The 144,179-nt window shown below is 40.5% G+C and overlaps 6 protein-coding genes and 1 pseudogene across 11 annotated transcripts in view; 3 read left to right on the top strand and 4 right to left on the bottom strand.

Moving 5' to 3' along the window:
- Nucleotides 1–6,066, top strand: part of LOC140520448 (lithostathine-1-alpha-like) — a 7,424-nt gene extending 1,358 nt beyond the window's left edge. Inside the window, exons 2-6 of the mRNA XM_072634383.1 lie at nt 3,211–3,297; nt 3,523–3,647; nt 3,892–4,029; nt 5,299–5,410; nt 5,736–6,066. Of these exons, the coding sequence (XP_072490484.1) occupies nt 3,211–3,297; nt 3,523–3,647; nt 3,892–4,029; nt 5,299–5,410; nt 5,736–5,803 (530 nt within the window). The 3' untranslated portion in view covers nt 5,804–6,066. The remainder of the gene's footprint in view (nt 1–3,210; nt 3,298–3,522; nt 3,648–3,891; nt 4,030–5,298; nt 5,411–5,735) is intronic.
- A 14,217-nt stretch (nt 6,067–20,283) lies between these two features.
- On the bottom strand, nt 20,284–50,024 carry LOC140520441 (uncharacterized). The gene is made up of 4 exons (XM_072634380.1): nt 49,976–50,024; nt 49,241–49,849; nt 27,735–28,036; nt 20,284–27,083 (listed from the first exon to the last, which is right to left on the bottom strand). The coding sequence occupies exons 1-3, from the start codon at nt 50,022–50,024 to the stop codon at nt 27,945–27,947; spliced, it is 750 nt and encodes a 249-aa protein (XP_072490481.1). The 3' UTR covers nt 20,284–27,083; nt 27,735–27,944.
- On the top strand, nt 36,187–48,517 carry LOC140519423 (uncharacterized). Its single transcript, XM_072632417.1, has 6 exons — nt 36,187–36,402; nt 40,362–40,469; nt 43,156–43,740; nt 44,384–44,535; nt 45,770–45,882; nt 47,739–48,517. Exons 1-6 carry the CDS (start codon nt 36,282–36,284, stop codon nt 47,893–47,895), a joined length of 1,236 nt encoding a protein of 411 aa, XP_072488518.1. The 5' UTR covers nt 36,187–36,281; the 3' UTR covers nt 47,896–48,517.
- On the top strand, nt 49,459–53,794 carry TPRKB (TP53RK binding protein). Of its 4 annotated transcripts, none has more exons than XM_072632798.1 (5): nt 49,459–49,547; nt 51,123–51,269; nt 51,835–51,957; nt 52,348–52,524; nt 52,881–53,017. In XM_072632798.1, exons 2-5 carry the CDS (start codon nt 51,129–51,131, stop codon nt 52,965–52,967), a joined length of 528 nt encoding a protein of 175 aa, XP_072488899.1. In that variant the 5' UTR covers nt 49,459–49,547; nt 51,123–51,128; the 3' UTR covers nt 52,968–53,017. The 4 variants fall into 4 exon arrangements, with proteins under 4 accessions (XP_072488899.1, XP_072488730.1, XP_072488811.1 ...); XM_072632629.1 differs by having other exon boundaries at nt 49,466–49,547; nt 51,126–51,269; nt 52,881–53,794; XM_072632710.1 differs by lacking the exon at nt 49,459–49,547 and adding an exon at nt 49,786–50,125 and having other exon boundaries at nt 52,881–53,794.
- Nucleotides 53,795–59,191: 5,397 nt separating this feature from the next.
- Nucleotides 59,192–59,928, bottom strand: LOC140528734 (putative N-acetyltransferase 8B; annotated as a pseudogene).
- Nucleotides 59,929–74,137: 14,209 nt separating this feature from the next.
- LOC140519128 (putative N-acetyltransferase 8B) lies at nt 74,138–135,028 on the bottom strand. Of its 3 annotated transcripts, XM_072631898.1 has the most exons (6): nt 134,129–135,028; nt 133,970–134,045; nt 133,024–133,215; nt 131,881–131,930; nt 75,985–76,144; nt 74,138–75,387 (listed from the first exon to the last, which is right to left on the bottom strand). In XM_072631898.1, the coding sequence occupies exon 6, from the start codon at nt 75,355–75,357 to the stop codon at nt 74,686–74,688; it is 672 nt and encodes a 223-aa protein (XP_072487999.1). In that variant the 5' UTR covers nt 75,358–75,387; nt 75,985–76,144; nt 131,881–131,930; nt 133,024–133,215; nt 133,970–134,045; nt 134,129–135,028; the 3' UTR covers nt 74,138–74,685. The 3 variants fall into 3 exon arrangements, 2 of the variants coding, with proteins under 2 accessions (XP_072487999.1, XP_072488077.1); XR_011972133.1 differs by lacking the exons at nt 74,138–75,387; nt 75,985–76,144 and adding an exon at nt 131,583–131,612 and having other exon boundaries at nt 134,129–134,929; XM_072631976.1 differs by lacking the exons at nt 74,138–75,387; nt 75,985–76,144; nt 133,970–134,045; nt 134,129–135,028 and adding an exon at nt 133,247–133,412 and having other exon boundaries at nt 129,990–131,930; nt 133,024–133,104.
- LOC140518682 (putative N-acetyltransferase 8B) lies at nt 108,358–117,047 on the bottom strand. The gene has a single exon (XM_072631051.1). It carries the CDS (start codon nt 110,188–110,190, stop codon nt 109,714–109,716), a length of 477 nt encoding a protein of 158 aa, XP_072487152.1. The 5' UTR covers nt 110,191–117,047; the 3' UTR covers nt 108,358–109,713.
- Nucleotides 135,029–144,179: the final 9,151 nt, after the last annotated feature.

Genomic DNA, 144,179 nt, shown 5'->3' with positions numbered 1-144,179 from the left:
CGTTATTTACCTTTGAAGAAACCTTGGCATGAACTGAGTTTAAATTTTATTTTGGAAAGAGAGAGAACCTGACACTTTTGGAGTGAGGTCCCTAGGATCAGACCTAGTCCGTTTGAGTCCAGAGTCTTTGTAACATTATACACAGAAAAAATCTAGTTCCTTCTCCACATAACATGAATGTATGAAGATGGTGATCATGGCACCTCCAAGTCATCTCTTGTCTAAGGTAAACAAACCCATTTCCTTTAAGTGATATTTAAATGGTATGATTTCCAGCCCTTCCACCATCCTGATTTTCCCTTCTCCAAATAAATACTCATTGATCTGGCCTCAACATATTCTCCTTCAGATGTGGTGATGTTTTCCTGCTGAGTCCTCTGGAGATCCTTGATTCTGCATCCAGAATATATTAGGCTCCCAATGTAAATATTGCTACCAGCTGCTACAGTCCTGGGAAAAAAATTTAGGATATCAGTGTGAAGAGGGTAAGTCTAAAATCCTCCTGACAGAAAGAAGGATGCTTAAATGGTCCTATTCCTAGAAGGAAGAGGAATTTAGGGGGAAGCTTAAAACATCTCTTCCTCATCTTCCTTCCTCTCCCCTCATCCCAAAGTAGTTGCTTCCCTGGGAAGGCTTTTTCTGCTCTCTGTCACCAGACATTCATGCAAAATCTCTAATGCCAATCAACATCCAGATTTTTGTAGACCCCAGGGGTTTGACCAAGTTCCTCAGCCCATCCTAATAGACTTCCTGTAACACCTAGACTGTCCAGGCCTTATTCAAAGCTAGTAAACAGTTCAGATGTAGACTTACCTCATAAATATAGTCCTAGTTTGGCAGCTTGACAACTACTTTAAATAGGTTGGAGTAATTTGATTAATTTACTCAGTCCACCTCCACCTTTATCTAAACATGTATGGAATAAATATAAGGAAAATAAATGCAAAGGAGTTAAATACAAGCTAGCTGAGGAGGGAGGGCACTAGAAATTTAGTGGATCAGGAAAGGCTTCCTGTAGGAGGTGGTATCTGAGTTGCATCTTGAAGAAAGAGGCAGACATGAGGAGAGAAGATATAAATGACTTTTAAGGTTCTTTCCAACTCTCTGAACTATAAATATGATGAGAAAAGAGCCCCTAGGTACTGGGAAAAGGCCATGTAAAGGCCGTAAGAATGCTAAACTATATAGGTTTAGGAAGAGAATATGAGGTGGGTAAATGTAGCAGAAGTTTATGTCTGCTACCGCAAGAGCAAAACCCCATAAGATCCTATCCATTCCATTGTTTCCGGTGGGAAACAGCTCTCTTCCCATTTATTTCTGGTCCAGAACTGGAGCAGCTAGGCAGTACAGTGGAAAGAGCTCTGGCCTTGGAGACAGGAAGACCTGAGTTCAAATCTGTCTTACGATACTTACTAGCTGTGTGACCCTCAGCAAGTCACTTTTTAAAAATCTGTCTGCCTCAGTTTCCACTAATTGCATCTACTTTCTAGGGTTGCTGTGAGGATCAAATGAGATAATATTTGCAAAATGCTCAGCACAGTGCCTGGCACATAATAATAATAGTTAATATGAACTTCGGGCAGAAGGTGCATATAAATAGGTCAAAGAAACATTGGAAAACTTTTATGAACTGGTACAGAGAGGAGAAATCAGAACCAGAGAAACAATAGACAACAATGAGTATAACTTTGTAAATGAAGGAAGAATACCAAAAAACAAACCCAGCATTGTGTCATTGTAATAAGTAGGTTTGTCCCCAAAATAGGAGTTGAGAAAAATGCAACATTTTCTTTGCAGTGGTAGAGGACTATGGATCAAATGTGCTGACAGTTGACATTTTGGTTAATCTTTGGTTAATCTTTAATCTGATGGAGACTGCTGGTTGCTCTCCTGTGTTCTAAGGGTCTTTTCCTTCAGCAAGCTGAAGTGGGGTTGGACTCCTCCATCTTTCCTCTTGAAGCTGGAAGCCTGAAGCCTTTTGAGGAATCCAAGGCTTGAAGAGAATTCTAGAAGATTCAGAAAACTTGGAACTCTTCCCTCTCCTAGTCTTTCCAATACCTTTCACACCAGGCATGTCCTTCATCTCCACCAATGAATGAAAAGTCCCAAACCAATGGGCTATGGGGCTAGGGTTACATCTTTTTCCCTTTTCTCAAAAAGGAGAGGTAAAGGGAGAGACATATTTAGAAATGAAGGTGATGAGAAGCAAAGATATCAAGAAATATGAAATGTGTAAGAAAAAAATTAAATTAATATGTGTCCTTAGTCACTGGGGAACAGTGAGGGGATTTACAGCCCTCTGACTTTCCCTCCTGCACTAAATGATTCCAGGAATGAATATACAGAGAGAATTGGGATCAATTAATCTTTGAACCTCCATTCCATTAGCTTGGCTCCTCTAGACTCCAGGAAGTTGTTCCAATTAGATTCTAGGATTCTGTAACACTTCCCCCACAACCCCAACCAAGGTCTTGATGAAAGGAGATTTGCCCTTGGGTCCATTCACAGCATTAGAGAAATGGGTAGCAGGAATCCTCCAGGAAAGGAACTCACCCTATGCCCCTCCCAGGACAAACCTTTGTCCCTATGTCTTAGGAAGAAGCCATTACCAGTATCTCTCTGCTGCTTGGAAAAGACCACACAGATGCCAGGAATCACCCTTTATCATATCAGCACATGTACTCTGACCTCAAAATACTATTTTCCCCCTCCTTCCACATTTCTCAGCTCCTTGTCAGCTAATTTTCATTCCTGCTCATGTCACTTCCCTTTGAAACTCAACCTATAAAGGTCTTGTCACTGCCTGCTCAGACACACCACCCCACAGTCCTGCCAGACAGGTAAGTGGAGGACCTGAGGAAGAAGGGTCACCTGGGATCACAGACACTATGCCTCTCTCTGAGTGGAGGAGGGAGGGAGCTGTCTTTGGGAGGAGGGTTGGCATATGGCCTTCCTAAAATTGTGATGGAGGGGCCCCTGAACTTCACACCTGCCATCCATCAGCTTACCTGTTCCCAGAGCCCCCAGGTTCCCATAGACCTGGGGAAGGGGAGAAGGAGATATCATGAGAAACTGCCTCCAGGTCTGGAGGGAGAGGGAGGGGAGCACAAAGGGTCTTTTATCCTTTCCCTCTTTCCTGATCCCATCCCTGAACTTTCCTCCAGACTGAGGTACTCGGTACCTTAGTGTCTGGGCTTTCTGTCCCTTTAGATTCTGAGGCAATGCTGTCCCTAGTGATGGCCTCCAGCTTCTCAGGGATGCTATTGGCCTGCCTGCTGCTCACAGGCCTGGCACATGGTGAGTACTTCTTGTCCATCCTCCCTGACTTCTCAGATGTGCTTGGGGACAGCCCTGCATGTATGTGGAGAGGTAGAGGGGGAGTATACCCAAAGGGAAAAGTGAAGAGGTTATGATGCTGGAGATGGTGAGGTACAAGGAACATGGGAAAGGGACATTCAGAAATTCAAGAGAGCAGTAGCCCCAGGTTCCCTGCTATCTTTTCCCTTCCCATCCTTCTTTCAGGTGAGGATGCCCCTGCTGCTGCTGCTGCTGCCTCTTTTCGTCGGTCTTGTCCTGAAGGGTCCAAAATATTTGGCTCCTACTGCTATGGCTTGTTCAGTATGACACAGACCTGGGAGGCTGCTGAGGTTAGTTGCGGGGAAGAATCTCCGAGTAGGGATGGGGATGTTGGAATTTTTTATCAAAATGCCCCATGAGGCTTAGTCATGGATGATGAGCCCTTCCTTTGTCTTCAGAAAGGTTCCAAATTCTTGTTTCTCTATTTTCTCTTCTCCAAGCCCTTCATTCTCCCCAGGTCCCTGAAAATGCAATCTGTCTTGTCTCCTTACTCCACTCTTTTTCAGGAAAGCCCTCTTCTCTCTTCCTGTACAGGTGGACTGTCAGAGCCAGACTTCAGGCCATCTGGTCTCCCTGATGAATGAAGCCGAAGCTTCCTTTGTGGCCTCTCTGGTGGCTGAGAGTGGAGGCAGCAGAACTCCCATCTGGATTGGCCTCTATGATCCAAACAAGGTTTGTCCCACAGACTCTTCTAGTCCCTCTGCCTGCCCAGATTAGTAAAAGAGGGTTTGTGGGAGGCTGCTCAGACCATGTCATCCCCTTCTCCCTTGGAGCTCTATAAAGAGGGAATTGGGAGAAGGTGAGGGGGCTGCTGAAGAGGAAGACCCATTTCTAGAGGTATCTAATTTTCATGACTCCATCCAGGTGTCTCTAATCAGAATCATCTGTCTGTTCAAGCTCAGCTTCTTTCACACACGTACTCCAGGTCTCATTCAATCTTATATTCCTCCTCCTTATGGCTGTTCATGTCATTAAAGGTCACGGTCTCTCTCTCGGTATAGATAAGAGATAAAATCACTTAGCTTTTCCTTCAGAGAACCAAATAAATGGCAGATCAGAGAGAAATATTTATAGTTGGTAAAAGAATTTAAGCCTTTGGTGTTACCCCTTTGGAAACACATTCACACATCATCTGTGATACATTCTAAGCTATAGAGAAGGGAACAGGACAAAGTAATGTTATACTTCCTCTGCTGATATAAGAGAGAGAGGATTTGCTTTGCCTGTCACCCCAGCACAGTTACTGTAGTCATAGGTTATAATCCCAGATGATGAGGTGTTAATGTGTTTTTGAGGGGTTAATTTCCTCTTTCTCACTGTGTCTAAGAGGTACATACCTGTAACACTAGACAAAGACTAGTCTATGACTCCATTGGCTGACCAGGATCATCTGAGTTGTAGATGGCAGAGCAGGGACAGATCAGTGTGGGAGAAATTAGGGAAGGTTTCCTGATGGCGATAGGTTTATTAGATCCTGCAGAGGAGAGAATCATGGACTTCAGAATCTAAAGGCTCCTGCGATGCCACCTAATGCAGACTTTGCACCAAATAAAATCCTATCTATACTAAACTCAAATGTACAAGCAGCCTTTTCTAGAAGACACCAAGGAGAAGGAATCCATCATCTTCATTATGATTGTGGTCATTCAAATAATCTGGAAATCTTTTTACATCAAGCCTGAATTCTTTTTGGACGGTACTCCCACTGCTTCAGACTCTGGTCAAGAGCAAGGAGTCTAATCTGACTTCCATATTACAGTGTGCCAAGTACTAGTATCTAGGATTTTGAGGACAAGATGATGGGATTATTAGAAATTCTAACAGGGAGATGGTATCTGGAACATGTTATGGAAAAACTTATGTGGGGAATTTTGAGGAGAGTGAGAAAATTTGTGTGTGAATTTGGAGGGGTTCTCATTCATCACTGCCTTCCCCCTACAGAACCGACGTTGGAAATGGACCAGCAATGCCCTCTTCACCTACACAGCCTGGGGTTCTAGTGCTCCAAGCAGTAGCAATCCTGGATACTGTGCCGTCTTGACACCAGAAACAGGTGAGACAAAAGAGAGAATCATGAACCTCAAAATTCCTTGTATCACGTTGCATCCCTTTAGCTCTAATCTTCTGTATTTGCTAACTAGCAGACTGCAAGTTGGAGAATCCACTTCCTCCATATTGAGGGGAGATATCTTTGTTTCTTTCCTCTCTCTTCCTTGCCTCTTGTGACTACAAACCTGTAACTGTTTGTAGCTTTATTATTGCTTTGGGGGTTAGGGAACTCTTTGAATCCTGTGGCTGGGGGATGGAGTTACCAGATTGTGGGGCTACAAATTCCAGTATACCTGCTTCCCAGTCTGATGAATCACATCTCTTCTTAGGATTCAAAAACTGGAGAGATCTACCATGTACAAACAAAAACTTCTACATCTGCAAGTTCAAATCCTAGAGATTATAAGACAGAGAAAGGAGTTGGGATTCTGCTTCCTTGGGATCAAGACTTGACATATGAGGAGCCTGGCTGTGGGTTGTATGTCCTCTCAGAAACCTCTTTTCCATACCCTCCTCCCTACCTACAAGTTGGTGTCTCTCATCCCTTTGTAATTGTCCTTCAGTCCCCTCTTTTGCCTTTAGTTAATATATCCTTCCTCCACTTACATCTCCTTGTGGACTGTCTGGCACAAAACACTGGACAATCAGAATAAACCATTATCTTCCCCATCCTTCTCTGTCTTGTACCTTTTTTGTTTGAAAACCAGCTTTTCAAGTAGGACTATGGAGTATGTGTGTGTGTCTGTGTCTGTGTCTGTGTCTGTGTCTGTGTATGTGCATGTGCATGCATCTGTGTTTCAGGAAAGAAAGTGGAGATCCCAAGGTATGCAGGAAGAGTATTTTTTCTAGTTTCCTCCCAGAGGCAGTAATGATCGATTCACCAGGTCTTTGTTGAGTACAAGTACCCTGAAGACCACAGGGAAGACCTCTCCAATGCTGTGGTTTGGGAAACTGATTTTGTGAACCCAAGCATAAGACTACATATTTATCACTATTAAGTCTTACATAATGTGATTGGGCTCACCTATTACAAAAAATTTTTGGATTCTTTCTCTTTCTTCAAATGTATAAGGGCTCTCATCATTCTCTCTCTCTCTCTCTCTCTCTCTCTCTCTCTCTCTCTCTCTCTCTCTCTCTCTCTCTCTCTCTCTCTCTCTCTCTCTGTCTTTCTCTCTCACACACACACACATACACACACACACACACACACACATCCCACCTGCAGATTTGATGATCATACCTGCTATATCTTTATCAAAGTACTAATTCATTAAAGAGAGAGAGAGAAACAGTTGAATAACAGCAGATACCTCGGATTCACAGAGAATAAGGGACTTGGGTTCACTCCCAAACCCAATTCATTTCTTTTCTTGCATGGGAGGGAGCAAGGTACAGTGAATAATGGGCTATTGTAGGCTGGATCACCTGAGGACAAGCTTTACCTGTCACATTGACCATGTGATCTAAATGCTTAGGCAACTTTTTAACACTCTTTAAGTTAAAGAACAGTTACCTGCTGGCCTTGTTACAGATGGTGTAATAGTAATTTAAGTGGGAAGATCTTTCTCATTCATTAATAGAGTCATGTGACCTACTTAAATCATCTGGAAACCTAAGTCACTTGTGGTGGGAGGACCTTGCTGAATGGGTGGAACAGGAAGGGTAGCGCAGAACTTGGAGGAAGTAGGTGAAAGTGGTGGGGGTGGAGATGAGAGCACACAGGTAGGCAGGCATAGCAAGATTCCTGAGTTCTTGCTTGTGGGAAGGCCCCAGAAAGGGGGAGAAGGCTTGGGAATGGCTTTATCCCCTGCAGTGATAATGTGTATTGGCTTGTTGGTTACTATGATGGATTTGGCTTTCCGGTGTCTGAATAAATGTTTTCCTTCTGAGTCCTATATAGAGGGTCTGTTATACTTTGCAATTCAGAACTATACCAGCATATTCATAGCTGCCCTTGGTGCTATGAATATTGCCTGGGCAATACAGCTAAGTCCTCACTGGACATTCTATACTGGGATTAATGACAGTTCTAGACATCACTGAATTCCTATCCCTATAACACCCCAAGATGAAAGAGACCAAGAAAATGTCAGCACTGCAGAAGGGATGGATTTTTTTAGGAGGAAATTGCACGTAACTGTTTGAGAACTTTTGGCTCTCGTTGATACTGGTGTACCCCTGGAAGAGTGATACGGTCTTGGTGTTCTCAGTCATGCCTAACGTGTAGGACATGTATATGGTTGAGTATACCATCCCACGTAGTAAAGATAAAGAACAAAGACAAAGGCTGGTTGTCCTATGACTTGAGGCAGGTAAGTAAACCTGGGCAGAGTAAAGGTCTTCCTCATTTGCCCATTCCAAGACTAGAATAAAGGAGAGGATTGGATGAAGGACAAGGGAGGGAGGGCTAAGCATTAGCAGGCCTCCATTCATTTTCTATGAACCCCAGGTGTAGACAATCCGCATAGAACTTCCTGACAATTAGAGCGCAAAGTAAAATGAGAACTCTTTTTTCATACTCAGGCCATTTTTCTACTGAAGAATGGTTATTAGTTTTGTGTTGTCGTTGCTACTGTTGTTTTTGCATCATTCAGTCATGTCCAATTCTTCATGATCCCATGAACCATAGCACATGAAGCTTTTCTATCCTCCACTGTCTCCCAAAGTCTGTACAAGTTCATCCTTGGTGTTTCAATGACGCTATCTATCCATCTCATCCTCTGTTGTCCTCTTTTCCTTTCATCTTTAATCTTTTCCAACATAAATGTCTTTTCCAACGAGTCCCATTTTCTCACTATGTGGCCAAAATAGTTAAGCTTCAGCTTCAATATTTGATCTACCAGTGAACAGCTTGAATTAATGTCTTAAAGTATTGACTGGTTTGATCTTCTTACTGTCTAATGCATTCTCAAGTCTTCAGGATCACCATTCAAAAGCATCAATTAAACTTTCCTTATGCTCCAACTCTCACAGCCTTACATTGCTACTGGAAAAAACAAAGTTTTGACTATATGGATCTTAGTTGCATATATTTATTAATTGTTTACATAGCTTGGACACCAAATGCTTGTCAGAGAAACTTGATAGAATGATTTCCCCCCATTCAACCACTTCCTCTTTTATCCTAGATGCATTAATGTCATGTGTGCAAAAACTCTTCAGTTTCAAGTAATTATTTATTGTATCAAAGATACTTGCCCCTATCTCTTTTTTTGGCCAAGAATAGGTTTCTTGCCGATAGCTGTGAGGGAGATATGATTGGTTTCTCTAATTTTTTATAATATGATTTTTATTTGGCTTTTTTTGCAAGGTAACTGGGGTTGGATGACTTGCTCAGAATCACACAACCAGTAGGTGTTGTGTCTGAGGCTGAATTTAAACTGGGGTCCTCCTGATCTAATTGCCCATATAGGGTGATCTTTAATATTAAGGCATATCCAGTTAGAATGTGTTGTGGAGTGTGGTATAAGACGTTGACTTAAGCCCAATTTCTTCCGAACTGTTTTTTGACTTTCCCAGCAGGTTTTTTTAATCAAATGAAGAGGTTTTTGTTTTGTTTTACCTAGAGAATTTATGTTTTTCACTTTATCAAACACTAGATTACTGAGTTGTTTAGACTAGTTTTCATTTCTACTTTTATTTTTTTAACCAATGCTAGATAGTTGTGATGACTCCTGCTTGGTAAAATAGTTTTACATCAAGAATTACTATTCTTCCTATTTCTTTTCATTATTTCCCTTAATATTCTAGACTTTTTATTTTTCCAAATGAATTTTGTTATCATTTTATAAAGTTTCTAAAGTTTCCCCTAGGGAATTTGATTGGTGTAGCATTAAAAGTGTTAATTATCTTTGGAGGTATTGGCATATTCATTGTATTGACACAGCCTGCGCAGAAGCATTGAACATTCCTCCAGCTTTTTAAGTAGTTCTTTATTTTCCTAAGAAGTACTTAGTAATTGGATCAATACAATTCTTTTATGTGCTTTGATATATTGATCCCAGATATTTTATGTACTTTTTTTTAGTTATTTGGAATTTTAGTCATTATCATGTAGAAATGCTGTTGATTTTGAGGGTTGATAATTTTGTCATCGCTCAAGGGCTATATAACAACCCCAAACAAATTATGCAGAGATAGTTTAAAGTCTTCTCAGTACTCCAGATTAGTTTTAATAAGCCTTAAAAACAGACAAGTTAAAATCCTGGTTTTGTTTTATCCTTCTTTCTTACCTGACTATGTTTTCTGAGATTTGTCTGACTGACTTCTCTACTATGCCCCTGAGCCTAATACCACAGAGAGAAGAGTCTTAAGAATTTGGGGATGGAGAAGGGAAAGGGGGAGGGGAGCTAGGTGGCATAGTGAATAGAGAACCAGCCCTGGAGTCAGGAGGACCTGAGTTCAAATTTGGCCTCAGACACTTGACACATACTAGCTATGTGACCCTGAGCAAGTCACTGAATCCCAACTGCCTCACAAAAAATTAACTTTTACTTATATAAACTTCACTTCTATGTCTACTCCTTAAAAACTTAGAGTGAGGCATCCCAGAGATGAGTCTTGTGGTGTGGAAGGAAACTGCCCTACTGTGCCATAAATCCAAAACAAGGCACAGTGCCCCATGGGAGAGGAAAAACATATGGTTCCTACTTACAGAGAATCTGCAAACATTATGCAGAGACCCCAAACTATTCCCAGTTCAATTGGCATGCCAACAGTAAAGGGATGGGGCTTACCTTGATTTGGAGAGGGACTAAGGCTGACACAAGCCCATTGGACACCAGAAATTGTGAGGTTTAGAGGCACCCAAAAATTTAGGGGTTCAAGGTTGTCTCAAAAGAATTCACTCAGGCTGTCTCCAAATCAAGTAAAGGTGTTTATTGGAAATAACACAACACACGAAGCAGGTTCCTCTTCCCCTTAAGTGAGACAAAGCTTAAGGTGGGCTGGCAGCCTCCATAGGGAGAGGGGCTTAATAAATGCCCATTTCCTTCCTTCACTCCTATTCTTGACCTACCATTGTTGATTGCCCTAGATACATTGTTTCTGGAGCTACCTGTCATCTCAGTAGGGGAATTTGATTCCCACACATCGAGTTCTAAACCTACTTCAAATTTCTAGGGAATAATTGCATTTTGAAAAATTCTAGTTTAAAGTAACTTCCCCATCTGAGAGGTAGAGGGAATTTTAAAAGACAGTCTTTCAGGTCTTGCCCTCAATAATGGAGCAAATTCAAAAAGAGCAAATTTAAAGTTTATTGTACCACCTAAGGCAAATGCTGAATGCAACCAGGCAACAAAATTCAAACCTACTTGTGATTTTTACACATGATTTTTTTAAATACACAAATTCCATAATAAGGAAAAAACAATCTCCACAGGGACACATTTCTAAAAAAGAATGGGTTAGAATCATACCTCCTCTCTTATTTCTGAGTCATACAGAAATGAAACTAAAGTTTCATAAAAGTTCAATGAACCTCAAAAAATGAATCTAAAAAGGAAATTGGGTGAAGGTGCATGCAGTTAGATGGAAGCTCACAGGTGCTACCTATCCCTATAAAGGGATAGGATCAAAGTACATGCTAGTTTTTTCTACAGACAGGCTGCCAAGACTCTGAAAGGCAAGCCAGGGCGGAAACAAAGAGGTGACTTGGACTGACTCAGCACACATTTCAGTAAGAGTAAAAAGAGTACTCCAGGTATGATCAGGAGTCGGGAATGCATGAGGCAGTTTTATTCCCTCACACTGAAAAGGGAAGGTTAAACAATGAAGAATCAGAATGATTTCAAACATTTGTATGGGAAGTAAGAAAGTTCTATTGTCCACATTCCTAGGTGATGGGGGTTGTGACCTAGCATGGACAAGTTAGAGGTCAGAAACTAATGTGCAGACCCAAAGAGCTGTGTGAGGAAGGGCCTATCAGAGAGGAGAACATGAAGTCACATGGAGAAGGAATAGTACCATGGGAAATCCAAAGTTCAGAATTCTATAAGGGTCCTGCCCCATCCTGATCTGGTTGTAGTCCTTTCAGTGGCCATACTGGAAGCTACCCATTCCTTCAGGGGAAGAAACATAGGTCTTCCCTACTCTGAACTCCATTTTAAATAAATTTCTCTTGATACCTTTTTTGCATATCAAGTTCATCTCTAACAATTTGAAAGACTAATTTTCAAGTCTCACCAAGACATCTGTTCATTGGCTATTTAAATTTCATTTTAGCTACTGTTATTAATAGCAATATCTTTATTATCATTATTTTACAGAGAAGAAAACTGTCTGAGTGACTTTCCCAGGGTCATTCACCTAGTAAGTATGTAAGGCAGGATTCAAACATAGGTCTTCTTGACCTCAGATTCCATACCCTATCATTTGCACCACCTAGAATGGGGTCAGATGTTGTGAAGATAGGAAAACCACTATTGACAGGGGTTGGCATGGTCTAAGAGATGTCATGCTTTGAGCTTTATCTACACATGCTCCAAAGGTCTAAGCTTACACCCTTCCTTTCACCTCCAAACCTTTCCTTTTTGATTTGGATTAGTTTAAGAGGTGTCCAAACATGTTTTTTTAATACCTAATTTATTTCTTTTTCAGTTCTCAACATTCACTTCCACAAGAATTTGAATTCAAAATTTTCTCCCCATGTCTCCCCACCCCCACCTCAAGACAGCATGCACCCCATCCACTCCTTCCTCCAGTCTGTCCTCCCTTCCATCACCCACTCTTCTTCCATCCCCCTTCCCCTCTGTTTTCCTGTAGGGCAAAACAGATTTCTGTATTCCATTGGTCATATAACTTAATTTCCAATTGCATGCAAAACAATTTTTAACAATCATTACCAAAGCTTTGAGTTCCATATTCTCTCCTTCCCTCCCCACCCACCTCCACTGAGAAAATAAGCAATTCAATATAGGTCATACATGTGAAAGGATGCAAAGCACTTCCATAACAGTCATGTTGTAAAAGACTAACCACATTTCCCTCTGTCCTATCCTGTCCTCAATCTATTCCATTCTCTCCCTGACTTGTCTTCCCACAATGGTGCCTGCCTCTGATTATCCCCTTCCCCAATTCACTGTCCCTTCTATTATCTTCCCTCTCCTATCCCCTTCCTCCCTGCCTTCCTGCAGGGTAAAATAGATTTTCATATCCAATTGAGTGTGTGTTATTCTTCCTTAAGCCAAATCCCATGAGAGTAAGGTTCATTCATTTCCTTTCATCTCCTCCCTCTTCCCCTCCATTGTAAAAGCACCTTCTTCCCTCTTTAATGTGAGATGATTCACTACATTCTGCCTTTCCCTTTCTCCTATCCCCATTTCATTCAACAGTAAATTTTATTTTTTTAGGTATTCTTCCTTCACATTCAGCCCACCCTGTGCCCTCTGTCTATGTATGTACACACATATATGTACATACACACATACACCCATGTACATATACATACCTACCCATATATAATACACATATACATATATACCCATACACGCCTACATATATATTCCCTCTAACTACCTTAATACTGAAAAAGGTCTCATTAGTTACAAATAACATCTTTGCATGTAGGAATGTAAACAGTTAAACTTTAATGAGTTCCTTAAAACTTCTCTTTCCTGTTTATCTTTTCATTTTTCTCTTGACTTGTATGTGAAAGGCAAATTTTCTATTCAGCTCTGGTCTTTTAAACAAGAATGCTTGGAAGTCCTCTATTGCATTGAAATTCCATTTTTCTTCTGAAGTATTATACTAAGTTTTGTTGGGTAGGTCATTCTTGGTTTTAATCCTATCTCCTTTGACTTCTGGAATATCATATTCCAAGCTCTTTGATCCGTTAGTGTAGAAGCTGCTAAATCCTGTGTTATCCTGATAGTATTTCCAGAATACTTGAATTGTTTCTTTCTGGCTGCTTGTGATATCTTCTCCTTGACCTAGGAACTCTAGAATTTGGCTACAATATTCCTAGGAGTTTTCCTTTTGGGGTCTCTTTCAGAAGGTGATCTGTGAATTCTTTCCATTTCTATTTTACCATCTGGTTGTAGAATATCAGGGCAGTTTTCCTTGATAATTTCTTGGAAGATGATGTCTAGGCTCTTTTTTAATCATGGTTTTCAGGTAGACCAATAATTTTCAATGATCTCTCCTGGAGCTATTTTCCAGGTCAGTTGTTTTTCCAATGAGATATTCCACCTTGTCTTCTATTTTTTCATTTTTTTTGGTTTTGTTTTATAATATCTTGGTTTCTCATAAAGTCATTAGCTTCCATGTGCTCCATTCTAACTGCTAAAGAATTATTTTCTTCAGTGAGCTTTTGAACCTCCTTCTCCATTTGACCATTTGACAATGCTTTTAAAGCATTCTTCTCCTCTTTGACTTTTTAGACCTCTTTTGCCATTTGGGTTAGTATATTTTTAAAGGTGTTATTTTCTTCAGCATTTCTCTGAGTCTCCTTTAGCAAGCTGTTGACTTGCTCTTCATGATTTTCTTGCATTGCTCTCATTTCTCTTCCAATTTTTCCTCCACCTGTCTTACTTGATTCTCAAAATACTTTCTGAGCTTCTCCATGACCTGAGATCATTGTTTTGGAGGTTTGGGATGTAGAAGCCTTGACTTTCATGTCTTCCTCTGATGGTATGCTTTGTTCTTCCTCATCATCTGAAAGGATGGAAGAAAATACCTTCTCACCAAGGAAATACCCTTCTATAGTCTTATTTTTCCCCCTTTTTGGGGCATTTTCCCAGCCAGTTACTTGAATTTTGAGTCCTTTGTCAAGTGAAGGGCATACTCTATGTATCTGTAAGTTCTCAGTTCCTCCAAGGTGGCACAATCAAGGGAGAGGAGTTTACTCCTCTCTTTGCCTGCACTCTGGACTGTGAGCAACTACAAACACTCTTTTCCCTTCTGGAACTGCAAGTAGGATTTCCTCTCCACAGCCACCACTAGATTCACCTCCCCGGTGTTCCTCCTGACCCCAGAATGGCCACTCAGGGCTGAAATCCAGGTAAACTACTCAATTTCCCCAGAGTCTTTAGGCCAAGGTCTCCAAAAGTGGATGCTGCTGCCATAGTCCCAGTGGATGTTACTGCCCTGGGGCTGAGGCTGGGGCCAGGCCATGCTCTCCTCTCACCTAAGTGAAAGAGCTTTCTTACTGACCCTTGAAGCTGTCTTTGGCATTTGTGGGTTGAGAAATCTGGGAACTGCAGCTACTACCCATGATTCTGTGCTCTGAAGCCTGCTTCAGTCTTGTCCCTGCCACACTGCCAAGACTGGGCTATACTCTTCTCTGAGCCCAGTGCAATAGACCTTTTCTGTCAGTCTTCCAGGCTGTCTTGGGCTGGAAATTTGTTTCATTCTGTCATTTTGTGGCTTCTGCTGCTCCAGAATTCATTTATATTTATTTTTTACAGGTATTTATAGGCTATGGGGGATAACTAGAGGAGGTCTGTCCTTCTGCTCTACCATTTGCCCAAACATGTTTTCCTGCATGTTCTGTTCTATATCCTCTTGTCACAGATTCTGAAAATTTTGTTCTTAGCATTATGCTAAAAGTAATTAAACTTTAACCTGTGATTGTATTGTGAGGCATATTTTGCAAAGAGGGTAAAGATAAAAAGAAAGGCCGTACAAATTTGTGCTCTAACCCTAATCCTAAATGTGCACTCTAACACTAAATCCTAACCCTCAAATTGAGCCTCTGACCAAAGTATTCACAGTAATACATTCTGTGTTAGTCAAAAAATTAGAAGCAAAGTAATTATCCATTCAGAGGGAAATAGGTTTAATTTAATTCTGGCATATTCCTGTGCTCAAACAAATGATGCAGAGGTCAGAGAAGTATTGGAATACTCATTTGAACTGATACAGAGAGAAGACCTCAGAACCAGGGAAACAATGTACAAAAATGACACTTCGTCAAAAAATAACAGCAACAATAAAACCCAAACCCAGAACTATGTAATTATAATAAATAGGCTTGTTCTCCAAGGAAAAGATGAGAAAATGCAACATATTTTGTTTTTATAGGGGCAGGGGTCTGTGGATGTGGAACATCAAATGTGCTGATATTTTGGTTAATTTTTCTAAAGTGCCTTTTTCTTTTTAAAATTTTCTTTAAAAGGATGGGTAAGGGGAGAGACACATTTAGAAATGGAGGTAATTAAAAACATTATCAAGAAACAAGAAAAGACTTAAATTAAATTAAAATGTATCTTAGGTCAATGGAAGACAGTGAGGAGATTTCCAGCCCTCTGCCCTTTTTCCTCCTGGGCTAAGTGATTCCAGGAATGCATATACAGAAAGCATATGAGGTCAATTAATCTTTGGACCTTAATTCCTCTTAGTTTGTGACCCTCCCCAGGCTCCAGGGTTGTGTTCCCATACTATGTCAGGATTCTGTAACTCTCCTTCAATCTCCAAACAAGGTTTGCTGAAAGGTGATATGCCCTTGGGTCTTTTCCCAGCATTAGAGGAATGGGTAGCAGGAATCCTCCCAGAAAGGGACTTACCTTGTGCCCCTCCCAGGACAAACTTTTATCCCTGTGTCTTAGGAAGAGGCCATTGCCAGTATCTCTCTGCTGCTTGAAAAAAATCACACAGATGCCAGGAATCACCCTCTATCTCATCAGCACATGTACTCTGACCTCAAATTACTATTTTGCCCCTCCTTCCACATTTCTCAGGTCCTTATCAACTAATTTTCATTCCTGCTCATGTCACTTCCCTTTGAAATTCAACCTATAAAGGTCCTGTCACTGTCTGCCCAGGCACATCATCCCACAGCCCTACTGGACAAGTGGAGGACCTGAGAAAGAAGGGTCACCTGGGATCCCAGACACTATGCCTCTCTCTGAGTGGAGGAGGGAAGGGGCTGCCATTGGGAGGAAGGTTGAAAGATGGCCATCCTAGAAGTGTGATGAAGAGGCTCCTGAACCTCACACCTGCCATCCATCAGCTTACCTATTGTTCTCAGAGTCCCCAGGTTCCCATAGATCTGGGGAAGGGGAGAAGGAGATGTCATGAGAACCTGTCACCAGGTCTGGAGGGAGAAGGCAGGGAATACAGAGCCCATCTCTGGACTGTCCTTCAGACTGAGGTGCTTGGTACCTTAGTGTGTGGGTTTTCAGTTCCTTTAGACTCTGAGTCAGTGCTGCCCTAGTGATGATACCTAGCTTCTCAGGGATATTCTTGGCCTGCCTGTTGCTCACAGGCCTGGCCCATGGTGAGGGCTTCTTGTCTCTCCTCCCTAACTTCACAGATGTGGTTGGGGACAGCCTTGATATATGTGGAGAGGTAGAGGGGGAGCAGACCCAATGGGAAAAGTGAAGAGGTTGTGATGCTCAGGATGAGGAGGAGCCAGGAGCAGGAGAAAGGGACATTCAGGAAATCAAGAGAAAATTAGCCCCAAGTCCCCCACTATCTGGTCCCATCCTTCTTTCAGATGAGGCTGCTCCTGATGATGCTGCCTCTTTTCAGTGGTCCTGTCCTGAAGGGTCCAAAGCATTTGACTCCTACAGAGATGGCTTGTTCAGTATGGCACTGACCTAGGAGGAATCTCCAATTAGAATGGAGATTTTGGGGTTTTTTCATCCCAGTACCCCCTAAGGCTTTGTCATTGTCATTTAGGCCTTTCTCTGTCTCCAGCAGGGTCCTAGAATCTTGTTTCTTCATTTTCTCTGATCCAGGACTTTCATTCTCCTCCAGTTTCCATCACTCTCCCCCAGACCCCTCAATCTGTGCCCCTTTCCAGTGCTCCCTGACTTTTCCTCTTCTGTGTACTGACTATCCTCTATCTTGTCTCCTTTTCTCCAACCTGTCTGAGGAAAGTTCTCTTTTTTCTTCCCCTACAGATGAACTGCCAAAGCCAGACTTCAGGTCATCTGACCTTACTGCTGAATGAGGTTGAAGTTTCATTTGTGACATTCTTGGTGGCTGAGAGTGGGGGCAGAAGGACCCCACATCCCTCCAGCCTCTCTTCCTGACCAGGATATTAGGGTAGGGAGTCTGGGGACCTTCTCAGAATATGTCACTTCTTTCCCCCTTGAAGTTTTAGAAAGAAAAAAATGGGAACAAGTGAGAGGGCTGTTGAGAAGCAGGCTTGTATCTGGGGATACATAATTTTGGAGGGGATACATAATGGCTCTGTCCAAGTACCTCTAGTCAGAGTCAATCTATTCATTCAAACTCAATCTCTTTCACACACATTCCTTATACTTCATTCAAACTCATTACTCTTGATCATGGTTATTCACTTAATTGGAGATTGTGGTCTCCATCTTGGTGGAGATAAGACACAAAATTACCTAACCTTTCCTTTAGAGAACCAAGCAATTGGCAGAGCAGAGACAGGGGTGTTCATTGTTGGTAAAGGAAGAAAAGGGTGTGAATACCTTTCTAATACATTAACATCTCATCATCTGTGATTATAATCTGTTACTGCATCATTTTAGGTTGGTGGAGGGACTAAACTACGTCAAAGTGCCTTGAGCCAGATCTTTGATAGAGTCACACCTTTTTGTCCCTATCTCTGATTGTCGGAAAGGAAAATATCTTAACATAAAACAGAGTCCAAACTGGATTCCATTGGTCAGTCAGGGCGGTCTGTGCTATAGGTGATTGGATTAGGGGCAGATTAATGTGAGAGAAGTTAAAGAAGAGTTCCTGGAGGTGGGCTTCCTGCTAGAGCCCACAGATGGGGAATTTTCAGATTATGAAAGTACCTCCGATGTCACCTAGTCCATCCTGTGCAAAAAATAGAATCTCCACCACACCAGACTCCATACAAATTACCTTTACTTAAAGACCTTCAGAGAGAGGGAATGGAAAGTGAATCATTCTACTCTTGCCCACTTCTACTGAGAAAGACTTTTCTTACATCAAGCCTAAACTCTCTTTTTTGCACCTTATCCACACTGCTTCTAAATGTGTTCAAGGAGAACAACACCAATCCCTTGTCCACATGATGGTGTTTCAAGTATGATTATTTATGGTTTTGATGAATGGATAATTGTATTATTAGGAATTCCAGCAAGGAGAATGGCACATAGAAGAATTTAAAGAAAGAATGAGTGTGGGGAGTTTTGAGGAGAGTGAGGAATAGTTGTGTCTGTGTTTGAAGGGGTTTTCTCCACTCACTTACCTCCCCCTACAGAACCGGCATTGGAAATGGAATAACATTGCATCGTTCGCCTACCAATCCTGGGCTCTGACTGCATGGAGCAAAAGCACTCCTGGCTATCGTGTGACCCTTACCTAGATACAGGCAAGAGCAGAAGGAGGAGGATCACCCAATTCCAATTCTCCTTGTTTCACAACTCATTTGTATCCAATTGGCCTACACTATCTATATTTGCGACCATGTTTTTTTAGGGGGAACCCCTCTTTACCTATATTATGGGAGACAGTTTTGTTTTTTTCTGTTCTTCTTGTGACCACAAGCCTATAACTGATTATAGGTTTCTTATTGGTTTGGGGGATGAATTACAAGGCTGGGGACCAGGGAGACCAGAGTGTGGGCCAGAAGCTCCAGTCCATCTTCTGGCCAAGCTGATGGATCACATCTCTGTCCAGGATTCCAAAAATGGAAGGATCAGTCTTGTGGGAACTTCTACAGCTGCAAGTTCAAAGTCTAAAGATTACAAGCCAGAGAAAAGAGTTGGGATTCTGCCATCATGGAGTCAAGTGATTGGCTATTGTCTCTCTGTCCTCACAAAAATGTATCTCCCATCCTTTTGCAAATGCCTTTCTTGTCCCTCCTTTCCCTTTGCTTAACATCTCCCTCCTCTACTTATGTATCCCTTGGGCTGCGAGGTGCAAAACATAGGACAATCAGAATAAACTGTTGTTTCTCCCATTGTGTTATTTCTTGTATCTTCTTTGTTTGAAGACTGGCTTTTCTATCAGGTCCATGGTGTGTGCTGGAGAGGGGTGGTATGCATGGGGTGAATGCCTTTTTTAGCTTCCTCTCAGAGACAATGCTCATTCATCCACTAGATTTTACTGAGCATCTTCTTTGCATCCAGCATCCCCTTCAAACCACAGGGAAGACCTCTCCAGTCTCAGTGGTGTTGGAAATTGATTTTGTAAACTAAAGTTTATACTTATCCCTACTTAATTTCATATAATTTTGTGGGACCAACATTCTACCCCCAAAAAAACTTTCTGGATCCTGACTCTTCCATCCAAGGTGTTGGAGCTCTCTCCCAGTACTGTATCATCTGGAGATATGCTGAGCATACCCAGTTGTGGCTTTATTCAGTCACTGATAAAAAACAATTTTGAAAACCAGCAGAGACAAGTTCTATCTTTGACATATACTGACCATGTGACCCTACTTATTATTTAATCTCTTAGTATCCTGGCCAACGGTCTAACACTCTAAGTTACATAGCAGTTACCTGTTGGCCTAGTTACAGGTGGAAACACAATACTGGGATTAATGGCAATTCTGGACAACCTTGAATTCCTCTCCCCATAAATCACCCCAAGGCAATATAGTAAATCAAGAGAATGTCAGCATTTCAGAAAGGGTGGGTTTTTAGGAGGAAATTAGGCATGACTCTTGCCCAAATACCCTAGAAGAGGGATGCTGCCTTGGTGTCCTCACTTAGACCTGACACCTAGGATGTATGCCAACTGATATCTACCTTTGGCCTGGGTATACCATCCCACATAGTAAAGATAAAGAACAGAAACAGAAGCTGGGTGTCCTATGACTTGAGGCTGGCAAGAAAATCTGTTACTACTTGGGCACGGCAAAGCTCTGCCTCACTTGGCCCACTCCAAGACCAGAAGGATAGGAGCTGGTGAAGAGAATGGGAAGGAGAGCTAAGAATTAGCAGATCAAGCTTCATTTCTGTTTTTTAGAAGTTACGGAGAGGCAGGTTTAATTTTTTATCATTTTAACTTATTTATTTTGAACATTCTTTTTTTTTAAATTTTGAGTTCCAAATTCTCTTCCTCCCTCTCACCCCTTCACACACTCACTGAGAAGGCAAGTAATATATCAATTATATATATAAATCATGCAAAACATTTTATATTATTCATATTTCACAAAAAGCAAGAAACATAAGGAAAATGAGAAAAGTATGCTTTAATTCACTCTCAGAATTTATGAGTTTTTTCCTCTGGAGGTGGATAGCATTTTTTCATAGTAAGACCTTTGGAATTGTATTGCATCATTATATTGATCAGAGTAGCCAAGTCTTTCACAGTTTATCATCATTACAACATTTCTGTTACTGTGAATCTTCTGGTTCTTCACTTTGCATCAACTCATTTAGGTCTTGCCATGCTTTTTTTTCTCTGAAACCACCTTCCTCATTATTTCTTATAGCACAATAGCACTCCATCAAAATCATATGCCACAACTTGTTCAGCCATTTTCCAATGGATGAGCATCTTCTTGGTCTTCAATTCTTAGCCACTGCAAAAAGAGCTGCTATGTATATATTTTTATATAAATAGGAAATTTTCTTTGGTCTCTTTGGGATAAAGACTGATATAGTTATTTTTCTTTGCCTCATTAAAGGGGCCATCCCCTGACTACTTCTTAAAGAGGCCTATTCACCTAGTGGGCATTACCTCACCCTAAGTGAGTTCCTGAATAGACTTAGACCTAAAGGGCCAAGGTCTCCCACTGCAACCTGGGTTACCTCCAGTCATCCTGATGAATATCTGGTCACTGGATTCAGATGGCTCTGGAGAAGAAGTGAGGCTGGTGACCTTGCACAGCACTCCCTCACTCAAAACAAAGTCAAATGCAAGTCATGTCATCATTTCTCTGATGGCATGGTCTTTGGCAATGAAGGAGGAGCACAACAACTTTGTGCATAGTACATTTTACTTTACATGAGCTCATCTAAGTCTTTCCAGGTTTCTCTGACAGCATCTGTTGATCATTTCCTATAGTACAATAGTATTCCTTCATAATCACATGCCACAATTTATTCAGCCATTTCTCAATTGACATTTCCTTGATTTCTAATTCTTTGGCCCCAGAAAAGTTACTACAGATATTTTTGTACATATGGGTACTTTTACTTTTTGGAGGGGGGGGGTAAATTTCTTTTGGAATACAGACAGAGTAATGGTATTGCTAGCTTAAAGGGTATGCATGGTTTTATAGCCCCTTCAGCATAATTCCATGTTGCTCTACAGAATGGTTGAATCAGTTCACAACTTCACCAACAGTGAATTAATGTCTCATTTTTCCCACATCCCCTCCATTTGTCAACTAACTTTGTTGTCCTAATTAGTCAATTTAATATCTGGTTGTACATCAGAATTGTTTTTATTTGCATTTCTCCCATCAATAGTGGCTTAAAATAGTTTTTCATACAACTATAGATAGCTTTGATTACTTCATCTGAAAACTGATCATATCTTTTGGTCATTTATCAATTGCGGAATGGCTCTCATTTTTATAAATTTATAAATTTAAGTCAGTTCTCTATAAGCTTGAGAACTGAGGCCTTTATCAGAGAAACTTGTTTCATTTTTTTCATAGTTACTGCTGCTAACTGTATTTCCTTCCATCTTATTCCCCACTTTTATTCTGTTCTTTCTCTCCTTTCACTCTGTTCTTCCTCAAAAGTGTTTTGCTTCTGACTACCCCCTCTCCAAATCTGCCCTCCCTTCACCTCCCCTTCTCTTATTCCCTTCTCGCCTACTTTCCTATAGGGTGAGATAAATTTCTGTACTCAATTGAATATGTATGTTATTCCCTCTTTGAGCAAATCTCAATGAGTGAGGTTCACATACCCCCCCACTTCTCTACAGTAAAAGTTTTTTCTCACCTCTTTTATGTGAGACAATTTATCCCATTCTATCTCTCCCTTTCTCTTTTTTCTTATACATTCCTCTCTCACCCTTTAATTTTATTTTTTAGATGTCATCCCTTCATTTTCAATTCAACCCATGCCCTGCTCCTTCTAATTACTCTAATAATGAGAAAAGTCTTATGAATTACAAACATCATCTTCTCATATAGGAATATGAACAGTTTAACTTTAATAAGTCCCTTGTGATTTCTTCCTCCTGCTTACCTTCTTATGCTTCTCTTGAGTCATATTTGAAAACCAAATTTTCTCTGGTCTTTTCTCAAGAAAATTTGAAATTCTTCTATCTCATTGAATGTCCATTTTTTTTTCTCTTAATGGATCATACCCGGTTTTGCTGAGTAGGTGATTCTTGATTGTAATCACAGTTCCTTTGCCATCTAAAATATCATATTGTCAGCCCTCTTACCCTTTAATGTAGAAGCTGCTAAATCTTGTGTAATCCTAACTGTGGCTCCATGGTACTTGAATTGTTTCTTTCTAGCTGCTTTCAATATTTTCTCATTAACTTGGGAACTAAGGAATTTGGCTATAATATTCTTGGCAATTTTCATTTTGGGATCTCTTTCAGGAGGTGAATGGTGGATTCTTTCAATTTCTATTTTATCCTCTGGTTCTAGAATATCAGGGCTGTTTTCCTTGACAATTTCATGAAAGATGATGTCTAGGCTCTTTTTGATCATGGCTTTCAGGTAGTCCAATAATTTTTAAATTATCCCTAAAAAATAAAAAAAAATATATATCTCCTGGATCTGTTTTTCATGTCAGTTGTTTTTTCCAATGAGATATTTCACATGGTCTTCTATTTTTTTCATTCTTTTGGTTTTGCTTTATTGCTTCTTGATTTCTCATAAAGTCATTAACTTCCATTTGCTTCATTCTAATAAGGAATTATTTTCTTCAGTGAGCTTTTGGACCTCCTTTTCCATTTGGCCAATTCTTCTTTTTAAAGCATTGTCCTCATTAACTTTTTGGATCTCTTTTTACCATTTGGCCTAGTCTATTTTTTAAGGATTTATTTTCTTCCATGTTTTTGTATCTCCTTTACCAAGCTGTTGACTCATTTCTCATGATTTTTCTTGTATCACTCTCATTTCTTTTCCCAATTTTTCCTCTACTTCTCTTACTTGATTTTCAAAATTCTTTTTGAGCTCTTCCATGGCCTGAGATCAATTCCTATTTTTCTTGGAGGCTTTGGATGTAGGAGCTTTGACATTGTTGCCTTCTTTTGAATGTGTGTTTTGATCTCCTTTGTCACCATCATATCTTTCTATAGTCAGAGTTTTTTCCCCATTGTTTGCTCATTTTCTCAGCCTATTACTTGACTTTTTAGCTCTTTGTAGGGTTCTGTTTCCAGGGTGGTGGGCATACCATCCCAAGATTCAAGGGTTTTGTGCAGCTGTTTTCAGAGATACTTCTAGGGATCTGTAAGCTTTCAGTTATTCCAAGGTGGCATGATCTAAGGAGAGGTGTTTACTACTCTCCTGGCCTGTGCTCTTGTCTGTGAGCAACCATAAGCACTCTTTTCTGCCCTGGTACTATGAGGAGGGTCCCCTCTCCACTTGGCCAAAGGCTGTGCTGTGCACTAGCTCCTCCTTGCCTTAGGATTGCCATCCAAGATTGTGACCCAGATCCACCTATGGGCAAAGCAACAGAATCCTGCCCCAGTGCTAGCAGAGAGACCCCTGCAATCTCTTTCTGACCAGTAGTTTGACCCATTTACCATCTGTGTGCTGAGATCTCTGGAAGCAGCCACTGCTGCTGCCAGACTCAGTCACTCCCAAGGTCTGCTCCTGGTTTGCTGGGGCTGGGGCTGTTCTGGACCAGGCTGCACTAGATCATACTCCATTCTCACCGAGGTACAACAGACCTTTCCTGTTGACCTTCTAAGTTGTCTTTGGTATCTATGGGTTGAGAGGTCTAGAAACTGCCAATGCTACCAGCGATTCAGTTGCCCAGTGGCCTGCTCCAGGTTTGGTGGGGCCTGGTCTGTGCTGGCACTGGATTGTGCTCCTCTCACCTGGGTGCAACAGACCCTTCCTGTTCACCTTGCAAGTTGTCTTGGGCTGGAAATTTGTTTCATTCCATCTTTTTGGGTGTTCTACTGCTCTAGAATTTATTTAGTCATTTTTAAAGGTATTTGGAAGGGTTTGGGGGAGAGCTCAGGTGAGTCCTTGCCTTTACTCTGTCGTCTTTACCCTACCATTTCCTTCTCCAGCTCATTTTACAGATGAGGAGACTGAAGCAAATAGGGTTAAGTGACTTGCCCAAGGCCACATAGCTAGGAAGTATATGAGGCCAGATTTGAACTCAGGGAAAGGAGTTTTCCTAACTCCAGGCCCAGTATCAGAGAACTGCCCTTGCCTCCTTTACCATTAAGCCAATTCTGTTTTTAAGTTGTTATTTTCTTCAGTATTTTTGTGTCTTTTTATAAACCAAGCTGTTAATTCTCTTTTCATAATTTTCTTGCATCACTCTTTCTTTTCCTAATTTTTCCTCTACAACTCTTATCTCCTTCTTTGAGTCTTCCAGGAATTCTTGGGCTTGGGTCTAATTACCATTTTTCTTTGAGGATTTTTTGTAGTTATTTACACATTGTCTAATTCTGAATATCTGTCTTGGTCTTCCCTGCTATCATAGTAGCTTTTTATGTTGTTGTGTGCTCCTTTTCCAGCCTTTTATTTTTTACTTTGAACTTTATATTAAAGTTAAGCTCTGGTCACCTGGGTGTGGGAAGGCACTGTCCCAAGCTTTAGGATTTCCTCACACTCCTGTTTTCAGAGCTAGTCCTGGGGGTCTGCAAGTTTTGGGTGCTTCCAAGGTGGTAGGATCCTGGGAGAGTATGATCTGAGCTGTGGCCTTTACTCAAAAAGGGGCCTTGGTCCACTGCAGCCATAAGCACTAGTGCTCCTCTTTGTTTGGGAACTGTGACCGGGATCCCTGCTCCCTTCTGACTGACGACAAGCGTTCCTCTTCACCTTGCAACTGTGACCAAGAATTGCTCTTGGGCAATAGAACTGCCAGTCAGTCCCAGTTGTATCAGCTGTATTAGTGCCAGCAAAGAATTCTGTGTAATCCCTTTCTGACCAGTTGCCCAACCACTTCTTACCATCTCTGGGCTGACAGCTCCTGAAGCTACTGCCTCTTTGGCTTCCACTCCAAGTGTGAGCTCAGGATATATCTTTACCATAGGGATACAGACTTCAACTAACTTCTTAATTTTTCTTAGGCTGAAAAAAGTGGCTCACCTTGATCGTTTGTTACTTTGTCACTCCAAAATTTGATTTGAGATGTTATCTTAAAATTGTTTGAAGGGAAATTTTGGGAGTACTCAGCTGGGTGACTGCCCCTAATCTACCATCATGGCTAATTGTGGTTAGCCCGCAATTAGTCAACAATCTTTTATGAAAGTACATTACTATATGATGAGCATTATAGTAAGTATGAAGAATACAATCTGGGCAACTAGGCATCAGAGTGGATAGAGCATTGGGCGTAGAACCAGGAAGACTCATCTTCATGAGTTCAAATTTAGCCACAGACACATTAGCTGTGTGACCTTGGGCAAGTCACTTAACCTTGTTTGTCTCACTTCTTCTTCTTTAAAATGAGCTGGAGAAGGAAATGGCAAATATCATATAGTATCTTTGCCAAGAAAACCCCAAAATATGGTCTCAAAGAATTGGACATGAATGACATGATGGAACAATGAAGGACACAAAGAAAGGCTAATATAGTCCCTATTCTCAAAAAGCTTGCATTCTTATAACAGACACATCATGTAAATAACTAGTTACATTACAAGTATACAGAATAGAAGCAAAGGAAGACCGTTAAAAATAACATATTAGGAGGAGCTTTTTTTTAGCTACAGTTTTAGAAGTGAGAACCTACAGAACACCTTGAACTTGAGGTAGTAATCACCTTCTGGGTGCAATTTGCAACTTATGAGTTTTGGGGTAGGAAGCTCAGAGGTGGGGGGTGCTATACATTCCTTCATTTACGTATGTAAATAACTAGAGGAGTAGGTCACTAGTTTGGTCAATTAGAGAAAAATTATAGGAATTTACCCAGATTTTAGCAAAACATTTAAGAAAGTGTTTCATATTATTCTTCTGAGAAAGATGGAAAGATGTATGCCAGACAATAGTTCAGTTCAATGGGTTAGAAAAAAATTGAATCGATGGATGGACCAGAATAATCATTATTACTTTGATGTCAACCTGGAATGAAATCTTAAAAGGAGTACCCTAGCAATCTGTGCTTGGTATTGTCCTATTTAAAATTTTAATCAATGACTTGTATGAAAGCATAGATTGCATTTTTATCAAACTTGCAAAAAATATCAATATACAAGAGAAGATAGTCAAGATCTTAAAAGATTGTGACAGGTTAGGTATCAAATATTTTTTAAAAGAAATTTGATAGCAAGAAATGCAAAATTTTACATTTGGATTCAAAGAATTAACTTTGAGTGAACAAGATTTGAAAGGTATAGCTAGAGAGAGATGTATATGAAAAGATTTGGAGAGATCACAGGCAGGACATTCAATGTAACATGATGCACTTAAGGCATATATCAGCCCAAAAAGTGAATTTATGAGGATCAAATGAGATACTATTTAAAAAGTGCTTAGTACAATGCCTGGCACAGAGTATATAAATGCTAGCTATCATCTTCATTCTCCTCCTCCTCATCATCATGATGTTCTCTTCTAGGGTCCCAAATGTAGATAGGACATAGATGAGTTGAAGTGTGTCCAGAAGAAAGGAATCATGTTGGTAAAGAGACTTGAGTCTATGCCATAAGAAGATCTGATGAAGGAATTTGAGATGTTTCACCTGGAGAAGAAAATACATGTGCCAGGGGAGAAGCATAGTGATTGTCTTCTACTATCTAAAGGGCTGACATGTAGACATTTCCCCCTTTCCTTATTACTAATTATGCCTTGTTGAAACCCAACTTTGGATTATTCGCATTCTCAACCTTTTACCTATTCCCATACTACCAGAAGCTAGTTACTAGAAAAAAAATCATGGTGACTGAGTCCACCAGAAATTCATGTTAAATTATTTCACTTGAACTCTTACAGGAGGGCAAGCCTTTTATTTTTCTTTAATTGATCTGTTATCCCAATCATCAGTCGCTTTTCAGTCATGTCTGATTCCTTGTGACTTCACTTGAGGTTTTCTTAGCAAAGATATTGGATTGGTTTGCCATTTCCTTCTCTGGCCCATTTGAAAGATGAGGAAGCTGAGGCAAGCATGGTGAAGTTACTTGCCCAGGGTCACACAGTAAATGTCTGAGGTTAGATTTGAACTCAGGAAGATGAGTCTTACTGACTTTACACTGGGCACTCTATTCACTGCACCACCTAGCTGGGGTGTATGGGGTGTTCAGGGAGGATAAGCAACTACAGTGTGAAGGCTTAGAAAAGCCCTTATCAGGGCTTCTCATTCACCTTTGGGGTCCAACTGTTCCCCAACTCTCACCTGTGGCTCCAAGAAGCTGTAGCATGCCCAGCAGCATACCCTGGTAAAATTTGTAGATGGGTTAACTCAGGTTGAGGGTAACCAGCAGACCTCAAACCCATCAGCGTACTACCCCAAGCATGTGAAGACTTTCCCTGGCAGATGAGAACAATTTATTCCAATGGCCATGGAGGCAGCTGAAGTAGCCACTGTGGAGCACTTATAGCTTGGTCAGACATTGAAGGTGCCAAGGTCATCCACTGAGGCATCCTGAGCCATCACCAGCCATCTTGACTTTGCATTGTTACTGGACTCTGATGACCCTGGAAGAGAGAGTGAGGCAAATGACTTTGCATAACTCTGCTCCACTTAAGCCCAATTCAGGCATGGCATCATTGACCCTCTTGGTAAACAAAAGATGAGCAACAAGCCTAATCACCACAAGATCTCTGCTCAAGCCTCATAGAAAGTTCCCTTCCCACACCCTCTCAGCTGGGAACCTTGCCTCATATTTTGCTGGGGGAGGAGGGAATCAGTACATTCACTAGATCTCTCTTTTCACTTCTCCCTCATCTGAAATCACTCATATCTTGCTGTATTATCTTCTCATTTATTCCTGACTGGATAACTTAAAGAACTCAAATATATAAACAAACTCATCCCTTAAAACTATGGGGAAAATGTTCCCATAGCTCAATTGTTAAAAAGTTCTTTGTTGCCCCACATATAAATCTGCATCTCTTTTACCCAAGGCTCCTACCTTGCTCCTTTGGGACAAAACAGATCGTGGTTTATCTCTGTGCTGTCAGTCTTCCAAACTGTAAGGATTTATTAAATGTCTGCTACATGGCAGTCTTCCATCATCATCCTTTGAAGCGGTCGTTGGGTGCCTATGAGTGCCCGTCTATGAGCACTCAGCTGAGGAATCTCAGCATCCTGAGGGACGCTGAGGGAAGCTCAGTTGGAAGTGCAGCCCCTCAGTGAAAGTCCCTAAAACCCGCAGAACTTTCCACAAAACGTGTGGCAAGCACCAGTCTCACAAAGTGACGCAGTACAAGAAAAGCACGGATTCCCTGTACTTGAAGGGGAAAAGGCGATATGACTGGAAGTTAAGGTTAGGGTTAGGTTAAAGGCAAAGACCACAAAAAAAAAAGATTGCACTGAGGCTTGAATGTGCAGGTCTAAGAGGATGCTTGCCTGTAAGAGGTGGGAGTAGGTAGGAAGAGAAAGAACCAAGTGATCCAATTATGGCTTTCATTGTTTTCCTTTTACTAGGAGAAAACGCATTCCACTCCATTCCTCGGTTTTGTGTTTTTCTGTCTTAGAAAGGAAGAAGCTTGAGTAAAACCAAGTCTCATACCATGGGAAGCTTTTCCCATGTAGGAAGAGTTCTTGAGTATGTGGCTGTGAGTGTTGTAACTTTAATCATCTACTTACTGAGATTTATGTGCCATGGACATTTTGGGGGTAGGAGGGCTGGGGTTCTAGATTATTAGCACTATGGCTAAAATGGTTACTGATAGCCTAGATTCCCAGGCAAATTAGGACTGGGGAAATTAGATATACAAAGTAATGAAGATAGGAATAGTTAGCCCCTATTTTATAGATTTTTAACAAATCAAAAATAATTAATTCATCATCGTCAGGGATTGCCCTGTTTTCAAAATATTAATGGAGTAGATTCCTATATCTATTTGGGTTGTTAGGAGAACTAATTTGAGGAGAACTAATTAATAGTGATTGAATTGCCTAGTCATTAAAGGGATGGTATATTAATAGCTAACTCATTGGTACCTTGTTTCCTAATTACTAATCACATGACTTCCCATATCTATTTCAGTTGAGTTAATCTTCTATGGAGAATTAATTAATAGTGATTGAAATATCTGATCATTAAAGGGATAGTCTGTTAATTAAAAACTGATACTAATTATGTTTAGGGTGGGTGGGAATGACAACTGGTCAAGACTTGGAACATTAAAGGATGGAGTTCATTGTTCCTTTATTTTGCATCAGGTTTTTTTTATATATTACATAAACCCACATTAGGCTTTAAGCTCTCTCAAGGGTAGAATGTTTGTCTGTGTTGATCTTAGGGATGACCCAGTGCCCAGCATCCTGCCTTTCACACTAAAGGTGTTTAACAAATGTTGAGTCTTTAAAAAAAGTCTTACATGCCGGACATTGTCCCAGGTACTATGGAAACAAAAGGTGAGGAATGAGAAAAGGTCATTATATTTGGAAACTAACAAATCATTGGTAACTTTGAAGGGAATAGTTTCAGTTGGTTGATAAAATCAGAAGCCAAACTGTTGGGGGTTTATCATCATGATTTTCATGGAAGCAAACTCCCCAGAACTTTCCCTCTGGAGAAATGGTCCCCCAAGGAAGGAGGCAGCTTAAGGCAATATGACCTTTAATGGCAGGGAGAAGTACCAGCTATCGACTCCATAGAGGGACACACCCTGGAAATCCAGCCAAGCATTTTGCCCAGAAAAGATCTTTATAAGGACCTCAAAGGGAAAAAGGATTTTCAGTAACAGAAGTGGTGAGCTCTACCTTTGCCACTGGTGAATCCTACTATTACTCCACTGTATAGACTGAAGTTTGAGCTTACTCTTTCCATTGATGCTGCATGTTTTTGTGGGAAAGTATAACCAGGCTTTTGAGGGAAATGTTTTATACTAACTGAACTTATACAATATTAGCAAATGCCTTTTCTAAAAGCTAGCTAGTTCCATAGCTAGATGGTACCGTGGATAGATTCAAGGGTCTAGAGGCAGGAAGACTCCTCTTTCTGAGTTCAAATCTGGTCTCAGATACTTACTAGTTGTGCAACCCTGGCCAAGTCACTTCACCCTGTTAACCTTAGTTTCCTCATCTATAAAATGAGCTAGAGAAGGAAATGGAAAACCATTTCAGTATTTTTGTCAAGAAACCCTCAAAAGGAGTCATGAAGAGTTAGGTGCAACTGAAAAATGACTAAAAACTTAAGTCTACCTGGATGGATCTCAATAGGAAGCAGCCTTGTGGGGGAAGCCTAAGGATTGTTAATTGTCCCTCTCAAGATGGTGAAGCAGGACACAGGGATACTATACCAGACAACTAAATTGTGGCCTTTGCTATTAATCAACCAGACCTCTAGAATGACTGAGGACAGTCTCAAATGTCCTAGCTGTTGTTTCATTGTTGTTGTCACTTGTCCTTCATTTTCAAAGAGGACCACTGACATCATGGGATGACATCTTGATTCCTTCATGAATAAGATTTAAGTGTGGCAGAGCTGCACAGTCATTGGCCTCAGCCTTTTTTCCAGAGTTATCAAAGTCCAGTGGTAGGACAAAGGTAAAAAGATCGGTGAAGGTCCAGGATGCAGTGGATGACCTCAGCATTTTCAATGTCTGACCAGGCTCTAAGCACCATCACGGTTATAGGAAGAAATTGTTGTCTTCCACTAGCAGGGGAAGTCTTTACACACTTGGGGTAGACACCCCTCTAACTCACCAATGGGTTTGAGGCCTATTGACCCTCCACCTAACTTAATCCATCTGCTGGGACAGTTTACCAGGATGTGGTTGCTGTGCATGCTACCGCTTCTTGGAGCCTCAGGTGAGAGTTGGGTGACATGTGTACACCAACAGTAGATAAGTAGCCCTGAAAAGGGCTCAGCAAGCCCTCACACTAGTGGCAAGCTCTGAATACCCCATACATCCCTGCTGTTCTACATACAAGCTACAAATATCTAAATCCTCAGGCAAAATATCTTTCAACAGGCCATTAGAATAAAAACTAGAGAATACTTCAGTCCAGATAATCATAACATACATTTACATAGTGCTGTAATGCTCACAAAAAAAGAATATTCAGACTTTTGCCTTTATATCCCCAGTGTCATAGGAGACACAATAAATTCTTGTTGATTGAGAAATAGCACAAGTTTGTTGTCTCCATTTTATAAATGAGGACACTGAGGCTTAGAAAATGTGACTTGTCCATGAACATAGCTATTACAGGTCACAAGCGGGGCAAGGAACGGCAGGGTTTGAGTAACGTTTTTCCTCTTTCAGTATCTAAGGATAAATTCTACATAGTCCATCTAAAACCTGAAAACAATCAGAAAATGGCTGAAGAATGAGGAATTAACCTCTACCACGTTCCATGAGGTTTATATTACTATCCAGTTAAGGACATCCAGGCAGGCAGGCAGGAAATAAGCATTTATAAGGTGATTACTCTGTGCTGGCTACTGTGCTTGGTACACCAGATGTGAGGCAGAGACTGGTAGGGGCAAACATGGAGAATCCACTCTGGTCAGCGGACTCATCACAGAGACAGGAAAATCTTATGGGGCGTCTTGTGCCGGGTTTTGCTGGGCAGTTAGCCATGTAGTGATCAGAGTGTTGGACATGAAGATGAGTTCAGATCCTAGATCAGATTTTACTAGCTGTGTGACCCTGTTAAAGGTCATTTCTTTACAGAAAGTTAATTATTTCCCAACCAAGGTTTCCTATGCAAAGCTATGTATGTCTGGGGGCCTCCTTGGCCACATGGGGAAAAGAGGAACAGGGAGAGTGGGAAAATGGAAATGCTGGGCCAATACTTCTCTTTTTTCCGACTGGCCCCAACCCTTCTTGGGCTACTTGGCGCCACCTGATTTCAGCAGAACTGGACATCTCATGATGTGGATTTTAATGCCCAGGTTATCTGAGAACAAAACCAAACCTATAACCAGCCTGCTCCACACCTTTAAGGCAAGGAAGAGCAGCAGGACGGCATGGGAGCAGGCGACTCTCTCCAGACAGGGAGGCCAGTATGTGTCTGCACCCCCTCAGATACCACGGCTGCTCTGAGACATGGCTAGCTTGGACCTAGCAGCTTTGAGCCGTGGGATCCTAGATTTACAGCTGCAGACTTACAGATCACTGAGTCCAACATGCTCATTTTACAGATAATGAAATTGAGGCTCAAAGAGGAAAATGATCAATTCAAGGTCACCCCATGAGTAAATGGAAGAGGTCAGAGTTTGAACCCAGGTTTTCAGATTCCCAATAGAGCTTATTCTTGGTTGTTCACTGTCTCTTCTTCATAGCCAAAGATAACCCATATGATTTAGTAAATAAACCATACTTCCAGTGTGTTCCATTGTAAATAATAAAGATATACATGACAATGTCCTGATTGTATCTAGAACATTGCAACACCTCCATCTGACAGATCTAAAACTGCTTAAAAGAACTGGGCTTGATCATCCATAAAGCAAGAGTTATGGATCTTTTAAAAAAAACAAAACCCTAGATAGACCCCTTGGGCAGAGATTAGTGAAATGTTGTGTCCCTTCTCAGAAGATGGTTTTTTAATGTATAAGATAAAATACATAAGATTACAAAGGAAACCAATCATATTGAAATGCAGTTATCAAAATCTGCATTTTTTTTAAAGTTCACAGATCTCAGATTAAGTACCCCTGCTGTAGAAAAAAGACCAACTGATGAAGAATATCTATTGACCAGATTACTACAAGCATTTGTATTAGTAACTTACATAACTTTTCCTTCGGTATGCACATGTATATAAGTATGTCTACAGAGTAGGCTGCACAAAATGGACAATGACGTGGGGGAGGGGAGCCCTATGAGGTAAGTATTAAAAAAAAATTTGACTGATTTGGGACAGAGCGGAACAAAAGGAAAAGGGTAGACAGATTGCCTTTAGGGAATCAGCAAACTCTTTTAATGATCCCAAGCTTCCAATGAAAACAAAAATCCATCTTTTTCACTACTATCAATGTTGATGACATTGATTTTTTGAGAAATGGTATGCTATAATATCCGAAGAATTAAAAATGAATATCCTAAGAGAAAAAGGGAGAGGTCCCTTGGTGGCTGTAATGAATGCAAAGAACAACTGGAGTAAAAGGTGTCATTAGTGAAACGTATGACAAAAAGAGGATGACTGGTCAAAGGGGAAGGGATGACAGGTGTACAGCCAAGATACTCCACTGGTCCACTGGTACTCTTGTGTTGTCAGAAGAAATCAAAGACGGCCACTAGCCAATTGGATAGACCCACTGTGATGAATGAATGAGGAGAAAGGAATAAGACTCAAAGAGGATAGGCAAGCTGGGATGGGTTGCAGTATGATGCACATTGTCCTGTGTTGATAAGAACACAGATCCATATAAGGATAGACAGCACCAAGCCACACTTATTCCATTCTCCTCTTTGGTCTGTAGCACACATTTGGACCAGGCTGAGGAGCCAGGGTGTGTCTGGGATTAGGTGTCAAGTCTTTGATCATAAAACAGGCATTTTTTTCCCCTTTCTAGGAAACCTGTCGTTCACAGAATTTGAATCGATGCCACATTAGCTTTTAGGCTCCAATGCATGCAGCTATGCGTCAGAGGATAGAAGTGCTTTGGAATAAGCTGGGGTCAGTCCAGGAAAACTTCTTGAAAGAGGAAAGAAATAAACAGTTTGGAGAGAGAACGAAAGGTCAGAAAATGATATCGAAAAGGTGGATTAAAAAGTCAGATCAGAGAACAGATAATAGAAATAAAAAATATTTAATCAAAGAAAGTGACAATAATGAATCAATATACCAATTTTGGGGGAGGAAACTAAAATAGTCTTTAGGGGAATTTTTTTGTATCTATACAATTTCATCAACAAAAGAGAAGAGGGAACATCAATGAACTGAATAGCTAAAAAATGAGAAAAGCAATTAAGTAAAAAAAAAAAAAAAAAAAAACAACTAAACACCAAAGTAGAGATCTTGACAATCAAAGGAGAGATTAACAAAATTGGAAGAGAAAATTTTAAAAACCATTGAAGTGACAAACAAAACTAGGAACATTTTTTTAAAAAATCAATAAATAGCTCATCTTATTTTTTAAATAAGAGAGAAGAAAAGAAATCATTTGTATCAGAAATGCACAAGAATTAACAGCAATTAAAAAATCAAATAAAGGAAACTATCAGGAATTATTTTTTTTCTCAATTATATGTCAAAGACTGATAACTTAGATGAAATAGATGGATATTTTAAAAATATAAACTACTCAGAACAAGAATAAGAAATAACAAGAAATGAATTACTTAGAAACTGAACAAGCTACAGATGAACCCACAAAGAGAAAAACACCCTGGATGGATTTACAAGTGAATTCTATCAAACATTCAAAAAAACTAATTCCAATACCACTAAACTGTAAAAATAGAAAGAATTTTTCCACATTCATTCTCTGATACAAATATGGACTTGATAATTAAACCATGGAGAGGCAAATCAGAGAAAAAATATTATGCAGCAATACTCCTAATGAATATCAATTTTAATATTAAATAAAGTATTGACAAAGAAGCTACAAAGACACATTAAAAAGGTTATACACTACAACCAGGATGGATAGATACCAGGAATGCAAAATTGGTTCAATATAAGAAAAAGTATACACATAATAGACTATACTAATAACAAAAATTACTTTAAAAAACATATCAATACATGTAGCTGTAATAAACTAATAAAACTAATAACAAAAATTTTGCAAAATCCAAAACTGGATACCATTAAAAACACTAGAAAACACTGGAATAAATGTGTCTTCCTTTAAGACAATCTATGTACAACCAAGGGTCAGCCTTGCATGTAATGAAGAAATGTTAAAAGTTGGAATCCTTTCTAAGAAATCAAAGGTAAAGCAAGGATGCCCATTACCAATACTATTACTTAATATCTAGAAAGGCTAGCTATCATAATATAACAAGAAAAAGAAAGTGAGGGGATAAGTACAAACAAAGAGAAAATACAACTACTGTCTTTTACAGATCACATGATGTCAGGGGTGAGGAACCTGAGGCCTCAAGGCCACATGTGGCCCTCTAGGTCCTCAAGTACAGTCCTTTGATTGAATCCAAACTTCACAGAACAAATCCCCTTAAAAAAACAATTTGTTCTATAAAACTTGGACTCAGTCGAAAGGCCACACCCAAGAACTCAGAAGGCCACATGTACCTCGAGGCCACAGGTTCCCCACCCATAGTAGATACTCTATCTGGAAAACCCAAAAGCATCAACTAAAAATTGATACAATAATTTCAGCAAAGTTGCAGGATATGAAGTAAATCCACAAAAAGCATGAGTGTTCCTGTATATTATGAACAAAACCCAACGGGAAGAGATTAAAAAAAGAAATCCCATCCAAAACAATGACAGAACATGCAAAATAATTCAGAGTTTATCTACAGGACCTATATATAATTAGGAAATATTCTACAGAAATAAAAATAGATTTAAATAGAGAAATATTCACGGTCCATGGGAAAGCTGTGACCATATACTACAACTGAGAATTCAAGGGCTCCCAGAGCCCTTCTAACTCAAATCCAATCTAGCAATTTTTACCAAGTCAGCAGTGATCTGAGGTTAGGTGTCATCTGCACACAGCACAAGGTCGTAGCCCTACAGTGGCCAAGGGGATATGTCAGCTTTACTTCCCATTATTGTTTATGAAAAGGAAAACATAGATCTTGGAGCGTCCATAAATAACAGGGTTGAGAGCATCCAGCAATGAACAGAATGGACCAAGAAGACATGAATGGACAAGAAGACCAAAAGTACATGGAGTGGCAAGAAGGCCAAGAAGCTCATTTCAGTGCATTTAGCCAGCGTATCTTCCTGTGGCCCCGAGGTGAGCCTGACAGAATCCCTGCACTCACCATTAGCTACCCTTCTGTATTAGGTTCCCTCAGACTCTCTCCTTGGCAGAGCGGAGTTCATCTCACTACGGCTCCCTCAGCTGCTAGAGCCTTCACCTTCTGTTTTTTCTGGATGCATCTGCCATGCATCTCTTTATTTATGTGTTGCCTCCATTAGAAAGTAAACTCATAGGGGCAGGGGCTGTTTCTGCCTTTCTCTGTAACCCTAGCGCTTAAAACAATTCCTAGTACATAGTGAGCCTTTAATGCGTGTTGACTGACTAACTGTTTGACTGGTGTCTGGCCATCCCGTCAGGGACAGGGGACAAGTGAGTTAAATGAAGCCAGAGGACTCATCCTACCTTCCTCCCTAGGGACCATTTGTGGGTGGGAGAAGGGGGAGGCAGAAACCTCAGTCTGTGGTTTATTCCCTAGGGTCTGTCAACCAAAAAGCATTTAAGGCATTAGCAACTGCAGGATGGGGGTGGAGGAGAAGACTTCCTGTAGAAGATGGGATTTGAGCTGATTCTTGAAGGAAGGTGAGAGACAGAGGTGAAGAGGCAGAGTATTTCAGGCAAAGGTGCAGAGTCTGGAGATAATAGTGTTGTGTATGAGGAACTACAAGAGAACCAACGTGGCTACATTGGAGAGCGTGTACTGAGCACGATCAACTAAAAAGATAGGGAAGAGGCAGGTTGTGAAGGGCTTTAAATATCAGAGAATTTTATATTGGATACTGTAGGTAACGGGGAACCAGAAGAGTTCATGGAGTAGGGAGCTGAAGGGAGTGACATGGTCAGACCTGTACTTCTGTTAGATCACTCTGGTAGCTGAGCGGAAGACAAACCAGAGACAAGATTGAAGGCCAAGTCTGGGGTTTCTACTTGAGAGATAGCACCGAATGCTGTCATTGGCAATGATCCATTTACTTACTGCTAAGCCTGTTGACTGAGTGAACTCACTTTGATGTTCCAGCCCAGTAGCCTATCTGCTATTGCTCATAAATCTTTAATCTCTATTTCTATACCTGTGTGAAGACTGTCTACCATGTCTAGAATACACACCCTCCTCATCACTGTCTCTTAGGATCCTTGGCCCATAAAGCTCCACACAAATGCCACTGCCTACTAAAGAGAGTAGGCATACAGGAAAGAGCGCTGAATTTGAAGTCGCGGCTGGGTTCAGATCTTGGCTCTGTTTTTTACTACCTGTGTTTTTTACCCTTTAACTCTCTGGACTGCAGTTTCCTTAAGTAAGGGCTTTGGACTAAATGACTTCCAAGTTCCCCTCTAACTATAGATCCATAATAATATCACCCTCTCCCCTGTTCCCCCTTTACACTGCATTTACTTCATATGTATTTGTGAGTATGTTGATTCCTGATAAAATGTAAACTCCTCAAATGCAAAGATTTCCATGTTTTCTTCATATCCTCAGCCCCTAGCACAGGGTCCATTCCTATTCATATCCCTGATCCCTAACACAGGGATAGTACCTACTAAGAACTTAATGTTTGTCAATTTACTAAAACCTTAAATAACATAAAACCATCTGAAACAGATGGTTTAGACCAGGGCAGCCTTGAGACCACATGTGACCCTCTAGGTGCTTATGTGTGGTCCTTTGACTGAATCCAAACTTCTCAGAACAAATTTCCTTAATAAAAGGATTTCTTTTGTAAAACTTGGACTCTAGTTTTACCTAGGAGACCAAAAGTGGCAGTGAGGCTGTAGGTTCTCCACCTCTGGCTTAGACATTAACTTCACTGAAGACTGAGCATGGATAAAGTGCTGCCTTGAAATCTCCTCTGACTCCAGGTTCTGTTTTCCTACACTGACTCTGGATTCTGGGACAAGGATCTGCTGCACCAGCTGCCACCTTGGCCTCTCTCTGCCTTCTCAGTCTAAGGCAGCAGTAGCAGCAGTCTGAGCACCACGTAACAATATAGCACAATTCCTGTGGCTTTTGATAAATCCCCATTTACAGAAAACAACATAGGGTAACCATCTAAGGCAAAAGACCTGATTTCTCAAGGTTAGGAGGTGATCGCTCAAAGATCCCATTCAGATCCTTGGCTCCCAAGTTTGTTTTCTCTTTCTAGTTTCTAAGACCTGAGACCCCATTCCTTCTCTCAAAGGTTCTGAGAATTGAAGAAGTTTTGCCGGTCTTACAAATTTTAAAACGTGCAATTATTAGCTTTTTACACACTTTCTATTGTTACTTTCACTTAGTCTTTGACCCCTATCATTACTAAGCAAGTTATTTTGGATTCTATCAAGACCTGAATCATTTGGCCACATTTTCTTTATTAGTTGCTGTTTTAACTGCGTGATATTCTATAATGGGATCCAGATTTTGGGGCACTTATTTTTGTTCTCTATGCCCTAGAGAAATTTTTGAGACAATCCCATGTATGTGTTTCTTTAATTTACTCAATTTTTAAAATTTTCTATTCAAATTGCCCCCTCCCTCTGCTTCCTCCCCATCTTTTGAGAAGGAAAGAAAAACAAAAACCATCATAAATATGTAGTCATGCAAAACAAATTCTTTCATTTGCCATGTCAAAAGCAAAAGGAAAGAAAATACGCTTCAATGAGTCCACTGGCTCTCTAGAATGTAGGGAAAAAAGACATGCATGACTTAATAGTTTTTATGCTTGTCTTAGTCAATCTGATGAGTATGAAGTAGGACCTCAGAGTTGTTTTAATTTGCATTTCTCTATTGATGATTTAGAACATTTTTTCACATGGCTATTGATAGCTTGGATTTCTTTATTTAAAAACAGACTATTCATATCATTTGACCACTTGTTATTTGGGCAGAGGCTCTTATTTTGATAAATATAACTTAGTTCCCTATATATTTGAGAAATGAGACCTTTAACAGACAAACTTGTTGCAAAGATTCCCCCCACCCCAATATTTTGCTTCTCATTTTAGCTGTATTGGTTTTGTTTTTGCAAAATCTTTTTCAATCTTATGTAATCAAAATTGTCCATTTTACTGTCCTGTGAACCTCTCCATTCCTTACTTGATCATGAATTCTTCCTCTATCCATAGATCTGACAGGTCCTTTAAAATTGGGTAATTATGTTGTTAGATCAAGATACACAAATATTAACATATTACCAGTCAATAGTTCCTTTAGTTATAAAATGGTTACCACGTTTTACTCTGCTAATGGATTTTTAATTTAGTCATCTTTTTTATGAAATTATGATTTCAATTCCTCATTGTTGACTTTTGTTCTCAATTTGTCTTATTCCATTTTTTTTTCTGATAATAGACCTCTCATTAGGGATGACACCATATCTTTCTTTAGTGAATTCTCCATCTCTATCACCTGCACTTCTTTTGGTGTTTATCATGCTGTCTTGTGCTAGATCTAGTTTCATTTTTTTTAGAACTCTGTCTGTTTTTGCCTTTTTGGTCTTCCTGGCACTTAGCTCAGTGACTTCACATATAATAAATGCCTGTTGACTGATTTCCTTCCACTACCTTGACTCCAGAATCTTCTACTCTATGGTGTTTGTTAGTCAACTTGGATTTCCATTTTTCCTGACTTTTTTTGTTTCCATGTTTTACTTTCCTTTACTAACAATAAGTCAAAAAGCAATCACTGAATACCTACTATGGGTCAGGTGCTGTCCTAAGCATTGACAATACAAAGAAAGGCAAAAACAGGATCTGCCATCAAAGAGCTAACTAACGCAATAGGTGGATCACTGCGTACAAACTTATACATGTCCTGGGGGAAGGGGGGGTGGTATACTACTCACCTTTCTTCATTTTATTTATTTCAGGGCATTTTTACCTATCCTTGGTTGAGAAGGGGGTGACTGCTTTCTTGCTAAAGGGATAATTTATACTTATTTTCCAGAGAAGAAAACTGAGCCTTATGGTAGCTAGATGTGAAATATTCAAATCTTTTCAACACTGATCTCATCCTCCAGGGTTGTTCTCCAAGAAAGAAGTACCTTCATTCTTCTGGAAGTCAAAGGTGATCAAAGGCATCTTGATATTTCTGGCTGTGTTTTCCTTCCTTCTGGTCCTCATTATGTGTAAGTTATTCTGCAGCCCTCAAGCATATTCCACACTGACCTCAGTTTTTAAAGTCTAGACACCCCCTTCACCTCCAGTGTGGCTCAGTACAGACTTCTTCCTGGTTTCCTGGGTCCACAGACAAACAAGACTGCCTCCAGTTCCCAGACCCAACTCTAGGGCCTCAGGGAACCTGTATAATGCCTGCCTCTCAGAAATCCAGTTGTAGTCTCACAGGTCAGAGGGCTCACCCCATCTCTACTGTAGCTGGGCTGTCTCCTTATTAAATCTTACCTCTAGTGGGAGCAGCTGTTTCTCCAGCTTCCAGCCCCTGAAATTCACAGTGCCCAAGGCAACCATGAATATCAGCACAATTCACAATTGCAAAATACCACAGACTCTCCATATGAAAGGCAGAACCAAAACATATATTCAGACACCAGAAAGCCAAATCCATCATAGTAACAAAGACATCTATACATAATAACAATGCATAGGGCAACACCAGCCCCAAGCCTTCCCCTGCTGGGCTTCCCCAAAACCAGCTCCATTAAACAAATCACAAGCAGGATCCCCTAAACAAAACCACAAACAATCACAAAGTCACTCAGGCTAGCCAGCTGCACCCTTCCTAGCTCTGACTGCTCTCTGATTTCCTCTCAGCTCTGCTCTAGCTCTGCCTGTTCCACCCATTCAGTTCCTCCCACCACAGGCTCCATGTGACTTAAAGGGCCTATTAATGAATGGGAAAGATTTTCCCATGTATATTACCATTACACCCTCATCCCCAACTCTCTCCCAAGTTTCAGGGTTCTGGGGCTCTAATCTTGGAAATATCAAGTTTTCAGGGTCAGAGGTCTCCAGTACAGGTAGACTTTGCCTCAATCAGTCAACAAGCACTTACTCTATACCAGACCCTATGCTAAGCATTGGTCATACAAATAAAGGCAAAAATATTGTCCCTCCCCTCAAAGAGATCCCATTCTAATAGGAGAGACAAAATGGAAACAATAAAAGACATACATGACATACTGTAGCTGGAAAGGAATCATAAGGGAAGCTCTGGGGAAGGGAGCAAAGGAACCAGTGCCATAGGGTTGAGCAGCAATGATACCCAACAGCTGTCATTGGAGCCAGATGATGGTGAGTAGCTGCCACACTGAGATTCATGATAAGTGGCCTCTGGTCACCTCCGAATCACCAGACTGCCCTGTCCTAATGTCTACAACATGGCTCTGTCCTCTTACACAGAAAAACTGAACCGTCCGCTATTCAAAGGGCATAGTCTATCCTCAAGTCCTCTTGAAACCATAGCCCTGTGCATCACCACTGGGACACACCAGGCAGTAGGCCTGGAGATATCAGAGCTTTCTGCCTCTTCCCCTTTTACTTGGGAGAGGTGAATATGTGCAAATGAAAGCTGTGTCTGGGACATGCTATGTGGCCTGTTAGGCTGGAGATTCAGTGGATAGTATCCAAGGAGTAGAGAGGGTGTCCGAGTTTGGAGAAGACTACAGTTCTTCATCTGGAGAATGGGTCCTAAACCATCCCAGATGCCCAAGGGTTATTCATACAACTATCCTAGGCACCCTAAATGACATGTGTGGTTACTATAGAGGTTCAGATTCAGTACTGACGCAGCTGTTTCATAAGAATTGGACCTGAAGATATGGAACACTGTCATCAGATGGCAGAAAAGATATCTCAGTCATACCCTTATGATTCAAACAGACTTGTAGGCTGCCTTTGGGAGCCCTAAGAATGAATGAAAAAGAATTAGTAAATCCAAACTATTTGTCAGGCACAGAGTTAAGGGCTGGAGACATAAAAACAAGAAAGCAAGGCAGTCTCTTACCTCAGAGAATTTATACTCAACTCTGCCAGGCCTAGAGGTCTGTGTGGGCTACCCGAGTCTTCTTACCTCACCTCCGAGGTCTTCGGTTGGCCAAAACCGGATGCTCATATGAGAGAAAGGACGTTCCAGAGTCGAACAAGGGTTGAGCTTTATTTCAGGGTCTCGGTTACAAGTGCAGGGGGGTCTTCCTTAGGAGGAAGAGGGGGAGATTTCCTAAGGAGGCTAAGGTCTTAAGGGATTGGAAGTAGACGTACAAGCGGGGAGAGAGGGGGAGGGGAGAGAGGAAAGAAGAAAGTGGAGCCTACTGTCCTCTTGGCTCCTCACGTGCTAAGAGAGCTTTCAGGCTTCCTCAATCCTACTTAACCTTCAGCCACACAGTTTGCATCTGAATACCGTGCTGTTAGATAACAATAGTGTGCCCAGATCCGGGACAATCTCGAGGGCGGGGAGATCTCTCTCCCATCACGTTTCTCACGGGAAGAGGCGGAATTACTCGAGATAGCTCGGTTCACCTCGATTCCCAGCCGTTTCCTGGGGGGGTCTCGTGAGAGCTCTAAGATTTAGAAGCTCCCACCTTTACCCGCCCGAGACTGTCCACACGGAATTGAGCTTCCAATCCCAACACAACTCTAATAAGAGAGTTGAGAAAAGGTAGGTGAGGGATTGCATGCTGCCTGTAGTCTGGTTTGCCCAAGAATGTGGGGCAGTCTGGATTCCAGGCAAGAGAAGGCAAAGGTTCACCTATCAAAACCCAGGGTCCCAGAGGCAGAGTCTAACTTTTCTTGATCATTCTAATTCTTCCCAGCAGTGTCCCTTTAACCAACCTCATGATCTTTTCCTACCTACTCCAGATCCCCAAATGCTCAGCAAAATAGCAGATATTCAGACTTCCATTCAGATGCTTAAAGGTGTTTTGGAGACAGCTCCTCATCAAACCCAGATGTTAAGTGCTTGTTCGGGAAATTCCAATGCTGAGATCCAGGTGTTAAACAAAAGTCTGGAAAATGCCAATGCTCAGACCCAGATGGCAAACACCAAACTGAAGAATGCCAGTGATGAGATCCAGATATTAAAAAAAGATCTGGAAAGTGTCAATGCTCAGACCCAGATGGCAAACACCAAACTGAAGAATGCCAGTGATGAGATCCAGGTATTAAAAAAAGATCTGCAAAATGTCAATGCTCAGACCCAGATGGCAAACACCAAACTGAAGAATGTCAGTGATGAGATCAAAAGATTAAAGAAAGATTTGGAAAACACAAATATTTTAAATTCTGAGGCCCAGAGATTAAAAAGTGGTTTGGAGAAAGTCAGTGGAGAAATTCAGAAGATAATGGGAAGTCTGGTAAATACCAATAACTTAAATGCTGAAATCCAAGGCTTAAAAAAGCAACTGGAGAATCTTACAGCACAACAGTACCAGCAAGACCATCAAAGTGAGTAATAGGGTCAACAGCCTTTATCACAGAGGGTTTCTGGGAGAGACAGGTGCTTCTGGTCATTGGATTTAGAGACAGAAACGACCTTAGAGATCATTGCATCCTATTCCTTTGTTGCAAAGATAAGGAACCTGAGGTCAAGCATGCCAGACCTCTTATCTGCAATTAAAGACTCATTTCTTTGGGTTAAAACTCAAATATATTTAGGAGGTAGCTCATCCCACAGAAAAATGGCCCAGCACACTCAGTCATGAATCATAATCCTAATTTTTGATGTGGAAAAAAAGCATCCCATGAACAGTTGGCAGGTGGGCAGAGCACAGGACAAGAACCTGTTCAGGGACCTAGGTCCCAACTCTATCACTAGCTTGGACCTTGGGCAGCTCACTAACTTTCAGGGGCTCAGTTTCCTTACTTGCAAGATGCAGACACAAACCCCAGCCCTGTTGACCTCCCCGGTGCGAAGGAACAAATAAGGACACAAATATAAAAGTCCTTTGGAAAATCTAAGGTGTCAGATGTGTTTGAGCCATCCCCTCCCCCACACCATGGCCCAATCCTGAGGAGGGTGGGAAAGCATTTCAGAATCCCTTTTCAGAAGCTCCTAATTCCCTCAATTCCCCTGACCCTTTCACCCTAGGTTCCCTTCTACAGTTAATTATCCAAGGCTGGCACTTCCATGAGGGGAAAGCATACTACTTTTCAGACACCAAAAAGACCTGGGATGAGGCCGAGCACTTCTGTGTGTCCCACAATTCTCATCTGGCATCAGTGACTTCAGATGGAGAGCAGGTCTGTGCTCCCCCCAAAGGCCCAAAAAGAAAGAGTAATAATAGACAGAATATGGGGCTGCAGGCAGAGGGTGAGAGTAAGAAACAGGAAAGAGAATCATTTGTGCCCTAGGAAATATCTAAAAAGTATTTCCTGTCACAAGAGATAGTCAAGATGGGGAGACAAGACACCCAAATGAAATAAAAGACTAGATTAATCAGAAACATTTATGAAATGCTTGCTATATACAAAGTTAAAGCAAAATGGTCCCTGACCTAGAGGAGATTACATAAAGTTGGGAGAAAAAACACAAACATCTAACAATATTACAGAGTAATATTGGTAGTGGAGATTATAGAGAAAGGACTTACAAGGCAATAAAGCCCAATGATAAAATGTCAAATGTCGTCTGCCCTCTCTCCCCTTCCCCCCCACCCCACTTCAATAGCAGTTAGACACAGAGCTGAGCCTGGAAAGGAATTAGGGGTCTTAAGATGAAGAGGTGAGTGAGAGCACTCCAGGCTGCGGGGGACAGCCAGTACCAAGAACAGAAACATCTCAGGCTCTAATTCATGTTCTCCCTCAAATGTCCTGGTATCAAATTTATTCTCATACATCTATCCTCTCTCCTTGAGGGTCGTCACTGTTTAGTTCTTGTCTTTGTGTCTCCTAGTATAGAGCTTAATAAATATTTATGGAATGCAAGTGAATTTATGATCCCAATAGGACTGCCATGGCCTGGGATTCTGTTATAGCATTATCTTTTGAAAGATAAAAGTTTTAGTATTCATTATGTAATCACAAGCAACAGAATTCATAATGGCATTCCTCCTTTCCATGTTCTAAGGGTCCTATCAAAATGTTTGAGGAGGACCATGTACTCTGTGCACTAAGGGTCGTTATTCAGGGGCACAGACCATAGAGAATTAAGCGAAGTACGCTGCTTGGTCCAAGATGAAAAAGGCACATATAAACAGAGCTTGAGTTCTGGGATTGAAAGGGAGAAAATGGAAGGATCATAGGAAGGAGAAATATGACACAGAGATGGAGGAGGCAAGGAGGGAGAAATATAGAGAGGGGAGGGAGATAGGGAGGGAGAAAAGGGAGTGGAAAAAGAAGGGGAGAAGGGAGGTGGGGGAAGGAGGGAAGGTGGGAGAGTGAGAGGAATGAACAGACACTTCCTTTGTTTCTAGAGGCTACTCTCAGGAAATGGATACCCACAATAATCCCATTCTCTGCTAATTCCCCTCTGTAGGGATTTCTAAGTAAGAGGACAAATGGAGTGTACCACTGGATTGGGCTGACTGACAAGGACACTGAAGGAACCTGGTACTGGGTGGATGGGACTCCATATAACGAGAGCAAAGCGTAAGTGATGAACCTCTCTAGCAGAAAAACTTCCCAGTCTTCTCTGTCCCAGGGCCAGGTCAGGGAGATCTGAATCCCAGAGTTGGAAGGCACTTCAGAGGCCATCTGGTCCAACACAGGTCTGAACAAGAATCTCTTTTATCAATCACTCAAGAAGAATTTATTAAGTGCCTACTATCTACTGGCATATATTAAGTGCCTACTAGGAAGCAGCAGGATGGCTCAGTGGTTATAACACTGGGTCTGGGGTCAAGAAGACCTGAGTTCAAATCCAGCTTCAGACACTCACTTAACCCTGTTTGTCTCAGTTTCCTCATCTATAAAATAAGCTGGAGAAGAAAATGGCAAACCACCCCACTCTCTTTACCAAGAAAACCCCATGGACAGTATGGTCCACAGGGTCCCAAAGAGTGGGACACAACTGAACAACAACGTGCTAGACATTGTGCTAGGCAACGCACATGCAAGGACAGAAGTGAAAACATTGCTGCCTTTAAGGAGCTTATGTTCTACAGGGAGAGAACACAAGTAAACATAGGAATAGAAACAAAGTATATGCAACATAAAAAACAAAGTATTCCAGGTATGAAGGACAGCCAGACTGTGCAAAGGCATAGGGAAGGAATATTCCTTAACACATCCACCAGAGGACATAACCTTATGCCTGGAAAGGTGAAGGCCTTTAGGGGTTCAGCTGTGTCTGACTCGTGTTCCTATTTGGGGTTTTCTTGACAAAGATACTGGAGTGGTTTGTCATTCATTTTGCAGAAGAGGAAGCTGAGGCAAACAGAGTTGGCCAGGGTCACATGGCCAGTAAGTATCTGACACCAGATTTGAACTCATGAAAATGAGTCTTCCTGATTCCAAGTCCAGTGGTCTATCCACTGTGCAAACCTAGCTGCCCAAAGGAGAAGGCCACATGGACATTAATCCACTGACAAATGCTGTCACTCTGGAGTAGCTCTGGGTCCTCTCCAGGGCGCTGTCTTCCATGAGGCAGCCTGTAAAATGTTGGCTGGATACGAAAGACTGCAGGCTCCAAAATACAAACAAAAACATCCAACACAGACCCACAGGCTAGGCACAGGTAGTTCTTTCTAATCCTGGATCGCTGGTATCTTTCTATGAGCTGCAAAGACTGTTCCAACAGTTATCATAAGATAAAATTTTGAGCTAGAAGAGACTTTAGGATTATCTAGTCCAACCTCTTTATTTTATACTGAAGAAAACTGAAGCCTGCTGCAAACTAACCACCATCCCGCCCAACTCAAATGCCCCCTTCTTCATGGAGCTTCCCCCATCCTACACCAGTAACCACCCTTCCTCAGACTTCACATGGCGTTGTTTGGAGACTGTGAAAGGACCTCAGAGGTCACCCAGTCCTACTTCCCTCCTTTTACAGATGAGGGAATGAAGTGGGCAAAAGGAAGCTACAACTTGAAACGAAGCCTCCAGACTCTCTCCCTTATACCACAGTCACCTTTTAACAGGATCTATTATGGTTGCAATAATAACTGGCATTTGTTTAAAGTCTTACAGTACCCAGTCTGGGTGTCACAAAAACAGTGAAGCAGGTTCTACAGGTATCATTATCCTTAGTTTACGGATAAGGAAACCAAGGCTCAGAGAAAAAGTGATTAGTCCATGGTTCCACAGCTAGTAATAATCAGAGCTGAGATTTGAATGAAGGTCTTTTTGGCTGCAGGCTCAGCAGTTTATTCACGACACTACAAAGGCAGCAGTTCTTACATGAACCCCATATCCCTTACATACCCAGCTCAGCTGTGTCCGCAGTAGATAAGGGGTCCACCATGACACACAGGCTTCTCACAGATTGGGGTTGGTCTTCTCAACAGATTTTGGAATGAGAACCAGCCAGACAACTGGCAGTATGGGAAAGCCCTAAGTGAAGACTGTGTCCACACTCAGGTGAAGTGGAACGACATGCTCTGCGACCAACCCTACCCCTGGATCTGCAAAAAGGTGCCAGAACTACCTGGGCAGCACCCATAGACGTGGGCGGGCTCACCACCTACCCCACATCCTCTCCTCACAGGGCTGCAAGTGCTGGAACCAGGGATGGTTCCAGGTTCTGCCTCTTCCATCCACACCTAGACCTACCTTCCTCACACTGGACACTGATCACATCCTTTAAGACCCAGCTCAAGCCTGTAGCATCCTGGAAAGGTTTCTTGGACCATTCTAGCCATGACCCTATGAGTTGTTAGTCAGCACCTCATACGGTTCCCTAATGAAGACTGGTGGCCCTGACTCTAGGTCGCTTTAATCCGGAGCTATCTTCCTGAAGGCTTCCCTGCCATAGAACCTCACCTCTTTTCAGTTCTGGAACCTTATCAGTCCAAATGATACAGCCATTGCTACTCAAAGAGGGGTGTCAAACTGCTGATCTGGTGCTCTATTCACCATTCATATAACATTCCAAACTAAAAATCCCTTAAGCTGGCTACACTCCCCTAGCGGTGCGATCTCTCCTTCTCAAAATATAGGACAGTCCATTCTTTGACATTCCAACTCTAAGCTGGGCTAGGCACATAGAACCCCTTAATAACTGTTTCATTCTTTGATACTGTAGCACTCATCAACAATTACAGTATCTCTTCTGCTTAAAGGCAAAGTGATGTAGTTTTAAAAAAAAAACAATTTGTCTTATGGTTGGTAGACCTGGATTCCAATCCAGCCCAAGTGGTGAGCCCTCGGGGCACGTCAGCTCATCCTATTGAGCTGGAAAATGGTGGTTTCAAAGAGGGGGTGTTTTCAGAGGAAAGATAGCGGGCACACTCTTGGCTGTTGAGTTTCAGAAGTCCGGAGGGCATTTGGAGATGGCTAAAAGGCGGCTGAAACTGGAGGTCGCAGCCAGGGGAGGCGGATCTGAGAATCCTCAGCGGAGATAACGACGACAGCCATGCGATCCGAGGAGATCGCCAAGGGGAGAACCCGGGGGAGGACTGCCCACAGTTACTGGGCATCCCCCAGAGGAGACGGGGAGAGGGTCAGACAGAGGGAAGCGGGACAAACCGGGGGAGAGGAGGCGGCAGAGGATGCGGGAAGGGCAGGGAATGGACCCGGAGGTCCGACCGGGCGAGGGGCTGCTGCGGGCGGTCTGGGCAAGGTTAGCCAGGCAGGACAGGCAGGAACGGACGGGACGGCTGCCGGCATGGCGCTCGCTCTTCCTGCCCCGGCCCCGTACTCCGGACACGTTCCGAACTCCCTGCCGACCTCCCCAACCCGAGGCCTGGGCGACAAGCACTTATTAAGCGCCGACTGTGCGCCGGGCCCTGCGTTAGGGGCTGGGGGTCACAAAGAGAGACCCAGTCAGCCCCTGCCCCAAGGGACTTACAGTCCAGCGGGGAGTCGGCCCCTAAATCCAGCCCCGCCCCCTCGCGGCTCACACAAGCCGAGTCTCCGGGGTCGGCCGAGGTCCGCGCAGGCCGCCTGGACAAGGCGGAGGGCGCCAAGACCCCGCTAGGAGCCTGGAAGAACCAGGCAGGACGCGACCGGAAGCCGGAAACGAAGGGGCGGGACATAGAACCGATGAACCGGAATCGGCCTCGAGGGCGCCTGCGCGAGTCCCCGGAAGTCGTGAGGAAGGAAGAAGGCTCCATTTCCGACAGAAAGGGTTTCAGAGGGGAACGAGTCGGAGTTATGTAAGTGCTCCTCCGCGTAGGGTGGCACCAGAGTCTGGGGAGCGGGGGCCAGAGCGGGCTCGGGTCCGGCCGACGTCTTGGGCCTAGGCTAGGGGGCGGTAGCCAGGGCTGCCCTGGCGGAGGCCGCGGAGACGCGCCGGAGTAGGGGATGACGTCACGGCGTCGGGCGTCTGGGGCGATCCAGAGGCTGTCATTGGTGGAGCGCCGTGGGGGCGTGGCTTTCTGGGGCTGCGGGAGACTTGCGAGGGTGACGTCACCAGGGGGCAGGGCTTCCCCTTCACCTATTCTGTTTATACTGGCATCTATGAGTGAATGAGTGAGTGAATGAACGAAGCCGGCAACGAAGTAAATATGAAAGCGGGCCTAGAGCGTTCAGCTCCGGCCTCAGATTCTGGACCGTGGACAGGTGGCTCCAGCCCTCAGTTTACCCATCTGTAGAACGGCGTGATGCGGAGGGTGCGCCGGGCAGCCTGGCATAGGAAGCTGGCCTCAGAGCCAGCAAGACCCGCGGTCACATTTGGCCCCTGACACACCCCTTGCCCTGCCTTAGTTTCCCCATCTGTAAAACGGAGATCATGGTGAGAATCACCCCGGATAATCATGAGAATTCCTCCCTGAGGAATCTCCCGGGCTCGCGGGGAGGCATGGACAAGTATCCGAGAAACAGGGTCGCGATCTGCCCGTAGGGAGGGCCCCTGGGCCACTGGAGTGTTTGTATTTGGTGCCGTGGCTCCTGGAGGGTCCGCAGAAGGCCTCCGGGACCAGGCAGGGCGGATGGTATAGGAGCCACGGAGGTTCACACAACAGCGCACAGAGAACGGAGACTCCAGGGGCTTGTGTTATCATGGCTTTTAGAGTACTTTGAAGTGTGCACAGTGCTTTGCAAAATCTCAGTCAGGGAAGGAGAGTTTAGCACAGTGGAAAGAAGAGTCTGTGGACGTGAAGTACGTACTGTGTGCCAAGCACTGGGGATACGAAAAGAAGCCAGAGACCATCCTCATCCCCCAGAAGTCTCCCTGGGAGCTCTTCCGAAGGCCCAGGGAAGCCAGGCCCCCACCACAATCCACCGGTGACGGACGTGTAAAAATAAGCCAAAGGCCGAAAGGCTTGGAGATCATTAATGGAAAGGGAGGCTCTGAGGGTCAGATACTGGCTGTGCCACCAGGATGACCTTGGGTACCATTTCCCCAGGGGAAGTGATTCTCCTGGGGCACTTAAGTGTCAGAGGAGGACTTTGTACCCAGATATTCCTGACTCCTAAATTTAAAGCTCCAACTCTTATGCCACATTGCTGTCACAGCGTACAGATTTTTCTTTCACAGATTAAAACATAACACCATTGTAACTAACTTTACTTAACCTCAGTACATTTTACTGTATAGAGTAGCTAATAACTCATGTCTTAAAGATGCATGATTCAAATTGCCTTCATCCAAGGAAGCGAAATGAAGGGTCAGAATTTTAAGATTGGAGGAAGGGGTGTGAGCTGTTCTCACTTATGTCTTATACAATATTCTATGATCACTTTAAAAAACAGTAATTCTCTAGGTTTTTTTTTTTTTTTGCCTGCTACAGTAGAAAATGCACTTCACGTCTCAATTGGACCTATTTCCTGATTGCACGGTGACTCTTCTCTTGTTTCGTGGTGTAAAAAATGCTGCAGATTTAAGAAAAAAGGCCATGGAAGGTAGCATCAATGGAGCTTTAATTAATGCTACGATGGTAAGTGTATGCTTTTAGACAGAGTGAATGATTTATGTCACCACCTCATTTTATAGACATTGCAGTACGTGTTTGATGTTCCCTCTGTATTATGGAAGCAACTTCCAGGTTGACCTAAAACTCTTCTAACATCAGACACGTTAGAAAGAGAACTCTGGATCCAAAAACAGGCCACTCCCAAATGTATTAATTATAAATTATAAAAGGAAAATAAAAAGAAAGTTGCAGCCCTACAATTACATCTCTTTGGAAGAGGAAAAGAAATTTGACTTACCCTGAACCAATATGGTAATAAGGATGGGATGCATGCTCATATTTTACTGGCTTGGTACTTTGCTAGTTGATTGAACTCTGACCTGGGAGTCTGGAGACCCAATGACCCTACCTTTAACTCTGATTGACCTTCGGGAAACTCCTTCTCCCTCTGGGCTTCAGTTTCTTATCTACAAAGGGAGAGGCTTCCCTTCCCTCCCCCCACATCTCAAATTCAGGTGCCCAGGCAAGCCCCCTCTGCAGCTTCCTCCAAGCCTCAGCCTGTACTCCTTATTTCTCTTCTCCTCCATAGGTGCTTGATCCGTTCCAAATCCTGGTGGCAGCCAACAAGGCCATTCATCTCCACAGGCTTGGGAAGATGAAGACAAGGACTCTGTGCACAGAAATTATCTTTAACCTCTCCCCAAACAACAGTGTAAGGGCACTTTACTCACTGACTTCTGCACGGCCTCATCTGCTTGATGCCAGGTTGGAAATGGAGCCCATTCAAACCTGGTGACAGGTTGTGAGCCATTGAAATGACCGAATTGGTCTTTCTAAGGACCTGGCAAATACCCAGAAGGTGGGTGGGAGAACCATAGGATACTTCTGAGTCTATCCCATTGAAGGCAGGAACTTTAATTTGGCATGTGCCCTGGGCCCCTGAGGAAGCAGCACGCACATGCACATAACACACATACACACACGTACACGTACACACACAAACATACATGTACACACACAGACGTACACACACACAGTACCAGCACACTCACATACACATACCTCAGAAGCCCTGATGGGACCTTTTTTGCTTTCCTGGCAGATTTCAGAGGCCTTGAAGAATTTTGGCATCTCAGACACTGACACTTCAGTTTTAATTGTTTATGTTGAAGAAGGAGAAAAGCAAATGAATCCAGAAGGCCTCATATCTCAGGTGGATGGTCATCAGGTTTCGTTCGACAAGCTTCCAGAAATAACAGATGTCGCCAAAGTAAAAAAGGTTTGAGGAATCTTATGTTTTCAGACTTACAGTGAGAAGATGGAAAGAATTAGTTTTGATGTTATCAGCTTGATCAGAAATGTTCCCCAAATGTTCCCCTCTAGGTCCTCTGCTCCTGGTAGGGAGAACATATGTTTCCTTAAGCTTTTTCAGGATACCTTAACTTTGGGCAGGGCCAGCTGGAGAACTGTAGGGAAATCCTTGAAAAATTTTTCTGGGTTTATAAGCCTTGGGGAAATGTTGACCAGTGCCTAATTCCCATATTCTTTTGTCTGCTCTTGAAAAATTGCACAGTTTTCTTTAATAGAAGTGTCATGCCAAGTATTAATCTGCCACATGTGACTTTGTTTTTACAGACATATAAACTGACTCCAAAAGAAGAAAAGATCGGGACATTGTTAGAAAGTATCATTTGCAGAATGTCAACCAAAGATGTTTTATGAAGTAAAAAAAAAAGAATCAGCCAAAGTTTTTGGCATGATTTTAATGATAATTTTTTGTAGTTTTATTTCTGGAAGTCGTGATGGGTGAATCCTGTTGATCTCATTGAGGAAGGAAGGCCCTGCTAACTGGACACCCTCTGCACTTTCCTGGCAGGAAAACCCGTCATCCTGCTCAGCATGGCTGGTCAGCAGCTTCTGCCTGAACTCAGACCTCTCTTTCCCCTTACATACCCTTTCTCCTTACATGCCCACCCCACTCCCTTCAATTTACAAATAAAGAGACTGAGGGCCAGGGAATGACTCGTAAGTGGCAAAGCTGGGATCTGAGCCCAGGTTCACTATTGAACTGGCACAACAGCCTTCTCACTGGTTCTTCTGCTTCATTCGGCTGCCATAGGGGTCTTCCTAAAGCCCTTCCCTCCTCAGTACCAGCAGGGGCTTCCTAGTACCCCGGCTTTGCTTTTCAAGCTCTGCCTTTCCCAGCGTGCACTTTTCCAGTGAGCCAGAACAGTTTTCTTATTGCTTCTCACAGATGAGATCCTATCTTCCATCTTCTGCCTTTGCACAGATTGTTCCCCATACCTAGAATGCACCCCAACCCCATTTCTTCCTCTTAGGATTCCTAGCTTTCTGCAGAGCTCAGCCCAAGTGCTCTTCTTTCACCAAGACAGCTGGTGGCCCAGTGGATAGAGCAGTGGGCCCAGAGTGAGGAAGACTCGAGTTCAAATCACTTACTCATTGTATGATCCTGGGGGATCACTTAACCTCATCTGCTTCAGTTTCCTTAACTGTAAAATGGGAAAAATAAAGGCATGTACCTCCCAGGACCTGGCACAGAGTAAAGGTTTATTTATTCTCTTCCCCTATAACTAAACCCCTTTAAAGGTTAGTGCCCTCTCAAACCCGCTAACTGGTGTTTGTTTTTCATTTGTTTGTAATATGCACATATCTCCCCTGATGAAATGTAAATTCCTTGAGATCAGGGACTATTTCATTTTTGCGTTTACCTGACAAATTGTTGCTGCTTAACAAATGCTTCTTGCTTCATCAACCTGATGCCATGACCACAGACAAATAATTTTCCCATTCCTCCTGGACAGGAATCCTTCAGGTCTCCCTAATTCCTCCCTTATTTCCAGGAGAACCTGCCTCTTCCTTTAAGAATCCCAGCTATAGGGGTGGAGGCAAGATGTCAGAGTAGAAAGAAGGGCCTGTTCTAGCTCTGCCCCCATACCCCATAAAATACCTGTAAAAAATGACTAAAATTCTAGAGAAACAGAAGCCACAAGACAACAGAGTGAAAGGGATTTTCAGCCCAAGACAACCTGGATGGCTGACAAGAAAAGCATCGTACCAGGTTTGGAGCGGAGCACAGCCCAGCCGGGTTTCAGGGCACAGAATCACAGGTAGCAGTTGCAGTTCAAAAGTCAGTGGAAAAAGCTCAATGGGTGAGAGGAGAGTGAGGTCCTGTCCCAGCCCCAGGGCAGTGGCAGTCAATGTAGCAGCTTCTACTTTTGGAGCCTTCTGACCAAAAACCCTGGTGGAATCAAGTGGCTTATCTGGGTCTCTGGAGAGGGAATCCTACTCACAGATCCTGGCCAAAAAAGAGTGCTTGTGGATACTCCCAGACCAGAACGCAGGCCCGGAGAGGAGTAAACTCCTGTCCCTCAATTGTGCCACCTTGGAGGAACTGAGAACTTACAGGTCCCTAGGGTATACGTTCCACTTGACAAAGGACTCAAAAGTCAAGTAACTGGCTGGGAAAATGCCAAAAAAAAAAAAGGGAAAACATAAGACTATAGAAGGTTACTTTCTTGGTGAAAAGGTATTTTCTTCCATCCTTTTGGATGAAGAAGAACAAAGCATACCATCAGAGGAAGACATAAAAGTTAAAACTTCTACATCCAAAACCTCAAATATATATATATATGCAATGGTCTCAGGCCATGGAAGAGCTCAAAAAAAATTTTGAAAATCAAGTAAGAGAGGTGGAGGAAAATTTGGAAAGAGAAATGAGAGCAATACAAGAAAATCATGAAAAATGAGTCAACAGCTTGTTAAAGGAGACCCAAAAATGCTGAAGAAAGTAGCACCTTTAAAAATAGAGTAATCCAAATTTCAAAAGAGGTCCAAAAGTTCACTAAAGAAAAATGGTTCATTAAAAAGTAGAATGGAGCAGATGAAATCTAATGGCTTTATGAGAAATCAAGAAATTATAAAACAAAACCAAAAGTATGAAAAAATAGAAAACAATGTGAAATATCTTATTGGAAAAACAACTGACCTGGGAAATAGATTCAGGAGAGATCATTTGAAAATTATTGGTCTACGTGAAAACCATGATCAAAGAAAGAGGCTAGGCATCATCTTCCAAGAAATTATCAAGGAAAAGCTCCCTGATATTCCACAACCAGAGGGTAAGATAGAAATGGAAAGAATTCACAGATCACCTCCTGAAAGAGTCCCCAAAAGGAAAACTCTTAAGAATATTGTAGCCAAATTCCAGAGTGCCCAGGTCAAGGACAAAATATTACAAGCAGTCAGAAAAAAAACAATTCAAGCACTGTGGAAATACAATCAAGATAACACAGGATTTAGCAGCTTCTACACTAAGGGATCAAAAGGCTTGGGATATGATATTCCAGATGTCAAAGGAGATAGGATTAAAACCAAGAATCACCAACCCAGCAAAACTGAGTATAATACTATAGGGGAAAAAATGGAATTTCAATGCAATAGAGGACTTCCAAGCATTCTTGTTGAAAAGACCAGAGCTGAATAGAAAATTTGACTTTCAAATACAAGAATCAAGAGAAACACTCAAAGGTAAACAGAAAAGAGAAGCTTTAAGGAACTCATTAAAATTGAACTGTTTACATTCCTACATGGAAAGATGTTATTTGTAACTCATGAGACCTTTTTCAGCATTAGGGTAGTTAGAGGTAATATATGTACATAGGTGTGTATGGGTATGCATGTATGTGTATATTATATATGTATAGGTATGTATATGTACATGTGTGTACATGTATGTACATGTGCATGTGTGTGTACATATATAAATGGAGGGCACAAGATGAGCTGAATATGAAAGGAGAATACCTAAAAAAATTAAAATTTGCTATTGAATGGGATGTACTAGGAGTAAGAGAAAAGGAGAGGCAGCAAATCATCTCGCATACAAGAGGAAAGAAAGAGCTTCAGTTGAGGGGAAGAGGGAGGAGATGAAAGGAACTGAGCCTTACTCTCATGGGATTTTGCTTAAGGAGGGAATAGCACACTCAATTGAATATGGAAATCTATTTTACCCTGCAGGATGGCAAGGGGGAAGAGGACAGAGGGAAGATAATCAGAAGCAAACACTGTTGTGGGAGGACAGGTCAAGGGAGAGAATAAGATAACTGAAGGGCAGGATGGGACAGAGGGAAAAGTGGTTAGTCTTTTACTACAAAAATATTATGGAAGAGCTTTGCATTGTTACACATGCATGACCTATATTGAATTGCTTGTTTTCTCAATGAGAGTGGGTGGGGAGGGAGGGAGAGAGTATATGGAACTCAAAGCTTTAAGAATGAATGTTAAAAATTGTTTTAGCATGCAACTGGAAATTAAGCTATATAGGCAATGGAGTATACAAATCTATTGTGCCCTACAGGAAAAAAGCGGGGAAAGGCAATGGAAGAAGGATGGATAATAGAAGGGAAGACAGAATGGAGGAAGGGGGTGGATGGGGTGCATGCTGTCCTGGGGTGGAGGTGGGGAAAGATGGTGAAATAATTTTGAATTCAAATTCTTTTGGAAGTGAACATTAAGAATGGAAAAATAAATTATATATTAAAAAAAAGAACCCCAGCTGTATTTCCTCAGCTTCCTTTGGCCCATAACTTTGATCTGGACCCTAAAGACAGAGCCCCTAACCTGGGAAACAGTCTGAAGGAGAGAGCAGGGTGCTCCTTAGGAAACAAATAGTGCAGATTTCCAAGTGAGGAATTGTAGAGATGGAGAAAACCTAGAAAAACCTTCCTTTTCTTCCCCTCTCTCCCTCCATCTGAGCCAAACCTTGGCAGAGGGGGCCATCAAGTTTAGGTTCAGAGGGGCTTTGAAAGGAATCTGTCTGTGGTCACTGAAGCCCCTGAAGGCAGCCAGATGGTGTCCCAACCTCTCCCTCTTTGTAGAGTTTTCCTCACTCTCTAGTAACAAAATAGCTTCTAACCTTCACAACCTAAAACTTATTCTCCTAAAATGGAACAAAGAAAATCGAAGCATTCAATAGACCCCCCTTCTCGCTTCCCCGCTTTCATTCTATTCATCCCAAAGAGCTGTCCTGTGCCATCTCTGATGCCCATCCCAGATCCCAGGAACATAGACTGGCCCAGTCTTAAAATGTCATATAATCGAACCTGCTTATTTTACAGATGAGGAAACTGAGACCCAGAGCAGTCAAATAATGCATGGCATAATAAAGAGGATGGTGAATATGTGGTTCCCATCTCTGACATTCACTACCATGGTGACCAGAGAAAAGTCACTAACCTTTCAAATTAGGTTTTCTCTGTGCTATAAGAAACGAAGAGCTGTTTGGTTTTCGAAAAATGTGGAAAGACTTGCATGAAATAATGAAGAATGAAATGAGCAGAACCTAGAGAATGTGGTACACAGTAACAGCAATATTGTTTGAAGAACAACTACAAATGATCATTTTGAGCATTATCAGTACTCAAATCACATAGAAAGGACCCATGAACAAAGATGCTCTTCACCTCCAGAGACAGAACTGATAAATAAATAGTATACATAGCATGGTTTTACATAGATACATATACACACATTTACACACATATGCATACATACATACACATGCATACACATACATGTCTGTGTCAAATGGTGGCTTTCTCTATAGCTGAATGGGAAAGGAGGGAAGGAGACAGTTTAAAACTTAAAACCTTAAAAAAATATATAAATTTTTAAAAAATTATATTTCCTCCTCTGTAACACCTGGACAACCATACTTCACAGGAATTGCCTCCCTGGCACAAAACAACAACCCTAAATGCTGTGAAATGATAAAGAACAAGCTGAAACCTGAAGAAATACTATGAGATTTCACCTTCTCCCCTCCCCAGTGCTTTTTGCAGAGGTGGGAGTCCCTGAGTGTAGACTATTGCATAAGGGGTAAGTCTGTTTGGCTAATTTTTTTCTCATCCTCTTAATTGTTTTTAATTCACTGTTCTAAGGCATGATTCTCTGGGACAAGGGAAAGATTGGAGGGAAATTAAGGTAATGCAAAAGCAAACGTAACAATGAAAAACCTATTTAAAAAGCAAGGAAATTATAAGTAATATGGGGATGAAAGGACACCAGGTAAGACATGCAGAAGTCTGCCTTGCTTTTGATCAGGCTTTAAGCAGTAATGTTCTGGGAAAAGTTTAACACCTGGCTCTCCAAAAATAAAAAATAGAAAAAAAGTACTTTGGAGCACACTTCAGTCAATAGTATTAACACTTTGTCCTCCCCCTTCTAAAATCTAGACAATGAGCAAAACAACAAATCAAGTCCTGATATGTAACATATACTAATTTCTGAGGTGTAAATCCTCCCTGAAAATGTAGGCTTTCAGCCACGACAGTGGCTGTGGCACTCGCCTGCCCAAGAGTCTTCCATCATTTTCTCATTTCTCCCCTGAGTGCCTAGCTCTGGGCTTGTCACAAGTGGGCATTCTGATGAATGTTTTCTGAATCCAACTCAACCCTATCATTGCCCCACTTGACCATGCTTGACAGTCCTCTGCATAAAGATTCACAGCAAACAATTATCTAAGGGCAGAATAAGGCTCTGGTCTGGTCCCTGAAGTCTACCAAGCTCCTACATTAACTTTACAACAGCCTTGTGTACAACTCACCCACATCTAAAGTCACAGAAATTAGGTGATTTTCCCAGGATCTAGCAGCAGGTTGGTATTGGAGGCAGGATGTGAACCTATCTCTTTTAGAATGTTGAATACAGGACCCTACTCATTAGCAAGACCATCTTTTCCCTTAAAACACTTAAAATATAATTCAGACCCTCCCACATATTTGCATTTTAATATAAACCTCTTCTCTGAGATTGTCCCTCAGCCTAGAAGCACTTTTTCAGAAGACATTTTGCAGCTAAGAAGGGGCCATCAATGGTTACAGGTCAGTCAAGAATCTTTATTGATCAATGACTACAGAAACCACCTGCCAGTAGCCAGAAAACTGAAATGGTGCCAAGGAACTTTCAGGAAGAGGGGGACAAGGCGTGTTTGTAATGGTCTAAAGAAATGGCTCTGGTGGACCATTTTGGGGCATTCAATGTTTCATGGGATTTCCAGAAGCCAAGACTCTCATACAATCTTCTTGCTGGATAGTTCAAGCTGGTAGTGGACAGGACAATACCACTGTACCCCTTGTCCTGGGCAAAATGGAGCACAGTCTGAGTCAAGTTCTTGACAATGCCCTGGCCCCTGAGGTCCCATCTCACAGATAAGTGTAGCAACTCCAGATGTTTCTGTCTTCCTGGAACCTCTTGTGCTGGGTGGGCACATAGCAAGCCCACCACCTGACCCTCTGACTCTGCCACCCAGAAACAGGATCCTCTGTCATTGAGGTAGGATGCTTTGATGTCTCACATATCAGTGTGCAGAATGTGGTCTATGTAATATGAAAAAGGGTACCTAGCAGCCAGCCACAGGATAGCCAAAAGCCCCAAGAGGTCCAGAAGAGACAAGAAGAGGGATCCAGAACCAAGAAACATGGCCCCAGAGCCTCCTAGCAGGAGCAGGAAGCTTCTGGGCTGTTTCAGCTGATGCCAAAAGTTGTCAACACTTTGCTGCAGCAGCCCCTCCATGAATATGGCCCTCTCCACATGCCAGTCTTGGTCCTGGTATCTCCTGATTTGGCAGGGAGCCATGGATGCTGCTTCTTCTGTGTCCTAGGGACCCTGTGGATGAAATGCAAGTGAGCCTCTGCCTTCTCTATTCCCCTAGTTCCCTCTTGCCTGCCTTGATCCCTCCATCTTTCCTCCCAAAGCCCACCTTGGCCTCTGAAACCCAGACAGGACACTGCCTGATGGGAGGGCAAAGGAGCTCCAATTCAGCACTTGGTTATTCCAGATGTGCCTGCTGCCCTTCAGAGACATGCCACCCAGGGATGTTCAAGGGGGCACACATAGCTGGAGACAGGAAGGAAGAAATAACATGGTCCTCTCAGACCCATCCAGAACCAAAGCTTCCAATGGGAGTAGAATGCCAACCCACCCAGTCCCTAGGCTCCAAGGCAGAGGATTTCCCCAGAGAGGGTGCTCGTTTTCTCCCCTTACCTGTTCTCCAAACTGTTCAGTTGTTGCTCAAGGAAGTTGGTTATTTGCACCAGTCTACAGTGCACTCTAACTCGTCATCCTCTCTGGCCATTCCCCAAGGTCTCCATGGGAATTCTCCAAGAAGGCTGACAAAGGACAATGTCTTTCCTTATGCAAGGAACTGCTGGTGGTAGTGGCACCCTTAACTTTTCACTCCCTCTCTGGGGTTTCTGCCCTACTTTCTTCTCATTAAAGGCTTTTGGAGTCTTTCTTCATAGTTTGTCATTTCAAAAAAGAAAAAACCAAACTATGGTGAGATACTTAAGTATATGTTCATATCTACACATTACAAAACAGCAACCAAAGACATCTCTTTATTATTTCATTTATAAATTGATTTTAAATTTTTAATATTATAAGGGATCATAGGGCAGCCAAGTGGTGCAGTCCTGGAGTCAGGAAGACAGTTCAAATCTGGCCTCAGACACTTACTAGCCATGTGACCCTGGCCAACTCTGCTTCAGTTTCCTCATCTGTAAAATGATATGGAGAAGAAAATGGCAAACCACTCTAGTATCTTTGCCAAGAAAACCCTGAATGGGGTCACAAAGAGTTGGACACTCTTGAAAATGACTTGGCAAATAAATGATTGTGAATCTCTATTTTTATTTTATTCTCAGTGGCAACATGAGCTAATGAGTAGGGTCCTGTTTTTGGAATCAAGGAGTTGGCCCAGGGCCTTTACCCACTATTTCCAACATGAGTTTCCCTCAAAAGTTTATTGTAAACAGTTGGCTACTTCCACCAGGAGAAGTGGAACAGACAAGCATCCATCTATTAAGTTCCACCTGTGAGCAGAGTATCATCTAGGCAAGAGGGAGAAGGCACCGTTTGGGTCAAATATCCTCCCTGCTCTCACAAACTCCTATCTCCGTGCTTCAGGGGACCTGCATGACTTCCTCGGTTGAATGCATAATATTACATGGGGAGAGAAGCAGAATGGTTAATTGAAAGACATAGCAATAAGGAGGAGGAATAAACCACAATCTTGGCCTTCGATGATACTGTCAGTGATGTAGGTTGTGCAAGTCCAGAGGAATGGAGCTGATTCTCTAATGCCCATGAGAGCTTCCAATATGCTTCTAAGGAGTCAACCCTAGAGCCTCAGGTAAGTCAGAAGGACTGGATAGATCCCTGAGGCAGTCAGGATCTCTAGGGATGAAGTTGTCACTCTCTGTGGCTCCTAAGTGTTTTCCTCTACCAGAGGGGATGATGATCCTAGAGTGGTATCTTCTAAATCTTTGGGATTGTATAGGTCTCTGTTGCATAGGTCTAGTGGTGAGTCAGTTATCTAACCACGTCTACTTCCATTGCCTTCCCAACTTTAGCCTGATATTAAAATGATATTAAAATCTGGAATACTGTCTCGGTTCCTGGTGAAAGCAGAGACCCACTGGAGAGAGGAGAGAAGTTTTATGTGTTCATGGGCTCAGGTATGAGTCCTTTCTGTTTGGTATTTTCTATTTGGGATAAATAAAATCTTTTCTCTCTTGGGTTTATTTTTAGCACAAATATTCACTGCTGTTTGTCCTTCGTTTTTGAAGAGTATCTTGATGTCAGGGAGGTGATGCTATGACTTGCAAGTGAATTGGATTTAAGTGAGGGAGGACTATGCAAAGTCACCAGCCTCACTTTCTCCTCCAGAGCCATCTGGGTCTAGTGGCTAGATATAGATATGGAAGCTAACAGTAGTGTGCTGGTAAATGTTTAACAACTGGCTTTATGGGGGAGGGTACCTTTTTGGTTTAGTCTGCATCATTAAAATTTTCTCCATCACTCTAATGTCCTGATTTGTAGTCTTTGATGGTTTCTGAGGTGTAAATATTCACACTGAAAATTTAATAACCAGCTGGCAGGAGACATAGGAGCTGCTTTCAGCATACCCCTGAAGCTAAGGCAGTTTTTATTTTACTTCATTTTATTTTACCTTTTCTGCAGAAACCTAGATATAAGAAAAATGTGGATGTTCCCAGGGGAAAAAGGAGGATGAAGTAAGGGAAATGATTTGTGAGAACCCCTTGCCCTCTCCCTTCCCCCAGATACACACACACACACACACACACACTGAATTTCGCCTTCTCTGTGTGAACAAGAAGTATTTGATTCTGGGCCAAAAGTCGTTTCTCAGGGATTATTCTAGGTTTATTTTCCCTATGCAAAGTATTTGATGTATGCAAAACAATGTACTACATAGGATTTGAGTGTGGAGGTTACCAAGAGAGGTTCTCAGGACAGGCTTCTAGTAGGAAGTAGTGGTTAAACTAGACTTTGAAGAATGAAAATTTAAAAGTCAAAAAGGAAAAGGGAAGAATGAGGAACACTATGGGCAAAGGTGTGGAGATGGGGAAAAGCTGACCACTGAGGATACGGAAGGTAGTCCAGTTGGGGAGCAGAAAAAAAAATAGAGGAGTAAAGGGAAATGAGGCTGTATAGACAGAAAAGGGCTTCCAATGCTAGGCAGAGGAGTATGACTTTACTGAGGAGACAATAAGGAGACACTGAATGTATTGGTCTGAGGAGTCAAGTCAATCAGTCAACAAACGCTCATTAAGTACTTCCTATGTGCCCAGTACTGTGCCAAAACTGGGAGTACAAACGCAAGCAAAAAGAGAGCCCATGAGACGATTCTGGGGAGAGGACAGAGTAGGTCAGAAAATTCCAAGCTCTCCATATTCCCTCCCAAACAAGACAGAATAACTCCTCACCATGAATGTAAAGTGGTAAAAACAAGCTAGAGTTGGGGCAGAACAGGGTCCTCCTGGGACAACTGGAGAAAAGCAAAAGAAAATCCTGGAACAGATGTTTGTTCCCTGTGCAGTGTAAACACTTCCAGGCCAGGCTAGTTCCATGGAAACAGCAAGCTGGAGCCCTGCAGCAAGCTAGATTGGGAGATAGCCTCAGCCCCAGCCCCAGGAATTTTCACATCCTGGACACTATGAGGAATCTGGTATCTGAGCAGCAGAAGATTGAGGGAACCTCTCTGCTAAGGTACACTAGGCCCAGCTGTGCTGCAGAGACATGGCCCTGGGTGGGAAGGAACTAGCAGAGGCATAGTGAGTGCAGAAGCAGTGGGGCAGGGCCAATGCTGGCTGTGGACATTAACAGGATGGTGGAGTTCTTGGTTTCTGTTCCAGGCCAGAGGGAAAACTGAAGAAGGACCTGAAGCCAGAGACATCATCCCCAACACCCCAGGGATAGAGGTGATTAAATAACAACCTCCTATAAATTTTAAAAAGTAATGAGCAGGCAAAGTAGAAAGAATTCAACTAGAGAAAGTTACTATAGGAAAAGAGAAGACCACGGTTCATCATCAGAGGAAGATACTGAAGTAAAAAAAGCCTCTCCTACCCGAGAAAAATGCCAAATGGTCACCAGCCCAAAAAAGAATGCATAGAAGAATTTTTAAAAGACTTTAAAAATCAAATGAGAGAGACTAAAGAAAAAATTTTTAAAAAGAACCAGAAGATTATGAAAAAAAGTCAACTAACTGGAAAAGGAGATCCAGAATCTTAAGGAAGAAAATGACTCCTTAAAAATTAGAATTGGTGAGGGGAAGTCAGTGAAGATATAAAAGACCAAGAAACACACAGGACAATTCTATGAAACTTAAAAAAAAACAGTACCTATACTCACAAATTATTTTCAAAAATTGAGAAATGTCACAAATGAATCCTTTTTTGATGTATATCCTTAGTCCTTTTTATGCTTCTCTTGATTCTTGTCTTGGAAAGTCAAATTTTCTATACAGATCTGGTGTTTTCCTCAATATGAACAATTCAAAGTCCTCTATATCAATGAATGACCATTTATTCCCATGAAGTATTATACTCAGATTTGCTGGGTAGATGACTCTTGGTTTCAATCCCAGTTCCTTTGACCTCTGGAATATCCCATTCCAAGCCCTTCAATCTGTTAATGTTGAAGCTGCCAGATCCTGTGTTATCCTGATTGTATTTCCACAATACTCAAATTGTTTCTTTCTAGCTGCTTGCAGTATTTTCTCCTTGATCTGAGAACTCTGAAATTTGACCACAATATTCCTAGGAATTTCTCTGTTTGGGTCTCTTTAAGGAGATGATCAGTGGATTCTTTCAATATTTATTTTGCCCTCTGGTTCTAGAATCTCAGGGCAGTTTTCCTTGATAATTTCATGGAAGATAATGTCTAGGCTCTTTTTTTTTATCATGGCTTTCAGGTAGTCCCATAATTTTTAAATTGTTTTTTCTGCATCTATTTTCCAGGTCAGTTGTTTTTCCAAAGAGATGTTTCACACTATCTTCTATTTTCTCAAACTTCTGGTTTTGTTTTTTATCTGCTTGTTTTATCTCATCGTCATTCATTTCCCTGAACTCAATTCTCTCTTTCAACGAATTATTTTGTTAAGTGAGCTTTTGAACCTTCTCCTCTATTTGGCTAATTCTGCTTTTTAAAGCCTCCTTCTCCTCACTGGCTTTTGAACCTCTTTTTTGCAATTGAGTTAGCCTCTTTTTAAAGCTGTTATTTTCCTCAGCATTTTTTTTGGTTCTCCTTTAGTAAGCTGCTAACATGTTTTTCAAGCTCTTCTATTAACTAAGCCCAGTTTAAGTTCCCTTTGGAGGCCCTGAAGGCAGGGGCCTTGACTTCCTCTGACATTATGCCTTGTTCTTCCTCATCTGAAAGGATGGGGAGGAGACACCTGTTCACCAAAAAAGTAACCTTCTATGGTCTTATTTTTTTTTCTCTTTTTTGGGCATTTTCCCAGCCAGTTACTTGACTTCTGAGTTTCCTCTCCACAACCACTCCACCTCCAATTCTGCCAAACTAGCACTGGGGGTTGAGATTCAGATGAACTGCTACAAACCCTCAGGGGCTTTAGGCTAGGGAGAGGCCACTTTTCAGTGTGAGAGTAAGATCAACTGCTCAGGTGGGGACAGGGCTTCCACACAGGGCTCAGATCCCTCAAGGGTTTTACGATGAGACCTTCAACAATGGATGCGAGCTGCTGCCTGTCTTGGGAGACCCCTTCTACTGTTGCCTCCACAGCTGCCACCTGAGCAGGCCCTAGTTATGGGGACACCCCGCTCCCCTCTCCACCAACTGAAAAGACCCTCTCACTGACCTTTAGTGCCTGTGAGTTGAGGGATCTGTGCTGCCACTGGAGATTCTGTCCCTGAAGCCTGCTCTGATCTGCTCCTCTCAGTGCCTTGTGGCCAAGGCTGAGGTGGGCTCTGCTCCTTCTCCTGTGCAACAGACCTTTCCTGTCAGTCTTTCATGGTGGGCTAGAAATCTCCTCCACTCCATTGTTCTGTGGCTTCTGCTGCTCTAGAGTTTGTGGAGAATTCTTCTTTACAGGTATTTTATGGGCTGTGGGGTAAGAGTTAGTTTATGTGCATCTTTCTACTCTACCATCTTGGCTCCACCTCCCCCCCCCCCACTTTTTAATTATTCTAATAAATTAATAATAAATTTTACTCCTGATCTTTATTTTCTATTTGTGTGTATGTTATTTCCTATCCCTCTTGACTACTCTTCTTTGCTTCTACCCACTACCTTGTCCTCTTATTACTTAACCTACCCCACCACTGACATCTCAAGAATCCCTCCCTTATCCTCTCACCTGTACCCTTTCCCCTTGTCCTCTTATTTCTATCTTAACTTAGAAGACTTTTATAGCTATCAGAATATATATGTTCTTCCCTCTTTATCCCATTCCTGTTCATCTAGACACCCTTCTGTACCCTGCCCCTTATCCTATTCCCTCACTCTCTTCTCCCCACTTACTATACCCTTAATCTTTTATTTCTTTCTGAATTTAGAATGCTTTTATACCTGCATATATATGTGTGTGTATATATATATATATGACTTTAGAATTTTTAAAAATGTTTTAAAAGACAGTTCCTTCACTCAAGTAGCTTGCATTCTAATGGATAAAGGTAGCACATACAATTTAGCTGAAAAACAAGAAGTGGTGGGGAATATATCTTTACAAGGCATGGTCCAGAGTGTCAGAAGTTTCTGGAAGAAATTTATGAATAGGAAAAGGAGGCCTTAAGGGTATGTGTGTGGGGAGAGAATCATCTTTACAGAGGAAGAGGAACAAAAGAACCCCTATTTTCGGGGTGGGGGGTAATATAAAAGACTAAAGGAGGAAAATATAAACCTAATTCTCATAACTTTAAATGGAAATGGATTAAATGATCCAGTAAAATAAAAAGGACAGATAGTAACAAGAGACTTTAATGTCCCTCTCTCAGTTTTGGACAAATCCAATAGAAACAGAAACAAATGAGAAAATGTAAAATTGGACAAATTGCTGGAGAAATTAGAGCTAAAAGATTGTAATGGTATCTTCTAAGCAGGATTACCAAAGAATACATACATATATGTGTATATACCAGAAACACATGAAATTTTACAATAATAGATCAAGTATTAAGGAACAAAGATATAGCAAATAAATGTAAAAAGGCAAAAGTATTTTAAAATATATACTTTTTAGATCATGACTTAACAAAAATAGAGTTCATTTTGGTGAGAATAAGCAAAAGACAGTTTTAAACAATGGAGTTTAAACAAATGGAATTTAAATAAATCCTAAATAATGAGTGAGCTAAAGAACAAATCATTGACATAATCAATAGTTATGTAAAGCAAATTGATAATAATGAAACAACTTGCCAAAATTTCTGAGATGTAGAAAAAGCAATTTTCAGGGTGAAGGAGGGTCTATACTACTAAAATATGCATTAAAAAATTAAAAAAGAGGATAGGTCCTTTTAAAAGCCAACAAATAAACAAACATAAAGTAAGAACAAAAGAAGAGACATTTGAGGGAAATTAGGGGATTGAAAAGAAAGTGGTTAATTGTGGGAATTGAGTGAACCTCAGTGACTTCATCTTGTGACTCAGTTCTGGAATTAGCTCAGTTTCCTCTCTATTTAATTATGGTTCTTGTTGAAACATCGTCTTTTGAGAAAATTGTACTCAATTGTGGTAATTGGGGGGAAAAAACCTTATTGTGTTGTTTGCATGGTTAGGAAACTGGACTACCTCTATCTGCTGTTAAGAAACTGAGGACCTAAGTCATACAGACCAGAATCCCAGTCAACTTCAAAGACTGATGCAAGGAGTTTCCTCACAATTGTATATCTCAAGCAGCTCATATGTCTTATCTGAAAACTGGTCCCATACTGGTCAATTAGTTATTGTTTCCTTGTTCCTTTGATTGCTTACAGACACTTTGGAAAATGGGACACCTCCTTTTCTGATTTCAGACAACTACACCTGTACACCCTCACCCTTCCAAAGTTTAAAGTTCTTAATCTTTCCTCCAAATAGAAATAAGATTACCTAATGTTGTATTATTTCCTTCTAACTAATTGATTAATTGTATTTAAGTACAAAAATATGTCTCCTCTTGTATTATGGGTCCAGGCCCAACTTGAAAAGGTCTGGTTCTGGTTTGTTGGGCAATTGACATGTATTGCTTAACAAATCTGTATGGTTGGAAGATAGAACCTTTGTTTCCTCAGTCATTTCATCTTCCACCTGCCACATATTAAAAGTTAGAGGAGAAAATAAAGAAACTGAAAACCATAAAACTAGAGAAACAATAAATAAAACTAAAACCTGGGTCTTTAAAAAGACTAACAAATTTTATAAAAACCTAGCCAAACTGATTTTTTAAAAAGAGGGCAGAAAATCAAATCAACAACATGACAAAACCAGAAGAAATAAAAAAGAATCATCAGAACCTGCTATTCCCAGGTATATGCTAACAAACTGCAAACACAAAGGAAATAGAAGAATCACTTCAAAAATACAAAATATGAAAAACTATCAGATCTTAATTAACCCAATCTCAGAAAAGGAAACTGAACTAGCAATACACTATAAGAAAAAACAAACAAACTCCTAGACCTGATAGAGTCAGAGGAGAATTCTAGTAAACTTTTAAATGGCAATTAGTACAAAAACTACACAAATTATTGTCAAAATGGAGAAACGCTTTTCCAGATTCCTCTTATTAGACAAACACAGTGGTAATCACCAAACTAGAGAAAAATAATGCTCAGAAGAACTATAGACCAGTGGTAATGGGTGTGATGACAAATGTTTAACAACTGACTCTTCAAAAGAACCACTTTTATGTTTTGCCTGCTTTGGTAACACTTTGTCCATCACTTTCTTTAGTTTAGGTGATCAACAAAACAATGAATTGATCTCTGATCTGTAGTATTTGCCTATTTCTGAGGTGTAAATGCTTGCATTTTTTTTTAAATATCCATCATTACTTTATTACTATGACAAGAGTGTTATAATGTAAACTTCCTCTTGGAGACACATTCTCCGGTTTATTTTGCATTTGGCCAAGACATCAATGTCATTTGAAAGGACCTGGTCCCTGATTTAGTTCTGTCTCTGTATTAAAAAAAATCACTGACTAGACATTTACGTTTTGTCCATCTACGTGGTTCCCAATCAGCTGAATGGAAAAGCTTCTCCTAGAGATCCATCTGTTGATATCCAGTGAAAGCTTCTGAGTCCTTGTTAGCTGGTGAAACATTAATTGGCACTTAATTACTAGGAAAGAGGCCAGGCTCAAATTACAGATACAAGACCTATGCACCCTAACTGGCCATTCTCAGTAAAGGTTGAGAACTGATGGGCAATGGGACATGTATGATGGCTGTGCTTACTAAGGCCTGATGATTCTAATGACTTTAACAACTGGCACTACAATTCTTCCCTCTACCCAGTGTGTAAAAAATAATTTAATCTCTAGAGAAAATTTTCTCCAAATCTGGGAAAAATTTTGTGATAATAACTTTCCTGTGGGATGTTCCCCAGTGATTCCTTTGCTAGGCTTTGGTTTCTAGCTCACAATCATCTTATTCACTTTTCAACTGACACCCACAGACACTCAGCTGTCACCAGTATATGTTTTATTTTAATTTTAATTTTTTATTTTAAATTTATGGAATAAAACAAGCATGTCCATAGCATAAAAAAGATTATTACACATGAAACTGCTTTCATTTTCACCTCACACTAATTTAATAATTGGCTCTCTAAGACAGCTCTAGCAACATCCCTGTCAATATCATTAATGAATTGAAAATTTGGATATTTAATCCCATGAAACAGATTACAACAATATATGGAAAGGGCTTTGCAAAACTTAAGCTATCTCAATGCTAACCATTAATATTTTTATTCTAATTCTGCCTATTCCTTTTTCTTTCTATTTTCCCTCAGACCCACTGGGAGGAAGGTTATGGGGAAAATGACAAAAAAAAAATCCAGGCTTCTATGTTATTAAAACTATTGTTTGAAGTTTTTTATGTTAATAAGTGAAAAGACCTTTAACAGGTGAAACTGTCAAATACCCATGGAAAATGGGAACCCATGGTACTTGGTGAAAGAGAAAGAAATTTTGTGCTGTGGGTAATTTTTGAGCATATGTCAGACCACAGCTTTAAAAAAATTCATTGAACCTAGAAACCAGATTAATTACTGGCTATCTAGGAAGGATAGAGCTATGAGGGCTAGGAGCATAGTTAGCTCATAGGTAACTCTAGCACCATCTGGTAGCTGAACAATATACTACATACTCTCAGCAGGTAAAATAGTTGACAGCCCTCTGTCTCCCAAATAGTAGAAAGTGAGGAGGAAAGCTGGGGACAATGGAAGTTGTCACTAAGAACATCTGTAGCTACCATAGTGAATTACATAGCTCTCATTTAAAAGGCATTTTGAGTATGTTGGAATATGCCATCTATTCCATTGCGGGTCACTTTCAAAGCCAACACTGCAATGCTATGCTTAAATGTCCAAAAAAATTATGAATTGGGGAGCGTAACTGACATATTTAACTCTTAAGCCTTACAGACACTTTCTATGTCTAACCATGGAAACAGATAATTCAAGAAAGGAGAAAGAACAAAAACCTACAGGTATCAGGAAAGGCTTCCTGTAGGAAGTAGCCCATGAGAGGGGCTTGAAATTAAGTTGGTAGAGAAAAGATTCCGAGAAAATGGTGGAGAAGGTCAGAAAATTCCAAACTCCAGATTTCCCCCACAAACGACAAATTAGTGCCTCAAGGTTAATGGAGAGCAGTAAAAATAAATAAGGTACACATCAAAGACTAATTACAAGGGACTCAATAAGAATAGACTGCTTAAGATTGTTAATAGTAATTGGGTAATGCAAAAGAAAGATTGGGGTAGAGTTGAGTGTGATGTGATTCTAAAAAGTAAAACCACTTAGGAAAAGGCAAAATGAGTAATTATCTGTAAAAATGAGTTATGAAAGGAAGAACTGACAGAGGAATTAGTTGGGGGAGGAGGACTGATAGCTCTGGAACCCTACTCTCATTGGGAATGGGTTAAAGAGGGAATCATACATGTATATATGTAGAAGGATGTAAAAGTCTTCTAAATTCAGGATGAAATAAAAGGCTAAGGGGACAGGGATGGGGAAGAGGATAATGGAGGGATTTTTAGAAGGAATCCTACTCACTTCAGATCTAGGTTAAAGAGAGAACAATGTATACATTTAGAAGGAAATAAAAGTGTTGTGAATTTATAAAGAAATAATAAGGTGAGGGAATAGGATAACGGGGGTAGAGAAGGATGTCTAGATTAACAGGAATGAAATAAAGAGGGAATGACATATTTGGAAAGCAATAAAGATTTTCTTAATTCAGATAGAAACAAGAGGGTAAAGAGAAAGAAGGGGAGAAGATAAGAGAGGGATCTTTGGGGGGTAGATATCTGTGTATATGTATGTATTTGTAAGTATACATAGGTATGTGTATATATATGAATGTATGTTTGTGTAGACACATGTGTGTGTATCTGTGCTTAATTGTAGAAAGCAAAAAGTGTACAGCAGAGAACAAAAGAACACTTACAAAGAAGCAAAGACAGACAGACATGAACACAATGTGAAGTATTTATTATATAAACTTTCTTGAAAAGGAAATTTATTGCTATATATTTTGAATATACCCTTATGTTCTGGTGTACACATAACTGCTTTTTTCTTTTCTTATTTTGTATTTAAGTTTATAATATGTTTCTTTTTCATGTTTGTAGTATATGCCACCTTTAGTATTTAAGTTTAAAATAAATGAAAAAATTGAAAAATCCCCAAGTTCTCAAATCTTCAACTAAAAATGTCTAGATGAGTGAATTGAATGTCAGAAGTGAACTATGTGGTGTTGTCTATACTTCTTTGCCTGTTCACACAAGGAATATGTGATGGGGCTAAGAAAACCGGACCCCAAGTATCTTAGAACTCTTGGGTTTGAGGTTGCTTATGTACTGTCTAGAAAGTGGTTGGGTGTAGGAGAGACTATGGACATACAACTAACTGATCATTATTTCACGACATATTTGTTACTTTTTAAAAATTCTATGTGAAGAATAAAATACTGTATTCGGTCAAAAAAAAAAATATAGTCAGGAATTCTAAGAGGCAAAGAAGAGGCTAGAATGCATTCCAGGCTTGAGAGTACAAGACAGTTTGTGCTAAGACATTTGGAATACCAAGCCTGAGGCATAGCAAGTCAACTAGTTTTAGCTTCCAAAGCCCTTGCCTCCTGCTCCCAACCTATCTTCCCAGACTTATTGGACATGACGCCCCCTCTGGCACTCTGACTTCTGCCTATATTGGCCTTCCCTCTGTTCCTCACTCATGACACTCCTTGTCCTATCTTTATGCTTTTTCACTGGCTGACCATGATGCCTACAATTCATTTCCTCCTGAATTCTCCCTTTCCTTCCCATTCCTCCAATCCCTCCCCTTGCCACCTCCTTCATTCTTCTACAGACCCTTCCTAGTTGAGGGACTACAGGCATTATGCTTATCTTTGCACTGGCTGTCCACCATGCCTGAAACCTCTCCCTCCTCACCTCCAATTTCTAGCTCCCCTGGCTTCCTTCAGTACTCAAGTTAAAGTCCCCTTCTGCAGGAGCCCTTTCCCTATGCTACTCAGTTGCCACCAATGCCTACCCTTCTGAAGGTATTTTCCGTCTCCTTTTCATATATCTTTTTTTTAACCTATTTATCTCTGATGAAACTAATTACCTGCATGCTGTTTCCCCCATTAGAATGTGAACTCCTAGAAGGCAGGGGCCACATTTTTTGTGTGTATTTCATCTTTGTGTCCCCAGCATTTGACACTGTGCTAGTCACACATGCCAAGTATTTAGCAAATGCATGTTTGACTGAGTGCTACCAATTTGTTTTGGTTTGTCAGTCTTTGTCTTGGTTTCTGATACTGAAAAAAAAGGTAGCATTTATATATCATTTTAATGTTTACAAATAGTCTATCCTCACACCAATTTGAGGAGTTGGGCATTGTTATTATTGCTATTTTATAGTGGAGGAAACTGAGGCAGGAAGCTGTTAAGTGACTTTTCCTGGGTCCCATAGCTAAAGGCTGAGACTGGATTTAGACTCAGGTCTTCCTGATTCGAAATTTAGCACTCTATCCACTGAGTCGGCTGACCCAAGTACTGGGGAGTTAAGTTTCCAACAGCCTAGAAGTCCAGGCAGAGTCTAAGAAGATCTGATTTCAGTAAGTATTCAAGAAAGCTTTTAAATTTTGGTTAAAAAAAACTTCACAAGTATGAGATGGAAAAACAAAAGTCCATCTGAAAAAGGTCAGAGGAGGGGGGATGGGTAGGTGGAATGAAAGCTCATTATGAGTCAATAGCATGATGTGTCCGCCAAAAAAGCTAATTGGATTTCAGGCTGCACATAGTTCCAGGACTGGGGAAGTAATGAGCCCACTGTATTTACTCTAACCTGGTCAGAGCGCATCTGAAATATTTTGTTTAGTTGGAGGCATCGTATTTTAAGAAATATCTCACCAGGATGGTGAAAAGCCCTGAGATCATGTCATATGGACCTTGGTAGAAGGAAATAGGGATATCTATCTTAGAGGTCCTCCAACTTCCATCTGCAGCCCTGTTTGATTTCAGCTCCATGGAACAAGATTCCCTCCCTCCTTGGTACCCTCTGGGGTCATAGACCCCCAACCCCTTCCTGCCTCATTTTCTGTGTTGTCTCCCCTTTTAAAATTTTTTTGTTTTATTTTTAATTTATGGAATGAAACAAGCATTTCGTAACATAGTATTATATAAAAGACACTTGGACATGAAACTGCAAATCTACTATGCACAACTGGTCCTTCCTTTCAAATAAGCAATGAAATAAGCATGTAAATTTCTTTTTTCTGTTTTTTTTTCTCCCTCCACCCCAGAGATGGTTACCATTAGATTCAAATAGGTAAATATATATATATATGTGTGTGTGTGTGTGTGTGTGTGTGTGTGTGTGCATATGTATATATGTAAATCTATATGTACCTGTATATAAATAGATGTGTGTGTGCATGTAAAATTATTCCACATGTACTTCTATTAATCAGCTCTTTCTCTGGATGCAGGCAGTATCTTTTGTCACACGTCCTTTACAGCTAACCTGGGTATCTACAATGGAAAAATAATGTATTTTCTCTAAGTCCTTCTTAAAACAATATATTCTTACTGTATACAGTGTTCTCTTGATTCTGCGCATTTCACCTTCATTACTTCATTACTTTCAAGTCTTTCTGTGTTTTTGTACAATCATAGAGCTCATCGTTTCTTCTAGCACAGCAGGATTCCATCACAATCATATATCCCAGCTTGTTCACCCATTCCCAATTGATGGGCATGCCTACAATTTCCAGTTCTTTGCCATCACACAGAGAGTACACATTCTAGAACAGAGAAGTGTTTTTCCTTTTTCCCTAATCATCTTTGGAAATAGTTCCCTTCTAAATTGTAAGCTCCCTGAAGTCAGGGATTGTCTTTGTCTTTATTAAGTTATCTGCAGGGTTTACATAATTAGCAGTTAATAAAGGTCTATTGAATTAAACTGGTTTAGAGAGGTTGACCAGATAGTGTGTAGGGGAAAATCACAGAGGAGACTAGGCAGCATTAAATGAAATCTTCCTAACAATTACAACGATCCCAAGTGGAATGGGATGCCTTTTAAGCATTTCCCCGCATTGAAAGGCTCTGAGCAGAACCTAGATATCCATTAGTCAGATATATAGTGGGAGGGATTCCTGGTTAGCAGTGGGTTAGCCTGGATGCCAGGAAGGTCCTTTCCAATGCTCAGATACTGTGATTTTACCCATCTTAAATATTTTTGTTTGGGAGAAGGCTTTTTGCCACAAGGAGAGAAAGTCAATGTTTAAGGTGGTTAACAGCCTTTAATGAACACTGATGGTGTACAGAGCACTATTATGGGCCAATCTATAAAGGTTTGCTAAAAGCAAAGATGGTTCAGGAAGCTTTCAGAGTGAAGAAGGGACTGAATATTTGTAGTAGAAAAAAGGGATGCCTATCACTCTCCATTTTAGGGAGTCAAAGGCTTCACGGGCTTTCCAGAAGCCCAGCTGCTCATATATCCTTTGAGCTGGATAATTATAGCAAAGAGTAGTCAGCACCACAGCATCATACCCCTGGTCCTGTGCAAATTGGAGCAGAGTCTGGGTCAGGGATTTAGCAATGCCCAGACCCCGGTACTCTGTTCTCACTGACAAATGTAGCATCTCCAGGCATTTCTGTCCTCTTGAAGCCTGTTGTGCTGGACAGGCACACACCATACCCACCACATGACCCTCTAACTCTGCCACCCAGAAACAAGATCCTCTGTTACTGAGATAGGATTTCCTGATATCCTTCATATCAGTGCGCAAAGCATTGTCCACATACCAGTTGAAGGGATATCTAGTAAGCAGCCACAAGAAAACCAGGAGACCTGGGAGGACCAGGAGGGACAGGAAGAGGGAGCCAGACCCAAGAAACAGGGCCCCTGGGACACTCAGCAGAAGCAGGAAGCTTCTAGGTTGCTTCAGCAGACGGAAGAAGCCAGAAGGAATGTGAGATAGTGTTCCCTTAATGAACATGTCCATCACAGCTTCCTTGTCTTGGTCCTGATATTTCCGGATAGAATAGGGAGCCATGGATTCTTCAGTCTCTGTCTTCTACAGTCGCTATAGAAGAGAAAAGATGGGCACCATTTTTACCAATTTCGCTCAGTCATTCCATCTCCCTCCCCAGAGCTCACTTTCTTTTCCTGAAAGGAGAAAGAAAAACTACTGCCAGAATGGGAGGATTAGAAGGTTGGGGAGGGAAACTGCCCACATTCTGCCCTCTACTAGCCCCAGGACTCCTTGATCCCATTTGGAGTCAGTCCAAGGATTGAAAGAGTAAATACTATAGATATCCAGAAGTGTTGCTCTGAGTCATCCAGAATAGACTCAATGAGATTTAGTCTTTCCTCTCAATCCAGAGCTTCCTGTGGTCCCAAGTCATGAGAACATGACCTAGAGGCAATGTGGTATACCAGAGAGAGTGCTGTATTTGGAGTCAGAGGCCCTGAGTTCAAATCTTGCCTCCTTCACTTCCTACTTGGGTGGCAAGGGGTAAGTCACTTAACCTGTCTGGGTCTTTGTTTCTAATCTGTAAAATGGTGGTGGGGAGAGGATGGTGAGATAGGTATCTTCTGGTTCTAAATCTATTGTCCTATGGAGAGAACTCAGAAGCAGATGGGAATTTTTCCAGAGAAGCTCCCTCTCCTGTCTCCTCACCTGTTGGATTTCCAGATCCCAGACACTTTTGTCTTTTGTAGCTGGCACCTTTGCAACTTGTGCCCTTTTTTTCTCAAGCTGCTGCTACAAGTGTCTGCCTGAGTGCTTCCAAGTCCACAAGATGACAAAAGGTCACTGTCTTTTGTCCTGTTGGATCTGTCTGATTGAGAGCAGAATCATCACTTTTTAACTTCTTCCCTTACAAACTCCCCCAGAACCTGGAGTCTCCCACTTACCTACCTCCCAAAAGCTCAGATAACGAGTGTGGCATTCTACCCAACGCATTTTTGTGAAGGCATCTCAGCCTTCCCATCTCTGGGAGAGTCAAGCTATCACAGATTGGGGGCAGAAGTCAACCTTCACCTCCTCAGCCTCCAGATCCCCCTGTTTCTTGTGCTCTCCCCCTCCCAAGCATTCCCAGCCCTCTGGCTGTGACTTGGACTGACCCAAGGGTATTACTGAATCCTAGAATGAGCATCCTCTGGTCTGTCTTTGGTCTTTTGGATATGGTGTTGTTAGCAGCCAGCATCTAAGTGCAGACTCAAGTCTTCTTTAGGACTGGACACTGATGAATCCTTAGAGAAAGACCTCACCAAAAGTCACAGGTTCTCAAAGACACAGGAGACTTCCAAAGGAACTGGATTTCCCATTGCTACAAGTCTTCAAGTGTAGGCTAAATGGGCAGGTTGTAGAGAGAATTCCTGTACAAATGTGCTTTGAACTAGGTAACCAGTCCTTTCCCTTCTATGCTTCTGAGATCCAATGATTGCTTTTAGACCTTTAACAAACCAGAAGACACTCACCCTTATCTACTGATGACAGGAATGAATGAAAAACTTTTCCTAAGATCCAGCTATTTGCTAAGTAGTAAGCTGAATATTGGGAACAGGAATTCCAAAGTGAGACTGTACCTCCCCTTAGGAGCTTACTTCCTAAGGGGGAAAAACAACACAGACAGGGAAGTAGTGGCCAGGATAGGGAGTGTGGATTGGGGGAATCACTTGAATGTTTAATGGAACAAGAAGGGAGCCAATTAACCTACTCAAGTATTGATGTGATGGGTTTCCAGAGCAAAAGGGCAAAGGTAGGGGGTGGAGTGTTAAGTCTGCAGGACATATAACATGGCACAATGATCTGGACACAGTTTGGCGTCATATCTCACAAAACCAAGGGAAACAATGGAAATTTCAGTATCATGTTTATCTTGAAAATCTCTGAAAAGGTCTTTCAGTCATGCCCTCAGGTAAGCAACGAATGAATGCATCAACGAAAAAGTGTCTATCATGAGTCTATTGTATGCCAAGCACCGTATTGGGCTCTGAGGACAGAAAGCCAAAGTTAGAATCTCTGCCTTCCCAAGAAGCTTATATTCCAATAGAGAAAGACGCATCTGTATATGTGACTGACTGATGTCCAAGAGGACAGCCAATTGGATTGAACTGGGCAGAAAATGCAGAAAAGTCCTGGTCCCAAATGCATCAACAATCCAGGAGGTAGTATAAGACACCATCAGAAGCATACCTTCTCTCCATGATCATAAATGTACCCTCTGAGCCATGAACATACTGCCTTTCCTTGGGAACCTAGCTCCCTGCTGCCCCAGACTCTGAGCCAGCTACTTGCTGGATTATTAAATACACATTAGATTATTATAATAAATATGATTATATGCATTATTATTATTGAAACTATGCCTCTACTTACTTTTTTCTCAATGGAAGTTGTTTCCTTTGCTTCTTTTCCTCATTAAGGCTCATTTAGAGTAGGGCATTCAGCTGCAGCAGCCGTTAGTGCAGCCTTCTCTCCCTCCACATCAGTGGACAGCTCTGCCTTGTGTCTGTGTCGTCTCTCATTGGCCATGCCCTCTCCTCTCCCCCAAGCCCCGCCCCCAGCATGGTCTGTGTAGTTCTTATATTTGGAAACTAATTTGGTGAAGGATGAGAGAGAGAGAAAATAGATCTCTTGTCATTTTTTATCTTAATTTACAAAATTAAATGTTTAAAATGTTTCTTTTAAAAAATTAGTTATTTAAAAAATATTTTACAAGCATTTATTCTGTCTCCTTCTCAACTCCTCCCCCATATATAACAATTCTAAAAAAAATAATAAAACACTCATTATAAATATGAGTAGTCCAGAAGAACAAATTCCTACATTGGATATTTCCAAAACTGTCTGTGTTGTTCTGCATTTTAAATGGAGCAGGAAATAGATCGCATGTTTTATCTTCAGTTCTGAATAATCAAGGTTCATCCTTGTAAGGGTCAGAGTAATCTTTCAGAGTTATTTTTCTTTACAACACTGTTGTCATTTTGCAAATTGTTCCCCTGATTGTGCTCATTCTCCTCTGCAACACTTTATGTATGTTCCTAGTTTCCTCAGAAACTTTCCATTTCACCATTTCATATGGTACAATAATTCAATCGCAATCATGTACCTTAATTTATTTAGCCATTCTCCAAAACAGAGACGTCTCCTTATCTGACCTTGTCTGACCATTAAAAAAGTTGGTCTAAATATTATTGGACATATGCGTCCTTTTCCCTTGGTTTTTGTTTTTGTTTTGGTTTTTGTTTTTTGTTTTTTTGGAATCTCTTTGTGAATGTAGAACTGAGAGTGGTGTTGCTGGGTAGAAGACTAGGGAAGGATGAGTGACTTATGAGGCTTAGTTCCAGACTGCTTTCCAGATTGACTGGACCAATTCAAAGCTTCATGAACAGTGTATTAGAATTCATGTTTTCCCATAGCCCCTCCAACATTTCTCACTTACTTTTTTTCTCACCTTTGCCAATCTGATGGGTGAGAGGGAGAACCTTGGAGTTGCTTTAATTTTCATTTCTCTAAATTCTTAGTGATTTGGAGCATTTTTTCAAATAGTTGTTGATAACTTGAATTTCTTCCTTTGAAAACTGCCTATTCATATTATTTGATCATTTGGCTTTTGGGGAATGAGTCCTAGTCATAAATTTGAATCATTTATTCATACCTCTTGGATATGAGACCTTTATCAGAGAAACATATTGTAAAGATTTTTTTCTAGTTCCCTAGAAACAGCGTTTCTTGTTCAGACTTGCTGGGAAGTTCCCCTGAATGACTCCCTGTGGTGTATCTAAGCATATTCATAGTAACCATTTGGGGAAGGCAAGCATGTTGCCAAAGTTCTCTAAGATAACAAAAATAAAAATAGATATTCAATCCCAGTTGACACTAAATGGCCATAAGTTGCCCCTGGGGCTTCTGTCCTCTTTCTTCTCAGTTGTTAACACACAACAGATACTAGGGGCAGCCCTCCCCCCACATCAAGGAGTATTGAGGGATGTGGGTTTGCAGGAGGTTTTGACTTCAAGCCTTACCAGAATGGCTTCCCTCCCTTAATGTCCATTGCTTTCCTCTTGTCCCACTTGTAGTTTTACCTTGGGACACATGGGAGCCAGCCAGCTAGGGTCTTGTCCAAAGTCCAGGAGTACTGAAGCAGAACCCAGGACGTTATGTCATCCCTGTGATCCTCCCTATAACCTTCACCTGCAAAACCCACAGCAATCTGGTTGCTGACTAGTCACTTTTAATATAGGACATTTGAGCCCCCCAGTTATGGAAAGGATTCTTCTCCAAAACTGGTCCTAGAACTCCCTAACCCTTTGCCCACTCATACTTTGTAAACTTTTACCACTAGCTAGTAACAGACCACAACAGGCCAGAGGATGTTTAGATGGACCATAGTATACTGAATCTGCGGTGGAACAAGGCTTCTATGGGAGCAGGGTTAAATTCCTCTTGGCTTCTGGAACCTGACCTCAAAGGGCTTGTGGGGCCAGAATCAAAGTCAACTGACATCTGCATTGTTCCTATGACTGAAGAGGTTCTTCCTACCAGCTCTCCCTAGATTAAAGAAAAATATACAAATGTGTATGTATTCTAATGTGAAAACCCCTTCTTTCTGATGGCAATGTGAGAAACAGACAATGCCTCAGAAACCAGTAGGGCCAGAGCCCACACAGAGAAGACATACACACGTGGAATAACCCATGTGGCCTGGCCAGTTCACATCTCCAATGCTGCACTGATGACAGTGTCCTATGCTGCCCTCTGCGAGACATTCTGTCTTGGTAATCTTATGGGCATTGTGTCATTTCAGTTGAGCATCACATGGTCTCTTCTGGTCATCAAACTTTATCTCCATTGGAAGTTGTCTCTACTGGGCATCTCTGTAGACCTAGATCTCCGATGTGGTACCATCTGCTGAGTATTATTAGCTGCTTTTGGACCTCTCCTCCCATCCAAAGTGGAGTAGTAATTAACATATCTCTCTGACTAAGGAAATTACCATCTCTTATTGAATAACTGAGCCCTCCAGTATGACAGTCAATAAAAACTGTCACAATGCTTCTAATCTATTAAAATTAAATTAAATTGAAATGAAAATGCTAAATTTATTCTTTAGCTTCTCTTGTCTGGTGTTGATTTGAGGTCCATGGACTGAGACAACTGTATGACTAAAGGTTATGAAATTCCTTATAATTCCTGCTATATTCTTGATTATGAACTGTCCTGCAAACTTCTTTGGGGAATTCATCTCCCAAACCATTAGAAAAACTCTGGATAGCCTCAATGAGTAATGCTCATGTCATCCTCAACTTTCTCTTTGAATTTAGGACAAGAAGAGAAGGCCAGGTGAAACACTCAGGTTCTGTATTTCTGCAAATGCTTACCTTGATCTACTAGGAGGGTCATGGGGTAGTTGGATGTTCTAGGGTGAGAAGGTCCCAATTCTAAGATGATATAATAGCTTAGATATAGTTCTAAAGCCCAGAAGTAAGAACCATATCTCATCTCAGGAAGACAGAAACCTAAAAAGTACCAGACGGTACCACCTATGGGTGTTCTAAACTGGCTTTAATCCCCATAAGTTCAGAAAAAGATGACAGACATTTCTCACAATAAAAGATTAGCATGTGCCCTCTGCATGGCTCTAGCTGATGATTCAGATGCTTGACACCAAGAGAGGAGGGGAGGGAAGGGCTAGGAGGAACACAGGGGCTCCCAGGGAGTTCAAGGTCAAGTGTGAAAGAGAAATTCATAAGGCCACCAGGGACTGCTTTTTCTTTATTTCCTTTTTTGTCTTCTTTTGCTTACTTGATATACTACACCAGTGCCTCTGACCAAAGGTGCATTGATTTGTTTTACCAAGCCAAGGGAGGGAACAGAAGTCAGGGTTGGGACTGTGCAAGGAGGCTGAGTTGTGAGTAGATCTAAAGCTGTTAGGTGCCTAGTCACATTCTGTGAGAGCCAAAGGAAGTATGAGTAGAGTTGAAGGGATGGGCTATACCACATGAGGGATCCCCACATCCATAGGCATTCATGGAGGCTACTCGAGGAAAGGATGTAATGAACATGGCCTTTTCAGGGCAACTACATAGACTTCCTCTTTTCCTTTCTGACCATCGGCTTCTTCAACTGTTCTGTCCTCTTGTGTCCTTGCATGGCTTCTTTCTTACTCCTCTTGGATGGACCAGAAGAAACCAGACAAGTTGACCACTTCAGTCTGGGGTTGGTCAAATGCCATGCCATACTCCCCCTGATTTGGAGGTGGTGAAATGGCTGCCAAACATCCAAAGACCTTTCTCCTAAATTGTGAACCTCCAAACTCTCTGGCTGGCAGCTCACTTGATCCAATAGAAACTAGTTGACATTAAAACAGAAAATGACAAAGTGTTTCTGAAAACTCAAGAGAAAACCCACCTACTCTGCCCAGGAAAACCTTCTAGAGACCTCACCAGAAACTTGCCTGGTCCCATTATACTTCTTTAGCACTCTCCATCTCTTTGTCCTTCCTTCCCCAGAGTTACAAGCAACTGGCTACATTCTTCACTTGACCATTACAGAGATTCCTTCCTTCTTTACCCATTTGCTAGAGATACCTCCCTCATTTTGCTTTCCTTTGCATGAGTATCTCTGTCCTTGGTCCTTTCTGTGGTGCTTCCCATGTTGCTTGGGAGGGCTGCCCTTCCATTTCACCTTTCTTGCCTTTTTACTGAGAGGCAAATTGAATTCTGCCTCTACTGTCCTGAAAATATAACCAATAAGCTAGACATCTGAATTTGCTGACAATAGCAACAAAAAGATTAGCAGGTTTAGATAAGAAGAACATTCATTAATGTGGTTAATTTCAGAGTCCAGCTGCCTTCTCCTCACTAAGGGGCAGGGTAAGGGAAATAAGAAAAATAGAGTGGAAAGTGTGTGTGTCCAAAACTAGTGAAACAGTAGGTGTACACTCTGAGTTATTTCCAGGTCACCTAGAAGGGAATTTCAGCCTTGTAACTACAGAGTAGTTATTACATCATTCCTATGGCAAGGGTGGGTAAATGAATGAAGGAAAACATTTATTCACACTTAATTGGTCATAATCCCTGAGTTTAAAAATAGGGATAAAAACACAAAAATAATCCTTTCCCTCAAGGAGCTTATGTTGTACTAGAGGCCCCAAATCACTGCTACTTTCTCTGGCATCTCTCAGGGGATACATAGTTTACAGAGTTAGTAAAGTCTAAAAAATAGTCATTTAAAGTCCTCCTCATCACAAGATTGCTTAATTATCTGACCAGTATGGATCAAAGGTCAACTTATTTTTATCAAGTGCTTTACTATTTACAAAGCAATTTTTCCTAATAGTCCTGTCAAATATGTAGGGTAATTATTATCCTCATTTTATACATAAGGAAATTAAAGCTCAGAGAAATTAATTGATTTGTGTAGTCACAAACATAGTTATTTGAAGAACCAATGTGATAGATTCACTGGGCTTTGACCTAGAAGGGACTTTGAGATTATCTGATCCAGTGGTCATTTTATAGATGAATAAACCAAAAACCAAAAAATTGATTTGCCTCAGATCACACACTCTAGATAATGGCAGCACTTATATATGAACCCAAATTCCCTGACTCCAAATGGCTCCTGAATCTTAAGCTTTATTCTGTGAAGTCTTCTCAGGAGAACAAAGGAAGCTGATCCCTTTACAAATGGAGTGAGTATTACAGGAATTATTATCATTTTACAATTAGGGAAAGTAAGTCTTAACTAAGCTAAGTAATTTGTCCATGGTCACATAGCTAATAATGTCAGAGAAAGTATTTGAACTCAAGTCTGTGGGAATTCTAGAGAACTCCCCATCCAATATTCAAGCCCCTATATGACACTGTTTCCCCTCATTCCGTTTGGGTACTAATCTGGAATAAGTAGAACCCCAAGAATCTTTCAATTTGTCAATCATAAGCAAGAGAGGTAAGAGACCATCCCATAATGGAGAGCTAGCTTCAGAGTCAGGAAGGCTTGGCCTCAACTCTCTTCAACAATGTACAAGCAATTTGATCCACGGCAAATCTCCGAATATATCTCAGTGCCTCAAGCAAGGCTCTAAGACTATATGTTTATATTTCTTTACTTTTTGTTGCATTTTTACTTCTGTGATTTTTAAAAATGGGTACTACTTAAAGATAATGTGTAAAAGTCAAGGCTCTTATAATCCTCAGAAAACAAGAAAAGAACTGGGAAATCTAGCGGCTTCAGGAGTTGTTATTGATTCTTCTCTAGGAATAAGTACATTTCTTGAAGTTGGAAGGACAATGAGACCAATCAGTAATGAAAGCTTCCTTCCAACCATTGCTGTGAAGAAAAACCCTTTTCATGTACAATATAATACAAAGACTAGAGTTTTGAGGACTGGTAAAATTTAACTTTTACTGATGATGTGTGTGTCCATTGTCTTCTTCCCATCTCATTTCACTTTTTCTACAAAGCGTCTCTATTTTGGAAGATGTTGTAACATGTAGTTGGGAAGGTATGAGTTTTCAGTATGGTGCTCTCTGTTCAAAATGTTGTTCTTAAGTTTTCATGGATAAATATTATGATGGATTGACTATGAGCAATGGTTATTTCTAGTATAATCTTCTGTATCCAGTTATCTGCTGAATTCTAAAAGGCTAATTTGAGGTTTCAAGAATAATAGATGAAAAACTAATTGAATATGTCTTAATTTCCCATGCAATTCTCTAAGTATTGTTAATTAATCTGTGAGTCTTCTATTGGTTTATGGAGCTTTTAATTGATCATGACTTTTTAGATATTCAGAAGGAGCTGAATTGTTACCATCCTTGGTGAAACATTGCATAGTTTCTACCAGTTCCTAACCTGTTCTGAATTAATCACTAAGTCTTGCATCTTTAAGGTTATCTTTCTGTAATTACTGGTGACAACAATGTGGTCCTGAATTCTCATCGTAAGTCCCTCTGATTCTACATCCAAATCTGTATGACTCAGGAAACTGACAGTTCTTTTTATGTATATTGTTAACTTAGTTCATGTGCATATCACCCACAGAGTGCCTTTTAATTCCATTTGTGGATCCCAGTCGTTTATATTTGTGTCCCCAGTACCTAGCACAGAGCCAGGCACATAAAAAATGCTTAATAAATGTTTGTTCATTGACTAATAGATTTTCTTGGTTGACTAATAGATTTTCTTGATTCTATCTGCAGATAAACCACTTCAGCTACATTTGACAAATCTATTGGTCTCTACCTTTACTGCATGGTGAAATGACTAAAAGTTTGTCTGCAGATTTTTGCCATGTTCATCATATATTCTGAAACTATCAATCTTCCTCATGGTTTCTGGTGAGGAAAGTTAATTTTTCTACAACTGTCTTAGAATGATGAAGCATGAGTGATGAACCAAGATGGCAGTATACAAGCATGGACCTGCTTGAGCACTCCTCTCAAAGTGCTTAAGATGCCTGTAAAGAGTAACTCTAAATAAAATCAAGAGCAGAAGAAGACACAAGATGACAGAGTGAAACAGATTTCCAGCCCAAGATAATCTGAAAGGCCAAAAGGAAGGGTCTATTGCACTGGACTCAGAGTGATATGCAGCCCAGTGTGGGCCACACCAGCACAGACAAAATTGGGGCAGGCTGTAGGGTGATGAATCAAAGGTAACTGCTGTGATTTCCAGATTTCTCAAGCCATAAATGCAGAAGACAGCTTCAAAGGTCAGTGAGAAAGCTCTTTCACCTGAGTGAGAGGAGATCTTGGTCCAGTTCAAGACTCAGCCCAGTCCCAGGTGGTGGCATCCACTGCCAAAGCAGCTACCACTTCTGGAGTTCTCAGCCTACAGACAGTTGGGGAATTAAGTGGCTGATCTGCATCTACGCCCTGAGTGACACTCCTGAGATGAGGAGAAGTGCTGGCATGGTGGAGCTGGTGGTGGCTATGAAGAGGGAATCATACTTTCAGTTCCAGGGCAGAAAAGAGTGCTCGTGGTTGCTCACAGACCAGAGCACAGGCCAGGAAAGGAGTAAACACCTCTCCTTTGATTATGCCAGTTTGGAGGAACTGAGAACTTATAGGGCCCTAGAGATATCTTGGAGAACAACTGCACAAAACTTCTGAAGTGTGGGGTAGTATATACTCCACTTGACAAAGAACTCAAAATTCAAGTAATTGACTGGGAAAATGTGCCAAAAGGGGGGAAATAAGACTGCAGAAGGTCACTTTTTCAGTGAAAAGGTATTTTCTTCCATCCTTTAGGATGAAGAAGATCAAAGAATATAACCAGAGGAAGACCAAAGCATACAACTGGAGAAAGACACCACGGTCAAGGCTCCTACATCTAAAGCCTCCCAAAAAGAAATACTGAAATGGCCATGGAAGAGCTCAGAAAGGATTTTCAAAATCAAATGAGAGAGGTGGAGGAAAATTGGGAAAAGAAATGATGACGCAAGAAAATCATGAAAACTGAGTCAACAGCTTGCTAAAGGAGCCCCCCCCCCTGCCAGATGCTTAAGAAAGTAGAACCTTTAAAAATAGACTAATCCAACTGACAAAAGAGATCCAAAAAACCAATGAGGAGAAGAATGACTTAAAAAGTAGAACTGGCCAAATAGGAAAGGATATTCAAAAACTCACTGAATAAAATTGTTATTTCATAATTGAAATGGAGCAGATGGAAGCTAAAGACTTTATAAGAAATCAAGAAATTATAAAACAAAACCAAAAGAATGAAAAAATAGAAAACAATGTGATATATCTCACTGGAAAAACAACTGATCTGGAAAATAGACCCAGGAGAGATCATTTGAAAATTATTGGTCTACCTGAAAATCATGATCAAAAAAAGAACTTAGACGTCATCTTTCAAGAATTTTCAAGACAGCCCATAAAATACCTGTAAAGAAAGATTCTCAACAAATTCTAGAGCAGCAGAAGCCACAGAACAACAGAGTGGAGGAGATTTCCAGCCCAGGGTGACTGGAAAGGCTGAAGGGAAACATCTGCCACACCAGATGCAGAACGAAGCCCAGCCCAGCCTGGACCATGCAGCACAGCTCTGGTAGGAGGACAGGACATGAGCAGGTCTGGGGGCAGAATCCCCAGTTGCAGTAGCAGCAGCTCGCAGATCCCTCAACCCACAGGTGCCAAAGGTCAGTGAGAAGGTTTTTTCAGTTGGCCGAGAAGGGAGAAGGGCCTTCCCATACCCCTGGTCAGAGGCCACATTGGGCAGGTGGCAGAAGCTTCTACAGCACCCCTACAGCAGCCCACATCCATTGTTAGATTGCAAAAGCCCTGGGGACACTGAGCAGCTGATTCTTACCTCAACCCTATGTAGCAGCTCTGCCCCCACCTGATACTCCTGAGGGATATGAGCAGTTGATCTTTATCCCACACTGAATGATGGCTGTGCCCCTACAGCTTATCTAAATCTCAGCCCCCAGTGCTGGCTTGGTGGAACTGGAGGCCAGGTGGTTGTGAAGATGAAACTCTATTACTCAGATTCTAGGCACAAAAATTTCTGCTTGCTCCCAGAGCAGTGTACATGCTTGATTGTACCACCTTGGAAGAACTGAGATTTTACAGACCCTCAGAGTATACCCAACTCTTGACAAAGGACCCAAAAGTCAAGTAACTGGTTGGGAAAATGTCCAAAAAGGGGGAAAAAATAAGACTATAGAAGGTTATTTTCTTGGTGAACATATATCTTCTCCCATCCTTTCAGATGAAGAAGAACAATGCTTACCATCAGGGAAAGACATAAAAGTCAAGTCTTCTGTATCCCAAACATCCAGATTAAATATTCAATGGACTCAGGCCATGGAAGAGCTCAAAAAGGATTTTGAAAATCAAGTAAGAAAGGTAAAGGAACAATTGGGAAGAGAAATGAGAGAGATGCAAGAAAAGCATGAAAACTGGGTCAACACCTTGCTAAAGGAGACCCAACAAAATGCTGAAGAAAATAACACCTTGAAAAATAGGCTAACTCAATTGACAAAAGAGGTTCAAAAAGCCAATGAGGAGAAGAATGCTTTAAAAAGCAGAATTAGCCAAATGGAAAAGGAGGTTCAAAAGCTCACTGAAGAAAATAGTTCTCTAAAAATTAGAATGGAACAGATGGAGGCTAATGACTTTATGAGAAACCAAGAAATCACAAAACAAAGCCAAAAGAATGAAAAAATGGAAGATAATGTGAAACATCTCATTGGAAAAACAACTGACCTGGAAAATAGATCCAGGAGAGACAATTTAAAAATTATGGGACTACCTGAAAGCCATGATCAAAAAAAAGAGCCTAGACATCATCTTTCATGAAATTATCAAGGAAAGCTGCCCTGATATTCTAGAACCGGGGAAAAATATATATTGAAAGAATCCACCGATCACCTCCTGAAAGAGACCCAAAAAAGAAACTCCTAGGAACACTGTAGCCAAATTCCAGAGTTCCTAGATCAAGGAGAAAATATTGCAAGCAGCTAGAAAGAAACAATTTGAGTATTGTGGGAATGCAATCAGGATAACACAAGATCTAGCAGCTTCTACATTAAGGGATTGAAGGGCATGGAATATGATATTCCAGAAGTCAAACGAACTAGGACTAAAACCAAGAATCACCTAACCAGCAAAACTGAATATAATGCTTCAGGGGAAAAAATGGTCTTTCAATGAAATGGAGAACTTTCAAGCATTCTTGATGAAAAGACCAGAGCTGAAAAGAAAATTTGACTTTCAAACAAGAATCAAGAGAAGCATGAAAAGGTAAACACGAAAGAGAATTCATAAGGGACTTACTAAAGTTGAACTCTTTACATTCCTACATGGAAAGACAATATCTGTGACTCTTGAAACTTTTTTCAGTATCTGGGTAGTTGGTGGGATTACACACACACACACACACACACACACACACACACACACAGAGAGAGAGAGAGAGAGAGAGAGAGAGAGAGAGAGAGAGAGAGAGAGAGAGAGTACAGGGTGAGTTGAATAGGATGGGGTCATATCTAAAAAAATGAAATTAAGGGGTGAGAGAGGAATATATTGGGAGGAAAAAGGGAGAAATAAATAGGGCAAATTATCTCTCATGAAAGAGGTAAGTAAAAGACTTTTCAGTGGAGGGAAAAAGGGGGGAGGTGAGAGAAAAAACATGAAGCTTACACTCATTACAGTTGACTCAAGGAAGGAATAAAATGCACACTCATTTTGGTATGAAAACCTATCTTACAATACAGGAAAGTGGGGGAAAGGGGGATAAGCAGGGTGGGAGGGGATGATGGAAGGGAGGGCAATGAGAAGAGGGAGCAATTAGAAGTCAACACTCTTGTGGAGGGACAAGGTCAAAAGACAGAATAGAAGAAATGGAGGGGCAGGATAGGATGGAGGGAAATATAGTCTTACACAACATGACTATTATGGAAGACATTTGCAAAACTACACAGATATGGCCTATATTGAATTGCTTGCCTTCCCAATGGGGATGGGTAGGGAGGGAGGGAAAAAGAGAAGTTGGAACTCAAAGTTTTAGGAACTACTGTTGAGTATTGTTCTTGCATACAACTGGGAAATAAGAAATACAGGTAATGGGGTACAGAAATTTATCTTGCTCTACAGGACAAAGGAGAAGATGGGGATGAGGGAAGGGAGGGATGTTAGAAGAGAAGGCAGATTGGTGATGGGGGTAATTAGAATGCTTGACGTTTTGCGGGGGGGAATGGGAGAAATGAGGAGAAAATTTGAAGCTTAAAATTTTGTAGAAATGAATGTTGAAAAACTTAAATAGATAAATTTAAAAAAAAGAAATTATCAAGGAAAACTGCCCTCATATTCTAGAAGCAGGGAGTCAAATAGAAATGGAAAGAATTCACAGATCACCTCCTGAGACCCCAAAAACAAAACTCTTAGGAATATTGTAACCAAATTCCAGAGTTCTGAGGTAAAGGAGAAAATATTGCAAACTGCCAGAAAAAAACAATTCAAGTATTATGGAAATACAATCAAGATAACACAGGATTTAACATCTTCTACATGAAGTGATTAAAAGGCTTACAATATGATATTCCAGAGCTCAGAGAAGACAGAATTTAAACCAAGAACCACCTGCATAGCAAAACAGCATATAATACTTCAGGAAAAAATGGAATTTCAATGCAATAGAGGGCTTTCAAGCATTCTGGTTGAAAATAACACAGTTGAATAGAAAATTTGACTTTCAAATACAAGAAACATGAGAAGGTAAACAGGAAAGAGAAATCATAAGAAACTCATTGTAGTTGAACCGTTTACATTCCTGCATGAAAAGATGATATTTGTAACTCATGAGACTTTTTTCAGTATTAGGGTAGTAAGAGAGAATAGGCAGATTAGATAGATAAAGATATATAGATACATATATAGATAGATATGTGTGTAGGTGTATATGTGTATGTGTATATGTATATGTATGTCTGTATTCACCCATACACAAGCACATAGACGGGGGCACTGGGTCAGCTAAATATGAAGGAAGAATACCTAAAAAATAAAGTTTACTGTTGAGTGGAATGTACTAGGGGAAAGAGAAAGAGAAAGGTTGAATACAGCAAATTTTCTCACATAAAAGAGGCAAGAAAGAACTTTTATAAAGGAGGGGAATAAGGGGGGAAATGAATGAGAATAAGTGAGCCTTACTCTCATGAGATTTGGCTTAAGGAGGGAATAACACAGAATCAATTCAGTTTGGAAATCGATTTTATTCTGCAGGAAGACAGGAGGGAAAGGGATAGGAGAGAGAACATAATAAAATGGACAGCAAATTGGGGAAAGGGATAATCAGAAGCAAACTATTTTGGGGAGACAGCTCAAGAGAGAGGATGAAATAAATGGAGGGCAGGACAGGACAGAGAGACATGTGGTTAGTATTTTGCAACATAACTGTTATGGAAGTGCTTTGCATTGCTACATATGTATGACCTATATATCTTGCACATCTTGCATTTCCTTTGTGCTGTTTCAATTCTGCTGTGCTCATAGAGTACAACATCTCTTTGATGTGGGCATACCATGCTAAGCAGTCCTGTGCCAGTATCTTCCGTGTCACAAAATCAATTCCAAAGTTCCTGAGAGAGACATTGAGACTGTTCTTGTATCACTTCTTCTGACTGCCATGTGATCACCAGCCCCAAGCAAATTCTCCATAAAGTAGTCTTTGTGGCAAGCATACATTTTGCATTCAAACCGTGTGGCCAGACCATCAGTTGCACTGTCTGAAGCATACTTTGAATGCTTGGCAGTTTAGTTCGAGTAAGGACCTCAGTGTCTGGTACCTGGTGATCTTCAGAATCTTACTAAGACAGCTGAAATGGAAGCAATTCAATTTCCTGGCATGACACTTGTAGACTGTCCATGTTTCACAGGCATACAACAATGAGGTCAGCACAATAGCTCTGCACACCTTCAGTTTCGTAATGAGTCTAATACCTCTTCTCTCCCATACTTTTCTTTAGAACCTCCCAAACACTGAACTAGCTCTGGCAATGCATGCATCAACATCATTGTCAATGTGTACATCCCTAAAAAGTACAGTACCAAGGCAAATGAACTTAAACACAGCATTCAAAGCTTTTTAATTTGTTGTAACCGATTTTTCCATGTATGGATGGTGGGATGGGGGCTTTTCTTGGTGTTCATTATTAGGTCAAAATTAGCACAGGCAGCAGAGAATTGATCCACACTTTGTTGCATCTCAGCTTCAGAAGTTGCATTGAGTGAACCATCATCTGCAAACAGAAAATCATGCACCAGCACTCCCTCCACTTTGGTCTTGGCTTGTAGTCTTTTCAAATTGAAGAATTTACCATCAGTATGGTAGATGACTTTGATGCCATGTTCATCCACACTGAAGCCTTTGACAACATGGCTGAAAATATCATGCTAAAAAGCATGGGAGCAAGCACATAGCCCTGTTTCACTCCACTGGTGACTGGGAAGGCACAAGAGCATTGCCCCACTATCCAGAACCTGGGCAAACTTGCCATCATGAAGCTGACATACAATACTGATGAACTTCTATAGGCAACCAAATTTTGATTTAATTTTCCATAAGCCCTCACAACTAACAGTGTCAAAGGCCTTGGTCAGATCAACAAACTTTGTGTACAGACCTCTGTTCTGCTCCTGGAATTTCTCTTGCAGTTGTCAGGCACCATACAGCATATAAACTGTTCCTTGGCCCTTTCTGAAGCCACGCTAGCTGACCATCTTCCAGGTGGAGGATCAGTCTATTAAGGAGGACTCTAGCAAGAATCTTGCCAATAATGACTAAGAGACAGACACCCCCTCTCCCTTTGATTGGCCTCCCTGCCTTGTAAATCTCAGCTGGAATAGAATAAGCACTAGATGCTTTGTCACATTAAAGGAGCCTAATGGCCCTCAAAACCTCTTCTTCAGTTGGAAGTTCAGCTATGGAGGGCTTGACTTCAACCTGAGGTAAATGGTCAATGGCCTCAGCATTGTTTGATGGTGGTCAATTGAGAACACTATGGAAGTATTCAGCCCATCTCTCTAGGATCTTGTCGTTAGCGCTAATCAATGTGGCTCCATCAGCACTGAGTAGTTGTGATGGACCATACATAACAACTTTCAGGGAATCATAAAAGTGCTTTGGATTGTTACTATCAGCATAAAACTGAATTTCATGTGCCTTCTTACTGAGCTAGGAATCCTGCATTTCCCTCTAAGCTTTGCTTAAACTTTACTTTTGATGGAATTAAATGCTACATTCTTAGAGATGGATGAACTATTCTGCCAATAAATCCTGTGGAGTTCTTGTTTTTCATTTAGCGACTTCTGAATTTACCCTTCATTTTCATCAAACCAATCATGGTGTTTGCCAGTGTTCTGACCAAGATGAGCAAATGCAGTGCTGTACATCAAATCTCTGAAAACTGCCTACTCCTTTTCTGCTCCACTGTTGACAACTGTGTATTGGCTCAACTTTTCCTCCAAGTTAGAAAAAAACTGTTCATGCTCAGGGAAGAGCTGTAATCAATTCTTCTGGTAGTCATTTTGCTTGGGGGCAGCACTTATGATGAATTCAAATATTTAGCTTGGAAAGAATAAGTCTATGATCAGTCCAGCACTCTGCACCACACATTGCCTTTGTCACTCTCATATCTTCTCTGTCTCTTCTATTTACAATCACATAGTCTACTAGATGCCAATGTTTGCTGCGAGGGTGTATCTTCAAAGTTTTATTGCATTTAGAGAAAGGAAAACAGTGTTGGTGATGAGAAGGTCATGCGATGCACAAGTCTTCAGCAGTAAATGACCATTACTGTTGCTTTTTCCAACTCCATTTCTCCCTTGGACTCCCTGCCAAGTCCTGGTTGTCTGAGCCTACTCTAGCATTAAAGTCACCCAGAATTATAAGCTTGTCCTCTTTCAGCACACTGATGATAAGCATCTCTAGGTGTTCATAAAATTTTCCTTTGAGCTCATCAGGGTTCATCATGGTGGGAGCATAGGCACTGATGATGGTGGCATGACTATTTCCTGCAAGTGTCAATTGCATTGTCATGAGCCTGTCATTCACTCCTTTTGGCAGGCCTTCCAACTTGCTGACTAGATGAGTTTTGATTGCAAACCCTACACCAGCTTCAGGGCACTCCCCTTCACTGTGGTTACTCCAGAAAAATGTGTATCCAGCTCTGACTTCAGTAGGCTGACCTTCACTTACCAGCCTTGTTTCACTCAAGGATGCTCTTTGAATAAGATACCTGTTGAGTTCTCTTGCAAGAAGAACAGTTGGTCTTTCAGGTCTACTGGATTTTTGTGTTGTCTATAAATGTGTGCACGTTTCTATATGCTGATGGTGATTGTAATCATCTTTGAGGGTGTCTTCATATATTTTGTACATTATTTTGTGTTTCAACCACAGAGTGGAATTCTCCGCCTGATAATTTTTAGGGCACCTTTTCTAGCCCCCTTTCTCTCACCAGGAGGTGAGCAGGGTGATCCTTAAAAGGTTGCTCAGATACCAAGGGGGCTGCCAAAACCCATTGCTGCTTCTAGTGAGAAATTACCCTATGGCCTGGGCTGCCAGTGTGCAGGGTTGTGACTACAGCTCCCAGTGTATCTGCACCTGTTACTTCATCACTTGCCTGTCACCACAGGACTTTGAGGCATAATAGTAAAATGGTATGGGCGATGTCTTTTAATTTGTGCATATATTGTATTTAAGTGAAGGACAGTTGCACAAGTTGTCAGTCTTACTCCCCAGAGTCCAGTGGTAGGACAGAATCAAGAAGAATGGCGATGACTCAGGATGCAGTAGATGACCTTAGCTTCTTCATTGTATAACCAAGCTCTAAACACACCACATCGCCTGCTTTAGCTGCCTTCATGGCCATTGGAACAAATTGTTCTCATCTGCCCATTCCACCAGGGGAAGTCTTCACATGCTTGGAGTAAACACCCCCTTAACTCACCAATGGGTTTGAGACCCTTTGGTTACCCTCAACCTGGTTTGTCCCACCTGCCAAAACAGTTTACAGTGTGGCCACTGCGCATGCTACAGCTTCTTGGAGCCACAAGTGAGAGTTGGGTGGAACAGGTGGAAAGCAGCCCTGAAAGGGTTCAGAAGCCATCACACCAGAGGTTCTAGTTCTCCCTGAACACATCCTATGCCCCTAAGATATAGGGGTATAGAAAAAGAGATGGTTATGGACAATTGATCCTAAAAAGTATATAAAAAGCACACTGAGTCAAGATTAGCTGTTAGACCAATGCCCTGCTTCAGGTAGCCCTAGAAAGACAGGAGCGGTTGGTATCTGATACCATTGAGTTCTTACTCAGGACTTTTTGCTAGGAACTTTTAAAATAAACTCCATTAAAAAGAAAAATACTATGCTGAAATGGAAACCCAGGTCTTTGTTTTGGAGGTACCACTGGCTTTCTGTGGGCCTTTTGACATCTTACTTCCCCCACCATCCTTCATTTTCCTCTTAAATTATGAGAATGATGGTCATCTCTAAGGGAATTGAATATAGAGTTACAGGACTTGGAAGTTGAATTCCCAGGCCTGTCATTTACTACTTATGTGACCTTTGAAAGTCATGTAGTGGATTTTCTTATTGGACAGGGTAAACTACTCTCTTGAGATCCTTTTTGGGTCTTATACTGTGGTCCTATGTTTTTGTGATTTCATGCCTTCTATTGGATTCTGTTCCCTGAAACAGAAGCATGACATTGTTCCTGCCACTAGAGGGTGCAAAAAAGACACTCTGTGGGCTGTTCTCTAAACATGATGCAGAAACAGGAATGCTTTTCTGGCTACTAGGGCCAGAGTTTTGAGCTGCTTGAGTAGGGAGAAATGCATCTGTGGCTACAGTGTCAGGTTGGGGAAAAAAATGCTTTTTATTCTCAATGATCACACTGGAGGCCAAGCAAGATAGGATTTTAGAATTGGAAAGACCCTCAGGAAGCTCCAAATAAACTCCTTCCTCCCATTTTACAAAGGAGAAAACTGAGGTTAAAAATGGGGCTTTATGATCCCAGGATCACTGATTTAGAATTGCAAGTAAAATTTTAGAAGTTTTAGCCCATTCTTTCATTTTTATGGATGAAGAAACTAGAGGGAAAAGGAAAAATTTGCTTAAAGTCTCATGGCTAATATGTTGCAGAGTCACAGAATTGTGTAGAGCTAGAGGTTGAGGGAACCAGAGAGGCCATCTATTCCAATTCTCCCATTATACAAATGAGGAAGCTGAGGCCAAGAGAGATTAAGTGACCGCTCAGGGTTTCATAGGTAGTAATTGGAAGACCCAGGCTATCAATGAGCAGAGCGAAATCATGATGAAACCAGAGGAAATAAAAAGAATAATTAAAATCTATTATGTGTAGTTATATGCTAACAAAACTAAGAACATAAGAAATAGAAAATATCCACACTGACAGAAAACCAGAAAGAAATTTTAACTAATTCACTCTCAGAGAAGCAAATAGAACTGACTATAAAGGAACTTCCAAAAGGAAAAAAGAAACAACACTCCTGATCCTGAGTTTATAGGAGAATTCTCTCAGTTATTTCAAGAACAGTTACTCTGAAAAATCAAGAAGGAAGCACTTTACCAGAATCCTCTCAAAGGAGAGATGCAGCTCTGATAACCAGCCCAGAGAAGGACAAAACACAGAAGCAAATGATAAACCAATATAATTAGTGAATATCAATTCAGAAATTTTAAACCAATTTCTGTCAAGGGAACTACAGTGATTTAGCCAATAAATCAATCATTATGACCAAGTTGCATTTATATTAGGGATGGTTGTTAGCATTATGAAAACAATCAACATAATTAATTTCATTAAAAACCAAAACATCCAAAACCACAATTATCTCATTAGATAAGAAGCCATAAAAAGCATTTGGCAAAGTACAAAAGTCATTTATACTCTTTAAAACAAAGACCTTACAAAGTATAGGCACAGAAGGATTATTTTATTATCATGAAAAGAATCTAAAACCAAAAGCCAGCATGAGACAAATACACTAGAACAATTTCCTTTGATTACAGAAATGAAACAAGAATGGTCAGTTTCTCTACTATTCCTTAATGTAGTTCTGGAAATGTAAGCAACATCGATAAAAAAGTGAAAGAAAATAAGGACATAAATATATATAAAGAGGAGATAAATCTAACCATATTTTACTGATGATGTAGTGGTATGCTTGAAAATTCCTAGAGAATCAGCAAATATGTTAATCAAGAAAATTAATAGTTTCAGCAAAGATTCAGGCTTAAAATAACTGAATTTTTACCTATTAATTTTTAAAATCCAAGAAAGAATAATAAATAGGGAATTTCCATTCTAAATAGCTACAAAATGCATAAACTATCTGGGAATCAATTCTCAAAGCACACAAAAAGATGTATAGGTTCAGTTGCAAAGTGCTCTTTAAATAAAGAACAACTTAAATAGTTTCAAGAATGTTCATTGCTCATGGCTAGGTCTTGTCAATATAATAAAAGTGAAAATGTTACCAAAGTTAATTTACTCTTCTAATGCTGTACCAATAATATTACTAATGTGATACTTTGCAGAACTTGATCAAATAATTACAAAATTAATTTGGAAAAACAAAGCATCTAGACTATCAAAGGAAATTATTAAAAGACATAAGGATGAAAGGGGAATGGCACTTCTAGACCTCAAACTATATTATAAAATAGCAGTCATCAAAGCCATCTGGTACTCATTTAAAAAAGAGAGAACTGATGATAATGATACCACAATTTCAAAGGATTTACAATTTTCAAAAATGCTATTCAGTCCTAGATATAAAGAACTAATGGACTCGGAATGCAGACTGAAGCATTTGAGGGGGGAACATATTTAATGAAGAAGCATGTTTTGAATGACTTCGTATGTGTAATGGATATTATATTTCTTGTCTTCTCAAAGGGTGAAGAAGGGAAGGGAAAGAGAGAATTTGAAACTGAAAATAAAATTAAACAATTTTAAGATAGGTAGATCAATGGACAAAAGAGAACAAAAAATAATGAAATGCAATAACTCACTGCTTGATAAAGCACAACACAAACTACCTAAGAAAAAACTCCCCATTTGATAAAAACTTCTGGGAAAAGTAGTAGGCAGTTGGGAAGTAATTAGGCTCAGATCAACATATTTTACCACATTCCACAATACATCTTAAATGGAAATGGTACCTTAATGTTAAAGATCATACCATTAAAAATTAAAAAATAAACAGATCATATGCTTCTCATAGCTATAGCTAGGAGATGTCTACTTCACCCAAAAAGACATAGAGGCAAATTACAAAAGGTAAAATAGATAACTTTGATGACATGAAACTGAAAAGCTTCTGCAAGGGCAATATCAATGCAACTAGGGGAGGAAGGGAATTAATGTCAGGGGAAAACAATCTTTGTATCAAATTTCTTTGATAAGGGTTTGGCAACCAAGATATATGAACAATTAGTAACATATATATATACATATGTATATATGTATGCATGTTATATATGTATGTAAAACTAATAGCCATTTCCCAATAGATAAGTGATCAAAGGATGTCCACAAACAGTTCTCAAAAGAAGAATTACAAAGTATTTACAACGTATGAATGAATGCTGCAAATCACTAATAATAAGAGAAGTACAAATCAAAATAAACCTGAGGTTTCATCTCACACATTGCAAATTGGCAAACATGAAAAAAATGGCAATCTTCAACATTAAAGGGGTCATGGAATGATAGACACAGTGATTCTTTGTTGGTGGAACTATCAATTGGTATGTCCATTTCAGAAAGTAATTTGGAATTATGCAAATAAAATACTTAAAATCTTCATATCCACTTTACCCAGAGATTCCATTATTTAAATTAAACCTCAAGGAAGCCACTACAGCCTCTCAAGCATTTGTAATTTTCTCAACTGTAAAAGTTGAGAGGAGGCTTGAATCGGTGGCCTCTAAAGTCCTCCCAACTCTAAATCATTGATCCTCTAATTAGCAATGGAAGACTAACGTACAATCACTCTGAAAAGACAGACTGGAACCAGGTTGTGAAGGAACTTTAATTCCAACCAAAGTCCCTTGGATTTCATCCTACAGACCATAAGAAGCCACAGAAGCTTCTTGAGCAGAGAATTGTCATGTCTAGACTTGTATTTAGGAACATCACTTTGTTAACTAAGTGCAGGATGGATTTTTAAAGAAAGAGACTTGGGAAAGGAAGTTCGGTTAGGAGACTGTTTCAATAGTCGAAGAGAGAAATGCATTTCTAAGGACATGATACGCTAATTAGATCACCCTCCATTTATTGGTAAATGTGTCTGCTTGGCCAAGAAGTTTCCTGTCCTCATGGGAGGTTGAGGCTGGTCTTCCAGGGCTTCAGGTTCCCTTTTCTTCCTTTCTCAAAAATCCTCCCTATCTGCACTCAGAACTGCCTGGAGGGCAGTGGGGAATGGGAGGAGGAAGGCTATGCTGGGAATCTTTCTTGGCTCCCAAGTGCCCAGACATTATTTTCCTTGCTTCTGGAAAATAAGTCCAATTGGAGATCAGAGGAAATAGTATTTCTTCCAGGATATTCCCAATTCAGAAGCTTCTCACTTGTTCTCTAAGCCTGTTTTGACATTGGTTTGTGAGACAAGAGAGGAAAGGGACAGAAAACAGAAATTTCTCTCCCACACCCACTCTCACTGAGTGACTTCTAAGTTTCCCAATTCAAAACCAAAATTCAAGCTCAGATGGACTGTTGAGGCCATGGACCAGAAGGTTCATTCTTGTAATCCTCTGGGGGTAATAGCAAAGGTGTTGATTTATGTTTCTAGAATATTCTTTTCCTAATAATGATGCTGATAATACTATTCCTACTACTAATGATGATAGTATTATAGAGAAGGCTAGAAGACACCCTCTAGTCCAGTTCCCTCATTTTGCTAATGAAGAGACTAAAGACTTAGAGAGGTTAAGTGATTTGTCCAAGACCACACAGCTAGCATTTGTCAAAGACAGGATTCAAACACAGGATGTCCAGTTTCCAATACTTCAAAGATCTGTGATTTCATCCATGTGGGTCCTTCTACCAACACACCTTTATAGATACAACCCCCTTTCACTTATGCCAGGGGCCTTTATCCTAGGGAATATGACTTTGCTTTTAAAAATATTTTTATAACTTAACCTAAGACTCAAGCTCATTTATATAACGCCACTGGTGAAGAATAATAATTCACTGCTCAATCCCTGAATGAGGGTGCATGGATCATCAAGCTGCACACCCATTGAGTGTCAAAGGTTAGGTATATTAATATAGTTTGTCACATTATGTAGTTAATTTTATTGATTTCAAAATATTATTCTGGGAGCAGAGGCAAGATGATGGAATAAGACAGACCTTCTCTAGCTCTCCCCTGTAGACCTTAAAATATATGTAAAAAATTCCTCTAAACAAATTCTAGAGCAGCAGAAGCCACAAAAATGACAGAGTGAAACAGTCGTCCAGCCCAAGACAGCCTGACAGGCCAACAGAAATGGTCTACTGCACCAGGCTCTAAGCAGAGCATACCTAGTCAGGCAGCACAGACAGGACCAAAGCAGGCTTCAGGGTGCAGAATCACAGGCACTTGGTATGGTTTTCAGATTTCTCAACCCACAAATGCCAAAGGCAGCTTCAAAGGTCAGTGAGAAGCTCTTTCACCTGGAGGAGAGGGGAGCTTCGTCCAACCCCAGCCCAGGCCCCAGAGAGGCAGAGTCTCTCTGTGGCCACAGAGTCCACTTTTGGAGCCCTCTGCCTAAACACCATGGGGGAATCCATCACTTGATCTGGGTCTCAGTCTTGAGTGGTGGTTCTGGGTGAGTAGGAGCACTGGATTGGCAGAACTGGTAGAGGCTTTGGAGAAGGAATTCTACTCACAGTTGCAGGGCAGAAAAGAGTGCTTTTGGTTGCTCACAGACCAGAGTGCTGGCCAGGAGAGGAGTAAGCTCTCCTTTGACTGTACCACCTTGGAGGAACTGATAAGTCAGAGTTCCCTAGAGATATCTCAGAGAATAGCTGCAAAAAACTTCTGAAGCCTAGGGTAGTATACTCTCCACTTGAAAAAGGACTCAAAAGTCAAGTAACTGTCTGGGAAATTGCCCCCAAAGGGGGGAAAATAAGACTATACAAGGTAATTTTCTTGGTGAAAAGATACATTCTTCCATCCTTTTGAATGAGGAAGAGCAAAGCATCCAATCAGAGGAAGACAGCAAAGCCAAGTCTTCAAAATATATGCAATGTTAGCAGGTTATGGAAGAGCTCAAAAAGGATTTTGAAAATCAAGTAAGAGAGGTGGAGGAAAAATTGGAAGAGAAATGAGAGCAATACAAGAAAATCATGAAAAATGAGTCAACAACTTGCTAAAGGAGACCCAAAAATGCTGGTAAAAAACACCTTAAAAAATAGACTAACCGAAATGACAAAAGAGGTCCAAAAAGCCAGTGAGGAGAAAAATGCTTTAAAAAGCAGAATTGGCCAAATTGAAAAGGATATTCAAAAACTCAATGAAGAAAATTGTGATTTTGTAATTGAAATGGAGCAGATGGAAGCTAAAGACTTTATAAGAAATCAAGAAATTATAAAACAAAACCAAAAGAATGAAAAAATAGAAAACAATGTGATATATATCATTGGGAAAACAACTGATCTGGAAAATAGACCCAGGAGAGATCATTTGAAAATTATTGGTCTACCTGAAAACCATGATCAAAAAAAAGAGCCTAGATATCACCTTCCAATAAATTATCAAGGAAAACTGCCCTGATATTCTAGAACCAGAGGATAAAATAGAAAAGATCCCAAAAGGAAAACTCTTAGGAATATTGTAGCCAAATTCTGGAAGTTCCCAGATCAAGGAGAAAACTTTAAAAGCAGCCAGAAATAAACAATTCAAGGATTGTGGAAATTGCTGTTGTTGTTATATTAGTCCTTGATTAAAGGATTCATCTACCTAGCAAAACTGAGTATACTTCAGGGGACTTTGATTTTAATCCTATCGCCTTTGACCTCTGGAATATCATATTTCAAACCCTCTGATCCTTTAGTTTAGGAGCTGCTAAATCCTGTGTTATCCTTGTTTCTCTTTTATCCAGGAACCCTGAGGGTACTCCCCTCCCAGTTTGATCAGCTAATCAATGGGTGTTTATTAAGTACCTACTACATACTAGATACTCTGTAATCTGAGTGTAAACTTCTTCAAATGCAATTGACCTTCCCACAGGAAGTAAACATAGAAACTACTACCTAGTTTGTTCCATCTTGACAAAACATGCTCTTGCTATAATAATGAAAAACATAAGGAAGCTGATGATTTCTCAGCTAAAGCTAGTTTAAATGCCAAGAGTCACTGAAGTAATGCTACTGAAGCAACTGTTTCTTAAAGCACAATAAGGTACTGTCACAAGAGGCCCAAGATCTGAAAGTGCCACCAGACAAGAGAAAGACAGAAAACTACAAAGAAATATTTAGATATAAAAAATAGGTTATGGACAAGATGGGAGGAGTTCATATTAGGAAAGTGAGGAATATGAAAATCAAACTGAAATTTATAATTAATTCTTTGGGGAAGATAGAAGTGAAGAAATCATCAGAAGGAAAACGGAATTGTAGTAATAGCAGTACTTTAAGGTTTGCAGATACACATACATACATATATACATACGCACACATATATATACACACTTATATATAATTCTCTATCTATATATCTCTATCTATGATCACAACAAACTTGTGAAAAAAGTACTTGTGTTATCCCCAGATAAACTTGTTTTTCAATAGTCCTTTTTAGGTGCACTCTATCCCTGGCCAAGAGCTTTTTCTACTAATGTATTTAGCTATAGCCCAGATGTCCATATTCCATCCTCAGATATCATCTTCTTAGCCATATGTTTACTCCCCAAATATGCTTTCTTTCCTGAATCGCCCTACCTTAGTAGAAGTGAAAACACCAACTATTTGCCTGAAACCTTCACTGTTTTTCCCTAGAATTCCATAATTCTTAGTAATACTTTCCGGGTTTTTTCTGGTGGTATCATGAATTTATTTGTCCTTACACAAAACACTAGAAGTATGTAGTACTTATGAAATTTGACAAGTCTCCAGAAGCTTTCCACCATGACCCAGATACTTATCATGAAAAGATAGGAATCTCCTTGGTTGTGTGAGGAAAACATAGATCCCTTAGAATGGAGCTATTAATCATCCTTCTTCATGTGTTCTCCTGTTGACCATGACTTGATGCCCACTTACTTGGGCTCATTCGTCACTCTCCACCATCACAAACACAAGAAGCTGCTTCCCCTAGAGAAGGTTCAACTCCTCTCCAGGAAAAGCCTTTTATCTGTTAGTTCCAGATCAGGACTCTCTTCTTCCCTTCCTTCCCAATGTCCCCTTCCTTCACCCTCCAGTCTCCTGGTACAGATGAGAATCTCCTTGTGCCTCTTAACCTCCTTTTTCTCCTGGGACTTTTCCTTGAATCACTTCTTACATTGTTTCAAGGAACACTTCATTCTTCCAGATAACCTGGAAAGTAGACATCTGTTCCTCTAGCCCTTTCACTTCTACCATCACACATCCTCTTTAGGTCACAGCAAAATCCTCCTCATCCCCATAAGTGTTTGAAGTAAGTCTGTGGTCTTGTGTCTTCCCCTCTACTTGCCCTGATGGCTCACTAGTATAGTATATTGAATATCTACCAGGTATATCTTCTGCATGAATGTTCCATCCATGTTCTATCATGACCCAAAATGTTTTAGGGTAGACCCTTACCTTTTCTGAAAATAGGATGCCACAATCTGTTTAGCCTTTAATTGGCTATTAAAACTCCAAAAGTCAGTGTGGGACAGCTTTCCCAGTTGGGAGAGAGGGGAAAAGGGTTCCCCCAACACTGGCCCCAGGCAGTGGCAGAAGCAAGTGGTGATTGGCTACATGGAAGCAGCCTGGATTCATTGTCCAGACAGCTCAGCTTAAAGCCTCTGGCAGAAATGAGCAGCTGATCTGAACCTCAGCCCTCAGGGGAAGCCCCACCCCCACCCAAAGCCCCAGGGGGAGTTGAGCAGCTGATCTGAATCTCAGCCTTGAGCACAGTACTAGGGAGAAAAGGAGCACTAGGACCCTCCTCTTGACAAAAGATTCAGAAATCAAGTAACTGGCTGTGAAAATGGAAAAATGGAAATGAAAAATGGAAAAAAAAATAAGACCATAGAAGGTTATTTTCTTGGTGAACAGGTGTCTCTTTCCATCCTTTCAGATGAAGAAGAACAAGGCATACTGTCAGAGGAAGTCAAGGCTTCTGCCTCCAGTACCTCCAAAATGAATATGAAATGGGCTCAGCCCATAGAAGAGCTTGAAAAGTGAGTCAACAGCTTGCTAAAGGAGAATTTAAAAATGCTGAGGAAAATAAGACCTTTAAAAAGAGGCTAAATCATTTGGAAAAAGAACTAATAACCAGACTAGTACAAGACTCCCTTTCAAAGATGATTAGGCCAGAAACTAAAGCTCAAGGGTTGGTTAGACTCATGGTCCTAAAGAGCCAAGACTGGACACCAATTGAAGATAGTGGAGAAGAAGATAGGGAGGATGATTCAGCAGAGGCAGCCTTCTGAGAGTGGCATGAGGTGTCTTCAGAGCGACAAAAGTAAGAGGAGGGATTGAGTGAAATCAGATTAAGTAAAGACCCTTCAGGCATGAATTCCCCAAATCCCTCACCCTTCCTGCCAAAGTTAAAATAACTAAGTATCCCCCAACCAAAGTTATGGTCATGTGACCTGGTGTACCTTTCGCCTTCACCACCTCTGGTGCCAACCACATCAACATTTTTCCTTTAAGTTCCATGTTTGGTAACAAAAACTCTCATTGGTGAGCAACCATCCTTTCCGTGTTTGTTGTCTCTGTTGTAGATTCCCACACTTACACTATAAGCCTGGATTCTCAGCCAATGGGAAGACAGGCTAATGGTTTTCCACATTAGGGACTATATAATGCTGTACTCCAGTCTGCTCAGGTGTACTCCCTTGCTGACAACACCCATGGTCTTGCGAGAAGTGTCCATTCTCAAGAAATTGTAATAAATTCCTCTTTGTCTTCTACCTTGAGAAATCTCTGAGTTTAATTCGAGTAAGGGTTGCTATATCCCACACAACTCTATTAGCTATCAACAGTCATTTACAGAAACAAGATGAAATTGTCTTCTGAAACAAACTTCAGTTGTTAAATTAGTTAACATTGTTTCTTGCTATTTGTACTTTGATGCCAGATTATTGAATTGCTTGCCTTCACAATGAGGGTGGGAAATAAGATATACAGGCAATGGAGTATAGAAATCTATTTTTCCATAAAAAAAAGTAAGGGGAATTTGGGGGAGTGATAAAAGGGATGACTGAGTGGAGGAAGGGGTAATTAAAAATGCATGCCATCTTGAAGTGGGGGTGAGGGGATAGATGGGGAGAAAATTTAAAACTCACAATCTTGTGGAAATGAATGTTGAAAAGTAAAAATGAATCAGTTAATTAATTTTCAAAGACTGAGAAAAAAAGGAACTGGGGTTGTGGCCAAAAATATCATACCCAGCAAAGTTAAGCATAATCCTGAGTGATAAAAAGAACATTCAAAGAATTGCCAGACTTTCAAGATTTTGTTGCAAAAAAGCCTGAACTTAGAAAGTTTGACATAGATGATGCAAGAGAAATATAAGGTACACATCAAAGACTAATTACAAGGGATTCAATAAGAGTAGATTGTTTACTTTTTATATGAGGAAATGTAAAATGTATGTGTAAGATTCTTAATAGTAAGTGGGTAGTGCAAAAGAATTGAGTATGATGAGCTTCTAAAAAGTAAAACCATTTAGGAAAAAGGTAAACAAGTAATTATCTATCAAATGAGGTGAGAGGAAGAGCTGACAGAGGAATGAGATGGAGGGGTTGGAGGTCTGGTAGTTCTGGCACCCTATGCTCACTGGAAGTGGTTAAAAAAAGGAACTATATGTGTGTGTGTGTGTGTGTGCACGTGTGTGCGTACATATATATATATACGTACCTGGAAGGGTACCTTGGAAGGTTATAAAAGTCTTCTAAATTCAGAAAGAAAGAAAAGGCTAAGGAGATGGGGAGAGGGAAGAGAATAAGGGAGGGATTTTAGAGGGAACCTTACTTACTTCAAATCTGGGTTAAAGAGAGAACAATATACACATTTAGAAGGGAATAAAAGTGCTTTAAATTTGTAAAGAATAAGAGGGTGAGGGAATAGGATGGATGTCTAGAAGGGTATTAAGATTAATAGGAATGGTTTAAAGAGGGAATAACATATTTGGAAGCCCATGAAGATCTAAACTGAAATAGAAATAAGAGGGTGAAAAGAAAGAGAGGGAAAAGATAAGGAAGCATCTTTGGGGGGTAGGTTGGATATCTAAGTATATGTATGTGTATGAAAGTATATATAGGTATGTGTACCGAAACATATGTATGTGTGTGTATCTGTGCTTAATTGTAGCAAGCAGAAAGTACACAGCAAAGAACAAAAGAAAACTTATGAGGAAGCAAAGAAAAGACGGACAGACATGGAGACAAAGTGAGATATTTATTGAAATGGAAATTTATTGTTGTATATTTTGAATCCTCTCTTACATTCTGCCATAAAAATGTTTTTTTCTTTACTTTCTTCTCTTATTTCGTATTTAAGTTTATAATATGTTTCTTTTTCGTGTTTACAGCAGGTGCCATTTTAAGTATTTCAGTTTAAAATAAATAAAAGAAAAAACCAAAATTCCCCAAGTTCTCAAATCGTCATCTAAAAATATCTAGATGAGTGAATTGAATGCCAGAAGTGAACTGTTTTGTGTTGTCTTTACATCTTTGTCTGTTCACTCAATGAGTATTTGATGGGGCTAAGAAAACAGGAGCTGGGGCAGAGCCCATATGGTGGAGTAGAAAGATGCACATACACTAGCTCTTCAACCACAGACAATAAAACACCTGTAAATAAAGACTCTCAGCAAATTCTGGAGCAGCAGAAGCCACAGAACAACGTAGTGGAGGAGATTTCCAGCCCAAGGTGACCTCAAAGACTGACAGAAAAGGTCTGTGGCACCAGACATGGAGCGGAGTCCAGCCTAGCCTTGGCCACACAGCATGGCACCAGGAGGAGGACCAGAGAAAGCCTTGGGGGCAGAATCCCTACCGACAGTAGTGGTAGTTTGCAGATCCCTCAACCCACAGGCACCAAAGGTCAGTGAGAGAGCTTTTTCAGCTGGCCAAAAAGGGAGCAGGGTCTTCCCATAGCTCCAGCTACAGGTGGTGGCAGAGACCACATCAGGCCAGCAGCAGCTCCCACAGCAGCCCACATCTATTGTTGAATTGTAAAGCCCCTGGGGGATCTGAGCAGCTGATCCTTACCTCAGGCCAGTGTGGTGGCCTTGTCCCCACCTAATATTCCTAGGGGAATTGAGCAGATGATCTTTATCAGACAATGAAGAGCAGCCCTACCCTTGGCTAAAGCCCCTGGGGGAATTGAGCAGCTTATCTGAATCTCAGCCCCCAGTGCTGGCTTGGTGGAACTGGAGGCCAGGTGGTCATGGAGAGGAAATGACTACTCACAGATTCTGGGCACAAAAGTTTCTTGTTGCTCCCAGACCAGTGTGCACACTTGATTCTGCCACCTTGGAGGAACTGAGATCTTATAGATCCCCAGAATGTACCCTAATCTTGACAAAGGACCCAAAAGTCAAGCAACTTGTTGGGAAAATGCCCAAAGAAGGGGAAAAAAATAAGACTATAGAAAGTTACTTTCTTGGTGAACAGATATCTTCTCCCATCATTTCAGACAAGGAAGAACAATGCTTACCATCAGGGAAGACATAAAAGTCAAGGCTTCTGTATCCCAAACATCCAAAATGAATATTCAGTGGTATCAGGCCATGGAAGAGCTCAAAAAGGATTTTGAAAATCAATTAAGAGAGGTGGAGAAAAATTGGAAAGAGAAATGAGAGAGAGAAAAGAAAATTATGAGAAACAAGTTAACACTTTGCTAAAGGAGACTCAAAAAAATGCTGAAGAGAATGACACCTTTAAAAATACGCTAATTCAATTGGCAAAAGAGGTTCATAAAGCCAATGAGGAGAAGAATGCTTTAAAAAGCAGAATTAACCAAATGGAAAAGGAGGTTCAAAAGCTCATTGAAGAAAATAGTTCTTTAAAAATTAGAATGGAACAAATGGAGGCTAATGACTTTATGAGAAACCAAGAAATCACAAAACAAAACCAAAAGAACGAAAAAATGGAAGATAATGTGAAACATCTCATTGGAAAACAATTGACCTGGAAAATAGATCCAGGAGAGACAATTTAAAAATTATGGGACTACCTGAAAGCCATGCCTAGACATCATCTTTCATGAAATTATCAAGGAAAACTGCCCTGATATCCTAGAACCAGAGGGCAAAATAAATATTGAAAGAATGCACCAATCACCTCCTGAAAGAGATCCAAAAAGAGAAACTCCTAGAAACATTATAGTGAAATTCCAGAGTTCCCAGGTCAAGGAGAAAATATTGCAAGTAGCTAGAAAGAAACAATTCAAGTACTGTGGAAATACAATCAGGATAACACAAGATCTAGCAGCTTCTACATTAAGGGATTGAAGGGGGTGGAATATGATATTCCAGAAGTCAAAGGAACTAGGATTGAAACCAAGAATCACCTACCCAGCCAACATGAGTATGATACTTCAGGGTAAAAAATGGTCTTTCAATGAAATAGAGGACTTTCAAGCATTCTTGATGAAGACCAGAGCTGAAAAGAAAATTTGACTTTCAAACATAAGAATCAAGAGAAGCATAAAAAGGAAAACAAGAAATAGAAATCATAACGAACTTACTAAAGCTGAACTGTTTACATTCTTACATGGAAAGACAGTATTTGTAACTCTTGAAACTTTATTCAGTGTTTGGGTAGTCAGTAGGATTATACACACACACACACAAACACACACACACATATGTGTCTATAATATATATGTACCTATATGTAACTAGGTGTGTGTATGTAAAATTATTTTACACATACTCCTATTTATCACCTCTTTCTCACGGTGCAGATAGTATCTTTTTTCGCTTGTCCTTTATAGTTGATCTGGGTATTTATAATAGATAAAAGAATTATTTGCTCCAAGTTCTTCTTAAAACAATATCACTCTTACTGTATACAGTGTTCTCTTGGTTCTGCTCATTTCACCTTCATTACTTCATGAAAGTCTTTCTGCATTTTTCTACAATCATCAAGCTCATCATTTCTTGTAGCACATCAGGATTCCATCACAATCATATGCCTCATCTTGTTCAGTCATTCCCAATTGATGGGCATGCCTACAATTTCAAATTCTTTGCCACCACACAGAGAGCTACTATACACATTGTAGAACAGACAGGTTCTTTTCCTTTTTCCCTAATCACCTTTGGAAATAGCCCCCTTCTAAATTGTAAGTTCTTTCCAGGCAGCAATTGCCTTCTTTTTGTTAACTTATCCCCAGGACTTCCATAGTAGGTGTTTAATAAATGTTTATTGAATTGGGTTAGATAAGAGAAGTTGACTGGATAGCCAATAGGGGAAATTCAAAGAGGACAGTAGGCAGCATTAAATGAAATTTATATATATACATACATATGTGTGTGCGTGCACGTATATGTATATGTAAGTGTATATGTACCTATATATAAATAGGTGTGTATATGTAAAAGTATTCTACACATACTTCTGTCAATCAGCTCTTTCTCTGGATGCAGGCAGTATCTTTTGTCACACGTCCTTCATCACTAATCTGGGTATCTACAATGGACAAAATAATGTATTTGCTCCAAGTCCTTCTTAAATCAATATCCCTCTTACTGTATACAGTGTTCTCTTGGTTCTGCTCATTTCACCTTCATTACTTCATGCAAGTCTTTCTGTGTTTTTCTACAATCATCAAGCTCATTGTTTCTTCTAACGCAGCAGGATTCCATCACAATCATATATCCCAGCTTGTTCACCCATTCCCAATTGATGGGCATGCCTACAATTCCATTTCTTTGCCACCACAAAGAGAGCTGCTGTACACATTCTACAACAGATGAGTTCTTTTCTTTTTCCCCTAATCATCTTTGGAAATTGTTCCCTTCTAAATTGTAAGCTCCCTGAAGTCAGGGATTATCTTTGTCTTTATTAACTTATTCGCAGGATTTACATAGTAAGCACTTAATAAGTGTCTATGGAATTGGACTGGATTATAGAGGTTGACCAAATAGTGTGTAGGGGAAAATCACAGAGAAGGAGACTAGGCAGCATTAAATGAAATCTTCCTAACAATTACAACGATCCCAAGTGGAATGGGATGCCTTCTAAGCATTTCCCCCCATTGAAGGAGTCCGAGCAGAACCTAGATGTCCATTCGTCAGATACATTGTGGTAGGGAATCCTGGTTAGCAGTGGGTTAGCCTGGGTGCCAGGGAAGCCCTTTCTAATGCTCAGATACTGAGCATCTTAAAAATTTTTGTTTTAGGAGAAGACTTTTTACCACAAGGGAGAAAATCAATATTTAAGGTGGTTAACAGCCTTTAATGAACACTGATGGTGTAGGGAGCATTATTATGGGCCAATCTATAAAGGTTTGCTAAAAACAAAGATGGTTCAGGAAGCTTTCAGAGTGAAGAAGGGACTGAATATTCGTAGTAGAAAAAAGGGATGCCTACCACTCTCCATTTTAGGGAATCAAAGGCTTCACGGGCTTTCCAGAAGCCCAGCTGCTCATATATCCTTTGAGCTGGATAATTATAGCAAAGAGTAGTCAGCACCACAGCATTATATCCCTGGTCCTGTACAAATTGGAGCAGAGTCTAGGTCAGGGATTTGCCGATGCCCAGGCCCCGGTACTCTGGTCTCACTGACAAATGTAACAACTCCAGGCATTTCTGTCGTCTTGAAGCCTGTTGTTCTGGGCGAGCACACACCATGCCCATCACCTGACCCTCTGACTCTACCACCCAGAAACAAGATCCTTTGTCACTGAGATAGGATTTTTTGATGTCCGTCAAATCAGTACGCAAAGCATTGTCAACATACCAGTGGAAGGGATATCTAGCAGCCATCCACAGAAAGGCTAGGAGGCCTGGGAAGGCCAGGAGGGACAGGAGGAGAGAACCAGACCCAAGAAGCAAGGCCCCTGGGCCTCCCAAGAGAATCAGCATGCTTCTGGGTTGCTTCAGCACATGGAAGAAGCCAGAAGGAATGTGAGATAGTGTTCCCTTAATGAACATGTCCATCACAGCTTCCCTGTCTTGCTCCTGATATTTCCATATAGAATAGGGAGCCATTGATTCTTCAGTGTCCTCCTATAGACCCTATAGAAGAGAGAAGATTGGCAACGTTCTTAATAATCCAGCTCAGCCATACCATCTCCCTCCCCAGAACTCACGTTCTTGTCCTCAAAGGATAAAAAAAGCTACTGCCTGAATGGGACAATTGGAAGAATGGGGAGGGAAACTCCCCACATTTTGCCCTCTACTAGCCCAGGACTCCTTGATCCTATTTGGAGTCAGTCCAAGAATAGAAGGAAGAAATACTATGGATATTCAGAAGTGTCTTTCTGAGCCATCCAGAATAGACTCCCAATGTGATTTAGTATTTCCTGTCATCCAGAGCTTCCCTAAATCATGAGACCAGGACCTGGAGGCAGTGTGGTGCAATGGAGAAAGTGCTGGATTTCCAGTTAAAGGCCCTGAGTTCAAACCTTGCCTTTTTCACTTCCTACCTGGGTGACTGAGGGCAAGTCACTTAACCTGTCTGGGTCTCTGTTTTAAATCTGTAAATTGATGGGCGATGGGGGGAGGGTGGGATGGATGGCATCTTGGGTACCTTTCAGCTCTCAATCTCAGACCCAGATGAAATTTTTTCCAGGGAAGCTCCCTCTCCTCTCTCCTCACCTGTTGGTTTTCCAGATCTCAGACACTCCTGTCCTTTGTAGCTGGTACCTTTGGAACTTGTGCCCTTTTATCTCAAACTGCTCCTATAAGAGTCTGCCTGATTGCTTCCAAGCCCACATGGTGCCAAAATGTTACTGTCTTTTCTCCTCTTGGATCTGTCTGATTGTGAGCACAATCAGCACTTTTTCACTCCTTCCGCTTCAAACTCCCACTCATCTACCCAGCTAATCAGTGTGGCATTCTACCCAACCCACCCTGGTGAAGGCATCTGCCTTCCCATTTCTGGGAGAGTCAAGCTAGTCCTAGATTGGGGGCAGAAGCCAACCTTCACCTCCTTAACCTCCAGATCCCCCTTTTTTCTTGGGCTCTCCCCCTCCCAAGCATTCCCAGACCTCTGTCTGTGACTTGGATTGACCCAAGGGTATTACTGAGTCCTAGTATGAGCATTGTCTGGCCTGTCTCTGGTCCTTTGGATATGATGCTGTCAGCAGCCAGCATCCAAGTACAGACTCAAGTCTTTAGGACTGAACCCTGATGAATACTTAGAGTGAGATCTCACCAAAAGTCACAGGATCTCAGAGATGCAGGAGACTTCTAAAGGACCAGGCTTTCCCATTGCTAGAAATCTTCAAGCATAGGCTGGATGGGCAGGCTGTAGAGTGGGTTCAAATCTTTTTTGCCAAGGTAGCCCCTAATAGTCCTTTCCCCTCTGTGCTTCAGAGATCCAATGATTGCTTTTAGACCTTTACCAAACCAGAAGACACCCACACTTACCTTCTGATGGCAGGAGTGAATGAAAAACTTTTCCTAAGATCCAGCTATTTGGTAAGTAGTAAGCTGAATATTGGAAATAGGAATTATAAAATTAGACTGTCCCTGCCCTTAGGACAAACAGGGCAAAACACCCCAAGCAAGGGAGTAGTAGCCAGGATGGGGAATGTGGATTGGAGGAATTGCAGGATTGGTCAATGCAGCTAGAAGGGAACCAAAAAGCCTGCTTAAGGATTGATTTGATTGGTTTCCAGATTGTGAGGGCAAAGGCAGGGGATGGAGTGTTAAGCCTGCAGGACAGATAGCACTGCATAGTAATCTGGACACAGCATCTCGCACAAAACCAAGGAAACAATGAAAATTTCAGTGTCATGCTTATTTTGAAAATTCATGGAAAGGGCTTTCAGCCAAGCCCTCAGGTAAGTAATGAATGAATGCATCAACCAAAAAGTGTATATTATGAGTCTATTTTATGCCAGGCACTGTGTTAGGCCCTGAGGACAGAAAGCGAAAGTTAGAATTTCTATCTTCCCAAGAAGCTTATATTCTGATAGAGAAAGACAAGTTTATATAGGTGATCAACTGATGTCCAGGAGGACAGTCAATTTGATTTAACTGGGCAGAAAAAGCAGAAAAGGCCCATGCCCAAATGCGTCAATAGTCCAGGACACCAACATTCAGAAGACATACTTTCTCTCCATGATCACAAATGTACCTTCTGAGCCACAAGGGCACTGCCTTTCCTTGAGCATGTAGCTCCCTGCTGCCCCATACTCTGGCCCAACTTCCTTCTGGATTATTAAATACACATTATATTATTATTACATATTATTATTATTGAATATTTGTCTCCACTTACTTTTTTCTCAAGGGAAGCTGTTTTCTATATTTCTTTTCTTCATTGAGGCTCCTTTAGAGTAGATCATTCAGAGGCAGCAGCCTTTATTGAAGACTTCTCTTCACATCAGTGGACAGCTCTGGCTTGTGCCTGAGTCCTCTCTCATTGACCATGCCCTCATCCCTCCCCCAACACCCACTCCCAGCATGGTCTGTGTGCTTCTTATGTTTGGAAACTTATTTGGTGAAGGAAGGGAGAGAGAGAAAATAGAATTCTGTTGTTTTTTATCTTAATTGACAAAAGTAAATGTGCCCTAAATAATCAAAATGTTTCTTTTAAAAATTACTTTAAAAATATAATTATTTTTACAGGCATTTATTCTCTCTCCTTGCCAACTCCCCCCATATAACTATTTTAAAAAACAATAATAAAACTCTCATTATAAATATGTATGATCCACAAGAACAAATTCGCACATTGGATATTTCCAGAACTGAACATCTCATTTTGCATTTTAAGTCATGCAGGAAATGGATTATGTGTTTCTTCTTTAATTCTCTGTAATCATGGTTTATTCTTCTATGGATCAGAGTAGTCTTTCAGCGTTGTCTTTCTTTACAACACCGTTGTCATTTTGTAACTTGTTCTCCCGATTCTGCTCACTTTCCTCTGCAGCACTTCGTGAGTCTTCCTAGTTTCCTCAGAAACACTCCCTTTCAACATCTCACCTGGTGCAATAATTCAATTATATTCATACACCTTAATATATGTAGTCATTCCCCGAAAAGGGGATACCTCCTCATTTCCAGTGTCTGGCCATGAAAAAAGTTGGTATAAATGTTGTTGCATACATGTGTCCTTTTCCCTTTTTTTTTGGAATCTCTTTCTGTATATAGAACTAATAGTGGTGTTGCTGGGTAGAAGAGTAGTGCAGGCTTAGTGATTTATTGGGCTCAGTTCTAAATTGCTTTCCAGATTGACTAGACCAGTTCATGGCTTCCTGAACAGTGTATTACTATGCATGTTTTCCAAAAGCCCCTCCAACATTTCTCACTTACTTTTTTTCTCATCTTTACCAATGTGAGGGGTGAGAGGGAGAATCTTGAAGTTGCTTTAATTTTCATTTCTCTAAATTACTAGTTATTTGGAGCAGTTTTTCATATAGTTGTTGATAACTTGGATTTCTTTCTTAGAAGATTGCCTGTTCATTGACCATTTGTCTATTGGGGAATGCTTCTTAGTATCGTTTAGTCATATATCTTGGATATGAGACCTTTATCACAGAAACATTTTTTCTAGTTCCCTAGAAAAAACTTTTCTTATTCAAACATCCTGAGAAGTATCCATAAATGACTCCTCTAAGAAAACAAAAATAAAAATAAATAGCAATCCCAGTTGACTCGAAATAGCCATGAGATACCTCTGGGGCTTCTGTCTAGACCTGTTCCTTCTCAGTTGGTAGCACACAACAGCCACTACAGTTTGTCCCCTGGATAAAGGTGCATGGGGGGATGTGCGTATGGGGAAGGATTTGGCTTCAAACCCTAATAGAATGGATGTTCTCCCTTCATACCCACTCCTTCCTACTTTGTCCAATTCTAGTTTTCCTTTGAAGCACACATGAGGCAGCCAGCTGTGGCCTTATCCAAAGACCAGGAGTACTGGAGCAGAACTCAGGGTATTATGCCACCCCTGTGATGGTCCCTATAATCTTTACTCAGGCAGCCCTGCTCCAAGACCCACAGAAATCTGGTCACTGACTAGTCACTTCTAATATAGGACATTTGAGGCCCCAGTTATGGAAAAGAATCCTCTCCCCAGCTGGTTCTAGAACTCCTCAGCCCTTCCCCAACTCATACTTTGTAAACCTTTGCCCCTTGCTATTAACAGACCACAACAGAACAGAGGACATTTAGATGGACCATAGTACACTTGAGTCTGCAGTGGAACAAGACTTCTATGGGAGCAGATTTAGATTCCTCTTGGCTTCTGGGATCTGATCTCAAAGGGCTTGTGGGGCCTGAATCAAAGTCAATTGGCATATGCAATGTTCCTATGATTGAAGAAGTTCTTCCTACCAGCTCTCCCTAGTTTAAAGAAAAAAATACAAATGTGTTTGCGTTCCAATATGAAAACCCTTCTTTTTGATGGCAATGTGAGAAACAGACAATGCCTCAGAAACCAGTAAGGCCAAAGTCCACACAGGGAAAGCACATACTCATGGAATAACCCATGTGACCTGGCTAGTTCACATCTCCAATGCTACACTGATGGCAATGTCCTATGGTGACATCATCATGCTGTCCCCTGTGGGTCATTCTGTCTTGGCAGTCTTATGGGCATTGTGTCATTTCAGTTGATGATCACATGGTCTCTGCTGGCCGTCAAATTTCATCTCTCTTGGGGATTTTCTTGTCTCTGCTGGTAATCTCTGTAGACCTCAGCCTTCAATATGGTACCATGGGCCTCTCCTCCCATCCAAAGTGGGGTAGTAATTAACATGTGTCTCCCTGACTAAGGAAGTTACCATCTCTTATTGCATAACTGAGGCCTCCAGTATGCCACTCAACAAAAATAGTCTCAGTGCTTCTAATTTATTAACATTGAATTAAATTAAAATTAAAATGCTAAATTTATTTTTTTGCTTCTCTTGTCTGATGTTGATTCATGGTCCATGGTCTGAGACAACTATATGACTAGCACTAGGAAATTCCTTATAATTCCTGCTATATTCTTGATTTTGGGCTCTCCTACAAACTTTTGGGGGGAATATTTACAAAATTTTTTTACAAAAACTCTGTGGAGCCTCGAGGAGTAATGCTCATCTCATGCTCAAAATCCTCTTTAAATTTAGGACAAAAACAGAAGGCCAGATGATGCAATCAGGTTCTGTATTTCTTCAAATGCTTACCTTGAGGGTGAGAGGATAGTTGGATGTCCTATGGAGAGAAAGCCCCAATTCTAAGATGAGATAATATTTGAGACATGGTTCTGAAACTCAGAAGTTAGAATCATAGTGATCATTCACATATTTCATCTCAGTAAGATAGAAACCTAAAAAGCACCATATGGCTCCATATATGGATATTTTGAACTGGCTTTAATCCTCATAAGTCCAGAAAAAGATGACATACATGTCCCACAATTAAAGATTATCAGGTGCCCTCCTCAGGGCTTTAGCTGGTAGCATAATCAGATGCTTGGCACCAAGAGAGGATGGAGGAAAGGGCTAGGAGGAATGTAGGGCATCCCAGGGAGTTCAAGATCAAGTTTGAAAGACTAATTCACAAGCCAACTGGGAGCTGCTTTTTATATTTTTATCCCTTTTTTTCTTCTTTTGCTAACTTGATATGCTCCATCAGCACCATTGGCCATGGGTACATCCATGTCTTCTTCCAAGCCAAGACAGGGAACAGAAAGCAGGGATGAGACTGTGCAAGGAGGCTGAGCTGTGTGTAGATCTAATGCTGTTAATTTCCTGGTCACAGTCCATGAGAGCCAAAAGCAGCATGAGTGGGGTTGCAGGGATGGGCTATACCACATGATGGATTCCCACATCCACAGGCAGACATGGTTTTGGAGACCACAGGAGGAAAGGATGCAATGAACATAACCATTTCTGGGCAACCACATAGACTTCCTCTTTTCATTTCTGACCATCTGTGTCTTCCATTGTTCTGTTGTGTCCTTGCAAGGCTTCTCTCTTACTCCTCTAGGATGGACCGGAAGGGACCAGGCAAGTTGACCACTTCAGCCCAGGGTTAGGCACATGCCATTTCATACTCATCCTGACTCAGAAGTGGTGAAAGGGCTTCCAACATATCTGAAGACCTTTCTCCTAACTATAATAAAATCCCAAATTCTCTGACTGGCATCTCACTTGATCCAGACGAATTGACATTGGAACAGAAAAAGATGTAGTGTTTCTGAAAATTCAAGAGAAAACTCACCTACTCTGTCCAGGAGAATCTTCTAGAAACCTCACCAGAAACTTGCCTGGTCCCATTCTACTTCTTTAGCACTCTCCATCTCTTTGTCCTTCCTTTCCCAGAGTCACAGGCAACTGATTGTATTTTTCACTTGACCATAACAGAGATCCCTTCCTTCTTCACCCATTTGCTAAAGACACCTCCCTGCTTTTGCTTTCCTTTGCTTGAGTGCCTCTGTCCTTGGTCCTTTCTGTCATGTTTTCCCTGCTGCTTGGGAGAGCTGCCCTTTGATTTTGCTCACTTCCTTGCCTTTTTACTGACAAGCAAATTGCATTCTACCGCTGCTGTCCTGAGAACATAACCAATAAACCGGACATATGAATTGTTAACATCAACAACAACAACAAAAAAAGATTAGCAGGTTTACATAAAAGGAACATTGATTAGTGTGGTTGATTTCACAGTCCAGTTACCTTCCACTCACTAAGGGGCAGGGTAAGAAAAAGAAGAAAAATAAAGTGGGAGTAACAGGGAGTTTCCAAAACCAGTGAACCAATAGGTATATACCCTGAGGTATTTCCAGGTCATCCAGGAGGGAATTTCAGCATTGTAACTACAGATTAGGTACTACACTTTCCAATGGAAAGGGTGGGTGAATGAGTGAAGGAAAGCATTTATTCACAATTACTCTCTCCTAATCACTGAAATAAAAAATAGGGATAAAAACAGAAAAAAATAGTCCATTCCCTGAAAGAACTTTACGTTTTAATGGGGGCACAGATTATGGCTACTTTCTCTTGCATCTCTCAGAGGAGGATAATGCTAGTGTGCAGGGTTTGTGCAGTCTAACAACAGTCATTTAGACTTCTCCTCATCGGAACATTACTTAATTATTTGACTAGTATGGACCAAAGTTCAATTTACTTTTATCAAGTGCTTTACAGCTTACAAAGCAATTTTTCCTAATAGTCTTGTGAAATACACAAGGTAATTATTATCCTCATTTTATACATGAGGAAATTGAAGCTTGGAGAAGTTAATAGATTTGTGCAGAGTCACAACCTAGTTATTTGAGGAACTAAGGTGATACGTTCACTGGACTTTGACCTAGAGGGGACTCTTAGATTATTTGACCCAATGTTTATTTTATAGGTGAGTAAACCAAGAATCAAAGATTTGAAGTGATTTGCCTCAGATCACACACAGCTAGATAATGGTAGCTCCTAGATATGAACCCAAATCCCTTGACCCGAAATGGCCTCTGAATCTCAAGCTTCACTCTGTGAAGTTCACTCAGGAGAACAAAGGAAGCTGATCCCTTTACAAATGGAGTGAGTATTACAGGTATTATTACCATTTTACAATTATAAAATGTTAAGACTTGACTAAGTTGAGTGACTTCTCCATGGTCACATAGCTAATAATTGTCAGATATAATATTTGAACCCAAGTCTTTGGGAATTCTGGAGACCTCCCCATCCAATATTCAAGCCATTATGTGACACTGCTTGCCCTCATTCCATTAGGGTACCAATCTGGAATAAGTAGAACTCCAAGGACTTTTCAATTTGTCAATCATAAGAGACATAATACAGAACTGGCTTCAGAGTCAGGAAGGCTTGGGTTCAACTCTCTTCTAACAGGAACCAGAAATGTGATCCATGGCAAATCTCTGAATATATCTCAGTGCCTCAAGCAATGCTCTAAGACTATATGTTCATATTTTTTACTTTTTGTTGCATTCTGAATTGTGTGATTTTTAAAAATTGATACTATTTGAAGGTAATGTTCAAAAGTCAGGGATCTTATAATACTCAAAAAACAATCAAAGATCTGGGAAACCTAGCAACTAGAGAAGTTGTTATTGATTCTTCTCTGGGAAGAAGCGCAGACTTCCTGAAGTTGGAAGGGCAATGAGACTAACCAGTAATAACAGCTACCATCCCACTATTGCTGTGATAAAAATCCTCCTCATAAACAATATAATAGAAAGACAAGGGTATTAAGGACTGGTAAAAGCTAACTTTTGGTGATGATGTGTGTCTGTGGTCTTCTTCCCATGTCATTTCACTTTTTCCACAAGATCTGTCTATTTTGGAAGATGTTGTAACATGTAGTCAGGAGAGTATTAGTATTCAGTATGGTTCTCTCTATTCAAACTGTTGTTATTAAAATTTTATGCATAAATATAATTTTTTATTTTTATTTTTTTTGAATTTTATTATTTTAATTGTTTTCAGTGTTCCACAATCACTTGCATATAACTTAGATTTTTCCCCGCTCCTTATTCATCCTTTCCCCTCCTTCCTTGAGTCGGCATAAATTTTATGTATGTTCTACACATATCTTCCTTTTAAATACATTTTCAGCTTACTCAGGTTGCATGGAAGAATTAAAATAAGTGGGAGAAGTCATTAAATAAACCAAAACATAACACAAAAGAAAATGATCTGCTACATTCTGTGATTGAATTCCATAGTTTTTTCTCTGGATGTGGAAGGCGTTTTGCCTTAAGAGACTACTGGGATTATTTTAAGTCCTTGCATTGCAATGAAGTTCTAACCCTACCAGAAAAATTCATCACACACTGTGGTTGTTGCTGTGCAAAAAGTTCTCCTGGTTCTGCTCCTTTCACTCAGCATCAGTTCATATAAGTCTTTCTAGGCCTCTATAAAGTCTTCCTGTTCATCATCTCTTACAGCACAATAGTATTCCATTAGATTCATATACCACAACTTATTCAGTTATTCCCCAATTGATGGGCATCCCCTTGCATTCCAGTTGTTGGCCATCACAAAGAGTGCTACTATAAATAGTTTTTTACATGTATTTACATATATTTTACATATATTTACATATATTCCCATTTGTATTGCTGGGTCAAAGGGTATGCACTTTTTTGTAGCCCTTTGGGCATAGTTCCAAATTGCTTTCCAGAATGGTTGGATCAGCTCACAGCTCCACCAACAATGAATTAGCATTCCAACTATCTCACATCTTCTCTCTCATTTATCATCATTCTGTTTTTTCATGTTAGCCAATCTGATAGGTGTGATGTGCTATCTCAGAGTTGTTTTGATTTGCATCTCTCTAATCAATAGTGATTTAGAGCATTTTTTTCATATGACTCTTGATATCTTTAATTTCTTCTTCTGAAAACTGCCTATTCATATCCTATGACCATTTATCAATTGGGGAATGACTTGTATTCTTGTACATTTGACTCAGTTCTCTTAATATTTTAGAAATGAGGCCTTTATCACCGAGGCTAGCTGCAAAAATTTCCCCCAGTTTTCTGCTTCCTTCTTGATCTTGGTTGCATTAGGTTTGGTTGTGCAAAAACTTTTCAATTTAATGTAATCAAAATTATCCATTTTGCACTTCATAATGTTTTCTATCTCGTGTTTAATCAAAAATTCTTCCCTTCTCCATAAATCAGATAAATACACTATATCTTGCTCCACTAATTTATTTGTAGTATCAGTTTTTATACCTAGATCATGTACCCATTTAGACTTTATTCTTGTGTATGGTGTCAGGCATTGGTCTATGCCTAGTTTCCACCATACCGTTATCCAATTTTCCCAGCAATTTTTTTCCAACAGTGAGTTCTTATCCCAGAAGCTGGGGTCCATGGGTTTACCAAACAGTAGATTGTTATATTCATTGACTACTGTGTCTTGGGTACCTAACCTATTCCAATGGTCTACCCTTCTGTTTCTTAGCCAGTACCAAGTGGTTTTGATATTTGCTGCTTTATGATCATTGCTGAGATCTGGTAGAACTAGGCCACCTTCCCCCACACTTTTTTTCATTAGTTTCCTTAATGTTCTGGACTTTTGTTCTTCCACGTGAATTTTAATATTATTTTTTTACCTCTACAAAATAACTATCTGATAGTTTGATTGGTATGGCACTAAATAAGTAAACTAATTTAGGTAGAATTGTAATTTTTATTATATTGGCTTGGCTTACCCACGAGCAACTCATGTTTCTCCACTTATTTAGATCTGACTTTATTTGTGTGAAAAATGTTTTGTAATTGTGTTCATATAGTTCCTCAGTTTGTTTTGGCAAGCAGACTCCCAAATATTTTATAGTGTCTACCATAGCTTTAAATGAGATTTCTCTTTCTATCCCTTGCTGTTGGGCTTTGTTAGTAATGTATAGAAATGCAGAAGATTTGTGTGGGTTTATTTTGCAACATGCAACTTTGCCAGAGTTGTTTATTATTTCAAGTAGTTTTTACTTGTTTCTCTGGGATTCTCTAAGTATATCATCATATCATCTGCAAAGAGTGATAACTTAGATTCTTCTTTGCCTAATCTGATTCCTTCAATTTCTTTTTCTTCTCTTATTGCTACAGTTAACATTTCTAGTACCATATTGAATAATAGTGGTGATAATGGACATCCTTGTTTCGCCCCTGATCTTATTGGAAATGCATCTAGCTTATACCCTTTGCATATAATGCTTGCTGAAGGTTTTAGGTAAATACTGCCTATTATTTTATAGAAAGTTCCATTTATTCCTATGCTCTCCAATGTTTTTTAATAGGAACAGATGTTGTATTTTGTCAAAAGCTTTTTCTGCATCTATTGACATAATCTTGTGGTTTCTGTTAGTTTTACTGTTGATATGATCAATAATGTCAATAGTTTTCCTAATGTTGAACCATCCCTGCATTGCTGGTGTGAATGCTACCTGATCATAATGTATTATTCTCATGATAAGTTGCTGTATTCTTTTTGCTAAAATCTTGTTTAAAATTTTTGCATCTATATTCATTAGAGAAATTGGTGTATAATTTTCTTTCTCTGTGTTGGTTCTTCCTAGTTTAGGTATCAAAATGATATCTGTGTCACAAAAAGAATTTGGGAGGATTCCTTCTTCCCCAATTTTCCCAAATAGTCTATATAGTGTTGGAATTAACTGTTCTTTAAGTGTTTGATAGAATTCACTTGTGAATCCATCTGGCTCTGGAGATTTTCTCCTAGGGAGCCACCCTAGGGATGGCTTTTTCAATTCCTTTTGCTGAGATGGGGTTATTTAAATATTCAACTTCCTCTTCTGTTAATCTGGGCAAATTCTATCTTATAAAATAGTCATCCATCTCATTTAGATTGTCGAATTTACTGGTATACAGGTGGGCAAAGTAATTTCTTATTATTGTGTTACTTTCTTCCTCATTGAAGGTAAGTTCATCCTTTTCATTTTTGATATCAGTAATTTGATTTTCTCCTTTCTTTTTTCAGATCAGATTGACCAAAAGCTTATCAGTTTTATTGGTATTTTTTTTTCATAAAACCAACTCCTAGTTTAATTTATTAGTTCAATAGTTTCTTTCTTTCATTTTATTTATTTCAGTTTATTTTTTAATCTCTCCTTTGGTTTTTAGTATTTCTAATTTGGTGCTTACTTGGGGATTTTTCAATTCGTTTTTTCTCTAGCCTTTTAACTGCATACCCAATTCATTTATCTCCTCTTTCTCTATTTTATTCATGTAAGCATTCAAAGATATAAAAGTTCCCCTAAGAACTGTTTTTGCAGTATCCCATAAGATTTGGTAGGATGTCTCACTATTGTCATTCTCTTGAATGAAGTTGTTGATTGTTTCTATAATTTGTTGTTTAACCCACTCATTCTCTAGGATTAGATTGTTTAGTTCCCAATTAGTTTTTGGTTTATGTTTCCATGGCCTTTGATTACATATAAGTTTAATTGCCTTATGATCTGAGAAGCATGCATTGACTATCTCTGCCTTTCTGCACCAGATTGTGAGGTTTTTATGGCCTAGTACATGTTAAATTTTTTTATATGTGCTATGTACTGCCGAGAAAATAGTGTATTACTTTCTATCCTCATTCAATTTTTTTCCAGAGATCTATCATATCCACCTTATTCAGAGTTCGATTCACCTCCTTAATTTCTTTCTCATTTATTTTGAGGTTAGATTTACCGAGTTCAGAGAGTGAGAGTTTGAGGTCCCTCATTAGTATAGTTTTGCTGTCTATTTCTGCTATGCCAGTGGGAGCATATATGTTTAGTAATGGAATTTCTTCCTTCTCCATGGTGCCTTTTAGCAGTTTCCTTCCTTATCTCTTTTGATTTGATCTATTTTTGCTTTTGCTTTGTCTGAGATTAGGATTGCTGCCTCTGCTTTTTTTACATCAGCTGAAACACAAACAATTCTGCTCCAGCCTTTTACTTTTACACTATGTGTATCTCACCTTTTCAAATGTGTTTCTTGTAAGCAAGGCATTGTTGAATTATGCTTTTTAATCCATTCTGCTATCTATCTCTGTTTTATGGGAGAGTTCATCCCATTCACATTCACAGTTATGATTACTATCTTTCCCTCCATCACCTTTCCCCTTGTTTATGCATTTAGTTCTCCCTTCTCCCTTCCCCTTCAAAATAGAGTTTCATTTTTGACCACTGCCTCCCTTGGTCTTTTCTCTATTTTTTCAGTCCCCCTCCCTTGTAATCCCCTTTTCCCTTACTACATCTTCCCTCCCTTTTAGCCTCCCCTCCCTTTTCTTTCCCCCTCCTTTCCCATTGCCTATAGAGCTAATTGTATTTCTGTACTTAACTGAGTTTGTTGTACCCTCCTTGAATCCAATCAGATGACAGTACCTCTCAAATAATACTCTTCTCCCTCCCCTCTTTCCCTCTACTGTAATATATTTTTTGTGCCTCTTCCTGTGATGGAATTTTTTTTCTGCCTCCTAATTTTCATATCTCCAATTACAATCCCTTTGCACCTTTAAATCACATTAGTTATCATCACCTCATTTAATTTATATCCACTCCCTCTCTCTATGTATATCCCTTTTACATTTCATAATAAATATACAATTCTCAAGATTAACAAGTATCATCTTCCCTTATAGGGATGTAAACAATTTGTCCATATTGTGCAACAAGTTTTTTCCCCTGTTTACTTTTTTATGTCTCTCTTGAGATGTCTGATTGAAGATCAAATTTTCTGTTCAGTTCTGGCCTTTTCAATCAGGAAGGTCTGTAAATCCCTTACTTCCTTGAATATCTATTTTCTTCCCTGAAATATTATGCTCAACTTTGTATATAATCCTTGGTTATAGGACTTCTTAGCATACGTGTTGAAAAGACCAGAACTGACTAGAAAATTTGACTTTCTAATAAAAGAATCAAGGGAAACAGGAAAAGGTAAACAAGAAAGAGAAGCCATGAGGAACTCATTAAAGTTGAACTGTTTACATTCCTACATGGAAAAATGATATTTGTAACTCATGAGATCTTTTTCAGTATAAGGGTAGTTAGCAGGAATATTAGGGTACTTAGAGGGATTATTAGGGTAGTACTTAGAAAATACACAGACACACACACATACATATGTGTGTGTGTCTGTGTATATATGTGTGTGTAGGTGTGTATGTATATGAATGCATGTGTATCATATATATGTGAGTAGATATGTATATGGTTGTATATGTGTTTACATGTGTGTATACACACATGTACACATAGACAGAGGGTATACGGTGAGCTGAATATGAAGGGAGAACACCGAAAAAATAAAATTTACTGTTGAACAAAATGTACTAGGGGTAAGAGAAAGAGGAAGGTAGAATACAGCAAATCATTTTACATAAAAGGCAGGAAAGAGCTTTTTACATTGGTGAGGAAGAGAGGGGAGAAGAAAGGGAATAAGTGAGCTTTACTCTTATTGGACTTGCCTTAAGGAGGGAACACCACACACTCAAATGTGTATGAAAAACTTTTTTACCCTGCAGGAAGGCAGAGGAGAAGGGGATAGGAGTGGGAAGATAATAGAATGGAAAGAAAATTGGGGAAAAGGATAATCAGAAGTCAACACTATTGTGCAGGGGAGGGGGCAGATCAAGGGAGAGAATGGAATAAATGGAGGGCAGGACAAGACAGAGGGAAATGTGGTTAGTATTTCACAACATAACTGTTATGGAAGTGTTTTACATGTCTAAACATGTGTGACCTATACTGAACTGCTTACATTCTCAAAGAGAGTGGGTGGGAAGGGAAGGAGGGAGAGAATACGAAACTCAAAGTTTTAAAAATGAAAGTTAAAAATTGTTTTTTCCTGCAACTGGGAAATATGATGTATAAGCAATGGCATATAGAAATCTATTTTGCCCTACAGGAAAACAGAGGGAATAGAGATGGAAGAAGGGGGGGAGGGGAATGGTACAATGGAGGACAGACTGGGGGAAAGGGTGGATGGAGTGCACGCTGCCCTGGGGTGGGGGTTGGAGAGAGAAGGGACTAAAACTTGAAATTCAAATTCTTGTGGAAGTGATTGTTGAAAACTGAAATATAAATAAATTATTTAATAAAAGATAATGAAGAAAACAACAGGATAAAACATGAATTTCATTAATATTCAATGGTCTGTAGGCATCAATCTCTTCTGTTTAATGATCTGTGAACTTTTATAGATTAAATGCTTTTGTTGTTGAATAATGTAGCAATAGCAATCACTATCATCACCGTTATTATTTTATTACATGATTTTTCATTTCGTTTTCATTTTACAGTTTGTTAAGCACTTTCTTCCCAACAATGCTGTAAAGGAGACTTTTTCTGGCACATGGCATTGTGAGCCACAGAACTCATTCAAAGTGTTTACTACCTGTGATCCTATTGGAAAATTACTCAACCACCCAGGGATTTAGTTTTCTCATATGTAAGATTAAGGGATTGAACTAAATGGCTTTTGAATTCCCTTCGACCTCCAGGTCTATGGTCATATTTATGTTTATCTCCATGTAATATATGAGAAAACTGAGGATTATCGGGGGAACTGAACTAACCACAATCATGTAGCTACTAAATGATAGAGCTCTAATGTGTCCCATGCTTTCTGGATCTAAGTTCACCATTCTTCCCATTAGGCCATGATGCTTCACTAGATCTTTGTAAGGGTAAGAGAGGGAGAGATGATTATGGGTAATTGATCTTAGAAAGAATTTTAAAATCACACGGAGTCAAGATGAAGTTGTTAGAATCATGCCCTCATCAGGGTAGCCCTAGAAAGATAGTAGCATGTAGGTATCTGATACCATTGGGTTCTTACCCAGGATTCTTTGCTAGGAAATTTCAAAATAAATTCTATTAAAGAGAAAATACTATGCTGAAATGGAAACCCAGGTTCTTGTCTTGGATGTGGCACTGACTTGTTGTAGGACTTTTGGCATCTCACTTACCCTCACTGTCCTTCATTTTCCTCTAAATTATGAGAATGATGATCATTTCTAAGGGAATTGAATATAGAGTTACAGGACTTGGAAGTTAAATTCCCCGCCCTCTCATTTACTACCTGTGTGACCTTTGGAAAGTCATATACTGGATCTCCTTTTTCTCATGTGAAAAATGGGTAGCAGGGTTAGTCTTCTGAGATCCCTTTTAGACCTAGTATTCTGATCCTTTGTTTTTATGCATTCTATTGGATTTTGTTCCCTGAAACAAGCATGACATTGTTCCTGCCTTTATAGGGGGAAAGAAAGGCACTGTGAACTGTTCTCTAAACATGGTTCTGAAATAACAGTGCATTCCTTGCTACTAGGGCCAGCGTTTTGAGCTGTTTGGGTAGGGACAAATGCTTCCTTTGGATCTAAGGGTACAGACTCATGTTGGGAAAGCGTTTTAGTTTCAAAGCTCATACTGGAAGTCAAGTAAGATAGGATTTAAGAGTTTGAAGGACCTTCAGGAAGCTCCTAATAAAGTCCTTCCATTTTACAAGGGAGAAATCTGAGGTTAAAAATGGGGTCTTATGATCCCACAATCACTGACTTAGATTTGCAAGGAGAGTTTTAGATGTTTTACCCCAGTCTCCCATTTTTAGGGAAGAAGAAAACAGAGGGAAAAGGAGACATTTACTTAAAATTTCATGTCTAATATGCTGCAAGATCATGGAACTGTGTAGAGCTGGAACTTGAGGAAACCAGACCGGACAGCTATTCTAATACTCTTATTTTACAAAAAAGGAAGCTGATTTCCAGAGTGGTTAAGTTATCCAGAGTTACATAAGGAGTTACTTACCCTTCGACCCAGCAATATCGCTTCTAAGACTGTATCCCCAAGAGATCATAAAAATGGGAAAGGGTCCCAAATGTACAAAAATATTTATAGCAGCACTCTTTGTGGTAGCCAAAAACTGGCAATCAAGGGTGCCAGGCCTAGAGGCCTGTATTGGGCTACCCGAGTCTTTCTTACCTGTCCCAGGTCTTCGGTTGGCCAAACCGGATAAACGTATGAGAGAAAGGACGTTCCAGAGTCGAACAAGGGTTGAGCTTTATTACAGGGTCCAGGTTACAAATGCAGGGAGGGTCTTCCTTAGGAGGAAGAGGGGGAGATTTCCTAAGGAGGCTAAGCTTAAGGGATTGGAAGTAGAAGTACAAGCGGGGAGAGAGGGGGAGGGGAGAGAGGAAAGAAAAGAAGCGGAGCCCTACTATCCTCTTTGGCTCCACACGTGCTAAGAGAGCTTTCTGGCTTCCTCAATCCTACTTAATCTTCAGCCACACAGTTTGCATCTCAATACCGTGCTGTTAGGTAACTAGGTGTGCTCCAATCCGGGACGACCTCGAGGGCAGGGAGACTCCACCCATCACGTATCTCCAGGGGAGAGGCGGAAATACCCGAGCTAGCCGAGCTAGCTCAGTCTGACCTTCTCGAACCCCCGCTGTTCATGGAGGGCCTCGTAAGACTCTAAGATTTAGAAGTCCCACTTTTACCCGCCCGAGACTGTCCACACGGAATTGAGCTTCCAATCCCAACACAAGGGGATGCATATCAATTGGGGAATGGTTGAACAAATTATGGTATGTAATTTGCACTATAAGAAATTATGTAAGCAGAGTAGAAAGTCACACATATGCAGGGTCTCCCAACACAGCCCATAAAACACCTGTAGAGAGGGACTTCCAAATTCTGGAGCAGCAGAAGTGGAGAACAACATAGTGGAGGAGATTTCCAGCCCAGGGTGACCTGAAAGACCCACAGGAAACATCTGCTGCACCAGACACAGAGTGGAGCCCAGCCCAGCCTTGGCCATGTGGCATGGCTCACAAACAGCCCTTGGGGGCAGAATCTCCAGTTATAGAATCCCCAGTCCCACCAGCAGCAGGTTTGCAGATCCTTCAACCCACAGACACGAAAGGTCAGTGAAGGGGTTTTTTCTGCTGGCTGGGAAGGGAGAAGGGCCTTCCATAGCTCTGGCCTTAGGCAGCCACTACAGAGGCCACAATGGCAGGTGCAGCAGCCAGATCCACTATTGGAGCGTAAAAACCCCTGGGGGCACTGAAGAGTTGAGTCTTGCCTCAGCTCTTTGTGGAGCCCCTGGGGGAGTTGGTCTTTGTCTCACACTGAATGGCAGCCCTGCCCATCCAGCTTATCTGAAAATCAGCCCCCAGTGCTGACTTGGTGGAACTGCAGGCCAGGTGACTGTGGAGAGGTAACTGCTAAGATTCTAGGCACAAAAATCCCTCTCTGCATCCAGACCAGTACATGCCTGATTGGGCCACCTTAGAGGAACAGACATCTTACAGATTCCCAGAGTATACCCTATTCTTGACAAAGGACCCAAAAGTCAAGCAACTGGTTGGGAAAAATGCTCAAAAAAGGGAAAAAAAATAAGACCATAGAAGGTTACTTTCTTGGTGAACAGATATCTTCTCCCATCCTTTCAGATGAGGAAGAACAATGTTTACCATCAGGGAAAGACATAAAAGTCAAGCCTTCTGTATCCCAAACATCCAGAATAAATATTCAATGGACTCAGGCCATGGAAGAGCTCAAAAAGGATTGTGAAAATCAAGTAAGAGAGGTGGAGGAAAAATTGGAAGAGAAATGAGAGAGATGCAAGAAAAGCATGAAAACTGGATCAACACCTTGCTAAAGGAGACACAAAAAAATGCTGAAGAAAATAACACCTTGAAAAATAGGCTAGCTCAATTGACAAAAGAAGTTCAAAAAGCCAGTGAGGAGAAGAATGCTTTAAAAAGCAGAATTAGCCAAATGGAAAAGGAGGTTCAAAAGCTCACTGAAGAAAACAGTTCTTTAAAAAGTAGAATGGGACAGATGGAGGCTCATGACTTTATGAGAAACCAAGAAATCGCAAAGAATGAAAAAATGGAACATAATGTGAAATATCTCATTAGAAAAACAACTGACCTGGAAAATAGATCCAGGAGAGACACTTGAAAAATTATGGGACTACCTGAAAGCCTTGATCAAAAAAAGAGCACAGACATCAACTTTCATGAAATTATCAAAGAAAACTGCCCTGAGATTCTAGAACCAGGGGGCAAAATAAATATTGAAAGAATCCACCGATCATCTCCAGAAAGAGATTCAAAAAGAAAAACTCCTAGGAACATTGTGGCCAAATTCAAGAGTTCCCTGGACAAGGAGAAAATATTGCAAGCAGCGAGAAAGAAACAATTCAAGTATTGTGGAAATACAATCAGGATAACACAAGATCTAGCAGCTTCTACATTAAGGGGTAGAAAGTTGTGGAATATGATATTCCAGAAGTCAAAGGAACTAGGACTAAAACCAAGAATCGCCTACCCAGGAAAACTGAGTACAATACTTCAGGGGAAAAAATGGTCTTTCAACGAAATAGAGGACTTTCAAGCATTCTTGATGAAAAGACCAGAGCTGAAAAGAAAATCTGACTTTCAAACACAAGAATCAAGAGAAGCATAAAAAGGTAAACAGCAAAGAGAAATCATATGAGACTTACTAAAGTTCAACTATTTACATTCCAACAGGTAAAGACAATATTTGTAACTCTTGAAACTTTTTTCAGTATCTGGGTAGTTGTTGGGATTACACACACACACACACACACACACACACACACACACACACAGCACAAGGTAAATTGAATAGGATTGGATCAAATCTTAAAATAATGAAATTAAGCAGTGAGAGAAATATATTGGGAAGAGAAAGGGAGAAATGGAAGGGGGCAAATTATCTCTCAGAAAAGAGGCAAGAAAAAGACTTTTCAGTGCAGGGAAAAAGGGGGGAGGTGAGAGAAAAAACATGAAGCTTACTCTCATCACATTCAGCTAAAGGAAGGAATAAAATGCACACTCATTTTGGTTTGAAAACCTGTCTTACAACACAGGATAGTGGGGAAGAAGGGGATAAGCAGGGTGGGGGGGATAATGGAAGGGAGGGCAGTGGGAGGAGGGAGCACTCTTGGGGAGGGATAGAATAGAGAGAGAATAGAAGAAACGGGGCCCAGGATAGAATGGAGGGAAATATAGTTAGTCTTACACAACATGACTATTATGGAAGTCATTTGCAAAATTACACATATATGGCCTATATTGAATTGCTTGCCTTCCAAAAGGGAATGGGTGGGAAGGGAGGGATGAAGAGAAGCTGGAACTCAAAGTTTTAGGAACAACTGTTGAGCATTGTTCTTGCAACTAGGAAATAAGAAATACAGATAATGGGGTACAGAAATTTATCTTGCCCTTCAGGACAAAAGAGAAGATGGGGATAAGGGAAGGGAGGGATGTTAGAAGGGAGGACAGATTGGTGATAGGGGCAATTAGAATGCTTGGCGTTTTGGGGTGGGGGAGGGGAGAAATGAGGAGAAAATTTGCAACTCAAGATTTTGTGGAAATGAATGTTGAAAACAAATAAATAAATTTAAATACAAAAAAAAATAAAGAAAAAATAAAGAAATGATGTAATGGAAAGTAATGGAATACTATTGTGCTATAAGAAATGATGAACAGGAAGACTTCAGAGATGCCTGGAAAGATTTATATAATCTAATGCTGAGTGAAAAGAGCAGAACCAGGAGAACTCTGTATGCAGCAACAACCACAGTGTGTGAGAGTTTTTCTCGTAAACTTGGAACTTTATTGCAATGCAAGGACTTAAAAAAATCCCCAATGGTCTTTTAAGGCAAAATCCAGAGAAAGTACTATGGAATTCAAACACAGAATGTAACAGATCATTTTCTTTTTTATTACATTTTGGTTTGTTATATGATTTCTCCCATTCATTTTAATTCTTTTACAGAGCATGACTATGGTGAAAGTGTATTTAGTAGGAATGTGTGTGTAGAACCTATATAAAATTGTATGCCATCTCAGGAAAGGAGGGAGAAGGGAGGGAGAAGGGAGGGGGAAATAATCTAAGTTACATGATAGTGACTGTAGAACACTGAAAATAAACAAATATTAATTAATAAATAAATAAATTGTAAGTTCCTTGAAGGCAGAGACTGTCATTTTTTTAATTATTTTATCACCAGTGATTCCACACTAGGCTGTAATCATTGTTCATTGAGCTACATTACATTACAGAGATACGCAGGGGGTCATCACCAAGGATATAAAGGAAGCTATTTTCAATGAGAAGAGAAATCCACTTTCTTCCAGTAGCAAGAATGAGGAGCCACAGAGAAAGAGGCTAGGCAGTATTAAATGAAATCTTCTTAGCAATTAGAGCCATCCCAAGTGGAATGGAATGCCTTCTAAGCATTTCTCCCTCATTGAAGGTGTCTGAGCAGAAGCTGGATATCCATTTGTCAGGTACATGATGGTAGGGATTCTTGGTTAGCAAAGGGTTAGCATGGATGCCAGGAAGGTCCTTTCCAATGCTGAGATCCTTAAAGTCTTTTGTTTGGGAGAAGATTTTTTGTCACATGGGGACAAAGCCAATGTTTAAGGTGGTGAACAGTCTTTAATGATCACTGATGGTGTACAGAGCACTATTGTGGGTCAGTCTATAAAGGACTAAAGGAAAAGATGGTTCAGAAAGCTTTCAGAGTGAAGAAGGAACTGAATATTCATAATAGGAAAAACGAAGGTCTATCACTCGCCATATTACAGAATCAAAGGATTCATGTGATTTCCAGAAACCCATCTTCTCATACAATCTTTGAGCTGAGTAATTTAAACAGAGGACACTCAGCACTACAGCATCATACCCCTGGTCCTGTGCAAATTGGAGCACAGTCTGGGTAAGAGTTTGGGCGATGCCCTGGCCCCGGTACTCTGGGCTCACTGACAAATGAAACAACTGCAGGCATTTTTGTCTTCTTGAAGCCTGTTGTACTGGACAGACACACACCATACCCACCACCTGATCTTCTGACTCTGCCACCCAGAAACAACATCCTCTCTCACTGAGATAGGATTTCCTGATGTCCCTCAAATCAGTGTGCAAAGCATGGTCCACATAGCACTTGAAGGGATATCTAACAGCCATCCACAGGAAGACCAGGAGACCTGGAAGGGCCAGGAGAGACAGAAGGAGGGAACTAGACCCAAGAAACAGGGCCCCTGGGACACTCAGAAAGAGCAGGAAGCTTCTGGGTTGTTTCAGTAGATGGAAGAAAGAAGTAGGAACATGAGACAGTATTCCATTACTGAACATGTTCCTCACTACTTCCCTGTCTTGGTCCTGATATTTCCGGATAGAATAGGGAGCCATGGATTTGTCAGGGTCCTTTTCCTACAGACCTTATAGAAGAGAAAAGATGGGAACCGTCCTTACCAGTCCAGCTCAGTCATACCATCTCCCTCCTTAGAATTCACCTTCTTTTCCTGGAAAGAGAAAAAAAAAAAACTACTGCCTGAATGGGAGAATTGTAGGGCTGATGAGGGAAACTGCCCACATTCTACCCTCTCCTAGCCCCAGGGCTCCTTGATTCCATTGGGAGTGAATCTAAAAATGGAAGGAGTAAATACTGTGGATATTCAGAAATATATTTCTGAGCCAACTAGAATACACCCTTCTTATAAGACTTAGTCTTTCCTCTCATCCAAAGCTTTCTTTAGTCCCACTGGAGCATGACCTAATGGCAGTGTGGTCCACTGGAGAAAGTGCTGGATTGCGAGTCAGAGGCCCTGAATTCAAATCTTGCCTCTCTCACTTCTTATTTGGATGACTGTGGGCAAGTCATTTAACATGTCTGGGTCCCTGTTTCCAATCTGTAAAATGGTGATGGGAGAGGGTGGGATAGATGGCATCTTAGGTACCTTTCAGTTCTCAATTTATTTTCATATGGAGAAAACTGAGAAGCAGATGGAAATTTTTCTAGGGAAGCTCCCTCTTCTGTCTTCTCACCTATTGGTTTTCCAGAACCCAGACACTCCCGTCCTTTGCAGCTGGTACCTTTGCAACTTGTGCCTTTTTTTTCCTCAAGCTAGTCTTATAAAAGTCTGCCTGAGTGCTTTCAAGTCCCCATGATGCCAAAAGGTCACTGTCTTTTTTCCTATTGGATCTGTCTGATTGAGAGCAGAATCAGCACTGTTTTCAATCCTTCCCCTACAAATTCCCACTCATCAAACCAAGCTCACATAACCAGTGTGATATTCTACCCAACCTATCCTTGTGAAAGCATCTGCCTTCTCATCTCTGACAGAGTCAAGTTAGTCCTAGATTGGAAGCAAAAGCTAACCTGCACCTCCTTATCCTCTGGATCCCCCTTTTTCTTGTGCTCTCCACATCCCAAGCATTCCCATTCCTCTGGCTGTGACTTGGACTGACCCAGAGATATTACTGAACCCTAGTATGAGCATTCTCTGGTCTATCTTTGAACCTTTGGATATACTGCTGTCAGCAGCCAGAATCCAAGTGCAAACTCCAGCCTTCTTTGGGACAGGACACTGGTGAATCTTTAGAGAAAAAACTCACCAAAAGTCACAGGATCTCAGAGACAGAGGCAACTTCCAAAGGAACACACTTTCCCATTGCTAGAAGTCTTCAAGTGTAGGACTGGATGTGCAGAATGTAGAGAGAATTCCTGTTCAAATCTGCTTTGAATTGGGTAGACCCTAATAGTCCTTTCCCCTCTATGCTTCAGATATCCAATGATTGCTTTTAGACCTTTGACAAACCAGAAGACACCCACACTTACTTTCTGATGACAGAAATGAATGAAAAACTTTTCTTAAGATTCAGCTATTTGTTTAGTAGTAAACTGAACGTTGGGAATAGGAATTCCAAAGTGAGACTGTCCCTGCCCTTAGGACAAATGGGGCAAAACAACACAAGCAGGGGAGTAGTAGTCAGGACAGGAGAGTGTGGATTGGAGGAATCACAGGAATGGTTAATGGAGCGAGAAGGGAGCCAAATAACCTGCTCAAATATTAATTTGATTGGTTTTCAAATTGAGAGGGCAAGGGTAGGGGGTATGATGTTTAAGCCTGCAGAACAGATAGCACCCCACAGTGGTCTGGACACAGTTTGGGGGGCATATTTCACAAAACCAAGTGAAACAATGGAAATTTCAGTATCATGTTTATTTTGAAAATCTCTGAAAAGCACTTTCATCCAAGACCTCAGGTAAGCAATGAATGAATGGATCAATGAAAAAGTGTCTATTATGAGCCTATCCTATGCCAGGCATGTGTTGGGCTCTGAGGACAGAAGGCAAATGTTAGAACCTCTGCCTTCAAAAGAAGCTTATATTCTAACAGAGAAAGACAAGTCTTTAAGGGAGACTGACTGACATTCAAGAGAACAGTCAATTTGATTTAACTGGACAGAAAATGCAGGAAAAGCCCATGCCCAAATGCATCACCAGTCTAGGACACCTACATTCAGAAGACACATTGTCTCTCCATGATCACAAACATACCTCCTGAGCTACAAGGGTCCTGCCTTTGCTTGGGTATGTAGCTCCCTGCTGCCTCAGACTCTGGCCCAGCTTCCTGCTGGATTATGAAATACACATTATATTATTATTATGTATTATTATATATATTATTATTATTATTGAATCTTTGTCTCCACTTACTTTTTTCTCAAGGAAAGCTGTTTCCTATGTTTCCTTTCTTCATCAAGCCTCCTTTAGAGTAGATCATTCAGAGGCTGCAGCCTTTATGGAGACCTCTCCACATCAGGGACCAATTCTGGCTTCTGTCTGGGTCCTCTCTCATTGGCCATGCCCTCTTCTCTCCCCCAACATCCATCCCCAGCATAGTCTGTGCGCTTTTTATGTTTGCACAGCTTCTCTCTTACTCCTCTTGGATGAACCAGAAGGAACCAGGCAAGTTGACCCCTTCAACCTGACATACTCTCCCTGACTCAGATATGGTGAAAGGGCTGCCAACACATACAAAGACCTTCCTCCAAACTATAATAAACCCTGAAATTCTCTGACTAGCAGCTCACTTGATCCAAAGTTCCAATTGACATTATAGCATAAAATGACAAAGTGTTTCTGAAAACTCAAGAGAAAACCTAGTTACTCTTCCCAGGAGAATCTTCTAGGGATCTCACCAGAAACTTGCCTGGTCCCATTCTATTTCTTTAGCACTCTCCATCTCTTTGTCCTTCCTTCCCCAGAGTCACAGGCAATTGGCTGTATTCTTCACTTATCCATAATAGAGATTCCTCCCTTTTTCACCCATTTGAAAGAGACATCTCCCTTCTTTTGCTTTCCTTTGCACGAGTGTCTCTGTCCTTGGTCCTTTCTGTGGTGCTTTCCATACTGTTTGGGAGGGCTGCCTTTCCATTTTTCTCACTTCCTGACCTTTTTTCTGACAGACACACTGACTTCTGCCACTGCTATCTTGAGAACATAACAAATAAACAGGACGTACAAATTGTTAACATCACCAACAACAAAAAAAAGATTAGTAGGTTTACGTAAGAGGAACATTGATTAATATGGTTGATTTCACAGTCCAGTTGCCTTTCACTCACTATGGAGCAGGGTGAGGAAAACAAGAAAAATTGAGTGGGGGTTTGGGGGGGCAGGGAGTGTCCAAAACCAGTGAACCAATAGGTATATACTATGAGGTGTTTCAAGGTCATCCAGGAGAGAATTTCAACATTGCAACTACAGATTAGGCACTACAATATTCCTATGGAAAGGGTGGTTGAATGAGTGAAGGAAAGCATTTATTCACACTTACTTTGTCCTAATCATCGAGCTAAAAAATAGGAATAAATACACAAAAAATAGTACATTCCCTCAAGGTGCTTTATGTTTTAAATGGGGCACAAATTAATTCTACATTCTCTGGCATCTCTTAAGGGAGGATAATCCTTAGTTTGTAGGGATGTTGGAGTCTAAATACAGTCATTTAGTGTCCTCCTCATCACAAGATTGCTTAATTATTTGCCCAGTATAAACTAAAGTTCAACTTACTTTTATTAAGTGCTTTACAGTTTACAAAGCAATTTTTCCTAATAGTCTTGTGAAATGCATAAGGTAATTATTAGCCTCATTTTATACATGAGGAAATTGAAGCTTGGAGAAGTTAATGGATTTGTGCAGAGTCACAACCTAGTTATTTGAGGAACTAAGGTGATACGTTCACTGGACTTTGACCTAGAGGGAACTTAGAGATTATCTGATCCGGTGTTCATTTTATGGATGAGTAAACCAAGAACCAAAGAACTGAAGTGATTTGCCTCAGATCACACACCACTAGATAATGGTAGCTCTTAGATATGAACCCAAATCCCTTGATCTGAAATGGCCCCTGAATCTCAAGCTTCACTCTGTGAAGTCCACTCAGGAGAACAAAGGAAGCTGATCCCTTTACAAATGGAGTGAGTATTACAGGGGTTATTACCATTTTACAATTACAAAATGGTAAGACTTGACTAAGTTGAGTGACTTCTCCATGGTCACATAGCTAGTAATTGTCAGATATAATATTTGAACCCAAGTCTTTGGGAATTCTGGAGACCTCCCCATCCAATATTCAAGCCATTATATGACACTGCTTCACTTTATTACATTAGATTTCCAATCTGGAATAAGTAGAAGTCCAAGGATCTTTCAATTTGCCCATAATAATCAAGAGAGGTAAGGGACCATCACATAAAAGAGAGCTGCCTTCAGAGTCAGGAAGGTTTGGGTTCAACTGTCTTGTGACATGAACAAGCAAATCCATGGCAAATCTCTGAACATATCTCAGTGCCTCAAGCAATGCTCTAAGACTATATGTTCATATTTCTTTACTTTTGTTGCATTTTTAATTCTGTGATATTTAAAAATGGATACAACTTGAAGGTAATGTGCAAAAGTCAAGGGTCTTAAAATCCTCAGAAAACAAGCAAAGATCTGGGAAATTTAGCACCTAGAGGAGTTGTTATTGATTCCTCTCTAGGAAGAAGCACAGGTTTCTTGAAGTTGGAAGGACAATGAGACTAACCAATTATATCAGTGTCCATCCCATCATTGCTGTGAAGAAAAACCCTTTTCATGTACAATAAAATACAAATACTAGAAAATTGAGGGTTGGTAAAAGTTAACTTTTACTGATGATATGTGTTTGTTGTTTTCTTCCCATGTCATTTCACTTTTTCCACAAGATCTCTCTATTTTGGAAGATGGTGTGACGTAGTTGGGAGAGTATGAGTTTTCAGTATGGTGCTCTCTTTTCAAAATGTTGTTATTAAATTTTTATGGATAAATATTATGATGGATTGACTATGAACAATAGTTATTTCTAGTATAATATTTTGTATCCAGCTGATCTGCTGAAGTCAAAAAGGCTAATTTGACATTTCAGGAATAATAGATGTAAAAGTAATTGAATACATCAAAGTACCCCAGGTGATTCTCTAAACATTGTTAATTTATCTGTTAGTCTTCTACTGATTTATGGATCTTTTACTTGATCATGAGTTCTTAGAAGGTGCTGGATTGTTACCATCCCTAGTGAAAGATTGCATAGTTTCTACCATTTCCCAGCCTATTCTGAATTAATCTCTAAGTCTGATATCTTTAAGGTTATCTTCTGTAATTACTGGTGACAATACCCTTATCCTGAATTCTCATCGTAAATCTTTCTGATTTTACATCCAAATCTGTATGACTTGTATGTATATTGTTAACTTAGTTCATGTAGATATCACCCACACAGTGTCTTTTAACTTTACTCTTGGATCCTAATTATTTATACTTGTAACCCCAGTACCTTTTACAGAGCCTGGCACATATTAAATGCTCAATAAATGTTTGTTCACTAACTAATGGATTTTCTAGATTCTATCTGCTGGTAAACCACTTCAGTTACATTTGACAAATCTGATGATCTGTACCTGTTATCCAGCTTTATTGCATGGTAAAATGATATCTACTTAGACTAAACATGTGTCTACAGATATTTTGTCATGTTCATCACATATTCTGAGACTGGCTATCAATCTCATGCCTTCTAGTGAGGAAGTGTTATTTTTGCTATAACTGTCTTAGAATGATGGAGCATGGGGGAGGCACCAAGATGGCAGAGTAGAAGCTTGGACAGGCTTGAGCTCTTCCCCCAAAGCCCTTAAAATGCCTATAAAAAGTAACTCTAAACAAATTCAAGAGCAACAGAAGTCACCAATTGACAGAGTGAAATAGATTTCCAGCTGAACAGCTCCTGGATGACCAACAGGAAGGGTCTATTGCACTGGGCTTAAAGCACAATGCAGCACAGCATGGACCAGGCCAGCAGAGATGGAACTGGAGCAGGTTTTAGGGCATTGAATCAAGGGTATTTCCAGACTTCTGTGATTTCCAGATTTCTCAAGCCACAAATTTTGAAAGATTGCTCTAAATATCAGTGAGAAAACTCTTTCATCTGAGTGAGAAGAGAACTTGGTCCAGTCCAAGTGCCAGCTTCAGCTTCACTCCCAGATTCAAGGTGGCAGGAGCCACTGTCACAACAGTAGCAGCTTTTGGAGCTCTCGGCCAACAGACAGTGGGGGAGTCAAATGGTTGATCTGGGTCTCAGTCTTGAGTGGTGGTCCTGGTATGAGGAGAAGTGCTGACATGGTGGAGTTGGTGGTGTCTGTGAAGAGGAACCATACTTCTAGTTCCAGGGCAGAAAATGGTGTTTCTGGTTGCACACAGATCAGAGTGAAGTCTAGTAAAGAAGTAAACACTTTTACCTTGGTTATGGCACTTTGGAAGAACTGAGAACTTATAGGTACCTAGAGATATCTTGGAGAACATTTGCACAAAATCTCTTAAGACTGGGGTAGTATACCCTCCACTTGACAAAGGGCTCAAATGTCAAGTAATTGGTTGGTAAAATGCCATAAAAGGAGGGAAAAATAAGATTGGAGAATGTTCCTTTCTTGGTGAAAAAGTATTTTCTCCCATCCTTTAGGATGAGGAAGATCAAAGCATACAACCACAGGAAGACCAAAGCATACAGTGGGAGGAAGAAACCAAGGTCAAGGCTCCTACACTGAAAGCCTCTCAAAAAAATATGTAATGGTCTCAGGCCGTGGAAGAGCTCAAAACAGACTTTGAAAATCAAGTAAGAGAGGTGGAGGAAACATTGGGAATAGAAATGAGAGTGATGCAAGAAACTCATGAAAAATGAGACAATGGCTTACTAAAGGAGACCTAAAAATGCTGAAGAAAGTAGCACCTTTAAAAACAGAGTAGCCCAAATGACAAAAGAGGTCCAAAAAGTCAATGAGGAGAATGTCTTAAAAACTAGAATTGGTCAAATGGTTTTCCATTTGAGGTCCAAGAGTTCTCTGAAGAAAATTGCTCTTTAAAAATTAGAATGGAGCAGATGGAAGCTAATGACGTTCTGAGAATTCAAAAAATTATAAAACAAAACCAAAAGAATCAGAAAATACAAGACAATGTGAAATAGCTCATTGGAAAAACAACTGACCTGGAAAATAGATCCAAGAGAGATGATTCAAAAGTTATTGGTCTAGCTAAAAACCATAATCAATAAAAGAAGCCTAGATATCATCTTCCAAGAAATTATCAAGGAAAACTGCCCTGATATTCTAGAACAGGAGGGCAAAATAGAAATGGAAAGAATTCACAGACCACCTCCTGAAAGAGACCTCAAAAGGAAAACTCCTAGGAATATTGTAGCCAAATTCCAGAGTTCCCAGATCAAGAAGAAAATATTACAAGCAGCCAGAAAGAAACAATTCAAGTATTGTGGAAATACAATCAGGATAACACAGGATTTAGCAGCTTCTAGATTAAGGGATCAAAGGGCTTGGAATATAATTTCCAGAGGTCAAAGGAGATAGGATTAAAACCAAGAATCACCTACCAAGCAAAACTGAGTATAATACTTCAGGGGAAAATGGAATTTCACTGAAATAGAGGACTTCTGAGCATATTTGTTGAAAAGACCAGAACTGAATAGAAAATTTGACTTTCAAATACAAGAATCAAGAGAAACATGAAAAGGTAAACATGAAAGAGAAGCCATGAGGAAGTCATTAAAGCTGAACTATTTACATGCCTATATGGAAAGATGATATTTGTAACTCATGAGACCTTTTTCAGTATTATGCTAGTTAAAGGGAATATTAGGGTAGTAGTTAGAATAGACACATAGACACACACACATAAATGTGTGTGTGTGTGTATATTTGTGTGTATGGATATGTATGTATGTGTATCATATATGTGTGTGTAGGTATGCATATGTATATGGGTGTATGTGTGTATATGTGTATATACACACATGTACACATAGACAGAGGGCACAGGTTGAGCTGTATATGAAGAAAGAATACTTAAAAATAAAATTTACTGTTGAAAGGAATGTACTAGGGTTAAGAGAAAGAGAGAGGTAGAATATACCAAATCATCTGACATAAAATGCCAGGCCTAGAGGCCTGAGGGCTACCCGAGTCTTCTTACCTCACCTCCCAAGGTCTTTGGTTGGCCAAACTGGATACTCGTATGAGAGAAAGGACGTTCCAGAGTCGAACAAGGGTTGAGCTTTATTTCAGGGTCTAGTTACAAGTGCAGGGGAATTCTTCCTTAGGAGGGAGAGAGAAGGATCTCCCAAGGAGGCAAAGATCTTACAATAAGAGATTGGAAGTAGAAGTATAAGTGGGGAGAGAGGGGGAGGGGAGAGAGGAGAGAGGAAAAGCGGAGCCTTGTTGTCCTCACACATGGCCCCTCCACGCAAGAGAGCTTTCAGGCTTTCCTGATCCTACTTAAGCTCTCCAGCCGCATAGTTTGCATCTGAATACCGTGCTGTTAGATAACAATAGTGTGCCCAGATCCGGGACAATCTCGAGGGCGGGGAGAGCTCTCTCCCATCACGTTTCTCACGGGAAGAGGTGGAAATACACGAGATAGCTCGGTTCACCTCGATTCCCAGTCGTTTCCTGGGGGGGCCTCGTGAGAACTCTAAGATTTAGAAGTTCCCACCTTTACCCGCCCGAGACTGTCCACATGGAATTGAGCTTCCATCCCCAGCAATAAAAGGCAAGAAAGTGCTATTTACACTGAAGAGGAAGACAGGGGAGATGAAAGGGGAAAAGTGAGCCTTATTCTCATTTGACTAGGATTAAGGAGGGAATATCACACTCATTTGTGTATGGAAATCATTTTTACCCTGCAGGAAGACAGAGGGGAAGGTGATAGGGGAGGGAAGATAATAGAATGGACAGAAAATTGGGGAAATGGATAATCAGAAGCAAACACTATTTTGGGGGGGTCAAGAGAGAGAATGGAATAAATGGAGGGCCAGACAGGACACTGGGAAATGTGGTTAGTCTTTCCCAACATAACTGTTATGGAAATGTTTTACATGATTTAACATGTATGGCCTATACTGAATCGTTTGCATTCCCAATGAGAGTGGGTGGGGAGGGAAGAAGGGAGAAAATATGGAACTCAAAGCTTTAAAAATGAAAGTTAAACATTGTTTTAGCCTGCAAATGGAAAATAAGATGTACAGGCAATGGTATATAGAAATCTATTTTGCCCTGCAGAAAAATAGCGGGAATGGAGATGGAAGGGAGGGTGATAGAATGGAGGACAGACAAGGGGAGGAGGTGGAGGGAATGCACACTGTCCTGGTGTGGGGGTTAGGGAGAGATGGGGAGAAAATTTGGAATGCAAATTCTTGTGGAAGTGATTGTTGAAAACGGAAAAGCAAATAAATTGCATATTAAAATGAAAAATAATGAAGAGAAAAGGAGAGTGATAAAGCATGAATTTCATTAATATTGAATGATTTGTAATTATCATTATCTTCTATTTAATGATCTATGAACTCTTATAGATTACATAACAGCTTTTGTTGTTGAATAATGTGGTAATAGTAATCACTATCATCACGGTTATTTTTTCATTACATGATTTTTCATTTCATTTTCATTTTACAGTTTGTTAAACACTTTCTTCCCAACAATGCTGTAAAGGAGACTTTTTCTGGCACATGGCATTGTGAGCCACAGAACTCATTCAAAGTGTTTACTACCTGTGATCCTATTGGAAAATTATTTGACCACCCTGGGACTTAGTTTTCTCATATGCAAGATTAAGGGATTGAACTAAATGGCTTTTGAATTCCCTTCGACCTCCAGGTCTATGGTCATGTTTATGTTTATCTTCATGTAAAAGATGAGAAAACTGAGGATTAAGAGGGGAACTGAACTAACCACAATCATGTAGCTAGTAAACGGTAGAGCTGGAATGTGTCCCAGGCTTTCTGGATCTAAGTTCACTACTCTTCCCATTAGGCCATGATGCTTCACTAGATCTTTGTAAGGGTAAGAGAGGGAGAGATGATTATGGGTAATTGATCTTAGAAAGAATTTTAAGATCACACTGAGTCAAGATGAAGTTGTTAGAACCATGTCTTCTTCAGGATAGCCCTAGAAATATAGAGGCAGGTAGGTATCTGATACCATTGGGTTCTTACCCAGGATTCTTTGTTAGGAAATTTCAAAATAAATTCTATTAAAGAGAAAATACTATGCTGAAATGGAAACCCAGGTTCTTGTCTTGGATGTGTCACTGACTTGTTGTAGGACTTTTGGCATCTCACTTACCCTCACTGTCCTTCATTTTCCTCTTAAATTATGAGAATAATGATCATCTCTAAGGGAATTGAATGTAGAATTACAGGACTTGGAAGTTGAATTCCCAGCCCTCTCATTTACTACCTGTGTGAACTTTGGCAAGTCATATACTGGATCTCCTTGTTCTCATTTGGGGTTGGGGGGGTTAGTCTTCTGAGATCCCTTTCAGACCTAGTACTGTCATCCTTTGTTTTTATCATTCCATACATTCTATTGGATTTTGTTCCCGCCTCTAGAGGGTACAAGAAAGACACAGTGAGCTATTCTATAAACTTGATTCTGAAACAGTAATTGCATTCCTTGCTACTAGGGTCAGAGTTGTGAGCTGTTTGAGTAGGGAGAAATGCTTCCTTTGGATCTGTGCCTACAGTGTCAGGTTGGGAATACCTTTTAGTCTCAAAGATCATACTGGAAGTCAAGTAAGATAGGATTTTAGAGTTGGAAGGAACTGCAGGAATTTCCTGATAAACTCCTTCCTTCCATTTTGCAAAGGAGAAATCTGAGGTTAAAAATGGGGTCTTATGATCCCACAATCACTGATTTAGATTTGCAAGGACACTTCAGATGTTTTAGCCCAGTCTCTCATTTTTAGGGAAGAAGAAAACAGAAGGTAAAGGAGACATTTGCTTAAAATTTCATGGTGAATATGCTGTAGGGCTATGGAATTATGTAGAGCTGGAGCATGAGGGAACCAGAGAGGTCATCTACTCCAATAGTCCCATTTTACAAACAAGGAAGCTGAGGTCAAGAGTGGTTAAGTGACCGCCCAGAGTCGCATGGGGAGTAAGTGGAAGACCCAGGCTAACAATGACTTGAGTGAAATCACAACCAAACCAAAAGAGATAAAAATAATCATCAAAATATATTATGCACAGTTATATGCTAACAAAACTAAGGACATAAAATATAAGGACATAAAACATAAAATATTCAGACTAACAGATCAGACAGAGACCTTAAATAACTCAATCTCAGAATAGTCAATAGAATTAACCATAAAGGAACTTCCTAAAGGAAAGAAAAACTCTAGATCCTGAGTTAATAGGAGATTTCTATCAATTATTTCAAGAACAGTTACTCGGAAAAATTAAGAAAGGAAACATTCCACTGGAATCCCCTTATGAGATAAATGCAGCCCTACTTACTAAATCAGAGAAGGATAAAACACGAAAGCAAATGATAAACCAATATTATTAATGACTATCAATTCAAAAATTTTTAAAACCATTCCTATCAAGAGGACTATAATGATTTAACTAATAAATCAATCATTATGACCAAGTTGGATTTATACCAGGGATGGTCCGCATTATGAAAATAATCAACATAATCAATCTTATTAAAAACCAAAACATCCAAAATCATAATTATCTCATTAGAGAAGAAGTCAGAAAAAGCACTTGATAAAGTACAAAAGTCATTTATGCTCTTTAAAAAAATCTGTTACATTGTATAGGCATAGAAGGATGTTTTTAATATCATAAAAAGCATCGTAAGCAAAAGTTAGCATTAGACAAATACACTAGAACAATTTCCACTGATTACAGAAGCAAAACAAGAATATTAAATTTCTCTACTATTCTTTCTTATAGTTCTGGTCATTCAAGCAATATTAATAAAAACAAAAAAGAAAATAAGGACTTAAATATATGTAATGAGGAGATAAATCTATTCCTATCTTACTGATGATATAGTGGTATACCTGGAAATTCCTAGAGAATCAGCAAATATATTAATTAAGATAATTAATACTTTCAACAAAGATTCAGGCTTTACAAATAAACCCTCAAAAATTAACTGAATTTCTATGTATTAATTTTTAAATTCTAAGAAACAATAATAAATAGAGAATTGCCCATTCTAATAAGCTACAAAATGCATAAACTGGGAATTGACTCCCAAAGCACACAAAGGACTTGTATAGATTCAATTGCAAAGTGCTTCTTGAAAAAGAGCAACTTAAATAGCTTCAGGAATCTTCATTACTGATGGCTAGGCCTTGTCAATAAAATAAAAGTGATAGTGCTACT

Source organism: Notamacropus eugenii, chromosome 1 (assembly GCF_028372415.1).
Source record: "Notamacropus eugenii isolate mMacEug1 chromosome 1, mMacEug1.pri_v2, whole genome shotgun sequence".
Lineage (NCBI taxonomy): Eukaryota > Metazoa > Chordata > Mammalia > Diprotodontia > Macropodidae > Notamacropus > Notamacropus eugenii.
The sequence above is the reverse complement of the archived record's forward strand: the minus strand, read 5'-3'. Positions and strand labels throughout refer to the sequence as shown.

Excerpts from the sequence above, each read along its gene's own strand:
- LOC140519128 (XM_072631898.1), bottom strand. The coding sequence starts at position 75,357 with ATGGCTCCCTATTCTATCCGGAAATATCAGGACCAAGACAAGGAAGCT.
- LOC140520441 (XM_072634380.1), bottom strand. The coding sequence starts at position 50,024 with ATGCCAGGCTGCCCGGCGCACCCTCCGCATCACGCCGTTCTACAGATG. Across the intron at positions 49,850-49,975 it reads TCACGCCGTTCTACAGATGG|ATGCCAGTATAAACAGAATA; the intron begins GTAAACTGAGGG and ends ATTCACTCATAG. Across the intron at positions 28,037-49,240 it reads GGCCGACTCCCCGCTGGACT|GGTCATCAGAGTCCAGTAAC; the intron begins GTAAGTCCCTTG and ends TCTCTCTTCCAG.
- TPRKB (XM_072632543.1), top strand. Across the intron at positions 51,958-52,347 it reads ACCTCTCCCCAAACAACAGT|ATTTCAGAGGCCTTGAAGAA; the intron begins GTAAGGGCACTT and ends CTTTCCTGGCAG. Across the intron at positions 52,525-52,880 it reads ATGTCGCCAAAGTAAAAAAG|ACATATAAACTGACTCCAAA; the intron begins GTTTGAGGAATC and ends TTGTTTTTACAG.
- LOC140518682 (XM_072631051.1), bottom strand. The coding sequence starts at position 110,190 with ATGGCTCCCTATTCTATATGGAAATATCAGGAGCAAGACAGGGAAGCT.
- LOC140519423 (XM_072632417.1), top strand. The coding sequence starts at position 36,282 with ATGAACAGAATGGACCAAGAAGACATGAATGGACAAGAAGACCAAAAG. Across the intron at positions 40,470-43,155 it reads CCTTCTGGTCCTCATTATGT|ATCCCCAAATGCTCAGCAAA; the intron begins GTAAGTTATTCT and ends TACCTACTCCAG. Across the intron at positions 45,883-47,738 it reads CCATATAACGAGAGCAAAGC|ATTTTGGAATGAGAACCAGC; the intron begins GTAAGTGATGAA and ends TCTTCTCAACAG.